At 44.1% G+C, this 144,179-nt stretch overlaps 2 protein-coding genes across 5 annotated transcripts; one reads left to right on the top strand and one right to left on the bottom strand.

Annotated features, from left to right (window-relative positions):
- Positions 1-41,609: 41,609 nt before the first annotated feature.
- On the bottom strand, positions 41,610-89,432 carry DCAF5 (DDB1 and CUL4 associated factor 5). The gene is made up of 9 exons (XM_069949146.1): positions 88,955-89,432; positions 82,985-83,128; positions 76,073-76,109; positions 75,849-75,988; positions 75,359-75,488; positions 58,502-58,715; positions 48,376-48,442; positions 45,294-45,421; positions 41,610-43,749 (listed from the first exon to the last, which is right to left on the bottom strand). The coding sequence occupies exons 1-9, from the start codon at positions 89,160-89,162 to the stop codon at positions 42,076-42,078; spliced, it is 2,742 nt and encodes a 913-aa protein (XP_069805247.1). The 5' UTR covers positions 89,163-89,432; the 3' UTR covers positions 41,610-42,075.
- On the top strand, positions 88,584-102,477 carry EXD2 (exonuclease 3'-5' domain containing 2). 4 transcript variants are annotated; one of them, XM_069949147.1, is made up of 10 exons: positions 88,584-88,619; positions 90,746-91,010; positions 93,381-93,729; positions 95,865-96,121; positions 97,123-97,249; positions 97,402-97,667; positions 98,612-98,718; positions 98,796-98,931; positions 100,094-100,450; positions 101,344-102,477. In XM_069949147.1, exons 2-10 carry the CDS (start codon positions 90,970-90,972, stop codon positions 101,558-101,560), a joined length of 1,857 nt encoding a protein of 618 aa, XP_069805248.1. In that variant the 5' UTR covers positions 88,584-88,619; positions 90,746-90,969; the 3' UTR covers positions 101,561-102,477. The 4 variants fall into 4 exon arrangements, with proteins under 4 accessions (XP_069805248.1, XP_069805249.1, XP_069805250.1 ...); XM_069949148.1 differs by lacking the exon at positions 88,584-88,619 and adding an exon at positions 88,784-88,867; XM_069949149.1 differs by lacking the exons at positions 88,584-88,619; positions 90,746-91,010 and adding an exon at positions 92,168-92,206.
- The last annotated feature ends 41,702 nt before the right edge of the window (positions 102,478-144,179 follow it).

Here is a 144,179-nt window from a genome sequence, read left to right as displayed (position 1 = left end):
GTAGCCATTGAAACTGGGAGTGACCCAATAACCTGAAGGCCCTGCAGAGGTTTTTGGGATTCGCCAATTACTATAGGAAGTTTATCAAGGGGTTCTCGCTTATAGCCAAACCCTTACTGATTTGACTAAGAAGGGGCGGATCTGGTGAACTGGACCCAGGAAGCTATCAAGGCATTCTGCAAACTTCTGTGTTGTTTCTCAGAAGCTCCAGTACTGGCACAGCCGGACTTTAAGCCTCCTTTTGTTGTGGAGGTGGACACATCCAAGGTGGGAGTGGGAGCGGTCTTATCTCAAGGATCAGCCACTCTTACCAACCTCCATCCTGTTGCATACCTTTCTAGGAAGTTCTCACAAGCAGAACGCCTTGTCTCGCAGCTTCGACATCGAGAACTCACCTAGGAACCAGCCCGATACAATTCTGAACCCCCGTGTTGTTGTGTCAGTCTTACAACCAGACTCGGTAACTCAGATTGCGGAGTCTCAGGCTCTGGCACCCCGTAATACTCTGGAATCTCTCCTGTTTGTACCTCCAAACCTTCGCCTCCGGGTCTTGGAAGAGATTCTTAGTTCAGTTTTAGCTGGTCACCCGGGGACGGCAGGAACTAAGTATTTGCTCTCGCGCCACTACTGGTGGCCATCCTGAGCCCGAGACGTCAAGTTCTTTGTTGATGCTTGTGAGACTTGTGCTCGGTCCAAGGTTCCTCGTAGGCCACATGAGGGTCTCTTACATCCTCTGTCGGTGCCTTGAGTCCTTGGTCGCACATTTCTATGGATTTTATTACTGACCTGCCACTGTTTAAGGTAAAAACGGTAATTTGGATCGTTGCAGATAGGTTTTCGAAGATGTGCCATCTCATCCTGCTGTGCAAACTTCCTAGTGCTCGTACCCTAACCACGCTGTTTATCAACCACATTTTACGCTTGCATGGTGTCCCAAAAAAATTGTCTCCGACAGGGGTGTTCAGTTTGTGCCAAAATTCTGAAGAGAGTTCTGTGGTAGGTTGAGTATTTCTTTGTCCTTCTTGTCTGCCTTCCATCCACAGACTAATGGGCAGACTGAGAGGATCAATCAGTCTCTCGAACAGTTTCTAAGGTGTTTTGTGGCTGATGCCCAAGATTAATGGAGGCACTTTATTTCTTTGGCAGAATTTGCCTTAAACAATCAGGAGCAACGTTTTATTAAAATGTCACCGTTCTTTTGCAATTACGGCTTTAACCCTAGGTATTCTTCCACTCGCTCTGCCGAATCAGTTAACCCCTCAGCCCAAGCTCTGTTCTCGAAACTGTGCATAGTTTGGACCGAAATGTATCGGTCCCTATACCATTGTAGAAATTATTAATCCTGTGACTTTTAGATTAAAATTGCCTGCATCACTCCGAATTCACAATGTGTTCCATAAGGCTCTCCTAAAAAAGTATGTTCCTCCGGTGTCTCCGTCGTCTCCCCCTGCTCCACTCATCATCCAGGGTGAGTTGGACTATGAGGTGGAGAAGATTCTGAATTCTTGTTGGGTACAGGGTTCATTGCAGTATCTAGTCGACTGGAAGGGCTTCGGGCCAGAGGAGCGTACATGGGTTTCTGCTAAGGATATGCATGCTCCTCGCCTGGTTCGGTGTTGCCATGCACTAAAACCTTCTAAGCCTTGTCCAGTGGATAAGGGTCCTGAGGCCCCTCATAAGAGGGGGTACTGTCAGGATCATGCAGTAACCTGGTGTGAACTGGGCCTGGTTTTTGCATTTATGTTACACACCCGACTGATTCTCTGCATCCGGCAATGCAGGAGTTAACCAGAGCCCTGCAAAGACCTGATTACTGCAGCTGAGTGGGCTTCTTGACTGACTTGTTCCTCTGCCTGTCTGGAGACTGAGAGATCAGAGCGCGGGTCCAATGAGGATCCGGACCGGGCTCTTGGTCAGCATAAAACTAGGCTGAAGGAGTTTCTCAGAGCTGGCTATTAGGTTAATACCCTGGTCCCAGCTCCCCTGTGTCTATTCCTGCAATTCCCTCCCTAACTCCCTCTGCTTGCTTGACTTGTTATCCAACCTCCCGCCTTAACTTTTGACTATCCGATTGTTTGCTGACTTGGTACTGTGTTGCTCGTTTGGTTCTGACTTGGCTTGTTTACTATCCGATATTGTGTTTGTCTGTCTGTCTCATTTTGTGTTCCACATATTCAGTATAGGGAACGTCTTTGTGGTTGTCCACGGCCGCCTAGGGCCGATTGAGGCAAGTAGGTAGGAACAGTGGGTGGGTTCAGACCTAGGGCCCACTGCCTTGTCCTGCCCGTACCTCCCTGTCCTGACAGGATCACTGCTGTATACAATGGATAGGGGATAACATCTTGAGGAGGGAATACCCAAGGCACAGTCACAGCGGGTGATCCAGCGTTATTAAAGGTAGCCTTTAGGGCGTATGGCTAGGTAACCGTGTACATCGATTTTAGATTTTGGGGATACTACCTACTAGGGAGTCTGCCTAAAGGAGGTATATTACCTATAATGTGGGCTACTATCTATAGGGCGAATGCTACCTACAGGGGAGATTATAACCTACTAGGGATCTGCCTACAGGGGGTTGGGAGATACTACCTAGTTTATTTAAAGCGACAGTGCCCCTTTAAGATAGGGCTGCACAGCAACTTTAGATGTACAACATAATACACAGTATACAAAGTCTCGTCATTGTTGCTTGCATAGGAATGCACAGAGTATCATGAACTTTGATCGATTGGTTTCTGTGCTGTCTACTACTGTGTCGGGACTTCACACTAATGTATAAAGCAGAGACATAACAAGTATGTGTACACCATCTAGTATCAAACAAACACATAATGTATTACAATGAGTGACAAGTGACTAGCAATTACCCTCCACTAATCACAGAATACTTGTAGATGTGAAATAGCTGCATGGTAAGCAGACGTGCCCTGTGGCAAATTTCTTGTGCCTGACTGACATCTTAATGCTTCCTGGCATTACGCCAAAATCCAGTTTTACTACAGAAGCTATTGGATATATCTAATATTTTACTTATGCATGATAAGAAAATAAAATGAAATGAAAAGGTTGTTATGATTTCCCAGAAAGGTTTTTATTATTTTTCCTTTGTTGTCCGACCCATACATACATACACATATACTTTACTTTATATTACTTTCCTTGCATTAACATGCAGGATACATAAGCATGTGAGGCTATGTACTAGGAGGCTTTGTGCACATATAGCATATATATATATATATATAAACAAAAGTGCAAAAAATTAACTTGGGTTGGTCATTGAAGGGTTAACTCATTTATTACCTCAGTACAGAAGATGTGCAGTTTCCGGCTTCTCCATAATCGAAGTCTTAGATGGACTATATTGTGAAAATATTTAGGACCCTCTAGTGCATGTTATTTAGTTTGAGAGGTGCGTAGGCTGTCCTATGAGCAATGAGATCTGTGATGGCCCTAGAGAGACCCAAGAAGGAAAGCCCTATCAGGGGCTCATGCAGCCAATGGTGTTATAGCAGAGCTGTAAAAGAAAGCTCGTAAAGATGCAAGGGGCCTTTGCTGTACCTTCATATGGCCATGATTTCTTGCACAAAATTCATACAGAAGACATTGTGAAAGAATTCATTGTAATATCTTTAAGGCTTGGTTCACATCTGCTAACTTAATGTACGTTTTCCTCCTCTGTCATAGGAGCAGAACCCCAAAAGTGACAGCAATGCTGGATAAGGGACCCAAGTGACTAAATGGGGTCTGTTGGATTTTTCCATGGTGCCCACCATTTTATTGAACAAAATAGTGCTGTATGGTGTGTTATTGACAGAATCTGCAACCAAAGCTCCTAATGGAGTCTCCAATGTAGATGTGAACAAAGCTTGAATTCCCCCCAACAATCCACTTTTAGAGCTTGTTGTCAATGAAAGGGAAAACTCTTATTTACATCCAGAGGTTGTGGATTCAGAACAGACCATAATTATTCCAGATGTGGAATCCTTTGTCAGTCTAAACAGCTAGCCCAAAAATACACTAGTTTGGCTTCAAGACATTCCAGTGATAGACCATTGTAGTTTTACTTTATTCACTTAACCTGCCTGTACCTTATAGTTTTAGCTTAGGCGTTTTAGTACTGGCTGTACTTATACTTCTTATACTGTTGGCTTTATACTGTCCACAGTAAAAACAGTCAGATGGGTATGAACTTCATTTTTAAAAGTGGGTGATGATCAGGTAATGGGTGTAATTACACAATCAGGGGTATGTACTGTATTAGGGCCCTATTCGACCGGACGATTATCGTTTTGCATAATCGTTAACGTTTAACGATCTCAAACGACCGCTATTGCGAAAGACCTGAAAACGTTCACTCATTTCCATAGAACGATAATCGTTACTTATGATCGTAATTGCGATTGTTTTTCTTCGCTATTTATTCGCTATTGCGTTCGTATCTATTGCGAACAACCGAACGATGTCTTATTCAATGCGAACGATTTTCGAAGGAGCAACGATAAAAATAGGTCCAGGTCTTATAAAGCGATCAACGATTTCTCGTTCAGTCGTTAATCGTTAACTGCATTTCAACCGAACGATTATCGTTTAGATTCGAACGATTTAACAATAATCTGAACGATAATCGTCCGGTGGAATAGGGCCCTTAGGCAAATACTCCCCCCACTATAAAACATTCATACCCCTTGACTGTATTACCACACCCATCACCTGATTCAATCCCATTATTAAAATTAAGCCCATACCCATCTGACTATTAACTATATTGTCAGACAAATTTATAACCTACATATCTTGGGAACAGGAGGGCATATTAAAAAACTGTAACATGGTGTGTAATCAGGATACCCTAAGCTATACAAGGACAATTTTCTAAAGCTAGTACAAAGGAAAAGTTGAGCCAGTGCTCACATCAACCAATAACTAGCGCTTATTTTTGTACCTACCATATAGAAACATAAATTTTTTTTTTAATGGTTTCCTTATGAATCCATGAGGAAAACAACATTACATGCTCCTCCAGATGCTATATCTTCACAGCTCTATTCTCACCTGGAAGCATTTTCTTACAAGATTTTATTCTAGTGAGATGCCACATACTAAAGAAGAACTATACATCTGGTTCATATCATACAAAGAACATGCTTACAAGTACATCAAAGGTATAAGGGGTACTGACCAGGTACAGATGACAAATGGTGGCATACATGCTGGAACAGATCTATCAAACACCACAAGCTCCACTGACGCAATCAGGTATTTTACATAATTATTACAATCATCATTTAAAACACATAACAAATAAGAAACAATAACTTGACGCGCCACCTCAGCATAAACTAAGGCCCCTATTACAGGGGACAAATATTGTGAAAAAAATCGCTATATTGTTCGAATTTGAACAATAATCGTTTCTTGTAAATGCAGGCAACAATTTAACGACCAACAAGAAATTGTTCATGGTTCATTTGGTGCTGACACCAAAATCATTGTTAGGGTACAAACACACACGGCATATACGCTGCGTATTTACTGCTGCGATACGCAGCAGATTAGATCTAAATAACTGAACACAGCATCAAATCTGCTGCATATCTGCTGTGTGTGTTTGTACCCTTAAAGGGAATCTCTCAGCTCCCGGGCTCTACCTGAGGTGCTGACAGCGTGCTGCAGCTGGCAGTACCCTAGGAAGCATGGTACCTTTTGGTAATGTGTCCATGCAGTGGATTATGCGCAATCCTACTGTAATGAACCAAAAAATGAGCTGCTGGCAGGTCTCTAGACAGGTGAGTTACCCCTAGACCACAGTTTCAATACATTTGGGCTCAGAGATTGAACTATATCTGAGTGTTTCTTTCAGACCTAACCTACATACAGAGGACTGATCTACAATCAGAGACACTGGCTGACAGCTGAGTGAGCAGGAGGCTGTGTAGTATTGATTATTCTTGAAGAAGAGGGAGGAGGATGGAGTGGTGAGGTGTGCCAGAGTGTGGCACAAACAACAGTTTGACACTTCATTACAGTAGGATTGCGCATAATCCACTACACGGACATATTACCAAAAGATACCATGCTTACGAGGGGGACAGTCAGCTACATCGTAGGTTGGGCCTGGGAGCTGACTGATTCCCTTTAATCGTTCGCTAATTGTTCTCTGTAATTCCACATTCGTTAACTGATCGTTCACTAATTGTTCTGTGTAATGCTGCATTTACACGGAATGATTATCGCTCGAATTTTCGCAATAATGATCGCATTTGAGCGATAATCGTTCTGTGTAAACACAGCGAACGATCAAGCGATGAGCAAAAAATCGTTCATTTTGATCTTTCAACATGTTCTCAAATCGTCGTTCATTGTTCGCTAAAAATTCGCAGATCGTTTCGTGTAAACAGTCTTTTAAAGATTCACCCTATGTAAAAGATAGGCTTAAGCGATCTTAAAAATGATCGCATTAACGATTTTTCTTACGAATTTTCTTACGATTTTTCTAACAATTTATTTGCCTAAACGCTGATCGTTATAAAAACCAAATTGTTGCTTTAAAATCGTTAAACGATCGATTGGGCGAATTATCGCTCCGTGTAAACGTAGCATTAGGGTGTGTTTACACAGAGAGATTTATCTGACAGATCTTTGAAGCCAAAGCCAGGAACAGCCTATAAACAGGGAACGGGTCATAAAGGAAAGACAGATTGGCTTTGGCTTCAAAAATCTGTCAGATAAATCTCTCTGTGTAAACACACCATATTTCCACATCGTTTCTTCATTTGCTGAGATCAGACAGAGTCATGCTGGGTTTACACGAAGCGATAATTCACCCAGTCGATCATTTAACGATTTTGAAGCAAAGATTTGGTTTTTATAACGATCAGCATTTAGACGACTAAATCGTTAGAAAAACCGTTAGAAAATTCGTAAGAAAAATCGTTATTGCGATCGTTTTTAAGATCGCTTAAGCCCATCTTTTACATAGGGTGAATCTTTGAAAGACTGTTTACACGAAGCGATCTGCGAATTTTTAGCAAACGATGAGCGACCATTTGAGAACATGCTGAAAGATCAAAATGAACGATTTTCCGCTTGTCACTTGATCGTTTGCTGTGTTTACATGGAACGATTATCGCTCAAATGCGATCGTTATTACGAAAATTCGAACGATAATTGTTCCGTGTAAACGCAGCATAAGGGTCCATTTACACAGAAAAATTATTTGACAGATTATCTGCCAAAGATTTGAAGCGAAAGCCAGAAACAGACTATAAACAGAGATCAGGGCCTGAGATTTCTCCTCTTTTCAAATCCATTCCTGACTTTGGCTTCAAATCTTTGGCAGTTAATCTGTCAGATAATCTTTCTGTGTAAATGGACCCTAAATGATGGTAGTAACAATCATAACTAACGACTATTGTTCTGTGTAATATGGTGAATGATTTCAGGTTAACAATAAACAATTCCGTTTTTGATAGTTTATCATAAAAAAATCACTTTGTCTAATAGGACCCTAAATGTATAATAGCTGATACACTTGATATGGAATTTGATATGAAGATTTTGAAAAATAGTGGGGGAGAAATTAAAAAATACCCAAAAAAGGAATTTGGGATGGATGCAAAAGTTGTAATATTGGTTGAATTAACAGATTTAAAATATACAAGTTTACAAAAAGGGGTGGTGGGTAAGAGTTTTGTTTGCAGCAAGAAATTGTATATTTAAAAAAATGGATTGCAACTAGAGATGAGCGAACCTGGAACATGCTCGAGTCGATCCGAACCCGATCGTTCGGCATTTGATTAGCGGTGGCTGCTGAAGTTGGATAAAGCCCTAAGGCTATGTGGAAAACATGGATACAGCCAATGACTATATCCATGTTTTCCAGACAACCTTAGAGCTTTATCCAACTTCAGCAGCCCCAGCTAATCAAATGCTGAACATTCGGGTTCGGATCGACTCGAACCCGAACCCGGTTCGCTCATCTCTAATTGCAACCCAAAAACCAACAGTGGAAGAGTAAAGAATAGAAATAAATAACTTAAAGAGGATGGAATATGTTATAGCGGTACAAAAAAATAGGGTTCAGGAATATGAAAATAAGTGGAAGATGTGGGATAGTAAATGGAAGATCGAGAAGAGGTAGGGGGGGGGGGGGGGAGAGGAGTGGTGTTTTTTTTGTCTTGTTTGGTTTTTCTTTAGTTTTGTTGGGGGTGGGGGGTTAAGAGTAAGAGAATGGCACAGGAAACCCAACCTGAATGTAGAAAGCCAACACTGGTAGATACAAAGCAGAAATAAAATATATATATTAAAAAAAAAAAAAAAGATATATATATCTTTGTGACTTTCCATGTCAACCATGTCTATGATTTATTGTAACGTAGAGGTTTGTTGTTATAATAATCAGTTTTGTAATAAACAGAGTACTAATAGAGTGTGGCGTGCTCCTCTTATACCAACCACACTAGATGTTTCCCCATCAGGATCTGTCAGTATAAAATAAAAATTATACAGTTTACAGGGTGTAAGGGAACCTCAAGCTTTCATATCCTTTGTATATAGCTTTGTACTTGCTCATTGGCTGAGGAGGCTCAATGACAATCACCCCATTTTAACTTGTCTGACAACTTTTTTTTAATCAGATCTTTTATATTGAGAAATTTTTCAATTGGTTTCATAACAATAAACCAGACAAATAAAATTATACGTTAACAGAAACAATAAAATGAAAGAAAAACAAAGAGTGGCTCTGTAGTTCCTTTGTTACGACTTGGCAATCCATATAGAATCTGCAAGCAACATCCAGGCAGGCAAGAAAAAAAAAACATATAGCAAATAGTATACAGAAAATAGATTTTCATTTCCAGGGAAATACATAGTGCTTGAAAAGAGCGCCCCTTTACCAGTGACTTCCATTTAACTTTAATCCTGGGTGCCGTCCCTTTAAGAGCGACTTGGGTCCCATCCCTTTAAGAGCAACTTGGCTCCCGTCCCTTTAAGAGCGACATGGGTCCCTTTAGGAGCGACCTGGGTCACTTTAAGAGCGACGTGGGTCCCTTCGCTCTTGAAGGGACCCAGGTCACTCTTAACGGAACCCAGGTCGCTCTTAAAGGGACCCAGGTCGCTCTTAAAGGTACCTAGGTCACTCTTAAAGGGTCCCAGGTCGCTCTTAAAGGTACCCAGGTCGCTCTTAAAGGGACCCAGGTCTCTCTTAATGGAACCCATTTCGCTCTTAAAGGACCCAGATCACTCTTAAAGGGACCAATTTCACTCTAAAAGGGCCCCAGCTCGCTCTTAAAGGGCCCCCGTTGCACTTAAAGGGACCCAGGTTGCTCTTAAAGGGACCAATTTCACGCTTAAAGGGACCCATTTCACTCTTAAAGGGACCCAGTTCGCTCTTAAAAGGAGCCATTTTGCTCTTAAAGGGACATATTTCGCTCTAAAAGGGACATATTTCGCTCTTAAAGGGACCCAGGTCGCTCTTAAATGGACCAATTTCACTCTTAAAGGGACCAATTTCGCTCTTAAAGGGACCAATTTTGCTCTTAAAGGGACCCAGGTCGCTCTTAAAGGGACCCAGGTCGCTCTTAAAGAGACCCAGGTCGCTCTTAAAAAGACCCATTTTGCTCTTAAAGCGACATATTTCGCTCTTAAAGGGACCCAGGTTGCTCTTAAAGGGACATATTTCGCTCTTAAAGGGACCCAGGTCGCTCTTAAAGGGACCGAGGTCGCTCTTAAATGGACCAATTTCACTCTTAAAGGGACCAATTTCGCTCTTAAAGGGACCAATTTCGCTCTTAAAGGGACCCAGGTCGCTCTTAAAAGGACATATTTTGCTCTTAAAGGGACATATTTCGCTCTTAAAGGGACCCAGGTCGCTCTTAAAGGGACCCATTTTGCTCTTAAAGGGACCCATTTCGCTCTTAAATGGACCCAGATTGCTCTTAAAGGGACCCAGATTGCTCTTAAAGGGACCCAGGTCGCTCTTAAAGGGACCCATTTTGCTCTTAAAGGGACCCAGGTCGCTCTTAAAGTGACCAATTTCACTCTTAAAGGGACCAATTTCACGCTAAAAGGGAACAATTTCGCTCTTAAAGGGACCCAGGTCGCTCTTAAAGGGACCCATTTTGCTCTTAAAGGGACATATTTTGCTCTTAAAGGGACATATTTCGCTCTTAAAGGGACATATTTTGCTCTTAAAGGGACCCAGGTCGCTCTTAAAGGGGCCCATTTCGCGCTTAAAGGGACCCATTTCACTCTTAAAGGGACCCAGGTCGCTCTTAAAAGGACCCATTTTGCTCTTAAAGGGACATATTTCACTCTTAAAGGGACATATTTTGCTCTTATAGGGACATATTTCGCTCTTAAAGGGACATATTTCACTCTTAAAGGGACATATTTTGCTCTTATAGGGACATATTTCGCTCTTAAAGGGACCCATTTTGCTCTTAAAGGGACCCATTTTGCTCTTAAAGGGACCCAAATCGCTCTTAAAGGGACCCAAATCGCTCTTAAAGGGACCCATTTTGCTCTTAAAGGGACCCAGGTCGCTCTTAAAGGGACCCATTTTGCTCCTAAAGGGACCCAGGTCGCTCTTAAAGGGACCAATTTCACTCTTAAATGCACCCAGGTCGCTCTTAAAGGGACCCATTTTGCTCTTAAAGGGACATATTTTGCTCTTAAAGGGACATATTTCGCTCTTAAAGGGACATATTTTGCTCTTAAAGGGACCCAGGTCTCTCTTAAAGGGACCCATTTCGCTCTTAAAGGGAACCATTTCGCTCTTAAAGGGAACCATTTCGCTCTTAAAGGGACCCAGGTCGCTCTTAAAAGGACCCATTTTGCTCTTAAAGGGACATATTTCGCTCTTAAAGTGACCCAGGTCGCTCTTAAAGGGACCCCGGTTGCTCTTAAAGGGACCAATTTCACGCTTAAAGGGACCAATTTCGCTCTTAAAGGGACCTAGGTCGCTCTTAAAAGGACCCATTTTGCTCTTAAAGGGACATATTTTGCTCTTAAAGGGACATATTTCGCTCTTAAAGGGACATATTTTGCTCTTAAAGGGACCCAGGTCACTCTTAAAGGGACCCATTTTGCTCTTAAAGGGACCCATTTTGCTCTTAAAGGGACCCATTTCGCTCTTAAAGGGACCCAGATCGCTCTTACAGGGACCCATTTTGCTCTTAAAGGGACCCATTTTGCTCTTAAAGGGACCCAGATTGCTCTTAAAGGGACCCAGGTCGCTCTTAAAGGGACCCATTTTGCTCTTAAAGGGACCCAGGTCGCTCTTAAAGGGACCAATTTCACTCTTAAAGGGACCAATTTCACGCTTAAAGGGACCAATTTCGCTCTTAAAGGGACCCAGGTCGCTCTTAAAGGGACCCATTTTGCTCTTAAAGGGACATATTTTGCTCTTAAAGGGACATATTTCGCTCTTAAAGGGACATATTTTGCTCTTAAAGGGACCCAGGTCGCTCTTAAAGGGACCCATTTCGCTCTTAAAGGGACCCATTTCGCGCTTAAAGCGACCCATTTCACTCTTAAAGGGACCCAGGTCGCTCTTAAAAGGACCCATTTTGCTCTTAAAGGGACATATTTCACTCTTAAAGGGACATATTTTGCTTTTATAGGGACATATTTCGCTCTTAAAGGGACATATTTTGCTCTTAAAGGGACCCAGGTCGCTCTTAAAGGGACCCATTTTGCTCTTAAAAGGACCCATTTCGCTCTTAAAGGGACCCAGATCGCTCTTAAAGGGACCCATTTTGCTCTTAAAGGGACCCAGGTCGCTCTTAAAGGGACCCAGGTCGCTCTTAAAGGGACCCAGGTCGCTCTTAAAGGGACCTATTTTGCTCTTAAAGGGACCCAGGTCGCTCTTAAAGGGACCAATTTTGCTCTTAAAGGGACATATTTTGCTCTTAAAGGGACATATTTCGCTCTTAAAGGGACCCAGGTCGCTCTTGAAGGGACCCATTTCGTTCTTAAAGGGACCCATTTCGCTCTTAAAGGGACCCATTTTGCTCTTAAAGGAACCCAGATCGCTCTTAAAGGGACCCATTTTGCTCTTAAAGGGACCCATTTCACTCTTAAAGGGACCCAGGTTGCTCTTAAAAGGACCCATTTTGCTCTTAAAGCGACATATTTCGCTCTTAAAGGGACCCAGGTCGCTCTTAAAGGGACATATTTCGCTCTTAAAGGGACCCAGGTCTCTCTTAAAGGAATATATTTTGCTCTTAAAGGGACATATTTTGCTCTAGAAGGGACCCAGATTGCTCTTAAAGGGACCAATTTCGCTCTTAAAGGGACCTTGGTTGCTCTTGAAGGGACATATTTCGCTCTTAAAAGGACCCAGGTCGCTCTTAAAAGGGACCCGGGCCACTCTTAAAGGGACCTTGGTCGCTCTTGAAGGGACATATTTCGCTCTTAAAAGGACCCAGGTCGCTCTTAAAAGGGACCCGGGCCGCTCTTAAAGGGACCCAGGTCGCTCTAGCGACATGGGTCTCTTTAAGAGCGACATGGGTCCCATACCTTTTGGAGTGTCCCGTCCGTTTAAGAGCAACTTGGGTCCCGTCCCTTTAAGAGCGACTTGGATCCCTTTAAGAGCTACATGGGACCCTTTAAGAGCGACTTGGGTCCCGTCCCTTTAAGAGCGACTTGGGTCCCGCCACTTTAAGAGCGACTTGGGTACCTTTAAGAACGACTTGGGTCCCTTTAAGAGCGACATGGCTCCCGTCCCTTTAAGAGCAACTTGGGTCCCTTTAAGAGCGACATGGCTCCCGTCCCTTTAAGAGAGACTTGGGTCCCTTTAAGAGCGACTTGCGTTCCTTTAAGGGTGACCTGGGTCCCTTTAAGAGCGATCTGAGTACTTATAATGGTAAAGATCATTGCTCGTTTACCATGACAATCTTACTCATGTCGGGGAGACAAAATCGTTAAGGACCTTCCATATATTACATCTTCTATTGGCCAATAGTGGACATGTGACTGTGGATGATGTGATACATTGCATGACGAGACCTTAGAGTTCCTATTGGCTGCTATATTTCAGCTATTTGCATATGTGCTGTGATTGGCTGTCAGCGGTTAGAGTGTGGCAATATTTGGGGTCGTTTAACGTAAATTTCTTAAAAATGACAAATCCGATCGAAACGAAAAATAGATAGCACACCACACACCGCCGAGGGCTTCGAAACGCAGTTTGAACGGAGTGTGTGCACAAAGCGGTTCGGGCTGTATTACACGCAGAAAAATGGCTGGAAGAAGAAACGGAAGAAGAAGAAGAATACGGATTACAATATAGTGCTTTTCAAGCACTACAAATAGCATACACAACTGGGGTTACATATTTCAAGTAAAAGCAAATTAACATCAGTAATAAAGTGCATAAATATAACCTAGGAACAAAAAGCACAAAAAATCCTAGGGTCAAAATAGAGTCTTTACAGGTTAGAAAATACCATTGTGGTAAATAGCATCTCTAGATGCTGTTACTGGTGAATAATAGGAGCCAGAACCTCCGCATAAGGTTCACACCAGTTCAGCTCAAGTTCATGGAGTTGAATTAAGTGGATAATAATTGCATGTCCAATAAATTAACAGTATAATTGTGCGTTTACACAGGCAGATTTATCTGACCATAAACAGGGAACGGGTCATAAAGGAAAGACTGAGCTTTCTCCTTTTTTCAAATCCATTCCTGGCTTTGGCTTCCAAAATCTGTCAGATAAATCTGCCTGTGTAAACGCACCGTAAAGCACAAAGTTTAATTTGTTGGAACAATGACTGGAAATGGTTTAATTTGTTGAAACAATTGTTACCATGGAGACACAAATCACTAATTTAGGTGTACAGACAACACTTGGCTCTCTCTTCCTTCACTATCTTCGCTACGTTCCTTCATAGCATAAGCAATAAATGTGATCCATTGATAATGCACTTGTCTTCCTGCCAGAAGAAAACAGAGCTGTACAGACTGGTTAACTAGAGACATAGCCATAGGTGACCGGATCACAATAGTTAAGGTCCTTATAGACCTAAAAATCTTCGGCCATCCGTGGCTGCAAGTAAGAGTCGATCAGCGATTTGCAGTGGCTTTAGAAGACATGATGAATCGAGCATCTGGGCGGCACGAATGATCACTGTAACCTTTGTGTGGTCATTTAAATGTATTGCTATTGTCCGCACGTCCCCTGTTCACACAGTGAGATGAACAGCCTATAGCGATATTCTTTGAAGCAGTACAAAAGATGCAATCAGATACTCATCTGATAGCTGTCACTTTTACACAGGCCGATTATTGCCCGAAGGAGTGTTTCTAGCAATGCTCCTGGGCGATAAACAGCCCATGTAAAAGGTCCTTTAGAAATATAGATAATACATGAAGCCAATATTTAGATCACCTAGGTCATTGTGTTCTGCCACTGTATGATGAATTACTGGATGGTATACTAAAAAGGTTCTATTCCATCTGATTAGCTCCACATTTTTAGTCTTCAGCAGGACAATGGCCCCAAGCATCCAGCCAATGTCATTAAAGGAGAGATTCGGTGACCTGGGACTCCAGCCAGGCTCCAGGATCCCTGGCTCCAGCAAAGTCACAACTTGGCTTATGGTTTGCCAACTCAGTGACCGGGGCTGGACACTGCTGCAGTCACTGATTGGCCGATGGGGCAATCCATCCGCTAGGTTGGGCATTTTCCCCAGAGTGGTGATGACATCGCAACTCGGGGGGAAACTGAGTTTTGGCCGGGATCCAGGAGCCTGTTACTTCTCCTTCAACTATTGCCAGCCTAAAGAAGAACGAAACGTTCTGCAAGGGATGACATGGCCTCCATTTTTTTCCATACCTGCTTTAAACATTTTGCATAGTATTGTGTAAGTGTCGTAAAATGTATGATCACTCACAGCTTCTGTAATCAGCATCCCACAGGTTATCACTATGTTTTCCTCAGAAGTTATTGTGGAACAGCCCCTTCAAAGGGAAACTATCAGAAGGTTAGACAAATCTAACTTGCTGATAGCTTCCTAGTAGGCATGGGGTGCTAAGGATGAAGGTATGTCTCTTACCTTCATCCTCAGTGCCATTTCCTTTCTGTTGTTGTTCCCAGTAAGCTGTTAGGAGCACTGGGGGCCTAGGTACCACACCTCCTAGCACCTATCCGATTGGCTCCTCCATTGATAATCATTAGGGGGCAGATAGCCGTATGGGGACAAGGCTACGACATCCGGCTATCCCACCTCTTTAGGCCCTCCAGGCTCATTTGAAGTTCACCAATAAACAACTGGATGATCAGAGGAGGCATGTGGTCAGATGAGACAATAATATAACTTATAACAAGTACAACCCCAAGAACACAGTCCCAATCGTGAAGCATGGGGGTGGAAACATTGCTTTGGGGGTGCTTTTCTGCAAAGGGGGACAGGATGAGTGCACCATGTCGAAGGGAAGATGGATGGGGCCATGTGTCATGAGATTTTGGCCAACAACCTCCTTCCCTCAGTAAGAGCATTGAAGATGGATCATGGCTGGATCTTCCAGCATGACAATGACCTAAAACACACAGCCAGGACAACTAAGGAGTGGCTCCGTAAGAAGCATTTCAAGGTCCTGGAGTGACCTAGGCCTTCTCCGAACCTGAACCCAATAGTTAGGAAGGAAGCTGAAACTCACTGTTGCCTAGTGACAGCCCCGAAACCTGAAAGATCTGTACAAGATCTGTATGGAGGAGTGAGACAAAATTCCTGTTGCAGTGAGTGCAAACGTGGTCAAGAAATACAGGAAACGTCTGACCTCTGTAACTGCAAGCTAAGGTTTCTGTACTAATAAATAAATTCTGTTTTTCGATTGTATCATACTATGTGATGTTTTTTTTTTTTTTCAAATAGATTCTGTGTCTCACAGTTGAAAAGCATTGCAGACCTCTCCATTCCTTGTAGGTGGGAAAACGTCATCAGTGTATTAAAGGAGAAGTCTGTCGGATTATATAATCAAACAGCTGGCAGGGACAGGGGGATACTGGGGTACTAATTTACCTCTCCCCGTGCCCCCGAGCCAATCAGTGACTGGAGCAGGGTCTTGCCCCAGTCACTGATTGGCTGAGTGGCCAGTCCATCAGCCGGGTCGTGACGTGTCAGCTCCAGAGATCCCGAAGCCTAGCGGGGTCCCGTGGCTGGTCCTGCCACTCGCCGGGAATACGGGGAGAGGTAAGTTAGTACTTATTATCAATTTCCCCCCAATTTTACTGGACTTCTCCTTCAAATACTTATATTCCCCACTTAAGTCAAACATGAGGACTCTGCTCGCAAAGCTTACAATCTATGAAAACTAACTGAAACCTTTATCAGTTAAAATAAAAGTCAAACTTTTGAAATGACATATTTCTAGATACATCCACAGACTGATTTACATCACAAGATACCTACTTAAAAAAAAAACAATGGCCGTTTGCTTATGGAGCTAATGAGTTAAAGTAAAGTCTGAATGGTCTCATGGGTTGTGAATATTTCTTATAGAGAATTGTTGGGAATATGAGTGAGCAGGAAGGAAGCCTGAGCTCACATAAAATAATGCTCACCAGTAAAAGTTGTCTCAAGCCAACCTTGCGGAAAGGGAAGTTAGGAACACATTTGGCTGCAAAAAGGGCAGAGAGACAGTTTGTAAAAGGAAAAGTGTGTTTTCCTATTTAACTGCTTTTGGTGCAGAGACTATTTTGCTAATAACATAAAGTATTCTGCCCTGGTTTGCAAGAGTTGCCTGATTTTGTGGAATTTACTGATCCCTCGGGGAGAATATAATGAGAGGTTTCTATAAGCTTAATAGGTGGTAAAATAAAACCGAAGAAGAGAGTGCCAGCAATTGTGTTCTTTTAGATGCCTTTAGCTTATATTCTGATGAACAGGACTGTTCCAAAAATACCATCTCAAATGTAAGCTTCCAATGGAACATACACATGGGTATATACATCGGAGTCTTAGAACCTTTCACATACAGAACATATGTTACTAGCTTCCTCGAGGAGCTGCAGAGCTAGCGCTCACACACGTCTCTTCTGCCACATAAAAAGACACAAGTATTGCACAAGGTGGGGGCTGTTATAGATTTTGCATGAGGGTCCAGTTCTGCCTCTGTTTTCACTTATCCCAAGTTATAGGTTCTCTGCCACTGGTTTTAGCCCTATTTGGTAATAATTATTTCCATTTCCACTAAACGCACTAATATATCATGTATGGCACTAATCATAAACATCACGTGTACTCGTGAACATGGGCATCAAACCCTTAAACAAAAATAACACATCAAAGCAAAATTTTTACCTGAATCAACAAAAACCAAAAATGTAGAAGTGACTGCACATCTAGCCTATAAAATTTATGGTTTACCTTCCAGATATGCCAGCAATATTATATCCACATCCCAGTACCACTGCAGATCAGTGGTTTGAAAGTGGTTTGTGAGTGATGGATGTCCCACTCAGCCAGCCAGTAACTAGTGGGGAGACAATGCTGCAGTCTACGTTCCTCTGGGCCGTGACATGCCATGTTTCCCCCAAAATAAAACACCCTCCTAAAATAAGACACCCCACCTACTCTACTCTCTAGCCCAGGGGTGGGGAACCTCCGGCCCGCGGGCCGCATCCGGCCCCTGAGACCTCCCGATGCGGCCCGCGGCCCGCAGCTCCCCTGTGATGCGCGCCGCTCTGCTGGGGAAGAAGCCGGCATACACCGCATCCTCCGGTGTCTGTGACAGCTGGCGGACACCGGAGGATGCTGTCTATGCCGGCTGCTTCCCCAGCAGAGCGGCGAGTGTCTTCAGTCTCTTGCGGGCCGCGCGCGATGACGTCATTTCATCGCGCGCCGCCTGCAGGAGAAGACCGGCACAGAGGACCTGGGAGAGAAGAGGACATGGGCAGCGTGGGAGCGGAGGTAAGGTGAGTGGGATGTTTATTTTTTTATTTGGGGGTTAACTAGGATCCCAGGGACATGATTGATGGGGGGGGGGACAACTAGGCTACCAGGGACATGACTGATGGGGGGGACAACTAGGCTACCAGGGACATGACTGATGGGGGGGACAACTAGGCTACCAGGGACATGACTGATGGGGGGACAACTAGGCTACCAGGGACATGACTGATGGGGGGGGGGACAACTAGGCTACCAGAGACATGACTGATGGTGGGGGGGGGAATAACTAGGCTACCAGGGACATAACTGATGGGGGGGGGAATAACTAGGCTACCAGGGACATAACTGATGGGGGGGGGGGACAACTAGGCTACCAGGGACATGACTGATGGGGGGGGGGGACAACTAGGCTACCAGGGACATGACTGATGGGGGGGACAACTAGGCTACCAGGGACATGACTGATGGGGGGGACAACTAGGCTACCAGGGACATGCCTGATGGGGGGGGGAATAACTAGGCTACCAGAGACATGACTGATGGGGGGGGGGGGGAATAACTAGGCTACCAGAGACATGACTGATGGGGGGGGGGGGAATAACTAGGCTACCAGGGACATGCCTGATGGGGGGGAATAACTAGGCTACCAGAGACATGACTGATGGGGGGGGGGGAATAACTAGGCTACCAGGGACATAACTGATGGGGGGGGGGACAACTAGGCTACCAGGGACATGCCTGATGGGGGTTAACTAGGCTACCAGGGACATGCCTGATGGGGGGGGGGAATAACTAGGCCACCAGGGACATGACTGATGAGGGGGGGGGGACAACTAGGCCACCAGGGACATGACTGATGGGGGGGACAACTAGGCTACCAGGGACATGACTGATGGGGGGGGGAATAACTAGGCTACCAGGGACATGACTGATGGGGGGACAACTAGGCTACCAGAGACATGACTGATGGGGGGGGACAACTAGGCTACCAGGGACATGACTGATGGGGGGATAACTAGGCCACCAGGGACATGCCTGATGGGAGGGGGGGGGAATAACTAGGCCACCAGGGACATGACTGATGAGGGGGGGGGGACAACTAGGCCACCAGGGACATGACTGATGGGGGGGACAACTAGGCTACCAGGGACATGACTGATGGGGGGGGGAATAACTAGGCTACCAGGGACATGACTGATGGGGGGGACAACTAGGCTACCAGAGACATGACTGATGGGGGGGGACAACTAGGCTACCAGGGACATGACTGATGGGGGGATAACTAGGCCACCAGGGACATGACTGATGGGGGAGACAACTAGGCTACCAGGGACATGACTGATGGGGGGGGAATAACTAGGCTACCAGGGACATGCCTGATGGGGGTTAACTAGGCTACCAGGGACATGCCTGATGGGGGTTAACTAGGCTACCAGGGACATGACTTGGGGGTTAACTAGACTACAAGGGGCATCACTGGGGGTTAACTACAATAGCAGGGGCACTAGGGGAACAATACTATGCCTTGTCCTGGGTGCTGCAAACCCACGCTACTAACTGCCGCGCACGGTATGCGGCCCTCGAATGATTTTATTAATGCCCGACCGGCCCTCAACATGGAAAAGGTTCCCCACCCCTGCTCTAGCCTAATATAAGGCATTCCCCCAAAAATTAGGCACCCCCTACTCTAAACTAGCACACCCCCCAAAAGTAAGACCACTTGTTGCCACCCCGTGCCGCCACCCAGGACTCACCTAATCCTCTTGTGGACCTCCAAAACCAGCACCACAGGCAACCTGGTCCATGGCCCCCATATCCTCTGCACTTCCCGAAAATAAGACATAGTGCTTGTTTTATTGGGAAGCAGGTAGCTGGGAGAAAATAATAGCCTGTTGTGCTGCAGGGGCACCTGGATGGGTTAGTATACATTCTTTATTATGTCTGGCTGAGACCTGGGTGCTGAGGATCCCACCGACCACCATATTGAGTGGGGAGAAGCACGCAGCCAAGCAATTTTCTTCCTGTCTCCCTCCTCAAATATGATCCTAGTCAACATTTCTTTAACTCTTCGGTTCCTTTGTAAGTATTAATTTTTTTTCTTTTCTAAAATTAGTTTTTACTTTTAACCCCTTGCCTCCGCAGCCTGTTTTGGCCTTAATGACCAGGCTCATTTTTCAAAATCTGACCTGTCTCACTTTATGCGCTTATAGCTCAGTGATGCTTTAACGTATGCTAGAGATTCTGAGATTGTTTTTTCGTCACATATGACACTTTATATTAGTGGCAAAATTTGGTCATTACTTTGTGTGCTTTTGTTGTGAAAAACATCAAAATATCATGAAAAATTTGAAAATTTTGCATTTTATGAACTTCTGAAATTCTCTGCTTCTAAAAAAGGAAGTCATAGCACATAAATTAGTTACTAAATCACATTACCAATATGTCCTCTTTATTCTGGCATAATTTGGGAAACATATTTTACTTTTTTAGGCTGTTATGGGGCTTAGAAATTTATTAGCAAATTATCACATTTTGTGAAAATTTCCAAAACTGATTTTTTTTTAGGGACCAGTTCTTTTTTTAAATGGATTTAGAAGGCTTGTATACTGAAAACCCCCATAAGTGACCCCATTTTGGAAACTAGACACCTTAAAGAATTAATCTAGGGATATAATGAGCATTTTAACCCTACAGGGGCTGGAGGAAAGTATTCACAATTAGGCCGTAAAAAAAATCGAAAATTTTAATTTTCCAATAATATATATGTTTAGATTAAAGTTTCTCCTTTCCAAAAGGAACATGAGAGAATATGCACCCCAAAATTTGTAACACAGGTTCTCTTGAGTACAACGGTACCCCATATGTGGGCGTAAACCACTGTATGGGCACATAGCCGGGCTCAGAAGGGAAGGAGCGCCAATTAGCTTTTTTAATGCAGATTTTTCTGAAAAAGTTTCTGAGCGCCAGGTACGTTTGCAGTGCCCCTGTAGTGTCAGCAGAATAAAATCCCCCCAAAAGTCACCCCATTTTCAAAAGTACACCCCTCAAAGAATTCATCTTGGGGTAGGATGAGCATTTTGACCCCACATGCATTAGAGGAAAGTATTCAAAATTAGACAGTAAAAATGAAAAACACGAATTTTTCCAATAATATGTTCGTTTAGTTTGAAATTTCTCAATTTCACAAGGAAAAAGAGAAAAAAAGTACCCCAAAAATTGTAACGCAGGTTCTCCTGAATACAACGGTACCCCATATGTGGGCATAAACCACTGTATGGGCACACAGCGGGGCTCAGAAGGGAAGGAGCGCCAATTAGCATTTTCAGTTCAGATTTTGCTGAAGAAGTTTCTGAGCGCCAGGTGCGTTTGCAGAGCCCCTGTAGTGTCCGTAGAAGAGAACCCCCCCAAAAGTCACCCCATTTTGGAAAGTACACCCCTCAAAGAATTCATCTTGGGGTGTGGTGACCATTTTGACCCCACAGGTATTAGAGGAAAGTATTTAAAATTAGACAGTAAAAATGAAAAACTCGAATTTTTCCAATAATATGTTTGTTTAGTTTAAAATTTCTCAATTTCACAAGGAACATGAGAGAATCCAGACCCCAAAATTTGTAACGCAGGTTCTCCTGAGTACAACGGAACCCCATATGGGGGCATAAACCACTGTATGGGCACACAGGAGGGCTCAGAAGGAAGGGAGCGCCAATTAGCATTTTCAGTTCAGATTTTGCTGAAGAAGTTTCTGAGCGCCAGGTGCGTTTGCAGTGCCCCTGTAGTGTCCGCAGAAGAGAACCCCCCCAAAAGTCACCCCATTTTGGAAAGTGCACCCCTCAAAGAATTCATCTTGGGGTGTGGTGACCATTTTGACCCCACAGGTATTAGAGGAAAGTATTCAAAATAAGACAGTAAAATTGAAAAACTCGAATTTTTCCAATAATATGTTCGTTTAGTTTGAAATTTCTCAATTTCACGAGGAACAGGAGAGAAGCTGCATGCCAAAATCTGTAACGCAGGTTCTCCTGAGTGGAACGGTACTGCATATGTGGGCATAAACCACTGTATGGGCACACAGCCGGGCTCAGAAGGGAAGGAGCGCCAATTAGCATTTTCAGTGCAGATTTTTCCGAAGAAGTTTCTGAGCGCCAGGTGCGTTTGCAGTGCCCCTGTAGTGTCAGCAGAAGAGAACCCCCCCAAAAGTCACCCCATTTAGGAAAGTACACCGTTCAAAGAATTCATCTTGGGGTGCAGTGAGCGGTTTGACCCCACAGGTATTAGAGGAAAGTATTCAAAATAAGACAGTAAAAATGAAAAACTAGAATTTTTCCAATATATGTTCGTTTAGTTTAAAATTTCTCAATTTCACGAGGAATGGGAGAAAAAACGTACCCCAAAATCTGTAACGCAGCTTCTTCTGAGTAGAACGGTACCCCATATGTGGGCATAAACCACTGTATGGGCACACAGCAGGGCTCAGAAGGAAGGGAGCGCCAATTTGCTGGAGCAAAACCGCAGCTAGTAATGGTTATTAGAATAGCGCAGTTACTAAAATACAATAAAAAAAATGAGATTACAGGTAATGTGGGGTGGTTACGGGTAATCTGGGGTGGTTATGGGCAACCTGCAGGGGTTACGGGCAACCTGCGGTGGTTACGGGCAACGTGGGGTGGTAACGAGCAACGTGGGGTGGTTACGGATAAACTGAAGTGCTTAAAGGTAATCTGGGATGGGAACCTGTAATTTGGGGTGGTTACGGGCAATCTGGAGAGGGTCACTGGCAATTTGGGGTGGTCGGGGGCAACGTGCGGTGGTCGGAGGCAACGTGCGGTGGTCGGAGGCAACGTGCGGTGGTCGGGGGCAACGTGCGGTGGTCGGGGGCAACGTGCGGTGGTCGGGGGCAACGTGCGGTGGTCGGGGGCAACGTGCGGTGGTCGGAGGCAACGTGCGGTGGTCAGAGGCAACATGCGGTGGTCAGAGGCAATCTGGGGGGAATTACATGTGATTAGGGGCAACCTGGGGGGGTTACAGACAATCTGCGGTGGTTATGGGCAACATGGGGTGGTTACAGACAATCTGCGGTGGTTACTGGCAACATGGGGTAGTTATAGACAATCTGGGGTGGTTACGGATAAACAGAAGTGCTTATAGGTAATCAGGGGTGGGTACATGTAATTTTGGGTGGTTACGGCAATCTGGTGTGGTTACGGGCAATCTGGAGGGGGTCACTGGCAACGTGTGTGAGTTAGAGGCAAAGTGCAGTGGTTAGAGGCAACGTGCGGTGGTTACGTGCAATATGGGGGGTTACGGGCAATTGGAGCTGATTACGGACCATCTGGAGGGGCTCACTGGCAATTTGGGGTGGTTACAGGCAACGTGTGGTGGTTATGGGCAACGTGCGGTGGTTATGGGCAACGTGCAGTGGTTATGGGCAATGTGCGGTGGTAATAGGCAATGTGTGGTGGTTATAGGCAATGTGTGGTGGTTATGGGCAACGTGCGGTGGTTAGTGGCAATGTGCGGTGGTTAGTGGTAACGTGCGGTGGTTAGTGGCAACGTGCGGTGGTTAGTGGTAACGTGCGGTGGTTATGGGCAACGTGCGGTGGTTATGGGCAACGTGCGGTGTTTACGGGCAATCTGGGGCAGATACGTGCAATCTGGGGCGGATACGGGCAATCTGGGGTGGATATGGGCAACCTGCGGTGGTTACGGGTAATTTGGGGGGGTTAGGGGTAATCTGGGAGTAAACTGCAATTATTACTATAATAAAAAGTGTGTGTTTTATTTTTTGTATGTTTTTCACTTTTTGTACTATTTTCACTGTATTACTATGATTACTGTGATATTTTCTATCACAGTAATCATAGTTCAGTGACAGAGACCAAATTGGTCTCTGTCACTTTAAATTTTCTGAGATAACTGATTCTGGAGCGCATGCGCACTTCAGAATCAGCCTGGATGTCGAGGAGGACGGACCTCCCTGGATCAGGTAATGTATGTGCGGTAGGGGGGGGTGACTGGGGGACGGGGGTGACTGGGGGGGTGGGGGGCGACTTGGGGGGGGGGGCACGGTGACACTTTTTATCCCCTGTCACCAATGATTTATGGTGACAGGGGATAAAAAGTGCTGATCAGCACTGGGAACAGGTGATCGGCGGTATATAGTATATACCGCCGATCGCCTGCTCCGGGACCACACGGGGGGGTCCCCGATCACTGCCCCATGCTCTCCGCTACCTCCGGTGGCGGAGAGCATGGGGCTTTGATCACTAATTCATTTCCATCCCTGCGAACAAACATCGTTTGTTCGCAGGGATGGGGGCAGCCATCTTGGATCTGATGGCCGCCCGGGTAGGGTGATCTGGGGTCTGAGGGGACATTTTTCATCTCCCCCCACCGTGGATTCACGGTGGGGGGAGATGAAAGCTATCGGCGGCGCCGGTAATGCCCGGTACCGGCGGATCGCCGCTAAAACGGTAGTAGCGGCGATCCGCCGGTATCGGGGGACGAGGGGCGGTGGGGGGAGGCAGCGTTCTGCAGCTTCCCCCCTCCGCCCGATCGGCGGGGGACACTGAATCTCCCCATAGACGCTGCGGTCGCATTGACCGCGGCGTTTATGAGGTTAAGTGCCCGGGGGGGAGCACGGCTCCCCTCCGGGCAGTGGCAGCAGGAGGATGCTGTGTGACATAGCCTCCTCCTGCTGCCCGATCTCACCTAGGGACAGAGGGGGGAGGCAGGGAAGCCATGACGTCCAGGGACGTCATGATGCGTTCTGCCACTACTTTTGGGGGAAGGGGTTAATCTTTCCAAACATATGTACATTCTCATAAATGTTCAGGTGGAGTACTGTGTTCTTGTGCATGAAACCTAAAGTACACACACTTGGAAGTACAGTTTATTAAAAAAAAACTAAACAAAAAAAAACCCTAAGGGTGTGTTCTCACATTCAGGTTCCTTAACGCAGTCTTTGAAGATTTGTTCCTGGCCAGGACTGGTATGGGAATACAACTAAAGGCTCCTGGAGACTCTCCAAACTGGGGATGTGCGGGATAAAGCTAGGGCATGATCTCATGAACGTGGCTAGTACATGCACCCAAAACCACACATAAAACTGCTACATTACTAAAATGTACCAGTTGTGTGAACATTGGCCAACATAGAGGGGCCTGGTGTTATCCCTGTGCGGTATCCACAAAGTCAGACTGGACCCGAAGGATAATAGAGGAGCCATGTTTCTAGATGCCATGTAAGTTATCACCACAATCAAATCAGCCTTTTCTGTGCCAGAAATAGCTGTTCGCAAAGAAGAAAATATTACCTCCCAACCATCCTGTATTCAGTGGAACAGTCCTGGGTTACGTATGCTCTCCGACTGCCCTGTCTATACACTATGTGCTGTACAGGGTCCTTGTTCCCTCCCTTGTCTTCCAAGGCCCATTTACAATACCTATGTTTTCTTAGGTGGAAAAGTTAAGATGCTTAACAACTTAAGTGAACCCTTAGGGTCCCACCACACGGGTCAATAATCTGCCCAATGAGGCAGAATTGGACAGATATCGCCCCATGTAACAAAGACAACGACCAGCCTAGGAGCCAATCATTGTCTGATTCATGATTAAGAATAGAATAAAAATAATTGGTCACTGACTGTGCATCACTCTGTATAATAGGAGCGACAGGTGAAAGAGTATAGAAAATAATAAAGAGGTAATAATACTTACCTCTTCAGGCTCCCCCGTGTCCTCCTGTCTTTTCCCTGCACACTGTCCGCCAGTGCAGTGACAGGCCACTCAGCCAATCAGTGGCTGTGGTGTTTTCCCTTCTCGGTCAGAGATTGGCTGAGTGAGCAGGAGGCAGGCTGGAGGACAAATGGGAGCATAGAGAGGTAAGTATAACTTTATTATTTTCTATGAAGAGGTAATAGTGAGGCTGTGATCACACATACCGTATCCCAATGAAAACGCAATGTGAATGAATCATTTAATTGCAATAATCATTTCATTGCAGTAATTAATTATTTAATTGCTATTTAGCTGTCCTTCATAACGTTAACGCAATAAAACTCCAACGTGTCGCAACATGCCAGTTAAGGTGATGCAACACTAATTATTATATCCAGAAAAGATCAATTCAGATCAATACAAGTGGTTGAGCAAATAAAAATTATTTGTGAACAGCTGCTTTAATAAAGTATATGCCGCTTTACTGCTCCGCCTAAATCTTATCACTACTCTTAAGTGTTGGGCCATATTCACACGTTCAGTAATATATCCATAATTGCAGATCCACAATTACGGACAAAATTGGTGCCCATTGATTTTCTATAGAGCTATTCACACTATCCATAGTTTTACAGGTCTGCAATCCGTATCGCAAACAAAACATAGGACATGTCCTAGTACAGATCATAATTGCAGAAGGGATTAGCCAATATATGTCCATAAGATCCGCAGTTCTTTGGCGACGTTACAGAGGTGACATCCGTAAAAAAATATGAGTCTGCTGAAAGTGATCATGTGACTTTTTTAGGGGTTATGCCTCATTTACACGTTCATTATTTTTATTTTTTTTGCATCAATGTTGTCCCCAATCCCCAAGTCCATAGTGCACCGACAATCTGTATTTTTTGTGTATCTGCAAAAATTGTACAGTGCTAGCTAATAAAGTTGAACTGTTGATGCCTAACCCCAAAAAAAGGTCACATGAGCGCCTTCAGCCTTTGACGTTCCTTGGGGAATCTGTATATTTCTGCAGATCTGTATTTTTTTGTGGACATGATGGATTTCACATCTGTAATGTCCACAAAAAAATGCTTTTCCCATAGCCTTCTATTGGCCAATCCTTTCTGCAATTACGGTCAGTACTAGGACGGACATGTTTTTTTTTTTTTTTTTGCGGCACAGATTGTGCAGGTAGTGTGAATAGCCCTATAGAGATCAATGGGCACTAAATCATGTCCGTAACTGCAGATCCGCAATTATATAAAATAATAACAAAATAACGGAATGTGTGAATACGGTGAATAGTATAGTATACACTCCAGTTGTGATTTCATCCGGCCGCAGGAAAAACTGACACGTCAGTTTTCTGCGGCCGCTATTCATTGAATAGTGGCCGCAGAGAACCTGTCAGTTCACACAATGGAGCGTGCGGCTCCGGCCGCACACTCCATTGTGTGCAGCGGTGAATGATCTTCAGTAACACCAGCCGGGTTACAACACAGCTGGTGTTATACAAAGTGTGAAGCCGGCCGTAGGCAGCTTTTTCTTAACAAGTTAAACCTTATTAACTAATACTGTATGATTTGTGCGGATCCGGGTACTGGGTGTAAATCGGGTTTATAAAATTCTTTTGAAACCACAGGTAAGTTTTTTTAAGGTGATGCCAAAGAGGTATTTAAAGGAGTTATACCAAGATTACATTTTAGGTGGTTTGGTCAGAGGGGTGTCTGTCTGTTAGGAACCCCACCAACCACAAAATTTGGGGTCCCTGTGTGATATACCATACACTCTCTATAGGACTGGCGAGAGTAGCAGCAGACGATCATCGCCGATCCTGCCGCTACGTATGAATGGGAGTATTGTCATAAGCCGGCTAAATGTAGAGTTATTTAAGTAATGACACCTGATAAATGGCGCATCCTATCAAGTCTAACTACAACTCCCATCATGCCCTGCACATATCCCGCTGCTGCCGGTCTGACCCGTGAGGTAACGAGCAGAGCCCAGCAGCCGCAGCTCCCCGGGATCACTTCACAAACTATGCAGCGCTGGGGGCGGGGCTGGGGAGGCGGCGGGAGCTTCCCAGCCTTGTAAGGTAACCCGCAGCAGCCAGGCGCAGCATCTCCTTATATGGACACACTCTGTCAGGCCGCCGGCGGATTGGCCGGGGAGCGGTGACGTCATGCAGCAGGAAGGCGCTGACCGATAGATTGGGCTGAATGCTTCGTATAGGGCTGATCCTGAGCGCCGCCTCCTATTATACCATAGAGTGCAGCGCTATGAGCCGGGGAGCCGCTGTAATCCGGTCACTAGTGCCCCGGCTATTCCTGTGCAGTACAGGGCGGCTGCTGCTGGGGATGAGGGATCCTGCATTCTCCGGGATTAGGAGCCTGGTGTTCTAGTGACATGGGAGGAAGCCCTGAAAGTGGCAGAACTATGGGGGTAACTGGAGTATAGGAGCAGAACTATGGGGGTAACTGGAGTATAGGGGGCAGAACTATGGGGGTAACTGAAGTATAGGGGGCAGAACTATGTGGGGTAACTGAAGTAAAGGGAGCAGAACTATGGGGGGTAACTGGAGTATAGGGGGCAGAATTATGGAGGTAACTGAAGTATAGGGGGCAGAACTATGTGGGTAACTTAAGTATAGGGGCAGAACTATGGAGGTAACTGAAGTATAGGGGGCAGAATTATGGACGTAACGGGAGTATAGGGGCAGAACTATGGAGGTAACTGGAGTATAGGGGGCAGAATTATGGAGGCAACTGAAGTATAGGGGGCAGAACTATTGGGGGTAACTGAAGTATAGGGGGCAGAACTATGGGGGCAACAGGAGTCTGGGGGGCAGAACTATGGGGGCAACAGGAGTCTGGGGGGCAGAACTATGGGGGTAACTGGACTATAGCGGGCAGAACTATGGGGGTAACTGGACTATAGCGGGCAGAACTATGGGGGTAACTGGACTGTAGGGGTCAGAACTATGGGGGTAACTGGACTATAGGGGGCAGAACTATGGGGGTAACTGGACTATAGGGGGCAGAACTATGGGGGGTAACTGAAGTATAGGGGGCAGAACTATGGGGGTAACTGGAGTATAGGGGCAGAACTATGGGGGTAACTGGAGTATAGGGGGCAGAACTATGGGGGTAACGAGTATAGGGGGCAGAACTATGGAGTAACAGGAGTCTGGGGGGCAGAACTATAGGGGTAACAGGAGTCTGGGAGGCAGAACTATGGGGGTAACAAGAGTCTGGGGGGCAGAACTATGGGGGAAACAGGAGTCAGGGGAGGGACGGCAGAACTATGGGGGTAACAGGAGTCTGGGGGCAGAACTATGGGGGTAACAGGAGTATGGGGGTAACAGGAGTCTGGGGGCAGAACTATGGGGGTTACAGGAGTCTGGGAGGCAGAACTATGGGGGTAACCGAAGTCTGGGGGGCAGAAATATAGGGGTAGCAGGAGACTGGGGACAGAACTACAGGGGTTACAGGAGTCTGGGGCGCACATGAGTGGCAGAACTATAGGGGTTAAAGAAGTCTAGGGGTAGAACTTTAGGGGTAACAGGAGTCTGGGGGAAGAACTATATGGGTTACAGGAGTCTGGGGTGCCCACAAGTGGCATAACTATTGGGCAGTGTGGGGTGCCCACAGTGGGTCCACAAATCCACAGTATAAAGAGCAGATGGACATTTGCAGGTAAATGTTGCAGCCGTTTTGACTCATGTTGATTTAACCAGGAATAGATTTTTTTTCTTTTGGTAACAGCGTGGCGGAAATAGTTACAGCAAAAGTATTTATCTCTTTTTCCCCCTCACACTCGCCCTTCAACACTGCCGCCTTAGGGCCCTATTCCACGGGACGATTATCGTTCGCATAATCGTTAACGATAAACGATCCAAACGACCGCTATTGCGAAAGACCTGAAATCGTTCGCCCATTTACATGGAACGATAATCACTACTTATGATCGTTCTTGCGGTCGTCTTGTCGTCGCTATTGTGTTCGTCACTACTGCGAACTACCGAATGACGTCTTATTCAATGCGAACGGTTTGCGAACGAGCAACAATAAAAATAGGTCCAGGTCTTACTAAAGACCTGGGTCATTAATCGTTAACTGCTATTCAACCGAATGATTATCGCTTAGATTCGAACAACTTAACGATAATCTGAATGATAATCGTCCCGTGGAATAGGGCCCTTAGGCACAGGCCTAATGTGTGTATGTGGGGGGGGGCCTCATACAGTAAAACTGACTGCATTATTCTTCCCATGAAAATAATGGCGGTATATCAATATATGCACACAATCCTGCCAGACTGAGGCTAAAAGGACAATGGGGGAAAGTTATCAAGGGCTTTGGGCCCTATTTTTAGGTGAATAATTGGATTTTTCACCCATGTTTGGTCTAAGTTCTATTTATGAAGCAACATCCGGCAGGCGAATATTTTTTAGATGCGACTTTTTACGCTATCACTAGGACAGTGCGACTTTTCCAAAAATCTCACACAATATATTGGAAGAAAATAAACACCAATCCACATAAGACTCCTTAGTAAATGGCCCACAATGTTTTGACCGGTCAGGTGATTGGAGTCCTACAGATACATTGTCTGGTATGGTATTTGTGTATTAGTCGTTTTGTTCTATTAAAAATATTGCTAGGAATTCCCCAAGATCAAGATTTTTTTTCCAGGGGTTTCCCACTGGTCTGACTGCTTTACCCGGCAGTAGTGAGATAGTTTGGTGCATATCCAGGGAAGGGGGTTGGAGTGGCTGTTACCACCATTACTATTACCAGGTCAGTGTGTGCAGTCCTATATTAGGGTATGTGCACACTTCAGAAATGTGTTTTTAGTCAAATGTTGGGCTCAAAAACACCATAAAAAACTGCCCATCCTGGTATAGAGCGATTACTTACAGGTGACCGTTTTGTGTTAATGGCAATTAAAGGAGTTTTCTGGGAAAAATAACACATTTTCTTCAGTGCTGGGGATTGTCTAAAATCATAAACATACTATACTCACCCTCCCAGTCCCCACTGCTTCCGCACCGACGCTCCCAGCCCACCACTGATTTCCTTATTATGCTGTCCTGTCCCCACAGGATCTGCACACTCATCCAGGCAATGGCAGCAGCAGTGTACCACCTCAGTCAGTGATTGACAGGTCCTGTGGGGTCATGATGGCGCAGAATCTAGGAGAAGCAGAGACCAGTGGACGACCAGAAGCAGTGTTGTACTTGGGTACCTGGGGCCCACCAACGGAGCACCTGTGAAAAGCGACATGCTACTTTTGTCCTCTGCAACCACAACTCCATTGTGAATAACAAGCGTTTAGTCTAATCACAAGTCTCAGAATGCCTACACTTATGAAGCTTTCTGGGTATGCTGGGAGTTGTAGTTTTTTAGAGGACAACCCATTAAAGGGAATCTGTCAGCCATAAATAGGTTCTGCATTGCTGTTACTGTTAGGTAGCTGTCAGGTCATGGAGACACATGGTACCTTTCCTATATCCATCTGTGCTTCCAGAACATAGAAAATGGTTTTATTCTGTAGTACAAAGAGGCAATGATGCTTTCCTGAGCTCGAACTGTAACACCTCCTCACTCCCCCTCCCATACCTGACCCTGCTTGGGCTTCAGGGCCAGCCTTAGGGTAGATTGCACCCTATGCGGATTTTGCTTTCGGCGGAAACAGGGAGGGATAGAGAGGAGGTATTCCGGCTTGCAGCTATTCAGGAGCTTGGGAAAGCCTCTGACTCCTTGTACTATAAAATAAAAACATTTTCTACATTCCGGAAGCACAGTTGAATGTATGAAAGTGACCATGCGTCTCCTTGACCTAACAGCCGTATCTATTTTTAATGGGACTCCCTAGGGCTGCAGGCAATTTCTTCAGCCACCAGTATTCGAATGCTGATGCTGGAGTTGTGATCATCTCTAAAGATTGTGCCTCCAAGGCCCCTAAGCCTGACTAGAAGTGCCTGTGAGACGGACAAGCTTCAAGCAGAGAGATCTTGCTTGAAGTGTAAAAGATGTATTTTTAATAGACTGTATGATTATTGGATTCTTGCATAAAAACTGTTCAGTAAAGTTAGTTGTTTCATGGAATCCTATGGTCAGAAGTCATTTGCCTTCACTTTGTATCACTGAAACAGTGGATTACACTAGGGACATCGGGCTAGACATCGGGGTGTGAAAACTCAGACCCGGACCGATCAAAACTTTTGCCATGTCTCTATGACTTGTCAGAAGTTTTTTTTGTAACAACAGGTACACTTGGGGGCTGCGTTCACACTACGTATATTTCAGTCAGTATTGCAACCAAAACCAGGAGTGGATTTAAAACACAGAAAGGATCTGTTCACACAATGTTGTAATTGAGTGGTTGGCTGCCATATAATGGCAAATATTTGCTGTTATTTTAGAACAACGGCTGTTATATTGAAATAATGGCAGTTATTTACCGTTATATGGCGGCCATTCACTCAATGTCAACATTGTTTGAACAGATCCTTTCTGTGTTTTTAATCCACTCCTGGTTTTGGTTGCAATACTGACTGAAATATACATATACTGACTGAAATATACGTAGTGTGAACGCAGCCCAAGGATGCTCGTCCAATCATTCGGCATTTGAATACCGATGGCTGAAGAAATTGGATGCAGCCCTAGGGAGTCCTGGAAAACATGGATACAGCCATAGGCACACATGAAAACACATCTAAAAATATTTCAAGGCATTATCTTGCTATGACCCAAGTTGTTTGCTGTAATGGGGGGGTAAATCCAAGTGTCATGCATATTACAGTTCCTGTGCCTATTATATGACTCTCACTGACATCAGTCTATCATGCAACTAGTCATTACACCATGAGAAAATGTGCCAAAGTGCAGCTGGTAACAGAATCGCCACAATAGAAGCCCGTAAGTGTAGTCATCAGCTCCGGGTCTATCCATGCTAGCGATGCAGATGTGTTAGTTTATATAATGGGTGTAGAATATGAGTGACAGCTCATTGTCTTGTATTGTCAGTAGGAGTGCTGGGATCCAGCTATTCAGCTTTGTCACATGCTATTTTTATCACTAGGAACCCCCGCCCCCCCCTTCCCCTGCAGAGAAAACTTTAAGACACTTGTGTGGAATTTCTTCCTGCAATCCTTGGAGCACATTGCTGTACAGATGTGGTCTCCTATACGCTGCTACGTTTCTTTGTCCCTACATCTGCTGATCAGATGTTCCCTTTACCCTGAGGCATATAGGAAAATGAATGTGAGGAGACCAAGGCTGACCATAAACAAATCCAGGCTGTGCATAGTGGCTACCATGGCTCGGGGTAGTTATGTGGCTATTGAGAATAGCCAAATACAAAGAAATCGAGAAGAAACTAAAACAGCTAACTGCCCGATGACAGAAATTGTAATGGATTCCTAAGGTTAAATTAGCAATGGATACTCTTGCGCAGGGCAAGAGGTATTTTTTGCTATATGGCCAGAGATGGGCTATTGTAACATAATAAAGCAAACTTACCTCCCTGAATTCAGCCATCGCCACTATCCTTCTGTCCCCTGTTCTGCCGCCATGGCGTTGAAGGCCTGCCCAGCCAATCAGCGGCCGAGGCGGGACCCCATTGCACGGATGGATCAGAAACTTTTGACAATTTAATCAATTTATTAATTCACATAAGAATGCTAACCTAAAGCCATTAAAGGGGTAGTGCGGCGCTAAACATCTTCGGACGCACGGCCAAAGCGCTCCGACCATCCCTAGTGCCGGCCGCCCTCTGCCGCGTCATCAGTTGCTTAGCCGTGATTGGCTAAGCATAACTGTGCTCAGCCAATCGCGGCTGAGCAGCTGATGACGCGGCAGAGGGCGGCCGGCACTAGGGACGGTCGGAGCGGTTCGGCCTTCCGTCCGAAGATGACATCATTGGCACAAGATGGCGGACGGGGGTCGGCAAGAGGCAGGTATGTATAGAGCACTACACTTCCGGGTCTGGTGTGGGTGGGGGGAAACACGGTGAAGGGGGCGATTCACTAACATAACATACGTTACAAAGTTGTATAACTTGGTAATGTGTGTTATTTAGTGAATAATTGTTTAGCGCCGCACTACCCCTTTAAATGGGTTATCCTAGGCATGAAGAAGTGCTATAGTCATAAAAGTGCTACAAAATGTAAAGACGTGTAAATACTCTTCAGGGTTAGGGGAGTACCTGGGCAGCCCAACCCCAGGGGTGTCGCCAGACTGAGACCATCCAGAGCCCCACAAGCAAATGCAGTCAAATGGAAAGACAAAACAGGAGTCCGTGGAGCCTCAGTTGCGAGTCTCAAAACACGGGATAGTCAGATATCACTAGCCTGTTGCCACGGGGTGCCTCCATGATAGGGAGAGCACCACACCACCCTGATAAATAGTCCCTTAAGTCCCACTCGGTTGCGAGTATTGGAACATAAATAGGGAAACACCAGGGTGGCCCCTTTTTGTCAATGTCTAACTCAAGTTGCGAGTATTGCGATCATGACAAGGGCTTGCCAAGGCAGGCTTCCATCCACAGACGTTTCGGCTGTCTGTGGATGGAAGCCTGCCTTGGCAAGCCCTTGTCATGATTCCAATACTCGCACCTTGAGTTAGACATTGACAAAAAGGGGCCACCCTGGTGTTTCCCTATTTATGTTCCAATACTCGCAACAGAGTGGGACTTAAGGGACTATTTATCAGCGTGGTGTGGTGCTCTCCCTATCATGGAGGCACCCCGTGGCAACAGGCTAGTGATATCTGGCTATCCCGTGTTTTGAGACTCGCAACTGAGGCTCCACGGACTCCTGTTTTGCATATTTAAATTTTTGGGGGCATCAGTGGAGACTCTTGATCGAGTACTTCATTGGAATTTTTTTCACTGTTCTCCTTGAGTTCAGTGATAACTGTGTTTTGTTGGTCAAATGGAAAGACAGCAAGGAGCCATCAGTTCCCTGCTCTGACATGACTCAGGACCCATTAAAGCCCAGGCAAGTGCTGGGTCTAGCAGTTTAACTATAATCACTCATTATGAGTGCTTACAGTTATGGTGCGTTTACACAGGCAGATTTATCTGACAGATCTTTGAAGCCAAAACCCGGAACAGACTATAAACTGGGAACAGGTCATAAAGGAAAGACTGAGATTTCTTCTCTTTTCAAATCCATTCCTGGCTTTGGCTTCCAAAATCTGTCAGATAAATCTGCCTGTGTAAACGCACCATAAAATGTGGCACTCTGAATGACAGAGCAAAGAGCCATTGGCTCCCCACCCTGCCAATTACTGTTGTGGCCACAGGCAGTGTTATCTATGTGGCAGAGGATACTCTCTCCCCTAGTGATGCCACTCATGTGCCTGTAGGACATGGAGGAAGAGATGACTGTGGTGGGCAGCCCAGGAGCCAAATGTGTGTTTGTTTTTTCTACAGGACGGGTTACCTACCTACAGGGGGAGGCTTACTACAGGTAGATTACCTGGAAGGGGGGTGGGGGTGCTTTGTCGTACTACAGAGTAGATTACATACAAAGGGGATACAATTTACTCGAGGCTATCAGGACTACCTACAGGCCTGAAGCCTTCCAATGTACTAGCATCTACCACTGTACAGAGGTTATACAAGTCTCTAGTGTAGTTATTTGTGGAGCATTTTGTGGTCAGTGTGTGTTATGTGGTTCTTGTATTACGTATTGCACTGTTAGTAAGTGCAGGACTGCATTATGCAGAGATACAGTGTTGTATATAGTGTACTATGAATTATTTGGGGTCAGGGCTGGCATCCCGCCTCCGTCACTGAATGGCTGAGCGGACTTGAAATGTCACGTCTCAAACAGCTGGGCAGCGGGGACCGGAGTGCCGCGATAAGGGACCCGCCGATGAAACCCGGGGAGGTGAGTGGACGTCGCTGCCCTCAGCCACCTCCTCCCCGGCCAGATCGAATAAAAAGCCCCCTCACCGGAGTACCCCTTTGACGACTAACAGTCGCTAGCGAGATTGTTTATCGTTAACCTGAAATCGTTCACCATATTACACAGAACGATAGTCGTTAGTTACAAACGTTACTGCGATCGTTTACTCCATCTTATCCAAGTAAAACAATGAACAATATGCAATTACACTGAACGATTAGTGAAAAAATGCGGAACTTGAGCAAACGATTAACGATGATTTTAGGGTCAGATCTAAATCAACACAGAACAATTATCGTTTAAATTCGAACGATATAACGTTTTTTCGCACAATAATCGCCCCTTGTAACAGGGCCCTAAGTCTTCCAAACTGCTGTTAGTTTCCATTTAAGGATCATTAATGTAAATAGGCCTTTATAATAAACAGAAAACACCCAGTCTGTACAATCTGCTCCCTCTAAGCCGATCCCATTGACACATTCTTGGGCCCTCTTCACACATGCTCATTTACTACATACATATGTCCTGGTATCACTGCAAGCATGCTTAATCCTCCTGTCCTCTCCAATCAGACTGCCCTGGGATAACATCGTGTACTTCTTATACAGAATAAAATATTGAATATATCCAGGGGCTGGCTGGCAAATTTTAGCCTGGGGGGCAAGCACACAGCACTGGCCCATGAGTAGCCGGCTAGCGGCCCATCCTTCAAGGACCACTCTTCCGTGCATCAGTGCGGGGAAGGTAGATGGCTACCCGCTCCCATACTTCTTTCAGTGGCGATGTTTCAACAGTAACATCTTCAGCCCTTCCAGTCATTTGTGAATAGTGAATTCTCAGTTTCCTGTATAAATATATCGGACAGCTCATCAATGACACGGAACCATCCCATAGACTTACATTGACAAAGTGACTTCTGTCCCCTTCACACAGAGCAATAGGAATTCTCTGGTCACAAATGACAGGAAGGGCTGGAGACATTATCCAAACTGGAACACTGCTGCTAGCAGAAGTACAGGTCCGGGGTGCCATCTACTGACCCTGCACTGATGTGGGGAGGGTAATGATAGGTAAGGGCTAGAGTGGTCCCAATTAGCAAGATTGTGCTGGTATGGTTTTTAGCTGCACAGTATAGATTTACTGTCCATCTCCCAGAGACTACCGGCCACTGAGTATAAGATGCTGGCAAAGCTGGGTGACCATATCATACTGAGTATAAGATGGTGGGAAAGCTAGCAGACCACATCACACTGAGTACAAGATGCTGAGAAAGCTGGGTGACCTCCATCATACTTAGTATAAGATGGTGGGAAAGCTGGGTGACCGCATCATACTAAATAAACGATAGTGTGAAAGCTGGGTGACCCCCATCATACTGAGTATAAGATGGTGGGAAAACTGGGTGACCTCCACCATACTGACTACAAGATGCTGGGAAAGCTGGGTGACCTACATCATACTGAGTACAAGATGCTGGGAAAGCTGGGTGACCCCCATCATACTGAGTATATAATGGTGGGAAAACTGGGTGACCTCCATCATACTTAGTATAAGATGGTGGGAAAGCTGAGTGACCTCCATCATACTGAGTATAAGATGCTGGGAAAACTGGGTGACCTACATCATACTGAGTATAAGATGCTGGGAAAGCTGGGTGACCTACATCATACTGAGTACAAGATGCTGGGAAAGCTGGGTGACCCCAATCATACTGACTACAAGATGCTGGAAAGCTGGGTGACCTCCATCATACGGACTACAAGATGCTGGAAAAGCTTGGTGACCTCCATCATACTGAGTATAGGATGCTGGAAAAGCTGGGTGACCTCCATCATACAGACTACAAGATGCTGGGTGACCTCCATCATACTGTCTACAAGATGCTGGGAAAGCTGGGTGACCCCAATCATACTGACTACAAGATGCTGGAAAGCTGGGTGACCTAAATCATACTGACTACAAGATGCTGGAAAGCTGGGAGACCTAAATCATACTGACTACAAGATGCTGGAAAAGCTTGGTGACCTCCATCATACTGAGTATAGGATGCTGGAAAAGCTGGGTGACCTCTATCATACTGACTACAAGATGCTGGGAAAGCTGGGTGACCTCTAGCATACAGATTACAGGATCCTCGAAAAAGTGGGTGATCTCCATCATACTCACTACAAGATGCTGAAAAAGCTGGGTGACCTCCATCATACTCCCTACAAGATGCTGGAAAAGCTGGGTGAAATACTGAGTATAAGATGCTGGGAAAGTTGGGTGATTTTCATTATACTGACTACAATATGCTGTGAAAGCTGGGTGACCACATTATACTGAGTATCAGATGGAGAGAAAGATGGATGACCTCCATCATACTGACTACAAGATGCTGGGAAACTGGGGTTTCTCTTTTTTCACCATAGCTTTTACCATTCTTGCTCTCAAATTCCCCCCCCCCCCAGGCAATCCCCCACCCATGGTTTATCCCTCCTTAAAGGGGTACTCCAGGCCAGACGTGACGTCTCAAGCCGCAGCTCAGACCAGGAGGTGGCAGCGGGACAGGCGAAGGGGGCGGCGCGATCTGGGACACGGCGCTGGAACCAGGGAGGTAAGTGACCGGCCATATAATAAAATACACCCCCCCCCCGGCCATACAATAAAAATGCTAGGGTACCCCTTTAAAATGCCTCACATGTGTGCCCCCATTAGTAAAAATAATAACAAAACAAAAAAAACTAACACACATACTTATATGTATCCTCTATTTACTCCTGTAGATATATATATATATTCATACATATATATAATATATATATATATATATATATATATATATATATATATATATATATATATATATACACTGTATGTAATGCTGTATATATGTCTCCTGTGTGGGTCTCCTCCTGTATATATGTATCCTCTATGTCAGTGGTAGGGAACCTTGGCTCTTAAGCTGTTGCAAAACTACAACTCCCATCATGTATGAACAGCTAATGGCTGTAGTTTTGCAAGAGCTGCAGAGCCAAGGATCCCTACACCTGCTTTATGTCCTGCTGTGTAGGCCTGCTCTTGTATAGGTACCTTGCTTCCTGCAGAACACCATCTTTTCTGTATTCAGGCTCTCTAGCTAAGAGGCAGGAGTGACAGCTGGGGAGGAGAGCGACCTCTAGTGGCTGGAGGAAGAACACTGACTTGCAGAGCAGTGTTCTGTTAACTATACGCCCCATAGGTTTATAGTTCGTACAGGGGGCGGGGCTTCATTGGCCACCAGCAGCCCTCTTCAGGTGATGAAAACAGGAGAGGGCTGGTGCGGTAAGCGGCCACAGCAGGACCCTGAGTCTGTAAACAAGCTGTCAGAGGCCACGGTGCGGCCCTATAATGTGCTGGGGGCAGACCAGCCCGGGAGGCAAATGCCCCCCTGACCCCCGGCCCAGCCCGCCCCTGAATATATCCTTAACATACGAAATTAATTGGCTCCAGGACGACCATTGTATGTTGAAACCGTTGTATGTTGAGACCAAAATTCTATGGAAAACTGGCCCAGGTAAAGAGCAGCACAGGACATGTAGTATCACGGTACACTCTAGAGAATCACTACTAGACAGCCAACCAATGCATGCATTTAACTAATACTAGGGTTTTACCAGTAAAATGGCCAGTTTAATTGGTCAATCATCTAGTTATTTACATGTGCTGCAGATCCTGACTGTCCATAGTATTGTATGTTGAGTCTGGTCCCAAGTTATGATGGTACAGAAAGGAACATTGTATGTATGTTGAAAATATTGAATGTATGTGCCCACATATGCCCTGCTCATTCCTTCATGCTCCCTGCAGTCTCGGTCAGCCCTTGTGTTTCCCATCCTCTCCATTACTGTACATATCACATATTCTGCTATTTCTGAATGTTTGTTTCATTTGTTTTACGTATTATTCAGAATAATAAATCATTATGTTTGGGGTGTGGAACCAATTGTCTGCATATCAGTGATTTCTTATGGGAAAATTTGCTTTGGTTTAAGAGTGGATTTGGATTACAAGCACAGTCCCGGAACGAATTATGCTCGTAATCCAAGGCACCACTATATATATAGAATTTATTTTAGCTAATATATTGCTATAATAAAGTTATATTACTTTGTAAGGGGTGACAGGGGCCCCTCTGCTGCCACAGGGTCACAGGGCTTTCTGAGTGTTCCCAATCCCCTGTTGTGAGAGGCTGCCACACACGGCGATCATATACATAGGACTGAAATGGACAGGTTCCCAAATACATAGTTGAAGGGCCCATTCCAGAAATGATCTGCCAAGGAGCTAATACACAATAATCAGTGACTGATCTACTTATAATTCCACACACAATAATATGTTCCTGGAAATGCAGTATTTCTTTCTGCTTTGATGCTTCAGCATAGGCTGACATGATTGACAGCAATCTCTCCCTCCTATTGTGTTGGCATGTCATCAAAGCACACTAGCGGGTTGGCATTGTGACACCCCCCGAATTCCCTTTGGTTGGAATTTTATGGCTTTAGATGGTCACCGATGTGTTTAAGTATCTCCTTACAATGAAAAGAATGTATTTTTGCATTATGTGTTGAGGTTCCAGCTTGTAGTACTCACCGCCATTTGGCTTTTTAGAATAGCTCTGGCACATACACAATGAATGGCCAAAGACCGATAGCTCTGTTCACTATGTAGTGTTAGGGGGCATTTACACGTCCATAAATATGGATAACGTGAGAACGGAAGCGTGAAGATTTAAGCAGTTTCGGAGCTCCTGGCATCATAATAAATGCTGATGCTAGAACGCTGAATTCTGCTCTGTAGCACATAGTATTACAGACCATGCACAAAATGTGCAAAACAAATGGGAGATTTGCAGCAGAAACCCTTAACTTTTGTTCAGGTTATGGGCCAACAGCTCCTCAGCAATTATTTAAATACTACAATGTAATAGAAGTAAGAAGGTCCCCATCTTTTACAGCACTAAATGGTGGAGGGGTGGGCAAGGATACACACGCAAGTATAAAAAAAAAAAAACATCATGGGACTTAGCTGGCAGTCCCCTTGTGAGCATGTTACATTTTGGTAATTTTTTGGTGGAGTGGATTATGCACAGGTCTCAGGTCTCCTACTGTAATGAAGAGTCAAAGAGGAGTTGTGGCTCAGCATTTGTGCCACACTCTGGCACACCACCTCCTCCTCCTCCCTCTTCCTTATTAATAATCTGTAGGGACTGAGTGCTTACAGATTCCCTTTAACATTTTCTGCCTCACGCCTGAAAGTTTGTAAGCTGCTCTGGTGTTACACTGCAGTGTAGTCAATAATACTAAATAAGTTTTTTTTGGCATGAATAGTACACACTGTGCAATGTTCATGTTTTTTTTTCTTTTAAACCTGGATAACCATTCTAGAGGGTTTGTCAGAGAAAAATATTTTTATATGCTAAGGTTTGCACAGGTGGCGTTCGCAACAACCACAGTGGCTGTTGCACACTGCAAATGTACCTTTGTAAGCAATGTGGGTGTCGTCTTTTAGGTGTAAAACAGCTCAGCCGTTGAGTCTTGAGTCCCCTCGGTCCTTGCCTTACTTGGATCGCACCCTGGTGATATCATAATGGAGGCTGCAGATTACAGCTCCGGACAGACACTTTCCACCAAAGTGTTCCAACTGCCGTCGCTCCTCTTTTCTACCACCAGTGATAATAGGCTAAGTGGGCTTTTCTGCCTGTAGGATGTTCTTTATCCTACAAGCAGAAAAGCTGGGGATGACTCTGGTGGGGGAGCAGTAGCAGGCAAGTACAAATTTCCCCACCTTAAGCACTTTTACATATAAAAATATTTACTCAGACAACCTTTAAGTAGGTTCAAACAAACAGAACAACAAAACAAAAAAACAACAAACAAACAATAAATAAATAGACAAAAAATCAACTTTTGTTGAGTCTACTCACATAGTGAAAACTGTATGAATGGTATTTCCTTATCTGTATATAAACCTATACTCTTCTCCCTCACACATAACATCGGTTTAGTTTCTCATCATTCACAGTCAGTGGATTGACATCCAACAACGCAAAACTAATAAACATTTTTATTAAAGGAGGTTATCACCCAAAGCAAAACCAACCAAACGATAAATGACTGAAAAGAAGAATTTAATTCATGGGTCAGTCCTAAGGTTTTCTTGTCACAGATATAGTTTGATCCAAGTGATCAAGTGTTTGTTTGCTTTGGCAATATACAGAAAAGAAACCTGGTACAGTTCAGATGTTTGCGGCTGCGTTGTGTCTTTCCACACCACTTATAGAATTTTTTTTTGTACATCCAGCAAAGCTGTTGCCCGCTGTTAGCAGAATCCATCGTCTAACCTTAACACATAGGGAGAGAAGAAATTATAAAAATAGCGAAAGAAAACACTGCTGCTTTTAGTGCAAACTCAACGGTGACTACGTCTCATAAAATGGATAGACATAGCCCCAGATATTTTTTTTTTTTTTGTACACACTTAGGAAATCTCCTAGACCAGAGAAGGAGATGCAAACCTAAAGTTTCATTTTCTTTTCTGAGGAAGAATTTTCACATTCCTCTTGCCAATGTCTTTTGAGCCCACTTGGAGGCTGTAAACCTCCACTGTCTGTATGACATGTGGCATTTTCTTTGGTACTCCTAGTAGAGCCCACTTCTGTTAAACACACGCACCTGTGCGGAGATGCCACTACTTGCATGGAGTTAGTGCTGTCTATGCTGGAGTGTGTATGGCAGCAAGCCGTTACCTGCTCCACATAAGTTTGTCCACTGTTGTTAGAGTCTGTAGAATTGAGGTGGAAATGACCATTGCTCTGATGGGTACAGGTCATCTCTGCGTCCTCATCTTTTATTTCTCCCTCCTGGCTCTTTATGCTGCTGTCTGTGCTTTTAGTGTCAGAACAGGGGGATTGCTGGTTTACTTGGAATTGATGGGATTCGGTGCTTGTTTGCACTGTGCTACTGTCACAGAGATCACAAGAGTCATCAGAGCAAGATGTTAATTCTTTATGGACAGATGTTCCGTTCAGTTTTTTTGACTCTGATGAATATTCTATAGACCCCGTGTCTTGTGAAGAATTTTCTGTTTCTTCTACACAGAGCTGTCTTTCCTTTTGATGCTTCTTACGGAGGTTAAGGTGGTCTAGTAAGGAGTCTTTACTATCAGAAGTATGATCAGCTTCTACAGTGGGTGGCAACAGATTACTACTCCTCCTGCTTGTTCCTGGCCTTACGTCATCAACGTCTCCATCCATTGTGGAAGATTCATTGTCCTTACCTTTAGAATAAGATATGTAAGAATACTGAAGCCACTTGTAAGCTTTGTAAATCTTTCTTTCAACAGAGTCTATGTTAGGACAGAGGGAAGATTTGCGGTCCATTCTGGTAGGACTTCTTCTGTCTGGAGAAGATTCGGCAGATGTGGACAGTTCATCCACTGTAATCTGGGGGTAATCATACACATCCTCCCCGATTATTGCTGGTGTACTTTCAGAGTTTAGTTTTGCCTTTTCCTCCTTCTGCAGTTTTTGTTTCTGCCTTAATGCATTGCGCTGTCGCATTGAGCTCCTACGGTCATTGAGGGTGTCATCTTCATCGCTGCTACTGCTGCTGCTGCTAGAACGATCCTCCTCAGGACTCGGGGAGCGTGGGCGGGGAAATGTGCTACTCTCTGCTTCCGTTTCACCTGCATTGTCCTCAGAGTCTGAGTTGTTGGCGATGGCTGCTAGATATTTGTCCTGGTATTTTGTAAGTGCTAATAGTCGTAATTTTTGCGATGTAGTCCTGGATCTTCTAGAAGGAGATTCATTTGATCTCTGTGATTCCTCGGTAGGGACGGCCTCATCAGACTCTCCGGGAATCGGTGCAGGAGAAGGAGGTATAGATGCCGATGACTCTGAGTCACTATAAGCAGAACGTTCACTGACTCCGGGATGGAGCTGCAGAATTGTGCTGTCACTATCAGAGTCTGAACTCCAACCCTCTATCTCACGTCTCACAAGCGAGTCAAAAAATGCCATCATTCGTGGGTCCTCCTGGACTGACTGGTTGGCATAATCATGAGACAATCCACTTCCACTATTGAGCACAAGTCCAATGTATTCTTCATGTGTGTATAAACTGCGGGAGTCATCCTCTATATCGCCATTAAGATCCCCAGAACAGTTTGGTTGCTTGTAAGGGCTCCATATCTATAATAATAAGAAATGTGTGTTAATAAAAACTGTTATAATGCATAAAAAAGTAGCATTTTTTTTTTTCAATTTTATCCTGCTGGACAACCCCTTTAAATAGAAAACAAATGTTCCATTTGTATTGTAATTACTACTTACAATATTCTACAAATATAAATTATTAGGTAACTTACTAAATCCTCTCAGTTATTTATTTTGTGTGGATTCTCGCCTGCATAACAATTTCATTTCCATTGTGCAAAGCTAAATTCAGAACACTGCTGATTTCCTTCTGCCAGCCTGCAGTGCATTGTGGGAGCAGTAATGAGACACAGGTGCAGCTAATGTACTTGGTTTCATGACTGACAGAAGGGTGGAACTAAATCTTCACCTGCCTCTAAGGGTGCCTTTACACAGAGAGATTTATCTGACAGATTTTTGAAGCCAAAGCCAGGAACAGACTATAAACAGAGAACAGGTCATAAAGTAAAGACAGATTTCTCCTCTTTTCAAATCCATTCCTGGCTTTGGTTTCAAAAATCTGTCACATAAATCTCTCTGTGTAAAAGGTACCTTAGGGACACTAGCATTCCGACAGCAGCCATGTTAGACACTACGGAAAAAGCAATAAAAAAATAAAATAAAAAAATAAAAATGATAGAAAAACAGCTAAAAGAAGTTAAGAGGTTGCCTAGGCAATTTTTTTTTTTTAAAGAGGCCAGGGTGCCTTAAAATAAAATCTCTCTTTATTAATAGCTATATCAGGACAAATTAAAGAAAATGGGGGGGGGGGGGGGGGAATGCTTAATCCTATGTGCAGGGTAAAGAGAGAACCTGCTGATGATCATCCAAACTGTACCTAAAAAGGTAAATCAAGACTTCCCTCCCATCTCTCTCTCTCTCTCTCTCTCTCTACCTATAAACTTGGGCATCCACACCTTGTGTAAATGTTGGTGCATCCATTGTTGTATATCTACAGTGCTGCAAAGTAATGTTTCCTTTCCCTGAACAACCCCTTTAACCTTGTATGCCAATTCAAAGTGGCTGTGAGCTCCTCTTTTGCATATTCAAGTTTCCCAGGGGGCAATGCACCTAGGACTTCACTGCATTGAGCGCTTTCACTAGCAGCCAGCAGTGTTGTCGTTTGGCTGGTCTCCCTGAGATCAGCGATCTGTTTCTCTTATGGCTCTACTAGACATTGCTCCCACCTAGCCAGAATCCTGCTCCACACTGTTGAGGGGCAACACCCCGAAACAGCTGTATGTGGATGGTTACCTAGCCTTGGTTTATCTACTTAATATGGTGGTTTTAGTTGGCTTGGCTGGGTCCTTCCCGGAGGGATATCTGGCTAGTCCTGTGTTTTGAGACTCTTCAATGAGGCTCCACGGGCTCCTCTTTTGCATATTCAGATTTCTGCTATAACATACTACTACCTACTACTACTGACTTGTGTGTTTAGAAATTAACTACTGTACAGAATGGTATATGTTATGATTTGTGTGAATTTCTTATATTGATTTACAGAATATGTTCTACATATCTACATACATTTGTAGTCTTACCTTTATGATCTTCTCAACGCCCGAAGAACAGATCATGTAGGTGTCAGGGTTGAATCGCACTTGATTTACAATTGACCGATGGCCTTTCAGTACCATAAAAGCTCCATTTACAACTCTCCCTGGTCCACCTACAAAAGTAATGAGCGTATAAAACAACAAAAGACAATGTCAATTCAATAAAAAATAATGAAACATACAAATTATATTAAGAAAGACTAATATTCTCCAGTGTCTCCTTACAACATGTGTGCACCCTGTCATCTACAGTGCATGAAGAATACTTGTCATGTCCTGAGCGTGTTACACAGTAATCAGTAGTTTCTGGATTTATGCCAAGCCATTTACAACTCAACAGTGATGTAATAATCTCCTTTACTCAGGAAGAAATTAGCCGATTTGTGACTGCAGTCCTAATGTATCTTGTATTTTATGGGAACATAATCTGTTCACATGTGAAAAAGCATTGCTAGAATGAGCAAAAGACGCTGGAAGAAAGTTAATCTGCATGTTCTTTTAGCAAATAAACACTCTGTCACTGTCAGCCATGACTTATGTGACCTCTGCAAGATGGTGAGAATACATATTAACACATCAAAGAAGGATACAGATTAAGGGTGCATTCACACATACAGGATCCGCAGCAAATTTGATGGTGCAGATCCGCAGCAGATTTTAATAACTGAATAACTGAAAACAGCATCAAATATGCTGGGGAGCTGCACGTGTGAACGCACCCATATGGAGATTTATATATACCAACAAGCAATGGTAGCAAAAATAATTTGACCTATAATCACCCCCTGTAAATCAGCCAACTAGTGGGAAACCGCCCGTTTGTCGGCTGATAATAATAATATTTATTTGTATAGCGCCAACAGATTCCACAGCATAGAATTAAATAGAAATAGAGATAAAAAAGGATCACAACTTTTGTGCGGTTGTAAAATTTACATCACTCTGTGGAAACAGGAGATGTGCGGCCGATAACAGTGAATGTTAATGACCACACAAATAATACCGCAATTGTTTATGCAGCCCGGATGCTCAGAAGAAATAACTTGCTCTCATCTCCCTAGCTCCAGCGCTGGTGGCCGCATACCGCTGCTCCAGGCCCCAGGCCGCTTCCTGGTCTGAGTAGGGGCCCGATAGGTCCGCTCAAGCCAGTCAGCGGTCAAGGCAGGACCCCACTACGGCCGTTGACTGGCTGAGCGGGCCAGACATGTCACGCCCCAAGTCCCCACTCAGACCAGGAAGCGTTGGGGACCTGGGGCCTGGAGTGGCGCTATGCGGCCACCAGCGCTGGAGCTGGGGTTGCGAGAACATATTTCTTTTATCCTCCCCTTCCCCGGCACTTGTAGGGGGGTGGGAAGAGGTCTGCCTGGACCTCCCCTTTATTATATTAAAACCAAACTGTGTTAATATATATAGTGTTTTGTTCTATATTTCACTTGGGTGTCCTGTGTCTACGTAATGTACTATATGGTAAAAGCGACAAGATACCATTATTCTATAGGTCAGCCCGAACACAGGTTTGCACAGATTCTCTGTTATATATATATTTTTAATGAAATACTTTTTTTTTGCAATTAATTAATGAAATGGGCCTATTGTGACGCTTATAACAGATTTATTTTTTCCCCTACGGAGCTGTATGGGGTGTCATTTTTTCCGCCATGATCTCTAGTTTTTATTAATACCATATTTGTAAAGATTGGACGTTTTGATCACTTACTAATTTTTTTATATATATAATGTAACATCAAATCGGTTATCCGTGCACTTTTTTCCCTCTCTTTGTGTACGCCGCTCGCAATGACACTTGTTATATTTTAATAGATCGGACAATTATGTACGCTACGGTATATTATATGTTTATTTATTTTTATGTGTTTTATTTATATAAAGGGAAAGGGGGTGATTTAAACTTTTATTGGGGGAGGGGCTTTGGGGTAGTGTATTAGTGATTTTAACTTTACATTTTTTTTACACATTTTAAGTTTTTACACATTTTAAGTCCCTTTGGGGGACTTTTACATACATTAGTGTGATAGGCGATCTACTCATTGAGCCTGCCTGCGGCATTTAAAGGAGTTAATGACATGCTGCAGCGCGATCGCTGCAGCCTGTTAATAATGGTGAGGTGCTGGCTGCTCACTGCAGCCGGCTCCCACCTCCTATGAAGTGCTCTCCGCTCTGGAGCGCGCTTAATAGCGGGAGAAACACCCTGGCATACAGTTATGCCCAGGGTCGTCTGGTGACAGACTTCCATCGCAAAACTGTACGTCCTGGGTTGTCTAGGGGTTAAACCAAAGCAAATTTTCCCATGAGAAATCGCTGATATGCAGACAATTGGTTCCACACCCCAAAAATAATGATTTATTATTCTCAATAACATGTAGAATAAATGAAACAAACATTCAGAAACAGCAGAATATGTGATATTATAAGTTACTGTACAGTAATGGAGAGGATGGGAAACACAAGCATGAAGGATGGGAGCATGAAGGAATAAGCAGGGCAGATGCGGGCACAGTATAGCAGCACTCTCTGTCCGGGGAGAGAGGGGTTACAGCTATGGAGAGATTACCCCCACAGTCCTGTCCCATGATGTAAGCCCCAGCCTGAAGTAGATCTGCTATGATGTGGAAGGTGGGGGAGACTTCCTGGGTCAGAGTACAGGGCTGTAGACCATGCTATGGGGACAACGTCCCTCCTCCACTCGCCCTCCCACCCAGTACAAGGAGCTTTTAAACCAAAGCAATGCTCTTAAACCAAGTCATAATTTTGAAAAGCTGTGAGCTCTTAAACCAAGTTACCACTGTAATTCAAAGAAGAATCATTGAGTCATATGATCTATGTATCCCAATCTTATGGGTAAAATATCACAGAAAAAAAAATGTAGGTGCTAAAGAACACACAATTGTAAATGCATATAACGTACTATTGTGTAAGGTATGAAGGGTGCTCTGTTTCTTTTCTGCGGCCCTCTGCGGTTTGTGAGTGCTAAGCTGTCTGTATATGGGTTACCTAATGTGTATGGCCAGCATAAAAAGACCGTACCCACAGACTGACATTTACATACCTGCTTCTGGGCTGGATGGGATCTTCCACATGTACAGGTTGAAATCATCTGAACCGGAGAGGATGTACTAAAAGAACAATTAAAACACATACAGTGTCAATACCTCAAGACAACTGATCTGAACTCTTGGATATACAGTAGATAGATCTGTGCTATATAATACCAACACAGTAAAATGCAGGAGCATTGTGTAGACTCACATACAAGCTTACATCTGTTCTATATAATACATGCTCTTCAACTGCTGTTTAGTCCCATTTGTAGACAGCAGGGCTAGTGATAAATAATTCCATTTACATCATCTACACAATCCGTTTCCTCAGTGGATTTACTCACCATCCAAGCAAATCCAAGGAGAACACACTTGTTAGAATTAGATAACTTAATATAACAAACAAAATATAAGCTCCTATAGACAGATTTCTGTCAGTGAATGCTACAGGCTTTACACAGAATCATAAGGGGTCTAATGTAGTTGGGGGGGGGGGGGGGGGGGGGCGGCGCTTTGCTGCCAAAAAATTCCCCACCATGTCTGCTGTCACAGAAGATGCAGACCTCCTCTCCAAATTCCAGCAGGTATAACAGGCACAGCTACTCCCAACAGATGAAGTATAAAACTACTTTATTAAAATAATAAAGCCATGTATAAAAGGCTCAGCATTGCGCGTTTCTAGACCGGACTGGTCTCTTCATCAGATGCTTGGTTAATAGAATGAGAAGTAGCCATATTTAAATCCAACAAGAGGAAGTGACATCACAAGTAGGAGGATACTAAGTATGGAATTCTGAGACTCAAGGTCCCCATACACTTTCAATAAATGACAGCCGAATGATCACTCAGGCATCAGTTATCTCTCACGTCCGTCCTCCCCAGACACGACAACATTTGGCAGGAATGCATGGGGAAGGGTAATCGGCAGCGAGAAAGCTCTTGCTGCGGCTTCTCTCTCCTGGAACAAAGGGGCCCCTCACGCTCTCTCACCACTGACATTATCCATCGGTTGTTGTTCAGGAGAGCCCCATATACAGGGAGGATCAAAAGTACAAGAATATAAACTGCACACCAATTGTTAAGTTGTCATAATTTTTTGTGTTTTATTTGTGCAATTAAAAAAAAAAATTTCAGTGACTCAAGACCTTTATCAACAGGGTATACTTTGTGCTTGAATATTAACCCCTTTGCGTCAGTAATCTGTATATATACGTTCCTACACTGACTGGGGCTTTCTGATGTGAACGGGATCGCTGCAGGGATAGCGATGCCGCTCACATCTGCGTCTGGGACTGCAGGTAATGAGAGTCAGCTGCGATCCCGCAGCCAACTCTCATTAACCCCTTTGACGCCATGATCTACAGCGATCAAGCATCTGTCACTGAGTGATCGGGGCCCAAGCAGCCGTGGGCCCACATAGATCCATTTCCTATACACGGTGCCGCATTCCGCCATCACCCTCATAGATCCATTTCCTATACACGGTGCCGCATTCCACCATCACCTACATAGATCCAGTTCCTATACAGTCATGGCCAAAAGTTTTGAGAATGACACAAATATTATAATTTCACATGTTCTGCTGCCCTCTGGATTTTATGTGTGTTTGTCAGATGTTTTTATCACATAAAGAAATTTAATCGCAATCATATTATGAGTAACAAAAGCTTATATTGAGAGTTAGAATGAGTTAATGCAGCAAGTCAATATTTGCAGTGTTGACCCTTCTTCTTCAGGACCTCTGCAATTCTCCCTGGCATGCTCTCAATAAACTTCTGGACCAAATCCTGACTGATAGCCGTCCATTCTTGCACAATCAATGCTTGCATTTTGTCAGAATTTGTTGGTTTTTGTTTGTCCACCCGTCTCTTGATGATTCACCACAAGTTCTCAATGGGATTAAGATATGTGGAGTTTCCAGGTCATGGATCCAAAATCTTTATGTTTTGTTCCCTGAGCCATTTAGTTATCACCTTTGCTTTATGGCAAGGTGCTCCATCATGCTGGAAAAGGCAGTGTAGATGGTCAAACTGCTCTTGGACAGTTGCAAGAAGTTGCTCTGGTACCAACCGATTCCCTTGGCTGAGAAGCAACCCCACACATGAATGGTTTCAGGATGCTTTACAGTTGGCATGAGACAAGACTGGTGGTAGCACTCACCTAGTCTTCTCCGAATAAGCTGTTTTCCAGATGTCCTAAACAATCGGAAAGGGGATTCATCAGAAAATGACTTTACCCCAGTCCTCAGCAGTCCACTCCCTGTATCTTTTGCAGAATGTCAGTCTGTCCCTGATGTTTTTTCTGGAGAGAAGTGGCTTTTTTGCTGCCCTCCTTGAGACCAGGCCTTGCTCCAAGAGTCTCCACCTCACAGTGTGTGCAGATGCACTCACACCTGCCTGCTGCCATTCCTGAGCAAGCTCTGCACTGCTGGTAGCCCCATCCCTCAGCTGAAACACTTTTAAGAGACGGTCCTGGCACTTGCTGGTCTTTCTTGGGCGCCCTGGAGCTTTTTGGTAACAATGGAACCTCTCTCCTTGAAGTTCTTGATGATGCGATAGATTGTTGACTGAGGTGCAATCTTTCTAGCTGCGATACTCTTCCCTGTTAGGCCATTTTTGTGCAGTGCAATGATGACTGCATGTGTTTCTTTAGAGGTAACCATGGTTAACAGAAGAAAAACAATGATGCCAAGCACAAGCCTCCTTTTAAATTGTCCATCGGTGTCATTCTCTAGGCAAATATTGACTTTGCAAGTAATTGCTGTTAAGCTGATCACTCTTTATAACATTCTGGAGTATATGCAAATTGCCATTTTAAAAACTGAAGCAGTAGACTGTGTAAAAATTAATATTTGTATCATTCTCAAAACTTTTGGCCATGACTGTACACAGTGTCGCATACATAGATCAAGTTCCTATATCCCGTGCCACATTCCGTCATCACCCACATAGATCCAGTTCCTATACACTGTATCCTTTTAAAGGGGTAGTGCGGCGGTAGACAATTATTCACAGAATAACACACATTACAAAGTTATACAACTTCGTGGCTGAGCAGCCGATGACGCGGCAGAGGGCGGCTGGCACTCAGGACGGACGGAGGGATTCGTCCGAAGACGACATCGCTGACTGAAGATCGGAGACGAGTCGGCACGTGACAGGTATGTATAGCGCACTACACTTCCGGGTACACGGGTGGGGGTGGTGGGACACGGGGAAGGGGGCCATTCACAGACATACCATACATTACAAAGTTGTATAACTTTGTAATGTGTGTTATTCTGTGAATAATTGTTTACCGCCGCACTACCCCTTTAATATTCATGCACACATAAACCTAAAAATTGATATTGATATTTGATACCATATACATAAAAGTTGATTGCAACTTGACAATTGGTGTGCAGTTGATATTCTTTTACTTTTTTTTTTATTTGTTTTAACTGGCGCCCCCTGACTTGAGTGCGCAGACATATTACTAGTTATAGACTATAAACTATAACAGACTATAAAGACGGAAATACCTTCTAAAAATGTGTAGACTACTGGTAAATACTAAAGCTGCTGTTTTGGGGATCAACTGATCCAATGTGCATGGTCCCAAATGTTAGATGGCATAAAAAGCATCAAACTGTTTTATATGCCACTACTATATACTGAATTGATTGTTGCAAAACGAGGCTGATTAAATTCACTATTTAACCCCATACCTGATGAAAGGTCTGTAACACTACTCCCACAGGTCTTAAAGCTACCCCATCCTGTACATAGGCCCTCCCTGCCTGATTTCCATGGTGGAGATTCTACTATGGAGCAAGGCATCAGCTGAGCACAATGTGAACACAAAGCTGCAGAGATGCCCCAGGACTGAGAACTATTTTCCCTCCTGCCATACTAACCCCACAGGGAAGGCGGGTGCTGACAGATTATCTGATACCAGCTCAAGGCATGTGCTGATGTCTGGAAGGAATGTGAACAGAAGCCATGAAAACCAGAGTCGTGCTTTCATTTCATGAGGACCACATTTTTTTTTTTTTACTGGAAGCAATTATAGGGGGTGGGGTAGCCTGCAGGCACCGGTAAGCAGAAGCTGCCTTACATGGAAGCAAGTCTTACAAGTATCAGGGCTATGTCACACCACGAAGGTGAGCACTACTGTCTAAATCATTGGGGCCCACTATGTAGTGACAAACACACGGGTAATCTCCTTGGACTGTGACGCGGAAGAGAACACGACAGGGACGCCTTTTATAAGTCTAGTCTCTGAACTGCACTTGCCCAGATTGCCAGAGGCAATAAACATTTATGATTAAGGCCAAAGTTCTCATAGCTATAATCTATAAGTATGCTAAGTATGGGATTGTGCTGCCGGAGCCGTTCACTGCGGCTGTGGCCATCAGGAATCCTTTACCCATCGCTCCTGTCTGCTGCCTGTTTACAGGAAAGCTGTCAGCTGGCTCTGTTTATGTAGAATTTGGCCTAAAGGTAGATGAGGCATTCCTTGTCAGCTCCTACAGAAATTCAGAGGGAACGGTAGGAGTGGGAGGTGATGTCAATGCATGAATGAGACTTGTGGTTACCCAGTCTGGGCCTCAGATTAATGAAAAATGCTGCATGTACAACTACAAAAACATGCGCTCAAGTGTTTATGAGAATGTCTTACACGGGTTACAAAACCTCCTCGATTTACCACAGAACATACTCAATGGTATTGTGCTCCACTAAGTAAAAGGAGGCCGTAAGGCGTTAGAAAAAGGGTCACCCTTTACCCAAAAAACACCACCACTTAGGGCTGGGCGATATGGGCAAAAAATAAAATCTCGATTTAAAAAAAATTTGGACGATTCTCGATTTAAATCTCGATTTTTTTTCTTTTTTTGCTAAATAAACAGAACATTTTCTCTCTGCAGCATCAGATACTATTTTAATGATATTTCAGACAACAACTGTATTGCTTTCCAGTGTAACAGAGCCCCCATATAGTATAGGAAATCATGTTTGTGCCTCCATCTACGTAGGGTGTAGTAGTGGAGGTCTAGTGGATAAGGGGTGTAGTAGTACAGGTATAGATGAGGGGTGACTGGGGAGACTGAAGGGGAATGGGGTGACACTGGGTGACACTGAAGGCGACTGGGGGGGGGGGGGACACTGAAGGCGACTGGGGGGGGGACACTGAAGGCGACTGGGGGGGGGGACACTGAAGGCGACTGGGGGGGACACTGAAGGCGACGGGGGGGGGACACTGAAGGCGACGGGGGGGGGGACACTGAAGGCGACGGGGGGGGGACACTGAAGGGGACTGGGGGGGGACACTGAAGGGGACTGGGGGGGGACACTGAAGGGGACACTGAAGGGGACTGGGGGGGACACTGAAGGGGACTGGGGGGGGACACTGAAGGGGACTGGGGGGGGACACTGAAGGGGACTGGGGGGGGGACACTGAAGGGGACTGGGGGGGGACACTGAAGGGGACTGGGGGGGGACACTGAAGGGGACTGGGGGGGGGACACTGAAGGGGACTGGGGGGGACACTGAAGGGGACTGGGGGGGACACTGAAGGGGACTGGGGGGGACACTGAAGGGGACGGGGGGGGACACTGAAGGGGACTGGGGGGGACACTGAAGGGGACTGGGGGGGACACTGAAGGGGACTGGGGGGGACACTGAAGGGGACTGGGGGGGGACACTGAAGGGGACTGGGGGGGACACTGAAGGGGACTGGGGGGGACACTGAAGGGGACTGGGGGGGGGACACTGAAGGGGACTGGGGGGGGGACACTGAAGGGGACTGGGGGGGGGACACTGAAGGGGACTGGGGGGGGGACACTGAAGGGGACTGGGGGGGGGACACTGAAGGGGACTGGGGGGGGACACTGAAGGGGACTGGGGGGGGGACACTGAAGGGGACTGGGGGGGGACACTGAAGGGGACTGGGGGACACTGAAGGGGACTGGGGGGACACTGAAGGGGACTGGGGGGACACTGAAGGGGACTGGGGGGGACACTGAAGGGGACTGGGGGGGACACTGATGGGGACTGGGGGGGACACTGATGGGGACTGGGGGGGACACTGAAGGGGACTGGGGGGGACACTGAAGGGGACTGGGGGGGACACTGAAGGGGACTGGGGGGGACACTGAGGGGATTGGGGGGGGACACTGAGGGGATTGGGGAGACACTGAGGGGATTGGGGGACTGGGGGGGACACTGAAGGGGACTGGGGGGACACTGAAGGGGACTGGGGGGCACTGAAGGGGACTGGGGGGACACTGAGGGGATGGGGGACACTGAAGGGGACTGGGGGAACACTGAGGGGACTGGGGGGACACTGAGGGGATGGGGGGGACACTGAGGGGATTGGGGGGGACACTGAAGGGGACTGGGGGGACACTGAGGGGACTGGGCGGGACACTGAGGGGACACTGAAGGGGACTGGGGGGACACTGAAGGGGACTGGGGGGGGACACTGAAGGGGACTGGGGGGGGACACTGAAGGGGACTGGGGGGGACACTGAAGGGGACTGGGGGGGGACACTGAAGGGGACTGGGGGGGGACACTGAAGGGGACTGGGGGGGACACTGAAGGGGACTGGGGGGGACACTGAAGGGGACTGGGGGGGGACACTGAAGGGGACTGGGGGGGACACTGAAGGGGACTGGGGGGGACACTGAAGGGGACTGGGGGGGACACTGAAGGGGACTGGGGGGGACACTGAAGGGGACTGGGGGGGACACTGAAGGGGACTGGGGGGGACACTGAAGGGGACTGGGGGGGACACTGAGGGGATTGGGGGGGACACTGAGGGGATTGGGGGACTGGGGGGGGACACTGAAGGGGACTGGGGGGCACTGAAGGGGACTGGGGGGACACTGAGGGGATGGGGGACACTGAGGGGACACTGAAGGGGACTGGGGGAACACTGAGGGGGACACTGAGGGGATGGGGGGACACTGAGGGGATGGGGGGGACACTGAGGGGACACTGAAGGGGACTGGGGGGACACTGAAGGGGACTGGGGGGACACTGAGGGGATGGGGGGACACTGAGGGGATGGGGGGACACTGAGGGGACTGGGGGGGACACTGAGGGGACTGGGGGGGGACACTGAGGGGATGGGGGGGGACACTGAGGGGACACTGAGGGGATGGGGGGGGGACACTGAGGGGACTGGGGGGTGACTGGTGCAGCTGGGGGTGATTGGAGCAGGAGGGCACATACATCTCCTTCTCCTCCTCCTCTCACCTCCGCACACATGCTCTCCTCCCGGCCAGACATGGAGGTCCCGGGTCTGTGGAGGAGGAGGCCGCAGGGACTACAGTAGGTGGTGATCGCGGCGCTGCGGGTCACGGAGCTATACAGCGGGAATGGGGATCTGCACTGAGCCCCCCCCATCCCCCTGCGGCCTCCTCCTCCACAGACCCAGGACCTCCACGTCTGGCCGGGAGGAGAGCGGGACGCTCAGTGGAGGGGGCGGGGGCAGGTCAGCGGCGGCGTTGTCAGTGGCTGGAGGCCGCCAGCACCGCCCCTCTCCAGCCTGGCCACCCAGCATCTTCTCCCCACTCACCCACACCGCCCCTCTACGGCTCTCCCGCCGGCCCGCACCGCAACCCACCTTCCTCTCAGCTCCTCTCCGCCACCGCAGCCCGAAATTATTTTTTGTGAAAATCGAATTTACGATTTTCACAAAAAATCAAATCGATTTCAACGTTCTGGACGATTAATCGAATTAATTCGATTAATCGCCCAGCCCTACCACCACTTTTGTCCATGGTTATGCCTAGAACTGCATCCCAGGCTCATTCTGACCCGACTCCCAGAGCTGTGCCGGCTGTGGCTGCTGGAGAGGATGATGGCAGAGGGGTGAGGGGGATGCCCTGTTTCCCTCAGTGTCCCCCTGCCATCATCCTCCCCAGCAGCCACAGCCCGCACAGCTCTGGGAGTCGGGTCGTGACATCACCATGTTATGCAGGAAGTGAAGCCTTGATGCAGTAGTAAGTGCAGGGAAAAAAGCACTTTATAAGCATTTCCTGTAATAAGTGTATATTGGTGATTTGTAAAACTTTTGGGGGGCAATACAATACTTTAATAAAAAATTTTGCCGGACTTCTCCTTAATGGTGTGTTCACACCTACAGGATCTGCAGCTGATTTTCTGCAGCAGATTTCATTTAAATAACTGAACACAGCATCAAATCTGCTGCAGATCTGCTGCAGATCCTGTAGGTGTGAACGCACCCTAAGGGTGCGTTCACACCTACAGGATCTGCAGCAGATTTGATGCTGTGTTCAGTTATTTAAATGAAATCTGCTGCAGAAAATCAGCTGCAGATCCTGTAGGTGTGAACGCACCATTAAAGGGAATTTTGGGTGTTTTTTTTCTAATTTGTCTTTTTATTATCTACAGTATATCATAAAATAATTCTAAAATCTTGTAGTTTCCAGAGACTTCCTGTTCTTTGTGTCTATCTCCATAGGTTTGCCATAATGCATGTCACTATATGCTGAATAGCTTAGGCAACCCCCATAATAATGTAGTACACATTTACAAAATATACATTATAATATATATATATATTATATATATATATATATACACACACAGTCAAAACAGAAAGATTATAAATAAAGAGCATGTTCCAGTATCCGGGTCTAATCAGTAATAATAAATCTACGTAAACATTCTCTGTAAACCCAAAAACTGTTGGCAGAGGATTGTAGAGAGACCACTTAACAGTATGTGTGCCCAATGCATTCAAAGACACTCCTAAAAAGGGACCAGTATTGTAAAATGGGGTTACCCCTAACTTTATAGCTTTCCTTGGTGAAAAGACATGAGAATATTTATATACTGTAAGAGCTGTGATACTGTGGAATAGTCTCTACAGGAAATGGTTATTTTGAGAAAAACTTCTTTGATTATTCTGCAACAAAACATGAACTTTTGTAAATCTAGATATTATACTTTTGCATGTAGAAGTGTGTATTCTCAGATATGTTTCTGAATATGGATTACTGTAGTGTTGGACTGTGTGGCATTATACCCATTCCAGTTGTTAATATCATGGCATCAAAAAACTCTGGTGTTTGACTTTGTAACCTTGTATATCTACTGAACATTGCTGTATTCTACTTTTTAGCCCTTGCACATCTAATGAACTTTGTTGTCTTCTCCTTAATAACCGTTGCATCTCTACTTCCTGATTTGTTTTTTCCCATTTTTCATTCTTAACAATGTAAGAAAACTCAAAGAGGTGATGTACATAAGTAAAACCACTGTTGAACATTATCCAGTCTGATTGCTACATGAGTTTAGGAAGATGTGGTTCATACCCTAAAGTGTTGCTGTAGTTGTTCAAAACATTTGACATGTCATAGAGACATATCAAAAGTTGTGATCGGTCCAGGTCTGCGTGTTCAGACCTGTCCCAATTGGGAGAACGAGCAGAGAGAGGTCCACACTGCAGGGCGTTCTCTCCCAGCTCTGTTTAAGAGAGTCGGGCTTCATAGACTGACATTATGAGCCCGACAATACAGAGTTAGGCTATGTTCACACAACGTATGTTTTCGTAAAAGTACGGTCGTTGTTGCAATTGGCAACAACGTCCGTACTTTTTACGAATAGATACGTTGCCCAGCCTTCTATGGGATCCCGGCCGGAGCGTATATGTCAGTTTTCTGCGGCCGCTATTCAGTGAATTGCAGCCATAAAAAAACTGGTCAGTGCACACCATGAAGCGAGCAGCTTCGGCCGCAAGCTTCATAGTGTGCTGTGGAGAGTTCTGATGCGGGCGCGCACAGATGCGCTCGCATCAGAACTCTGCGGGGCTAAAGATCATCCGGCCGGTACTGCAGTACTGGCCGGGATGATCTTTTCAGAGACCAGCCGCTCCGTGACCTGGCCGGGTCACGGAACGGCCGGTCTCTTATGCCATGTGAACATGGCCTTATGCTGTATGAGAACACTGAGAGTAACAAGATTGATCCATTAAATCCAGCGTCCCACAGACTGAAATGGGGTATGGTGATAGACCTATGGACCATTCTAAACATTTGCCTTTCTAATGTGTTTGCACCCTTTCAAAATATGCAACAATTTTTAATCCACTGCAACAATGGTGGATGGCTGCTTCCTCACCTGATCTCGGTCTCCAGCAAAACAGCAACTCTTCATGGTACATGAGTTAAAGTAACCCTGATTGTCAAACTGGAATATGGGCAGACGAGAGTGGATATCATACAGAACAGGAGGCAGTCGTCGGCGCAGAGCTAGCAGCTGAGTCCCATTGCTGTTAAACCTCACGCTCATAGCACTTTGCAGGGAAAGGTTTCCACCATAGCGTAGAAGAGATCTAAAGTAAGAAAAGAATAACATTTTAAAGAAAAGGAAGTTATTAACATAGGCCGCTATACATACACACCAGTAAATAAAAAAAAAAAAGGGAAACAATTTCTTAAATAATCTTCTATATCATCTGTTTTGGGAAAATCGGGGCAACAACACATGTGGTGGCCACTAGAACTAGCTGCTCAGGGGTCTGAGACAGATGACAGGCGACCCCAGTGTACACTGTACTAATAAAAAATTACAAATCCTAAATGTTTTCCAAATAAGGGGACAACCTATGCACACATTTACAGATGGCCATCACATCATGTTATATGGCAGTAGCTTGCCCAGCAAAACAGATCAACATGCCATATCAGTATTTGGAAGACCCCTATACATAAGAGACTGTCAGTTGATCCTGCTGAATTTATTGGGTACGGCTGACTTATGAATGGGCTTACTGAAGGAGGGCACCATATTGCTTCGGATGTTACATAAATACGTCTCTGTGCTGGAAATCATGGCCAAATACCATATGTCTCTATTGCTACAACACTATACTAAAGCAAGAATACAAATCTTCCATGTAAATGTGTTTTCAGAGCTAAGAGAATCTCAGATGAATGCTAATATGCTACCTGTACGTCATGGACAGTGAGGTAGGTGTAAATGTGAGAAGGTGTGCCCGACCTACCATATGTCATGTTGTGATGTGTCTTATTAGTAATGCCCATATCCCGACCTTACAATGCAGTCTCTTCATTAATATGCCCTTGCCCTATCTTTGTATTCCAGTTCCTAACCTCACCGTGTATAATCATTCTCCTCCTCTGCCTAAAGGCTGCAAAAGTCTCACCGGAAACTCCTTTCCACACAACATGATGTTCTTGATCTAAAAAATTTAATGACTCAAGGCTGTGCTTGGTTCATCACAAGTGAATCTTTACTTATTGCAAGTAGTCACTTGTATCTTAGGCTACGTTCACATCAGGGTTTTTCTTTTTTACCAACGGATCCGTCCATATTAATTAAACGGATGAGCATAAACTGATGAGCAGACTGATGCAAACTGATTGCAAAATGTTAATTTTTTTTAATGGTCCGTTTGTATTTTGGCTTAAAAAAACTGACTTTTGTACATCAGTCAGCATCCGTTTTTCTATCAGTTTATTTTTCTTCTTTGGTTTCTTGCTGCTTCTGCGCATGCTCAGTGCATAAACGGATGAAAACAAACGGATGTGAACGGAAATACCTTCCGTTTTAGATCCGTCCTCATTGACTACAATGTTAAAAAAAACGGAAGTAAAAAAAAAACGGAAATTACTGCAAACACTATTTTTTCCTATGTTCAAAAAAAATGGATCTTGAACGGATTGCATGCAAATGGAGCACAATTAGGGCAAACGGAGCACAGTAAAATATCATGGGAGTCTATGGGGATTTTAATGGATCCGCCAGTTTCCGTTTTGCTTACTCCAAAACGGAAAAGGTAGACGGAATGGTGCCGGTTGGTCAAACGCTGATGTGAACGAACCCTTACTATTTAGGAGCACCCACAACTAGCTGGAGGGGGTGGGGGTATTAATCAGAAAACCAAAAAAGAAAAAAGGCTGGACACACCATACAAGTGCACACCACAAATGTAAAGTATCAAAAAATCTCAATTTTATTAAGCAAATTATTGAACACCAAACACATAATTAAAAACATCTAAAAGGTTCCCTTAAGGAACATAACAATACTCAAGGTTGACCCACATGCACAATCAACAGTGGGTCTATACCCTACAGGGGGCTATATGCACATGATAATGCAACTATGACCAGAGCTACCAAACATCAAGGCGAACAACAGAAAACAAGGAACATGTATATGTATTAAATCAAATGATTTGTATAGTATAATGTTACAATGGTTACTGCAAATAATAACCTTGGGTATATATTGAATACAAAGTGACTACTAATACCATGTGATACCTGTAAAGTAACAAATGAAAACAAAGTCCCTGTCACCCACAAACAGGGGCCACAATAACGCCTAGGGAAGCTCCAACGGTCATGGAATAATCACCCCTGGAAGAAAGGCTCCACGCGTATCGACGCGTATCTTGTTCCGGTGTTCCCATAAATACTATCACAAATTAATACATAAATACATAATTAAAAATAGCTGTGGTATAACGGCCCCATGATTTACCTGGTGGATCATACAAGGTGCACCCCGTCATCAACCTGGCCGCCGGTGGCGTGTGTAAGTCTCCTCTGCGCATGACCAGTTAGTTTCAGTGTCATCACGTGATCATTTCGGTCACGCGTTTGACACGTCATAATACTGGCGCATGCGCGAGAACTTAGAATCATGAAGCGAGGTTGGCAAATTTAAAAGATACTAATTCAAGATAGAGTACATGAAGAAAACTCAGGCTGTAGAACAAAAAAGTATAGGTTTCAAAACATAAGGATATGTGAGTATATGTGTTGTAGCGAGAACAGGACTAGATAAGTCTCTTCCGCGCATAACCCAAAAGTTTCAGTGTCGTCACGTGATCTGTCAGGTCACGCGTCCGACACGTCATGGTACTGGCGCATGCGCGAGAACTTAGAATAGTAGAGCAAAGTTGACAAATTTGAATGATAATAACTGAAGATAAAGTATATAGAGGAACTCAAGCTATAGGACATGAAGGTATAGGCTCTAAACCAAAAGGATGTATAAATCTATGTATCATAACAAGGACAAGACTGAATATATTCGGTCATATTATATTGCTAATACAAAAGAATGTATCCTGATGGTACGCCACACTGTTCAGATGGATATAAAAGATAACAATACCACACTATAATAAGTCAGATGGATACAATACCACACTAAAATGAGTCAGATAGATATAATAGAAAACAAAACCACACTAAAATGTATCAATGATTTAAGTAAGTAAAATAAATACCGATACCGGTATTTACCGGCATCGGTATAATACAAAGGAATGTATCCTGATGGTACGCAACACTGTTCAGATGGATATAAAAGATAACAATACCACACTATAATAAGTCAGATGGATATAATACCACACTAAAATGAGTCAGATAGATATAATAAAAAACAAAACCACACTAAAATGTATCAATAATTAAATAAGTAAAGTAAATACCAATACCACATCAGATGAAATAATTATTGTTATTCAACATGATCATGCTACATGTCTCGGTGTGTTAATTTAATTCAAAAGATTATTCTATCATGTTATATTAATATTCCTTCATTCATTATATATTGTTTATTATTTGATGGTTATATATTTGTTTTTTATTAAGTTATTAATTTATTTTTTTATTATTGTTTGTTATTTTTATTTTTTATTATTTTTTATTTTATTTTGTTATTTTTTATTTTATGTTTTTTTATTATTTTTTATTAATATTTATTTGTTATTTGTACTTTTTCGGATAACAGTATCTATATTTATAAGTACATGTGTAGGTGCCAAATTCTCATTATATGTAAGACCGTGATATAATTAGTTACTAAATAACATACTGTAGCCAAATTGAAATTGTATGCTGATACATAATTAGGCAGCAGTATGCTCTGTAAAAATGAAACCTAAAGTGTCTTAAATTATACCAAAGTGAATTTACTGTGTATTGCAGTCCATATATTCACATAATGTCCACCTCATATCTAATACTAATAAACAGCACAACCATAAACGAATGAAGTTTAACCAGATCCAATGCGCATTGGATACATCCCTAGGATATCCCCCACGCGGCCAAATGGCCACGTCAGAGAGCCCCAGATAGACGACCCCAAATCTACAATACCCAAGACAATATATAGCAAGATATGGTAGAGCCTCCAAATTTGTTTTGCTCATTAATCAGAAAACCAGCACAACGTCTGCTGGACATGATGGAAGAATTAAAAAAAAAACCTGTACATTACCACCAAGACGGCTTTATGCACTTGTCTAATTCAAGAGGTGGCTATCCAGCTAGTGCAAAACTACAAGTCCCAGCATGCCCTGACAGGCTTTGGCTGTCAAGGTGTGTAGGTTTGCCACAGCTGGGGAACCATATGATGGATCACTGGTATGATGTGTTAGCTCAGCAGATGAAGGGTTCTTTAAAATTTTGTAAGGGTGAACTCCCATTTGATAGTAAGGAGTCAGACTGGACCTCCAGCCATCAGCTGAGACAGCTACAAAACCCCTGATGAAGTCGCTTGTGTGACGGAACACGTGGAGCATCGGAGGCCTCTACTCTGGGCTGGCTGTTTGCCTTGGTGATATTGTTTATATTGCTGTTTTGCACTTAATTTTTTTGTGATTTTTATCCTAGGTTGCCCTATCCCTATACTAAGCTTACACTTGCCAGACTGTTCTATATTGGTATTGTGGGATATGTGATCCTAGGGGGAGTTGAGGTCTATTTGGGATTCATCCTCTCCCAGTGTGTTTTGTTTTTTTTTTTTTTTGGTGTTTTTAAAAGCTAGTGTTTTTTTTACCTCTATAAAATCTAATATTCTAATAATCTAATCTTTATATAGGTACACATCTTTTCTTTTTTGGTATGTTGTTATAAGTGTACCTGGAGGTGTTTTGAGCCCTTTTTATTTGAAGTGTAACAATCATTTAGGGTGCCTTCACACACCGGATCCGCAGATTTGATGGTGCAGATTTGATGCTGTGTTCAGTTATTTAGACCAAATCAGCTGCGGATCCGCAGCAGAAAATCTGCTGCGATACGGTGTGTGTGAAGCTACCCTTAAAAAAAAGTTCAGACGTGTTAGAGGTTTGTATCGTTCGGGGATCGGGTGCTGGGACCCACGCAGATTGCTAGAATGAATGGGCAAATGCAGGCTGCAGCGCATGCTCTTCCCTTTATCTCTGTTGTAACTGGTAATACGAGCAGTCTACAGAATTATAATGGGAGCCTATGGAACTTTCGGCAATAGGAAGTTGCATAGGCTCCAAATATAACACAAATCGCTCGTATTACAAGTTTATAGCAGAGAGAAAAGGGGCAGAGTGCGCACTTCTGAGCGCATCTACCCCTTCATTCTAGTGAACAGCAGGGGTCCCAGAACCTGGACCCGACCAATGCAAACCTCTAACATGTCGCTGTGACAAGTCAGAATTTCTTTTAAATGATGCCTGCTTGCCTCTTTTTGTATACAGCGACAATGCCCATGTTTATGCATTACACAGACAAATGACTAACGGTAACCGTGTAATGCACATTTACTATGATGCTGATATAGGGTTATCCAGCACTTGCTGCCTGATACCCCATCACATCCCTGGCTATTTTAGAGACAGTGCCTTTTAACCTCTTCCTGCATTTCAATATACGTTTATGCTGGAAGTGCAGAATGTCAGTTTGACAGTACACTGAAATTAGGGCTGGGCGATATGGCCCAAAAATTAAATCTCGATTTTTTTAAAATTTTGGACGATTCTCGATTTAAATCTCGATTTTTTCTCTTTTTGCTAAACAAACAGGACATTTTTCTCCCTGCAGCATCAGAAACTATTTTATAGACGTTTGAGACAACAACCATATTGCTTCCCAGTGTAACAGTGCTCCTCCCGTGCCCCTATGTAGTAGACAAGCCCATTGTGTGCCCCATATAAGTAGTTTTCCCAAATATGTGCCCTATGTACTAGTGTATTAGTAGTAGTACAGATGAGGGGATTAGCAGTACAGGTAAAGATGAGGGGTGTAGTAGTGGTACAGATGAGGGGTGTAGTAGTAGTAGTACAGGAACAGATGAGGGGTGCAGTAGTAGTAGTGCAGGTAAAGATGAGGGTGTAGTAGTAGTACAGGTACAGATGAGTGTAGTAGTAGTACAGGTAAAGATGAGGGGTGTAGTAGTAGTAGTACAGGTACAGATGAGGGGTGTAGTAGTACAGGTACAGATGAGGGGTGTAGTAGTAGTACAGGTACAGATGAGGGGTGTAGTAGTAGGGTTGCAGGTAAAGATGAGGGGTGTAGTAGTAGTACAGGTACAGATGAGGGGTGTAGTAGTAGTACAGGTTCAGATGAGGGGTGTAGTAGTAGTACAGGTTCAGATGAGGAGTGTAGTAGTACAGGTAAAGATGAGGAGTGTAGTAGTAGTACAGGTAAAGATGAGGGGTGTAGTAGTAGTACAGGTACAGATGAGGGGTGTAGTAGTAGTACAGGTAAAGATGAGGGGTGTAGTAGTAGTACAGGTACAGATGAGGAGTGTAGTAGTAGTACAGGTAAAGATGAGGGGTATAATAGTAGTAGTACAGGTACAGATTAGGAGTGTAGTAGTAGTACAGGTAAAGATGAGGGGTATAATAGTAGTAGTACAGGTACAGATTAGGAGTGTAGTAGTAGTACAGGTATAGATGAGGAGTGTAGTAGTAGTAGTAGTACAGGTATAGATGAGGAGTGTAGTAGTAGTACAGGTATAGATGAGCCTGGTGTAGTGGTAGTACAGGTGCAGATGAGGAGTGTAGTAGTAGTACAGGTAAAGATGAGGGGTGTAGTAGTAGTACAGGTAAAGATGAGTGTCAGGGACATAGCTAAGAGCATGGGGCAGACTGGGGGGGGAAGGGCATGGGGTACACTGGGCTGGAGAGCATGGGGTACACTGGGGGGGCAAGTATGGGGCACACTGGGGGGAGCAAGGGGCAGACTAGGGGGGAAAGGCATGGGGTACACTGGGGGACATGCATGGGGCACACTGGCAGATCGGCAGGGGCATGGAGCAGACCGGGGCAGGAGGGAACATACCTGGTGTACCCGCTCTGCGCGGGCGCACACCACCGGCACTTGCGCTCTCCTCCCGCCCGCACTACTCCCCGCAGCGGACCCGCCCCCATTGCCAGACATATACGCGCGCTTCCTCCCGGCCGCACATGGAGGTCCCCGGAGGAGGCTGCAGATACTGAAGCATCGGGTGATAGTGTCGCTGCTGTACAGCTCCAGCACCCGCAGCGATCACCCGATGCTTCAGTATCTGCAGCCTCCTCCGGGGACTTCCATGTGCGGCCGGGAGGAAGCGCGCGTACACGTCCGGCTATGGGGGCGGGTCAGAGGCGGGGACATAGGACGCTGCTGGGCGCTCTCGCTCCTCACGCTGTTTCAGTAGCTGGAGGATGCGAGCAGCCCGCCCGCGCGCCCAAATCCAATGATTTTTTTGGAAAATCGATTTTCGATTTTCCAAAAAAGTCAAATCGATTCTCAAATTCTGGGCGAATTAATCGAATTAATTCGATTAATCACCCAGCCCTAACTGAAATATATAAAAATATGTATAAAGAAGAACCCATATTAAAATCACCTAATTTACCTATTAAACAAATTGTAATAAAAAAAAAAATTATAAAAAAGAGAACAACTATACAAGAAAAACCCCAAAGAATAAAAATGTCGCGCCTTCCACAAAATGTTACAACTAAAGACTATTGTGTAAGAAAGTGGTAAAAGGTGACAAGCTGGGTAACATTATCGTCCTGACCTGCAAAATAAAGTTAATAAGTCACAAATGAGGTAAAAAAAAATCCCCCCAAAACTTGGAGTTTTAGATCTTTAATTTCACACCACAAATAGTATCCTATAAAAATATGGTACAGTGAATGGTATCCCAAAGAATATGTCCTCTTGTGGTTCTGTCGATGTTTGAACGTTAGAGTTATTGCTCTTGGAATACAAGTGGGAAGAACAACAACTTGGGTCATCAAGAGTTAATCTTTTTTTTTTTTTTTTTTTTTTTTATACACAGTCCCTGATTTTTCTCCTGATTGCGAAATTACGTGATTCAGCTCAAAGGCTTGTGCACTGTATTTCCTGTGTACGGCAAGGCAGAATCATTGTTTGGCTGTGAACCGAAAAAAAAAATTTTTTTTTTTTTTTTTTTTTTTTTTAATGTTGGTGACTTTTTTTTTTTTTATTTATTTTAAATATACATATAATCTATAACCTTGCAGTTTTCATCCTTTTTAAGTGTATAATGAAAGGAGACACTAATATATAGATAAGAAGGGATCGAGCCAGTCACCCTTAACCCTTCCTAATAGCCTCTGCACAGATCACAGAGCATACCTACATATAAGTAAATGAGCCCCTTCCCGTCTGTCATTTCCAATGCTCCCCTTGCTGCTGTTGTACATATCTATAAACATTTTTTTACAGAGTGGAGCAGAAGCTCAGGTAATATGGCTGCCTCCATAATTTACAAAATTAAACAAAAAATAAATAAAATAAATTACAACCAGAAAAACATTAGAAAAGAAGAACATGTTTTAGTGTCTGTCTCTTAATTGATAGAAAAAAAAAAATCTAGGTGACACATTCCCTTTAAGACAACCTCTAAGCTGTGCTCCCCTGCAGGCACAATTACACAAGAGGATTATTGTGTCTCATTTTTTTGCAGGATGGATTTGAGAGACTTTACAGGTATGTGACCCTTCTAGCTGTACGGACTGTACTGATATAAATGAAATCATCAATGGAGACCATTTTATGTGAATGCAGAAAAGTATCAGAGTATTACTTATGGAGAAGCGTTTAAGATTGCTCTGTTCTCTTGTTTCCAATATTGTGAAAATAACGCTGGAAGACCAATTGCACCTATAGGCCCCTTTACGCGGGCCGATTATTGGCAGGAAGCGTTGGTAGAAACGCTCCTTTGGCGAATAATTGGTGTCAGAAATCAGACGAGGAGCTGGAAAGCGCCTGCTTAACGGCTGATCGCAACGTTTGTGCGGGCAGAAAAATTTATCGCTATAGGTAACTCATCTCGCTGTGAATACAGGGGACGTGCTGCCGATAGGAATACATTTAAATGGCTGGATGAACGATACATTGATCGTACATGCGACCCAGCTGCTGAATTAGTTGTGCTGTCACTGCAGGCGCTGCTGGCACTTCTGAATCCGTTTTTGCAGTCAGCGGGGAAACAGGTGAGAGGACACTGGGGAGGGGTAAATATATTTACATCTTTATTATCTTCTATACCCTTTTTTTTTTTTTAAGGGAATCTGTCACTAGGTTTATTCAACAGAAACAGAACATGTGTGTATTACTTACATCATTTTGTTCAGCCGTTCTCCTAATATGCAGGAGAATAGGATTCTTGCCACACCCCTCCTGCCTGATTAGGCAGATAATCACTCCATGTAATGGTGCGTTTACACAGAAAGATTTATCTGACAGATTTTGAAAGCCAAAGCCAGGAATGGATTTTAAAAGAGGATGGATCCCAGTCTTTCCTTTATGACCTGATCCCTGTTTATAGTCTGTTCCTGGTTTTGGCTTCAAAGATCTGTCAGATAAATCTGCCTGTGTAAACGCACCATAATAGGCCCTAATAATGATGTAATAGCATTGTAACTTGGAATACCACTTTAACACACAATTGAGGATTTTTGTAACTACAAGTAGTTGCACTGGGTGCAAAATGGAAACAAACAATCAAGATTTTTTTCCTTTCTGAAAGTGCAGAAAAGTGAGGTTTTACACCAGAGTATTTTATTCCCATCTCCCAGGTTCATGTCATGACAAATCTTACAAGTCTATGTAAGTTGGCAAATTCCAGAAAGTCTTAGCAGATGTATCAAAATGAAATACCTGGGGCTAAACAAAAACAATTACAAATGCAAACAAGAAAAACAATAGAGCAAGAAAGTCTGTGCTACAAATACCGACTGCAAGATCTTTGCTGTTAATAGTCAATTTCATCTGGGCTTATCCCCCAATAAACAACTCAACACATTTCCAAAAGGTAATATGAAATCCCTTGTGACCAGTGTATGTTTATAGACGCATCTTCAGGGTTGTTTGTATGGGTGCTTTATATACATATAGTTCTTTAAAAGCTGCCACTTGGATATGTGTGCGGGCAAACACATTTTCTATACACAGATATGCTGAGTGCTATGCTTACTATATCAGCATAACTATACAGTAGTGGTTACTGGAACCATCACACCACAGAGGCAGCCTGCAAGATCTCTGTACATCAGAACAGACGTGACCACACTGATGCCATCCACAGAGACAGACCAAGATTCCAGCAAATCCATATAGTGGCAGTCTACACAGCATTATTTTCCAGGGAAAGGAAACGCCAACCTGCACAGACAGCGAGTGGGGAGGAGAGGTAGGGGCAGCCTGCCCGAACGATCCTTAGGGCTCTATTCCACCGGACGATAATCGTTCAGATTATCGTTAAATCGTTCGAATCTAATCGATAATTCGTAATATCGTCCAAACAAGAAATCGCTGATCGCTTTATAAAGACCTGGACCTATTTTTATCGTTGCTCGTTCGCAAAACGTTCGCAAATCGTTCTCATTGAATAAGACGTCGTTCGGTCGTTCGCAGTAGATACGAATGCAATAGCGAAGAAATAGTGGAAAAAAACGATCGCAAAAAAAACGATCGGTAAGCTGCAGTTCCAACTCTGACTCCTGATTTTTATCAGGACCGACTCCCGACTCCTGCCCCTTCATAAATGGACAGTCAGATACCAGGGGAGTCATTTATCACACTGGCTAAGCAGCTTCTCCCTAATGTCCTACATGATCATGGGGCGACTTCTGAGGAAATAAGGAAACATACAAAGCAACTTCTCCTGTGTGTCTGTGTCCTGTCCAGTCTCCATGTCCTGAACTGCTCACAACTAAACTAGATGGAGCAGGTGATCTTTTCCTGCTGACAGACTTCTAGGTTTCTAACTAAGAAACACTGCTAACAATGACACGCACGCGCACACACACACACACACAGCTGCAGCCATTGAACACTGAAGAAAAATACACAATATTCTCCCAGAGAGAAAACAACACACTGAGGACAGAGGTTACTGCTACACTACTTATGTCTTCTCCTCCTCCTCTATATTACACAGGATCTCTTCATATTACACTGCTGCTCATATACAGTCATCCAGCATCCAGGAAGAGAACAGCACAGATCTCCCCCCACACAATGAAGACAAACTGCCAAATAGTGACCGACAACTTTTCCCTGACCCCCCCTTATGTAATAGGGCCAGTGTCCTATTAGAATGTTGCTTATAATATATATTCATGAGCAAAACTTGTAAAATTTATATCAAAATTCAATTCTACATTTTTTTAAAGATTTTTTTTAAAGCTGGAGTTGGAGTCGGTACATTTTTTTCCGACTCCAACTCTGACTCAGACAAAAGCTAGCTCAGACTCCGACTCCACAGCCCTGCTATTTATTATGAATACAGTTACGGGTACAACATGTGACCCATGGGCTCTATTCATTCTCTCCACCAGAAAGAGCCAAGTGCGCAGCTCTCGTGGCTCCACTCATTCTCTATAAAGCCGCCATAATCTATGGACCCCCCCCCCCCCCCCCCCCCAAAATCTCTTACATTCCCCCTATCTGGGAATATTGCACCCTGCCCTGTACTGATGAGGGGGCAATACATCCCCAAAACAGCTTTCTACAGATGGGTAGCCTCTCCTGGGTTTTTTTCTGGCTTGGCTATAATCCCCAGTCATGTTTTTAGGCTTCTAATAGGTGTCAAACACAGAGGTGGTCCCACTTCTTCACATTAGGATTTTGTTTTTAAATATCTGTCACGGTATGAGTGTTCAGAACCAGATCGATCAGTAGAATGAGCAGATAGGGCAGCATAATGCCACATGCTTCTCTCCTTGCTGTGGATATATGAGACCTTGATAGCCTCATAGATTTATGTGTCTGTCAAAGTTACGTGACACATGACTTCTGCTTGCTTCTCCTCCTGAATAAGTTTCTATGACGTATGACATAATTTAATTCAAGTATACAAGCATGTCACAGAATACATCAGAATACCTTTTTGGCATTATCGTGACCTACAATGGCGACATAGCTCAAAAAACATGATATGAATAGGGCCTATGCAGAGTGCACACATTTTATAATCTATTTACTCTATTTTTATAAATCTAATAGACCTGTTTTATTTGACAATGCCTTTTGGAATTCATCCACTAGTAGTAGTAATTGTGTACAATTCCGATACAACAGCAGGAAGATACAGTGTACACAGTGGAGGTGGCAGAGCTAAATGTGGAAGTAATAGTCACATAAATGATACTTCATAAGAACAAAGAAAGAGGAGACATCAGTCTTATTTCTAGTAAACCATTACTGTGCACACTGATCAGTGCTGGATACTTCAGTATGGGCAGATGACAGATAGCAGAACTTTGTATAAGCTTTATCTGTTATAAGGTGTGAAAACCTTTACATATATCTGTACAACTCACATACTGCTCATAATAATAATAATAATAATAATAATAATAATAATAATAATAATAATAATAATAATAATAATAATAAAAACAACAAAATAATAATAATAATAATAATAATAATTTGTATAGCTCCAACAGATTCCGCAGCACTTCCATATAAGATCAATTCTTTTAACTATGCATCCACCTAAGTCCTCACTTTCTTTGCTCCTAGTTGTATTCCCAGCCTGAGGCATAGTGTAAATAGGGTGTCAAGTTTGATGAATCCTGCTTTCCAAGCAAGGCTAGAAATCTTAAGAATGTGGCTCCCTGTAAAGTCTGGACTCCTTCTTGTCAGGACCTGCCAGTTTTTTTTTCTTCTGAGTTTTACTATTGCAGTCATTGAGCAAAGCCTATCAGAGAGTAAGAAACAGGTGCCACCTACTGGTGACAATGCAACATACATGCACTTTCTATGTCAATCAGAATTATACTTATAAATTATTCTAGTGAGCCTGGTGACTACATACACTGAAGGAGAAACAGCTACTATAACCAAGATATCGTAAAGATATTTTTTTTACAGTCGAGCAAGGTAGTACAGTGTTTCTCCGAATAGAAGACCTATCTTCATTTTGCAGGCTGATCGACGTAGGCTTGAAATATAATGTAAGAACTACAGAGGGCCGAGGAAGGTATACAGTATAAAGGGCCTTACTACAGAGGGAGGATGCATACAGTATAGAGTAAAAACTACAGAGGGGAGAAGGAGGTGTACAGTATGGAGGCCTCAGAGTCGGCCTTAAGGTAGATGACACCCTGTGCTAACCTTTTTTACGGCGCCTCCCACCCCCACCCCAGGGCCTCTGCTAAGACCCTCTTAAGGTGGTCTTATCTACCACGAAACATGTTATCTGACAATAAAAGTGTTTTTGACTGCACCAATTGTTCCTGCGTATAGGGAGGATGGGTGGTGAGAACAGGAGATATAACCAATGGCCAGACGATCGTTTGGCTGTCAGCTATAGAAGATGTATGGGGGGCCTTTAGAGGTCCCTAGACACCTTCAATAACCAGTAGCCAATAGCCAAAAGCTATCTCTCCTTGCCTCCCCATATATATACAGTATATAATCCTTATCTAATGTATATGGGCAACTGTGTCTGAACTAGTGGATGGCAGTATTACAACTCACAACCAATCAGTAGCTGTGCTGTTGTGATGAGCAATGCTGCCACCTAGTGGCCCAAATATTACCACATAATTATACAGAGAAGATCTTCATACGTCTGTACAGATGCTGCACTGACCTTTCAACGCCCACCGCTCCACATTGATACTATCCACATTGGCACTGCTGCCCACACAATCCCCTCTTAAGCCCTTGCAGGCAGGGTCCTCTATCTCCATGTACCTTATTCATGTAATGTGTTCAGATCTTGTAAACGTTCCTGTTTGTCACCCCCTATTGCTTGTATAGTGCTCTGGAATCAAGGGCGCTTTATAAATAAATAATAAATATTAATAATTCAGGCACCCATGATGAAAACGCAGAATCTTGACCAAAATGTTCCTTTGTCAGGTAAAACTAACGATCCCTGTAGAGGATGTTAAAACATTGCTGTCTGTAAAACAGTCAGGTGTGCTTAAATTCTTTGACCTCAAAAGAGGTTTCCTTCAGGAAATATATTTCATCCACAAATTATCTTTTTGGAAAAAAAAAATTTCCCAGAAAGATTGTTTGTCTTTCGCCCGCTGGTGTTAATTTTGTACGGTCTGTCTGAACAAGAGGACTAACCTGTCTGGCTGTTCATCCGACAATCATCAATCTGCTTCTTCGTAATGTATATGAGCACCGCTATGATAACAGACCACTATCTGTGCACTACGCTCCCCAACAGGGCACACAATTGTTGGGGAATGCAGACAACTCTGGGACTGGGTGACCCATATCATCATTGTACCATATCATAATGGGGCTGGGGGACCCATATCATTACTGTAACACTAACACCATATAAGAGCACTATAGTCACAATACACCGCATGACATTATTAGTGTATTAGGTGGACTGAACAAACAATGTATAATACAAAAAATAAAAAATCCATAGAGTCTAAACTATTAACCCCCTCCTGGCACTGCGATTTTAGGAGATTGCATTTTCCTTCTTTTCATCCCCGACTTCCAAGACCCGAACGCTTTGCTATTTTTCAATCAACATAGCCATATGTAATACAATCCAATAGAAAGGCTCAGAGCTGGCACCGCTGGGCTAGTTATTCAGTCAGAGCCTTATGAGCTAGGACAAAGCATTTAGTTCCTGTGCACAAAGACAGTTTTTGTACTTAGGTCCCTAAAAATTCAATGCACTCTGAATAATGAGAATTAGGAAGACACTAAGAAGCAGCAGCTTAGATGCATTAATAAATGTGAGTAGACTAGACATGAAGTAACCTGAGTTAAACAGGTTTAGAAGTCTACTTACTATAATATATTTACAAGTGCATCTCAAATTAGAATAGCAAAAAAAGCTTATTTTTTTTCAAGAATTTAATTCAAAGTGAATTCCCTATATTATATAGAGTTATTACAAACAGAGGGAACTATTTCTAGTGTTTATTTCTGTTAATGTTGATGATCCTGTCTTACAGCCAAGGAAAACCCAAATCCCATTATCTTAGAAAATTAGATTATTATATAAAACAAACTGTAAAAAAATCATATGTTGGCCAACTGATAGTTATGGTCGTGGACACTTTAGCATGAATGACCGTATCTGTGCAACATGGAGTAGATCAGCCTGTGGCACTGAAGAGGTGTCTCTCATCTTCCTATTGACAATACCCCATGGGTTTATTTCTTTATGGGCTTAATCTGAGGTGAGTTTGCTGGCCATTCAAGCACAGTAATTATTAAACCAGGTATTGGTACTTCTGGCAGTGTGGACAGGTGCCAAATCGTGCTGGAAAACAAAAATTCTATCTCCAAACAGCTTGTGGACAGATGGAAGCATAAAGTGCTCTATTATCTCCTGGTACACGGCTGCACTGACTTTGGTCTTGATATAACAGTGGACCTACCACAGCAAATGACATGGCTCACCAAACCATTAACGATTAGGGCCCTATAAGTCAATGTAATGTTAAGGGAAAAACCAAGGCCAGGTATCCACAGACAGCTGTTTTGGGGTGTTGCCCCTCATCAGTGTGGAGCAGGATTCTAGCTAGGTGGGAGCAATGCCTAGTAAAGCTATATGGAAAACAGTGACTACAAATCTCAGGGAGACCATCCAAAAAAAAAAAAAAACACGGTCAGCTGCCAGACCAAAGCGCTCAATACAGTGAAATCCTAGGTGCATTGGTTCCTGGGATGGATACCTGGCCTTGGTTTTTCCCTTGTCTTTACATTGTGGTGGTTTTGGCGGTTTCCCTACAAGAGCCACCCCTTGGCTGGGCCCTTCCTGGAGGGATATCTGGCTAGTCCTGTGTTTCGAAACTCTTACACAAGGCTCCACAGGCTCTTCTTTTGTATATCCCTTGTGTGCATGGTCCCTGTCTACAAACACACTCTAACCAAATGTCGAAGAGGAGTAGTGGCTTGGTGTTAGTAGCGCACCTCAGCAAACCTCACCACTACTTCCTCCTCCCTGTCTTCATGCACATTTATCTATTACCCTGCCTCCTGCTCCAAGTTGCCGTCATGTATTTGCACGCACATGCCGTTGCTGGCAAGGGCCGTGCACCGATTGACAGTTCGCGCATGAGCTGGCCCTCTGGGGGCCGCGCCCATGTTAACGCTGTTCACATATACGCCATGGGAGGAACGGTGTTACCAGAAGCGCGCCCCCAGAGGGAATCTGTGACATGTGGCCCTTGCCTGCAACGGCACACGGGTGCAACTAAATGACAGCAATGGGGAGTAGGTGGCAGGCTAACGGGTAAATATAGATGAAAGCTGGGAGGAGTAAGTAGTGGTGAGGCATGCCAAAGTGCGGCACAAACGCCAAGCCACTACTCCTCCTTTGACACTTGGTTAAAGTGTTTTTGTAAAAAATCTACTGCACGGAGGCTTTGTAGACAGGGAATATGCACACAAGGGCACACACCTATACTACACTGTCAGCACCTCGGGTTCGGGTGCTGACAGATTCCCTTTAGACACTTAGGAAGCCTTTGCAGGTGTTTTGGGTTAATTACTTTGACATTTTGAGATAATGAATTTTGGGTTTTCCTTGGCTGTAAGTCATAATCATCAACATTAACATAGATAAACACTATAAGAAGTTCCCTCAGGTTTGTAATAACTCTATATAATTTAGGGGGTTCACTTTTTGAATTGAATCACAAAAAAAACACAAAACAAAAAACTTTTTGATGATATGCTTGGCAATAGGATTAGAATTAAATCTTACGTGTGAGGTTTTCGGATGTCCCAGAGCCCAACACCTTCCTTGGAATTGGCAGTCGCCAGCAGCCTGGGCTCAACAGGGTTAAACATTACACTATGAAAGGCTGACGGATAGTGAGCCAAGCAGAAAGGATCTGAAGAGATAGAAGACATAGATCAGGGTAAGTTATGTATGGTTTACAAGGCATTGTCCAGGATAAAACAATCAATAGCTTATGGGAAACCCGGCTCCCCTACCGATCAAGTGTTTGGTGTCTTCACTACTTAAAGTGAATAGGAGCCAAGGCTGCAGTAACCTGCTGCAGCTGCTACACAGGGTACAGAGCCACCTGCTTCCAGTATTATTCTCACTGTAGTGCGGGCACTGAACAGCTGATTGGCAGGTGAGCCGGCTTTATGAATATTCTTCTGTATTGTAACTAATTAAACATGCTGATATCACTAGATAATCAAAGTTTCATTTATACAGAAAGAGTATAAAGGCTGCTCCTTACCTCCTTGCTGCGACTCCCTGATGTCCCATATTAAGACTCTGCCATCATCTGATGAACTGGCAAACACATTGTCATTGACCGGACTGACCGACAGTCCATACACTGCCTCCTCGTGAGTGAAGACATCCAGTGTTTCACCACTAAAAGGAAAATAAACAATGAAAATAAACTCTTACTTCTTCTGTTCATTCAGGATAGATGTGACTAGTGTGAAGGATACATACCTCTCAACATCATGGAGGATCACCTGTTCATCATTTCCTGCAAAGCAGTTGAAATAGTCTTAAGGATCAGTAATAAAATGATAACAGTAACTATTTAGAATTATTGTTGGGTATTTGCAATTATTTGTTCATAATTTTATGAAGGAAAGGTGACCTGGATGAGGACTCAACATTCCTCCAGCAGCATGTATGCGTATTCTTTAGTGTCAAGCAATAGAAACCTCATTCATTACATATACCATATGGCCACAACCACAGGCATTCCCTAGTGAATGATTTCAGGCTTTTTAACTGAGTTTCATTCCATACTTGCTATCTATTCAGCCTCCTTCCCCCAGTTCTGAGCTGCTGCTTTCTGCTGAAAACCCAAAATACAGTGTGTGAGCTTTTCTCTCCATCCCCGTCTCCCCCTCCTCCCCCCTCCCATCTGAGATGGCTGATGTAAACAAGTCCCTATCTGCAACTTTGTAATGCTGGGAGGGTTAACCACAATAAGTTCACCATAACCCTCCCAGCATTACAAAGAAGCTACAATGTTGCAGATACAGCTTAATCCAGCAGTCTTGGAAGGGAGGTGGGAGGAGGAGACGGAGAGAAAAGCTGGGGGAAGGAGACTAAATAGGTAATAACAAGTATGAAATAAATAGTTAATCTCGCCATGAGCAGCAACATATGAAAAGTTATGTATGAGTGGAATACCCTTTAATACTGTCTTTGGAAGTGACATAAACACAAGAAATGGAAACCTGAAGACATGGGGTTCCATGGTTGGGCAGCTGCACACAAGTCTCTGGAGCAGTGGACTGTGTTCTCTGCTAATCTAATAACCATTTCTGGGTTTAGAGGATGCTGGGAGACCCCCAGCACTTCCCAGTACGCTCATTATTCACAGTAAAGCGTAATGTTAATAGAAAAGAACGGTATTTTTGACAGTTTTTTTTTTGCTTCCAACTTTGTGGCAAGATTGCAGAAAGCCTTTTTTCTATGCCAACATGACTGTGTCCCTGCGCGCCAAGCAAGGTCCAGAGTCACACGGTTGGGAGGAAATCCTTTGGGATGAACTGGAATGAAAATAAGGCAATCATCTGAATAGTCTTGATTAAAAATTATCTACTATTTTGCAGGAGAGGGGAGAGTATGGAGGACAGCACACCCATGCTGTATTTAGAGAAACAAAACAAACACATTAACGCAGTATGCAGGGGATAATCACATAGGCTAGGGAAAGATTTGTCAATCATCAGCGGGTAGGCAGAGTTGTCAGCAAGTAATGAACACCGGTGACTCTTGTGATGGTGCTTGCCGCACACCGCATGCCTCTGTGTGTAAGTGCTCCTAAACTCTTGGGGGGGAAATGCATGTGGAACAAGCTGGCCCTGCAATTTTACATAGTTATAATGGTTGAAATAACGACAAATGTCCATCACGTTCAACCAAGGGAGGGGAATAAGAAAAGCTTGAAACCGGAAGTGGTGTGCACTTAATAAGGGCTAATAGGAGACTAGACTGTCAAAAGAATTGTGACCATCCCTTGATAGTGTATGAAAGTTTTTGCAGTTTGTGGACAGTCAAGAAGGTCACCGCAGCTTTTAACAGGGTAAGAACCTGAGCAGGAGTTGAGCAGTGGTGACTACATATACTGAATGTTGGTCTGTACACATCATATTATAAGAAAAACATAAAAATACCATATATAAAAACTTGATTGTTAAAAGGGTTTTATTAGACAAGAGGATTGAGCCCCCCACTCTCCCTACAGATCTGCGATTTCTATTATACTTAGAAAACTCCCCTAGTGCAGTGATTTTCAACCAGTGTGCCGTGGCACACTAGTGTGCCGCGACACATGGTCGGGTGTGCCGCGGGGAAAGTTCCCCAAACTATGGTGCCCCTGTGAAACAGGAGAAAACAATGGGGGAGAGAAACCTGGGGATAGGGGAGAAACAGGGGAGAGAAGTTTGGTGGAGAGAAGTATGGTGGAAAGAAGCATAGGAGAGAAGCAGGGGGGAGAAGTATGGTGGAGAGAAGCACAGGGGGGAGAAGAAAACAGGCCCAGGTTTCACACTGAGTGAGTATAAATACATTTAGAATCTATATTATTAACTATATGTATAATATGTACTGTTTTAGTGTCATTTTGTGCAATTTTGGTTGGTGGTGTGCCCCGGAAATGTATAAAAATTATAAAAAGTGTGCCGCGGCTCAAAAAAGGTTGAAAATCACTGCCCTAGTGCAAAGACAACATTTAGCTCTCTGGCAGGTGCTGGTTCTCACTGATTACATTGGGCCTGGTCTTAGGGGCCTATTACACCGAGCTATAATCTGCCAAATCAGGCCGATTCGGTAGATTATTACTCAATGTTATAAAGACAACAATCAGCTGATGAAACTATCATCGGCTGATCTTTTTTTTTTTTTTTTATTCCAGACTAAAAATCTTTGGCCCCCTATTTTACACTAGGGCAAAGGCTGCACAGACATCGCTAATGATATATATAGCCCTTGCTGCACAATTATCAAGTTGTGTTAGCTTAACCCTTAGATGACCGGGCCAATTTCAATTTTTGCATTTTCGTTTTTTCCTCCTTGTGCTTAAAAGGCCATAGCACTTGCATTTTTCCACCTAGAAACCCACATGAGCCCTTATTTTTTGCCCCACTAATTGTACTTTGCAATGACAGCATGAATTTTTTCATAAGGTACACTGCGAAACCAGAAAAAAATTCAAAGTGTGGTGAAATTGAAAAAAAAAACAAAAAAAACGCATTTCTTTTATTTGGGAGGAATGTGTTTTTACGCCATTCGCCCTGGGGTAAAACTGACTTATTATGCATGTTCCTCAAGTCCTTACAATTAAAATGATATATAACATGTATAACTTTTCTTTTATCTGATGGCCTGTAAAAAATTCAAACCATTGTTAACAAATATACGTTCCTTAAAATTGCTCTATTCCCAGGCTTATAGCGCTTTTATCCTTTGGTCTATGGGGCTGTGTCAGGTGTAATTTTCTTGTGCCATGATGTTTACTTTTTATCAGTACCTTGATTGCGCATATACGACTATTTGATCGCTTTTTATTACATTTTTTCTGGATTTGATGCGACCAAAAATGCGCAAATTTTGCACTTTGGGATTTTTTTGTGCTAACGCCGTTTATTTAAGAGTTCGGGCGATTACGCACGCGGCGATAGCAAACATGTTTATTTATTTTTTTATTTACTTTTATTTAAAACCTGGGAAAAGGGGGGTGATTCAGACTTATTAGGCGAGGGGGCTTTTTACTTATAATAATACTTTTTTTTTTATACATATACTAGAAGCCCCCCTGGGGGACTTCTAGTATATACACTTTGATCTCTCATTGAGATCTTTGCTGTATAGTTATACAGCAAAGATCAATGAGATCGGCACTCGTTTGCTTTCGGCTGCTGCAGCCGAAAACAAACGAGTGCTCAGCCGGGGACGGCGCCATCTTGGAGCGGTCCCTGGCCGGCAGCAGTAACGGAGATTGCTCCTCCACTAGACACCAGGGATGTGCTGCGTCCGGTAATCGGATGCAGCTGTCATGTTTGACAGCTGCATCTGATAACTGTATTAGCGGGCACGGCAAACGGACCGTGCTCGCTAATACCCGCGCTACAAGGGGCACCCGGGACCGCGGCGGTTTAGAGCGGGGTGGCCACGCGGACCTGCTCTGAACACCTCTTACGGGCGCATGACGTACGGGTACGTCATGCGTCCTTAAGAGGTTTAAGTGTCACGGTCGGTAAATTTTTTTTTTTTTTTTTTGCAGAAATCAGTAGTCCAGGCGTTTAAGAAGCTTTGTAATTGGGTTTATTAGGCAATTATGCCATTATATGCATTTAAAAAGGTTTTCCCAGGTCCCCACTCCTCTCCTTCCTGTCACCCACTGCTCAAAATCAGGAAATCTCAACTGTTTTACATCAGTCGGATCCTGTCTGTGCTATGGAGAGGGGAGATTAGTCGGCAGCAGAGAGCAAAGGATTACACAGCAGGGAGCTGATGAAAGCCACTATTCAGAGGTCAGAGCTTATGTTAGAGGTGAGAGCCTGGTGATGTAGCTGTAAATTAACTCTTTATTGTCCTGTTTTGGTGCCTCATCTCTCCCCTCTCAATAGAGAACAATGAAGATGGAGGGAGAGCTTCAAACTGCTTTTTTATGATAAAAATGCATTTTTCAGCTAATAAACCCAATTAGAAAGATTCTTAAAATCGCCTGTACTATTGATTTCTGCAAAAAATTTTTTTAATGACAGTGACACCTTAAGGTTCAGTAAGTGAGCACCGATCTAGCAGATTGGCATTCGCTTACATTACTAATCGGGATGTCTTATATGGTCCTTACAGGCAACATTTAATTGGATGTACTTTGCCAGTAGACAGACAGAATCATAGAAGATTGTCGGCAAAAAAAGAACACTTGGTCCATCTAGTCTGCCCTTTTAGTAGTTACTTTCTTATTATCTTAGGATAGATATCATGTATGTTTATCCCAGGCATGTCTGATAGTCTCTCTAGTGCCACCTATAGGTAACCTCCTTTTGAGTCAATGTCCGATCCATAAAAGAACCTAGAAACAGGACTAATACCTTTGAATTGCTCGGGCCGCACCGGCCTCCAGTGCACAACGGACCTCATTAGCATTTTGCAATACCAGCAAATAAAATGTGAACCAGGTGACCGGTTTCAAAAAAAGATCCACACTAGTGGCGCCAATAGGGTGGTATGTAAATCCTACTTTTTGGCCATAAAGGGGTTAACCAGCGCTACAAAAACATGGCTACTTTCTTTGAGACAGCACTACTTTTCTCTCCAGTTCAGGTGTGGTTTGCAATTAAGCTCCATTAACTTCAATGGAACTGAGTTATGCTGCGTTTACACGAAACGATAATTGGCCCGATCGTACGATTAACAATGGCGGAGTAACGATTTTTTTTCATAACGTTCAGCGTTTAGACGGTACGATATATCGTATGGAAAATTCGTTTTGCGATCATTTTGCGATCGCTTAAGCCTATTTCACACATTGGTTAAATCGGCGAACGAGTGTTTACACGGAACGATCTGCGAATTTTTTGCGAACGACCATTTGAGAACATGTTGTAAGATCAAAATGAACGATTTCTCGTTCGTCGTTTGATCGTTCGATGCATTTACACGTACGAATATCGTTCGAATTTGATCGTTATCGCACAAATTCGCACGATAATCGTTACGTGTAAACGCAGCATTACAGAACCTGCACCTAAACTTGAGACAAGAATGGTGTTGTCTCTGGAAGAAAGAGGCCATGTTTTTGTAGTGCTGGATAACCCCTTTAGGGTGCGTTCACACCTACAGGATCTGCAGCAGATTTGATGGTGCAGATTTGATGCTGTGTTCAGTTATTTAAATGAAATCTGCTGCAGAAAATCAGCTGCAGATCCTGTAGGTGTGAACGCACCATTAAAGTACATTCACTTCAAGTCATGTTTCATGGCTCTTTTAAGGGTTGGTCTTTGATTTACAGAGTAGTTACCTTCAGGTGGCACTAGAGACAGATTTTTTTCTCTAGAGAAGAGCTATTTGTATGCTTTTAGTAAAAAATGATCTTAGGATAATTAAAGGGGTTTTCCAGGCTTTACTTAAAATTCCCAAGACAGATATAGGGACAGCAAATGAAAAAAAAAAAAATAGCCATATTCACTCTTCTGCTCACTCCTGGTCCAACACCAACAACACTGTAAGTGCTGCTGCTAGTGCCCATATACTCTGCATGGGGCTACAGCAAATCAATGGCATCATGAACGACATCATGCATATGGAGGATCTGACTTCTTCCTTCCATGAAACAAATGCCAAATTCACTGCAACATGGTTGGCATGGATGGAATTTAAAGTTTCACCTGACAACCTGACACTGCTGAGTGATGAAACTCCAGGCAGCGGATAGTGGGCTCCTCTTGAGTACACGGGGACCCTCACTCTCGCCGGCATGATCAGAATGTGCCTGCCCGGGGGGGTGACTTCGTGGCCACTAATCGCCTGCTCCTGACCCTCCCCTTCCTACTACTCTCCCCATCCTATTCACCTCCCTCCCCCCCACTTCCCCCTTCTCAATCCCCTCTGATATTTCCCCTTCTGTTACTTGTCTTGGTTGCTTTCTGTCCCCCAATCTTTTGAAGGCAGGGGAGGTTCCCCCCTCTTGTGAAATTAAAACTTAGGGTCCATTTACACAGAAAGATTATCTGACAGATTATCTGCCTAAAATTTGAAGCCAAAGCCAGAAACAGACTATAAACAGAGATCCGGTCATAAAGGAAAGCCTGAGACTTCTCCTCTTTTCAAATCCATTCCTGGTTTTGGCTTCAAATCTTTGGCAGATAATCTTTCTGGGTAAATGAACCATTAGTGGATTCGGGGAGGAGGTCGGTGACGCCCCTTTGAACCCTAGGGTGGTTCTGTTTTTGGGTCTTTCTTATGAGATCTTAGTGGACAAATCAGCGAACCATTCTGTACAATGTATGTATTATTCTATGTCTCTGCTCACACTTAACACATTTATGCTCTGTTTTATTTCTTTATGTACTTCTCTGGGGGGAGCGGAGGTACTGTAGCCACTCCTCCATTTTTGGGAATCCCAAAATAAAGAATTAAAAAAAAAAAAAATCATTGGCATCAGTAGTTACGATGGGCAATGACAAGCACATGTGACCAATGAGGCCTGTAACTGGCTGCAATGTCCTGTCCTGTGCAAGGAATATGGAGATATGGGCACTTCTGACCTGACCTGAATCCATAGTGAAACTGCTCTGGAATGGCAGTGAGCGGAGGGGCTAGTATGGCTTGTGTTGACCCCCATTCTCTAGCTTCCCGGCAAGCTCCCAGAAAACCCCTTTAAGAACTTACCTCCGGAGAACACCTTAGTATTGCAGTTATTGAATGCCAAACAAAATATGTTGGAATGATGCTCTCCTTTAAGTTGTATGGGCTTAGCCTTTGATTGGATTGCTTTTTCCACATGCCACAGCAAGACGCGGCGGTCATCTCCTCCTGTAACAAGACACCAAATCAGAGGTTAATGTAAGTCACATATGTATTCATATCCGCTTATGTTGTGAAACAGGTTTGGGTTCTGCGGGGCTACAGGCTCCTGATGTTAATATACCTTTGTTATTCAACCATATTCCTTTTGAATTTTTTCGAATTTACTTACAGACTTTTGTGGTTGTTAATATAAAATGTTTTGTACCATCATGAAAGAAAAAAAAACATAGCTACTCCTTAGGCAGCTGTATAAATCTATCAGATGTAGCAGAAAAATGTTGAGCCTGCATTTGATATAAATTGTCCTTCCTAATTTCTGTACATTTTCTCTCTCCTTCCTTGTATAGTGGACTGGCTTATCCCTGTCAAGGTGACACCACCCTCTCTTTCCCAAGCCTTATTATTTATTTTTTGAATAAATACCCTACTTTTAAAAGGGTACTCTGGAGAAAAAAAATATTTTCGACTCAGCTGGTGTCAGAAAGTTGTACAGATTTGTAAGTTATTTAAAAAAAGAACTCTCAAAGCTTCCAGTACTTATCAGCTGCTGTATGTCCTGCAGGAAGTGGTGTATTCTTTTCAGTCTGACACAGTGCTCTCTGCTGCCACCTCTGTCCATGTCAGGAACTGTCCAGAGCAGCAGCAACTCCCCATAGAAAATCTCTTCTGCTCTGGACAGAGGAGGCAGCAGAGAGCACTGTGTCAGACTGGTGAGAATACACCACTTCCTGCAGGACAAGTAATTTACAAATCTATATAACTTTCTAATATCAGAATTTTATTCCCTATTTAAAGGAATTTTCAAAGAAAAAAAAATGGTGGATTTTGATCATCTTTTGTGTACCTTTTATAAGTTACCAGGGTGACATCAGATGATTTGTTTTAGGGTTAATGGTTGTTAGGTGTATATGGCCAGATAAGCTGGCACATGGCTATGCATAAAGACAGATAAGAAAAGGGGGAGGGGCCTTATATTCTCAGGCCTATCTGTTTATATGTCACCACAAGATGCTGTCTACAGCTGGGAGGGTTAGGATACATTTACATAGGATTATTATTCATTAGACAATAGAGGTATCATAGAGAATTCATTTAAAGGTAGCCATTGTACTTCAGCCTAAAGGCTCAGACCGCCAACCGAAACTAATTCCCCACAAACACAAATTCCCCACATGTATGCTCAGCTGATAGGGGCATAACCTGCTGCCAGACACCTCTGGGAACCTAGGGGACTTTTAAAGGTAATCATTTCATTGTTTCTACAGGTTACTTTAAACTGATAAAGGGGTTTTGTAGGCAAACACAATTGAAGGCCTATCCTCAGAATACAGCTGTGGTGTTCACCCTACACAGTGAATCAGGCTGGAAGCAGTTGGCTCCGTTCACTGCATAGTGGCCGAGCCTGGTTACTGCAGCTCAGCTCCTGTTCAAATGAATGGGATTTGAGGCAATGTTCACATCACGGTTGTGGCCTCCATGGCAGGTATATACTGGCAAAATGTCAGGATGGGGTGCTGATGTATCGGAGCATGGACAGGCACTTGTCCCAATGGCTCCAACTTAGTCAGATGGTAACAACGTTTGGATAATTTTCCTAGGGTATACAAGTTTTGACCAGAGTTGCAGTAACCAAGCCCAGCCCCAACACAATGAATGGGGCTAAATACCTCCGGTGCAGTTCACTGTGTAATGCTGACAGCTATGCCAACAGCTGATCAGCGAGGGAGCCCGGGGTCAACATCCACAGGAAAGGCCATCAATTTATTATTGCCCATAGTTTAGCGATCGCATGGTGCTAAATAGGGATCTGACATTGTGGGGAACTAATCCTGGAGTCAGTACTGCCCACAGAACTTAGGTGGTTACATGACTCATGACATGAGTAATCTCTGATAATTATGACAGACAGTGAGCCTTGTTCCAGGCTGCACCAACAATCCTTGTATCGTTCATGCAGCCCTAGACAATTAAAGCACATATTTGTATTTAGGATATAGTGTACATAAAGGATATTTATATATCTGTGCTGACAGTTTCCAGATCACAAGCAGTCTATACGTAACTCGCTGCTTTTCAGCCGGCATCCCACTGTGCAGTCCTCAGGCCTCTGGCTGTATCTTCGGGCCCTGCCTCCTATGGCTGTCAATCATTCTGGGGGAGGCAGGGCCAGAAGATACAGCCGGTGGCCGGACTGAAGAGACACACTGGATCACAAGCAGTGCGGATGTAAGTACACACTGCTGCTTGGGATCTGTAAACTGACAGCACCGATATATTAATATTTCCTTTTATCGTAACCGACCACACATAACCCTGTTTACACAGGAAGATGTGCGGCCAACAATGGTAAATTTAAATGCAGATTCTAAAGACCCAATCAGCTGAGGATTGGGCACTTTCCCAGTCCTGCTTAGTGACTGACCGACTACTTTTTCTATATGCACAAATCCCTAGACGGCCATCAATCACGGAGTAGGCCCTCCCACATGACTACTAACACCAGAATGAGAAGAGTCTTACATGAATACATAACAAGTTATACTGAAACTTTTGCCATAAAAAACATATCAATCTGCTAAACTCCTTTTGTTCTAGAATATAATTGCTGCAGATTGGACTGCAATTTCTATGTCATAGGTTCACTTTTAAGGGGTGTTCAAGACAAAATGTATTCATCAGAAACTGATCCGCGGAGTGTCAACACCATCAACTCCGCAATACATAGTAACAGCAACACATAAGATGGCTGTCCCGACCATAATCAAAAATTACTCGACTTTCTTTTTCCCAAAGTCACAGACTATAATATACCGCTGAAATGAAACTCGACAGAATGTAGGCTTAGCATAAACAACGGCTAAAACAGCTTGGTTCATAGTTACATACACCATACCAGCTACCAGGTAGAGGAGGATGGCACCCAGGGCTATGAATGTAAATTTCCTTATGCAGGGATACAGCACGCACATTTCTGCCATAGTTATTTCTATTTACATAACTCAAGGAAGTAGCTGTAACTAAGACATGGTGCGGCTCAAATACCAGAACAGTGAACAAGCAGGAAACGCTGAGAGATTTACACTACGACCTGCGGGAACATAGAAGCAGCACACATATAGCTGCCCAGTTAGTAAGGATTTCTAAGAATTTTTTTTTTCTCTTGGAGGAATAAACAATGTGAGTTTTTGCTCATGTGTTGTGATCATAACAGTCCTGCTTACACATAATATACTATTACAGCTCAGGACGGAGCCACAAGAATCTACAAGGACAGGCGGCATACCAATAATAAGTGTTTTAATGGACATAGGAAAACTTCCTGAACAGAATAGATGTACAGGTGCTCATCATTTTCATTATGCTTTATACGCCAAACGATATTGTTTACACTGTTTCTATAGAGCATTTTTTTCCTTACTGTATAAGTGAGGTAACCAGTGTTTGTGTTTTCATCACTATGTGTTTCTACTTTTATGTTAGGTACTTTTCCTGTTAAAATTGTAAAATTCAATAAACAGAGAATTACCACTAAAATATGCAAAGCGAATGTACCATCAGGTACATTCGCTTTCAGCTTTGCCCATGGATAGAATGGCGCTGATGGAGGGGAAGCCGGTGCCAAGGTCCTTTTTTTTTTTTTTTTTTTTTTTTAACTGCGGTCCAGTTAGTTTGTACAGCGCCGTTCTATTCCCAGGCACTGGCCGAATCTGAAGTACTGGAGGTGGCCGGCCCTCCCCCAGTGGGAGGAAACCCCCGCCCCTCTATGAACGGGCTTCATGGATTCTAATGGAGCCGCATCATAGACAGCCTATCCTTACTTCACCATGCTCTCCCTCCTGTGGAATCTTTAGATCCCTAGAACGCTCTGCCACCACTTCTGAGACGGACTCATCTATGATGCAGAGACAGCCTACTCAGCCAATCACAGGTCACAACGCTGTCCAGTCTCATTGAGTGGGCTACCCAAACATGCCGCAGGAGCCCCTTGGAGGAGTGTGGTTAGGTAAGAATAGGATCTCTCTCTCTATATATATATATTACCCCTGTGTCCCTGTCATTACAAAGTAACACTTGGTTCCTCGGACCTGAGGGTTCAAACCCCTATTGAGCTCTATAAGGAGCAGGAAGAAGCAGATGGTCATGCCCTTCACTTGCTGCCTTGTTGATTAAAAAGCCACATTCTCACATTCTGTAGTACACCAGGATTCATTTAAATTGACACATTCCGTACATGTTACAAGGCCGTGACCGCGCCACAAGAATAAAGGGCAGGATCACTAGTCTGTGTAGAATAGGTCCATGCATTGTGGACAACCTAGGGATGCCCTTTCTGTAGGCTGTGAGTAGCTATGGGCATCCTATGGAATGTGTGAACTAGGCCTAAGTCTATGGAGCTCAGGTAGAAAAGGCAGTAAGCTGTGGAGTGCATGAGCGGGCACCACTTCTTGCTTGTTTTAGAGATCACAACCAATTAAAAATGTCAACATGTCAAAAAGGTTTTAAGTGACAGTGCTGTTATTGACCAGTAAAGTGTAGCTGTCATTTGAAAAAAACTTTTGACATGTCATAGAGACATGTCAAAAGTTGTAATCATTCCAGGTCTGAGCTAATTGTGATCCTCTCCTGGCTTTGTATCATGTGATAAGTCGGGCTCCTAATGTAAGTCTATGAAGCCCGACTCTTTCACTGACACAGAGCGGGAGCGAACCGTGCTGCAGCGCATACTCTTCCCGCTCCTTCTCACGATCAGTACGGGTCTGAACACTCACACCTGGACCCATCAAAACTTTTGACAAGTCTCTAAAACGTGTCAAATTTTTTTTTTTTCATACGACAGTGACACTTTAAGCTGAACAACCACAAGAAAATGTTTGGCTGATTTTGTACACTACACACCTATCTACTACAATTATCATCTGACATACTGTATTTCTTAAAAAAGAAACCTACAGCTGATAAGACTCCGAAGATTGTAGGCTTTTTTTTTAAAGTAGTTGTCTGTCGTGTGTGTATGGACAAAAAAAAAAAAAAAAATTAATAAAAACTTATACTGACTAGATCTCACACCATATCCATCCCGACAGTGCTTGGTCCCACCTGGACAGCGTTATTACACCAGACAACCCCTTTAAGGGCTTTTCCCCACCTTAATTCATAGATCGCTCCATTTTAGCATATAAGGAGACATTTATTCATTGAAGCCACCGCGGACCACACCAACGAGCTGCTGTTTAGGCGGCATAATAGTGAGGCCAGTTTCCCTTTAAATGACAGTGATGTGGCAGCTCAGTCAGGCTGCTGATGGGATCACATGTACAGATTACTGATCAATCCCATGTGTAAGGGAGAGGGGTGTGAAGAGCCTGGCAGATGTAGTGACCCCTCCAGCACTGATCACACACATCCGTATGGATAAACACACAATACTTCATGAGGCCAATGAGATTGTGACTTATAAGGCCCCCAGAGGAGGAAGCCCCTCGGCTCTCCCTGACAGGTGATAATGGAGATCTCCTATACGCCTGCAGGGACACAGCTGAGCTGCTATTTGTCCGTACAGGCCAGTGATCTCCTGTGACTCATGCAAAACTAGGACTCCCAACATACCTGGACAGCTGAAGGCTGGGAGTCGTAGTTATGCAACAGCTGAGGAGCCACACACCATACAGGCCAATGGTCGGCCACCTTTGGCTCTGCGGTCAGGGCGTGCTGGGAGTTGTAGTTCCACAACAGCTGTAGCCACAGGTAGCAGACTGCTAGGCCGTACAAGTGCAGACGAGGGGTGGGCGCGGGGTGCGGCCAGGCACAGGTCGGGGTCTGCCGGTCACTTGCCTGACACCAGCATGTGTCCACCGTTGTTGGAGAACTCGATAGCATTGACACAGCCGAAGTGGCCGAGCAGGTCCTTCTTATAGAGGTTCCTGCAGGCCTGCAGCCTCCGCCGCTGTAAGTCCTCCTTCAGCAGGGGGTCCCCGTGTAGGCCCCTCCGGGACAAGAAGCCGACCACCGACCTCATGCCGCATCCCCCGTCCCTTCTCATGGCGGCAGCTCACGGCCCGGGCTCGCCCTGTGATCCGGGACTCGTCATACAGACATGGCAGCTAGGGAAGCAGCGAGCTGTTTAGACACAAGTTGCGGGGCCGATCCGAGCTCCTCCTCCTCCCTCCTCAGCTGATCCTCCGCTTCCTCCCCCCTGACCGTCCCTGGGAGCTCAGACAGCGGCCTGTCCGAATACCGGGCTGTACTGAGACAGGAAGATCCGGACAATGTGTCACCACGACATTAGCCGCCAATATGCATCCCAGCATCACCTCACAGTGTGCCCCCCCCCCCCCCCCCCCAGCATCACCTCACAGTGCGCCCCCCCCCCCCCAGCATCATCTCACAGTGCGCCCCCCCCCCCCGAGCATCACCTCACAGTGTGCCCCCCCACATCACCTCACAGTGTGCCCCCCCCCCGAGCATCACCTCACAGTGTGCCCCCCCACATCACCTCACAGTGTGCCCCCCCCCCGAGCATCACCTCACAGTGTGCTCCCCCACATCACCTCACAGTGTGCCCCCCCACATCACCTCACAGTGTGCCCCCCCACATCACCTCTTAGTGTGCCCCCCCACAGCATCACCTCACAGTGTGCTCCCCCCAACATCACCTCACCGTGCGCCCCCCACATCACCTCACAGTGTGCCCCCCACATCACCTCACAGTGTGCCCCCCCACATCACCTCACAGTGTGCCCCCCCCCAGCATCACCTCACAGTGTGTGCCCCCCAACATCACCTCACAGTGTGCCCCCCCACATCACCTCACAGTTTGCCCCCCATCACCTCACAGTGTGCCCCCCCCCACATCACCTCACAGTGTGCTCCCCCCAACATTACCTCACAGTGTGCCCCCCCACATCACCTTACAGTGTGCCCCCCCCCACATCACCTCAGTGTGCTCCCCCTAAAACATCACCTCACAGTGTGCCCCCCCACATCATCTCACAGTGTGCCCCCCCCACATCACCTCACAGTATCCCCCCAAATTACCTCACAGTGTGCCCACCCATCACCTCACAGTGTCCCCCCCCACATCACCTCACAGTGTGCCCCCCATCACCTCACAGTGTGACCCTTCCACATCATTTACATGAACAGACCTCCAGTGCGGGGATGCCAGTGCCATGGTCCTTTCTTTGGAAAGGACCGCCGCCTGGTTCCTGCGCCGGTCTATTGCCGGGCATGAAGTACAGGAGGTGGGCCCACAAGCCCCAGTGTGACAAACCCCCCTCCCCTCTGTGATGCAGCTTCACTAGAATCCGTGGAGCCGCATCACAGAGGGGAGATCGCCACACTGAGGGCTGCCGGGCCCACCTCCGGTGCTTCATGCCTGGCAATAGACCGCCGCCGGTCGGTGGTCCAAAAAGTAGGACCGCAGCACTGACATCCCTGCACCAGTGGTCTGTTCATGTAAAAAAACAAAAAAGAGATGCACTAGTGGTACATTCGCTTTAAAGTGATATATATATATATATATATATATATATATATTTATTGTATCATTTATTGTCTTTTTGAGTTTACAACTAGTTGTATGAAATAAATGATTCTCTTGTGCTCTTTCATCCCACAATGCAGGCAGGACTGACTGCTCACCACGAGGCCTCCATACTCCAACTTTACTGTTGTTGGATCCCAAACAGAACCCGATTTCTTCACTACAGATGATATTATGTTGAGCGGACCTGTCTGATTGGGTTCGGCAGCGTTATCTGAACCCTCAGCGTTTGATCCCCCCACGGCGGCAAAGGTTGGATGCTGCCCTAGGGAGTACTGGAAAACATGGATACTACCTATGACCTATGGTTGTATCTATCATAGCCGTCGTCCAGGTTTCTGAGAGGTCAGCTTTTCACTAACACACACACACATATATATATATATATATATATATATATATATATATATATATATATGGCATCTCTATAGTTTTTCTGCTGCATATAATAGCATATTCAGCAACATAAAACGTAATGAAGTTAAGGCAGTGAATGGAAGCAAAAATGCAGTGTGAAGCCAGCCAATTGGTGGTCATACTGGTGGTCATCCACAAATTATCATAGACATATTTTGTATAAAAATAAAAGAATTAAAGGGGTACTCCGACTTAAAATAATCCACAAGATATATGGAAACATATCAGATCGGTGGTGGGGGTCTTACCAGTGGGACCACCACAATCCAGAGAACAGGCCCCAACTCCATTTTGGCCAGTTTCATTGTCTATAGGACTAAGTGGGGTACCCAGGTATCCCCCCAGCCCCCTAGGTGATGGAGTGCTGGCAGCCCTGGGTCACTGCTATGCTCAGGCCTGTTCTCTACATGGTTGGGGTCACATTGGTCAGACCCCCCAAAGGTCTGATACATGGGGGGGTAACAAAGCATAAGGGTGCGTGCACACTACGGAATAGCCGCGTATAACCCGCGGCATATTCCGTCGCTCGTCCCCGGCGCGCTTTTCCGCCGGTGCCATAGACACTGTTCTATGCACGGGCGGATTCCGCGTTCCGTCGAAAGAATTGACATGTCAATTCTTTTGGCGGAACGCGGAATCCGCCCGTGCATAGAACAGTGTCTATGGCACCGGTGGAAAAGCGCGCCGCCGCGTGCGGGGACGAGCGACGGAATACGCCGCGGGTTATATGTGGCAATTCCGTAGTGTGCACGCAGCCTAAGAGACAAAGGAGGTCATTTATCAAGGAGTCTACACTAGGAATATTCTTTGTTTTCTGTCTCTCTCGCCGGTTGCTCTGGGCAACAAAGGAAAAGACACAGGAGTGTGTGACAAATAAGTGTGTAAGAGCCCAGGTATGTGAGAGAGCTCTGCGAGGTGTGACCAGGGAGGACAGGGGACATCGCTTCTCTCCATACACATAGGTGATGGATTGCCCGGGACCTGCTATTGTATCTGCTCTAGTGCTGGACTAGTAGGGGTTAAGAGGACGTCACTTTACGTATAAGAGGCGTACGCATTGAACGCGCTGACGTCATTTCAGGAACAGGAAGTGAATCGTGGAAGCGGTGGAACGCAGGCAGTGTGTAAGTTGTGGCTCCTGTGCGCTTGTTTTCCTGCTGTTCCGTCTTCTCCTGTGCTGCTGTTTCGCTTGTTCAGGCTTTTGCGTCTTGTGCTCGTTTACGGGTGTGTGTGGGTTTTTTTTTTCATTCTTTTTTTCCATTGTTAATATTGCTCAGTGTGGAAGAGTTTGTAGTGTGAATGGTGATTGTGCGACTGGTCTTCTCACAGGACGCTTACAGGGTTACTCTGAGTACTACTTTTTATTTAGCCCATGTAACTCCATATCAATATTAGTCTATTTTAAAAAAAACATAACTCCCATCATGTCCTGATAGTTGGTGGCTGTAGTTTCCAAACAGCTAAATCACTAGTTGGAGATCTCTGCACTACAAGTGTATGTATTCTTGTGTATGGATATTCGATAGTGGCACACTAAAGATGGTGGATGTGGTGTCTCATGGCCAGATTATTGTGAGTCACATGACCACCTCCATGTAGCACTATGGTTAATGTTGTGCTGTAATGTACACTAAATCTGCAGCAGATGTAGGAATGTACATCTGTGTGTGTGTGTGGTATATATTAACACTCCCAATCTCTAGCTTTGATATTTGAGTACTTGGATTAGTATTGTATTATTAGTATTGGATTGAGTACTTGGTTCAGGGGAGGCATTCAGGTTAGAGTTGCACTGTGACTTTTTGATACATTATTAACCGAGTAGGCATGAGCGAACTTACAGTGGGAACGAAGCAAATCGCTTTGTTAGGATTGTCAGGCCTCTGGCTTTGAAGCTGCTGGGAAAAGTTGGATCCAGTCCTCAGAAACTGGGAAGTCTTTCCAGCTTTTCCTAGCACCTGGAGCGGAGCGACGCAGGTTTTAAAGCCAGAGGCCTGACAAGCTGCTAGCCAATTCTAATGAGGCACTTCACTTCTCTTCTGTAAATTCTCTCATCCCTACTCCTGAGCTATAGTTGCTGTGCACAGCAATATATTAAGCTGTATGTGATCTCATGGATAACAAGGCCTTAGAATCCACCTGTGTAAACAGCACTAGGTCATGCTGCAGGCACTCATGTACTTTTGCCAAATGGCACATTACGGCTACATGTGAACCAACATCACAGAACTAAAGCAGAAAGATGCATCCTTCAAGTAAATAAAAATGTCCTTCATTCTTGTTTTGACTTTTTAACAGGTATTTCAGCAGAATGCCCAGGCATGCAGGTTTAACCCTTGGTGTTGCCTCTTTGGTGGGTACTACAGTAGGATGCCTAATCCTGTGGAAGCTTATTAAACGCCGGAGGCGACAGTTGTATACGAGTGTTGATAAGAAGGACTTGTGTACTGCACTGATCACAGAAGTCCAAGACTCTCATCATGGTGTACAGCAGCCATTAGAAAGAGAGAGCGTGGTGTTCTCAGTGGAGAAAATCCTGCAGGCTGATGTGAAGATAGTCTCAAAGACTGAAGAATGGGATGTGGTGTGGCCTTTATTACAGAAAGATCTTGACGTGTACCCGGTACTTGGCATGGACTGCGAGTGGGTATGTGTTTAGTGTTGTAGCAGTTTTTGCCTTCTATCAAATGGAGTAAGGGTGTGTCCACACTCATAAATCCTGGCAGATGACTACATAAACCTAAGGCTACATTCACACGTCAGTATCTTTTCGAGGATGAAAATCTGCATCCTTACTTCCAGTTTTGCATCTGTATTGTGTTCCTTATTTTTATCTGTTTTTTTTGTGGATCTGCAAAAAGAGTGTAGTGAAGAAAACAGGGGATGGCAAAAATTGTCATTAGTTGTCCCCCCCCCCCCCCAAAAAAGATTAGTCATCTGGGAGCCATTTTAGTAATTTCTATCAGGCAGGATATTTCTGGCAGGAGGAGTTTGGTGATGTCATAAAAAAACGGATCAGTGATACGGATGGTTTTGTTGATGGAAATTTTACATTCAGCAAATTTTGCACTCTCCATAGACTTCTATTGGCGGTGTCAGGCCTAATTCACACGTCAGTATTTTTCATCTGTTTTCCCGGACCAGGAAAAAAATGTAATCCATTACAACCCATTATTTTCGGTGCAATTGATGCATCCAGTTTTTTGCGGATCCGCAATCCGTGACGAAAAAAAACCTGACATGTTGTAGTACGGTCTGTAATTACGGCACAGACAACCCAATAGAAGTCTATGGAGAGCACAAAATTTGCGGAGAGTACATTGCAATCTGCAAAACCATCCATATCACTGATCTGTTTTTTGTGACATCACCAAGCTCCTCCTGCCAGAAATTTCCTAAACTGTAGAATGACCCCCAGATAACCAGGTGACACTACACTGTTTTTTTTTTTTGCTGATCGCAAAAAAACGCTAAAAATACTTAACACAATACAGATTTTTTTTTTTTGCGGATGAAAAATAGAGGATCCAGATTTTCATCTAGGAAAACATACTTGTGTGTGAATAAGGCCTCAGTTCCGTAATCACGGACCGTATTAAAACATGTCCTCTTTTTTTTTTTTTTTTTTTTTTATTGCGGATCCGCAAATTTACTGGATGTATGAATAGCACCATAGAAAATAATGGGTTACGGTCTGTAGAAACAGATGAAAAATACTGACGTGTGACTGTAGCCTTAGACATTAGAGCTTGGGCTGTAAGATCAGTTAGTCCAGAGGTGGTTTAATTTAATATACTATCCATGGGGTAAAATCAAACCTATCCTATCCTACATGGCCATTATGAGCCAACAAAATGGTGCTGATTTGCAGTATACCTTAATGTTGGTGGCGTTTTATCAATCTAAATCGTGACTGCTATGTAGAATCTTTCCCTGACAGGTTGGAAATACACATCTAGTTGTGAAAAAAGTAATTTTACTCATATGGAGTATGTTCTTTGGGTTTGTACAGCTTCCAGACTGCTGTAGTTCTCTGTGCATCAGGGCTGGATATATCCCAGATGTCAGGTAGCCAATGTATCTTAAGAATTTGCTGCTGGAAAATGGCTTCTGGATGGATCGAACAGGTTTCTATAGAGTACAACAACTTAACCTACTGTATGTACTTCATCTGTGCCTATGTCCTGTAGTAGCAGTAGTAACCCAATGGCAGATGCAAGCAGTGTGTTTCATTTCTTTCAGAATATATATGTACTGCTTTTAGTGATCAATAGTGGCTTCTCTTGTGCTGATCTGCTCATTCTCTTTGGAATCTTGGCACCTTATTAATAGTGCTTAGAGTCTTTATTATATGCACCTTTAGTTCCCCATATAGTGCCTACTCACAAGCAGCTTCCCTGCAGTGTAACTTGTTTAATCCCAGCTCAGCCGCATCTATAAACTTAATTACTGTGCATGGGTCTTTGTCCCCATTGGGACCACCAGAAATTGACACTTGTGTAATGCACAGGAAGTGGTCTCTGCTGTGTGGCTGTCAGCTACAGTATAGGATCCTGTGCATGGTGTCACTGGAGAGCTTATTTTGACATTTTCTTAGTTGGCGGCATGGGGCATTGTAGGGTTTTTTTTTTTTTCTTAATACAAGCGCCATATCTGAGGGGAGAAAATGGCCCATGAGCTATAGTAGATATGCATGAGAGCCTTTAGATTACTCCTGTGCTTCGGTATTGTTTACTTATTAACAAAATGTGTATCTTTACCACTGTTTTTCTTTTCCTCCAGGTGTCTGTAGATGGGAGAACAAACCCGATCTCCCTGCTACAGATGGCCTCCCACAGTGGCCTTTGTGTCCTGGTTCGTTTGCCCCGGTTGGCCAGCACTGCCTACAACATCCCAAAGACCCTAATAACTCTACTAGCAAACAGCGGTGTTCTGAAAGTAGGTGTTGGTTGTTGGGAAGATGCTTCAAAACTCATGAATGACTATGGCCTGTCTGTGAAGGGCACTGTGGATATACGCTACCTGGCAATGAGACATAGGTAGGCGGCTATTTTTATTTTTTTATCTTTTCTCTTGCATCTATGTTCTGTGTTTTCTTATAGGTAGCCTTGCCTCGATTATAAGCCATAAACATCTGATTTCTTGGGTGTTAACTCTAACTACACCGCTCCAAACATTGTGTAGTGGCTGTGCTGGGTTACTACAGCTCAACATCCATTCACTAGAGATGAGCAAAGCGCTCCTCTAAACCAAGCGATGCACTTCCTTTGATCAGCACCCCACTCAACATGCCGACTACCTTTTAGAGCTGCTCCGGGTGCCAGGAGAAAGCTTGGTCCAATCCTGGGAAGCTGGGAGAAGTCTCCCAGGACTGGATCCAGCTTTTCCTGGCATCCTGTCTGGCGTGTCAGAGCAGAGCGGCACTGAAAGGCTGCAGCCTTGATGAGCGAAGCGCTTTGTATAGATGAGTGCTTCTCTCATGTCTCATTCACTAATTAAATATTAACAAAATGAGACTGCAAGAATGTGCCTAAAACTTTGCAAATTACACTTCGGATTATGTAGGTATAGATTTTCCTATTCTGCCCCCTAATATGAGCGATGTATGTTGGATGGGGACAGGATGTGAGAGAGAACTGAGAATCATTGATGGTGTATTGCTAGAGATGACACCAGTGTATAGATAACAGAGGTACACATAAAGCTATTGTGCTTGACTCCATATCCCTATAGAACGACCACTGTAAAGTTCCCAGAGAACGTCCTGAAGCCTTTCTCGTTCATCTGAATATCACAGGTCCTTTCTATTGTGTCATAGGGGCCATTTGACTTGCTGTAAAGTATTTCCTCAAGTGCTGTTAAAAACCGCTCGGCCACGATGGCAGCCTGCATAGTGTACAACAGGCTAAATTACAATTAGAAAAGAACATGTTTCAGCACTTGCCTCTGATGTTGAATTTTTATTCTTTTTATACATTAGACAGCAAAAAAACTAAGGTAATGTTATAAAGTAATTGTAATCCTTTATTACTTTATTCAGGAGGGACATTTTCCAGAACAGCCTCAGTCTTAAAAGTCTGTCTGAAACCATCCTGTGCTATCCTCTGGATAAATCCTTTCAGCTTCGCTGTAGTAACTGGGATGCCGAAGAGTTCACACAGGATCAGGTATGTATACAGTCTTGCATTTGCCTTATGTCCTAAGCTATTTGCAGGGGCAATTCTAGCAAAAGGGACAACTTACATATTTTTACTTTACACATAAGAACTGCAGGGTTATGCTATCTGGGGGGCTTCATAATGTCTTTTTGTCCATACAGGTGTGTTATGCTGCCAGGGATGCCCAGGTTTCTGTTGCACTCTTCCTTCAGTTACTTGGATTCTTCACTTCGGAGTCTCCCACGGCATGGGAGTATTTCCTGGGCAAGTGCCAAGGTCTGGTTGATGTTCCGTTTAAAGGGAAAGGTGTTGTAAATGTCATTTCAAAACAGAAGAAGGAAGGATCTATAGAACAATCTGCATCTAATGCCCAGGGAGATCCTCGCAGACATAAGAAGAAACCTCTGGGAGTAGGTTATTCAGTAAGGTATGCCAGCCTGCAGATTTCATAACATTAGTTTGGGTTAATAAGCTGTTTGACCCTGCAATGTTTGTCTCTTGTCTGATAAAGGTGACTACTAAGGTATATGCATAGATCTGCGATCTGACTTTTTGGTTTAAAAAAAAAAATATATAAAATTTAGGACTGTCAGAGGTGGGTCTGTGTGCATATGCATATTAGTACTGATGGTTTTCTTTTTGAGGTCTCCACACAATTTATACTGATGTGGACAAAGTCTGCTGCTGGCGGTGGGTCGCCCATCAGTATAAAGTGATGGGTTCCTGAGGCGTTAACACTCAGTCAGACCCCGTCCACTGCCAGACCCCTTGCCAGACCCCTTTTGTTCTCCGGGCCCTACTACAACAACAGTTTTTATCTGATAGATTCTTTCAGCCAAAGCCAGGAAGGGATTTGGAAAAGAGGAGAAATCTTAAGGTCCTATTCCACTGAACGATCATCGGCCGATAATAGTTATGTGAAATAGAAGGCAATGATCAGCCAACACCGTTCATGTCGGCTGATCGTTGCGTTTTGTCTTTCAAGCATGTTGAAAGACAAACGACTCATACAGCAACGATTGATTCCAGTCGGCCCGTGGAATAGGGGCTTAAGTCTTTCATTTATGACCTGTTGTCTGTTCCTTAGAGAGGTAAGCTGCTGCCAGGCTTCGCCTTACCTTACCCCCGTAGAACACACATTAGATAAACATAGCCCTTGCCACCCTGTTCCAAGTGAATATAGCTGAATTGTAATGTCCCACACAACCTATTATGTCATGTTGATGGGATTATTGGTAACCTCATGTAGCCATCGGTGAAAGCAGCAGAGTGTAAGCTTTCCACTGTCCGTTCTAAAGACTATTGCAAATGATGGATTCTTATAAATGTAATTCTTATTTTAATGGTGTCCATTGTATTTTGCCCTTGCAGGAAGTCGCCACTGTATGATAACTGTTTCCTGCATGCTCCTGATGGACAGCCGCTATGCACATGTGATAGGAAGAAAGCCCAGTGGTATCTGGATAAAGGCATTGGAGGTCAGTGGTGCTTTGTGTGGCATCTTATTGTATCCTTATTTTGGCTTTGACTGATCTTATGTTTGTGTTTTTCATAGACTTGATCAGCAGTAATCCATTTGTAGTGCGACTACGCTTTGAGCCTTCTGGTCGTCCAGAGTCAAGTGTGGATTACTACCTCACTGTTAAGGAAAATCTCTGTGTGGTTTGTGGCAAGAAAGAATCCTATATACGGTGAGTGTAATGATCTATACCCATTTGTCTTATGAAATAAGCAAACCCTGACAAACATGCATAAGTGTCTTGTCTGTGCTGGGACTTGTATCTTGAAATGGTGCCTTAGTCCTGTCTGACCTGGCTGTAGTGTACAGGTTATGTAACTCCCATTGAGACTAATCAAGAGTTGTCTAAACAGCATAGACCTACAGGCCACACTGTTTCTGCAACTCATGTTGTTGGGAATATCTGTGGGTCCCAGAGGTGGGGCACTTATCTGACGCTATGGCAGATATAATAGTACACCTTGCAATAATTCAGTTACTGTCATACTGTTAACTAGAGATGAGCGCAACCTGTACCATCAGGTGTACACTCTTTTAAAATTACACATGAATTGAGTGGCGCTGGGCTGGGGAAGGCGGTGCTGCCCCTCCATGACGTGGCTCTATTAGAATCAGTGCAGCCGCGTCATGGAGGGGTGTCCTCCCACTGGGGGTGGGCTGGCCTGCCTCCAGTGCTTCGACTCGGCCCAGTTACCTTGAATAGAATGGCACCGTATGCGGGAACCGGGCCGAGGTTCATAAAAAGGACCGCGGCACCCCCTTTCCCATGCCAGTGCCGTTCAATTAATGTTTGAGTGTACCTGATGGTTCATCCTCTTAACGCATGTTCAAGCCTGTCTGAACCCAGAAGTTTCAGCATTTGATTTTGGCTAAAATGGACCTGCTCTGTTTTACAGGCCTCTTTCTGGAGCGGACCCTCTTCAGGGAAAAATCCTGAATGGTGTCTGTGCCCAGTTCAAGCCAATGGGTCAGGAAGATAATCCAGATTTTCTGAGAAATCTGGATAAATTTTCCAGACGTTTGCAGTAGTGCTAAACTGCTATATAAGGGAGGGTGAATGCCTGCTTCCTGAACCCCATAGGATCTGCAGGCAAGAGCATGTAGTATTGGTTCTTTTACCAATACCAACCTCCAGCTGTGCAGGAAACTGCAGTATAGCACAGTCCAAGTTTGTTGGTGTGCAGGGATAGTTTAGAAGGGGAGGCAATCTATCCCTGGTTGTTAACTAGCTACTTAACAGCTGTAATTATGTGATCAGACGTTAAATGATCGCTTTGTTTGTAACACTGGTATAGAACTTAACCTTGTTGAACCCCCTATCTCCTCCTCTGTAGGAAGAACATTGTTCCTCATGAGTACAGACGCCACTTTCCTATCCAGATGAAGGACCATAATTCTCACGATGTCCTGCTGCTCTGCACAGCTTGTCATGCTGTCTCAAATTACTATGATAACAACTTTAAACAGCATCTAGCAACAGAATTCTCTGCCCCCATTGGCTGTGAGGAGGGGGTGCGTATGTTGGAGGATCCTACAAGGAGGCAGGTGCGTTCAGCGGCAAGAGCTCTTCTCAATGCATCTAAGCTGCCTGAGAGCCGTAGAGAAGAACTGATGTCTGAGATCAGAGCGTTTTACTATACTGATGAAGTTACTGAGGAGACGCTAAAGGAGGCTGCCAATCTGGAGACCAGGTAAGATCAATTTCTTTCAGACGTCGCCAGACAGTCTGACATGAGGGCTCACAATTTCTATACAGTGTGAGGCATCAAAAGAATGCAGGAATAAAAGGAGTCCGTCCTTTTTTGTATTTCTCTAACTCCTTGTTGGACCCAGTTCTGGCTTGGGCTCAAAAAGGTGATTCATAAATTGGCTAGGTGTGGATTTACATTTATTTTGCATCTAGGGTCTGTGTCCTGGCACCTCAACCAGTCAGCAGTTTGATAAGGTTGCAGCCCAGCCCCTTGACCACTTTGCACAATGGAAATACTGGGTAGTCCTTATGTGATGTCTGTCAGAATAAAGCCTTAAAAGGGTAGTTCACAAAAATGTTTTCTTTCAAATGAACTGGTGTCAGACTTTTTCACTTTTATAAAAAAATAAAATAAAAATCTCAATTCTCCCAGTACTTGTCAACTGGTGTAGTTAATGTGTAGTCTTTAATGTGTGTAGGAGCCATGTAGTTTTAATAATGGGAGTGAATACCAGATTGGTGTGATTATGCAGCCAGGGGTTGTCTATTAGACGCCCTGAGACTCGGCCAATCATCTGCAGGGAGGTGATAGACCTGGATGACCACTAGGAGCAGCTCCAATGCGAAGAGTGCTGAAGGCCAACTTCATGGTGGCGTAATTTGGACATGGTTTTTGTCTGTCTTTTTTTTACAGCTGCATGTCCTGGTCCAATGGATCGAACTTTCAGCAGTCCTGTTACGACTTACATCCATATTATGGATGCACAATTGTACCTGTATTTTAGTGTGAAACCTGTCTGTTACAAATTTCTCCTTGTCCACTCCTACACACTGATATTGTGTATGTAATAAATATTGTCTACTAAACGGTGACCTCTTTGGTTTACCCTCCAGAATCTGCAATGAGACCTATACTCCTCATGGACTGAAAGTCGTGCAATGCTATGCAAAGGGTGGCCTGAAATCTCTTATGGAATTGGAGAAACGCTGGCGCCAACACTTTTTGGACAAGATGTCCCCAAAATTCCTTCCGCAGCAGTGGTGTGTTGATCATAATCATAGTAAACTTATAAAAAAATATGGCGAAGACCTGCCTATTCAGCTTGGTTAAGAAGCTCAGACTATGGACCGTTTACAATGTAAGGGCTCCGATAGACACTTGGACCTCCGTTTATGACAAGCCTGGTGCTTTGCTGAATTGACTGACTCTTCTACAATGCTAGCAATGATGGCATTGATGTTATCTAGTTTTGAAATGGCGCCCCACTTTTGCTGGGTATATGTTTATTTTTAAAACAATACTGTTTCAGCTCCGTAGCAAAGCATGAAATACTGTGAAGCTTAACTATAAAGAACCTTTTTACCTTCAGTCATGGCATCCAGCTGGCATGGTGAGTGCTATGCTGAGCTAGTTTGTTAGAGAGAACTATTCCTATTAATTGTATGATGTCTCAGCCAACCCCTGGTGTCTTCTGATTTTAGCTTAACAACCCCAGTGGGTCATGTGTTAAAACTGGTGCAGTTAAGAGCATTGGTCTCCCTTGTGGCAACCTGTCATGTCTTGTGGTGGTTAGAAAATGAAGGCAAGCATCAGGTTGCATTGGGTGATATCCGTGTTGGCTCTGCACTTGGGTTTTTATGCATAAAGCCCTTTTGTTCGGGTTATGTGCCTGCTTAAGCATTGGTTTGTATAAAGGCCACTGTAGTCATTTTAATGACTGATCGTCTTGATCCAGGCACTCTAGTTTCTAATGTTGGCTGAAGACAACATGCTTTTAATTGTAACGCCTTAATTATTTTCTTGGATTTAGTTTCTCTTTAAGGTCGATTTTTCTGTTTATATATAAATATAAAAAAAACAAAAAAAAAAATTGTCGTACTGTGAAGCATGGAACGGGATTCCCTGTTCTATGTGCATTTCCCTATTTATTTTTTTTAATTCTCCCATGTGACTTATTTATTACTTGTGTGGAGAAATATGATTTTCTTAAAACAATGTATATAAAAAGCATAAAGTGTTTAATATTAGTTGCTTGTCCTAATGTTCTTTTCTGTCTGTTATGCTTATGTAGTGGATATGGTGCAGACAACATTTCCCCCGATGTCTGTATTAAGATTCATTTGCGGCGTCTTCCAGAAGAAGTCCTGTACACTTATGGGTGTTATATAAGGGCGATAAAATGAAACTACATGTGAATGTAGTGCAGTGCACTTGGGGAAGTTGAGATGATTTTGTCACCTTTTCTCATATGCTTAGAAGAATGCTCAAGGGAAAATGGTGGGCCTGAAGACCAAGCAGTCAGACATCTAGTCCGAACAGGACACAGCAGCCTGCACTGTGGGGAATAGTGCAAGATGCTGAAGAGAAACAATACAAAACCTTTAGCAAAGAATGACTATACAATGTAGGCTATGAACAAACTGAACCTGGCAACTTTGTTATGCTGTCCAAACTGAGTGGTGTGAAATGAGCATGGGCACCCTCACTACATTAGAATATGAATGTATAATTAGTAGGCTCTCTAGCAATACCCCTAATGTGATATTTTTGGGACGAATATAAATCTCAAGGTATAATTGAATCACAAGTGTGTGTATATATATATATATATATATATATATATATATATATATATATATATATATATATACACTTTATCTAAATCAATTTAAAATTCATAAGATCATATAGATAAACATATAAATAAACATGTCAATACAAGCTTACACATCAATCTATGTGTATATATAACTCGTAAGGTTGCAAATCATATATTGCAGGATATGGTCTTGATAGCTATTTATAGATTTAAATTCATATAATGCGATACGGTTAAATCTGCATGTAGTTATTGCATGCGTTGCGGTTAAAACCGCATGCGACTAATGCAGGGCCTTTGCAAGTCACCGTGATTTATTACTACTGTATTTAAACTAAGTCAGTTGTCACTGTTCTGTTTTATCAGTTCAATAGCGTTTAAGAGCACTGCTCGGCTTTTTCCTCAGTAATGAGTTGCAACTCCTTACTGAGGAAAGAGCTGAGCAGTGCTCTGAAACGCGTCTATAAAGAGTTGCTACCACTACTGAATGTACTACAAAGATCTACTGAGAACCACCTACCACCGGTCCCACTACCACCGGTCCCACTGCGCAGTGGATGCATTGCAAATATTCCCACGCTGACTGAGAACACGGGAGCAGCACTCAAGGGTAAACACCGATCTGTGTCAGGAGAGACAACCGAGCATTCAGCTCCAAACCGGACAGTACGCTAAACAAGACCCCGTACACATGATACGAGGAACATAGAAAACGAGGAGGGTTCCGGATGACATTCTCATATAAACAACCCCCTGTCTGCTCCCCACAGTCTGCGGCCGCAGACCTCACAGATTCAGAGTCCCCGGACCGGTGAGAGGTGGATTTCCACCGATTTTTTTTTAAACATATTTCTGTGAAAACGCTAATAAGCACCACTATATATTACAACTTATATTGAACTGATAAAACAAAACAGTGACAACTGACTTGGTTTAAATACAGTAGTAATAAATCACGGCGACTTGCAAGGGCCCTGCATTAGTCGCATGCGGTTTTAACCGCAACGCATGCAATAACTACATGTAGATTTAACCGTATATACGAATTTTAATCGCATTATATGAATTTTAATCTATAAATAGCTATCAAGTCCATATCCTGCAATATACGATTTGCAACATTAAGAGTTGTATATACAGAGATTGATGTAAGATTGATGTGTAAGTGTGTAGTGACATGTTTATGTTCTTATGAGTTTTAATTTGATTTAGATAAAGTGTTGTGTATATATATATATATATATATATATATATATATATATATATATATATATATTTGTGATTCAATTATACCTTGAGATCTATATTCGTCCCAAAAATATCACATTAGGGGTATTGCTAGAGAGCCTACTAATTATACATACTAACTAGGTCATTTGGTGTCAGCCAAGTAGTGCACTCTCTATACACCCATTGCATAACTGCACTAGAGGTAGAGTTCTTACACCAGAATTTTACATTAGAATATGACTTGGTTAAAGGGATTATTCAGTGCTACAAAAACATGTCCACTTTCTTCCACAGACAGCACCACCCATGTCTTTGGGTGCATGTTTTGCAATTTGGTTTCATTCAAGTTAGTGGAGCCTAATTGCAAACCACACCTGACCTGGAGATGATGTCTCAGAAAAACGTGTCCACTAACACTGGATAGTCCCTTTAACCCTGTACATTTACGCCCCCGCTGCCTGGGCTTTAAGGCAACAGGGCATAAATGTACGCTCGCGGTTTCCCCGATCGCTGTGTGTACACACAGCGATCGGAGAAGATGGTGTGCTATAATGTATCTCTGCTCGCCGATGTATCACGCCGATCAAATGGGTCTATTCACACGTCAGTATATTTTCCAATCCGCAATTTTGAATCCGTAAGCAATCCGCAAATTTTCATCCGTATTGCATCCGTAAATACGGACCCTATAGAGTTGTATTGGGTGTGTCAGTTACTGTCTGTACTAGGCCCTGTCTTTTTTTTTTTTTTTTTTTTTTTTTTGCAAAACTGATTGCAGCCCAGTACACAACACGGATGTGTGTATGGGTCCATTGAAATATATTGGTCCTATTCTGCGGATCCGCAATTGCGGACAGGAACAGGATGTGTGAATAGGGTTTAAGTGTAAAAAAAAAAAAAGTGTTGCCAGGTTCTGCACCCCTCAGCTAGGTAGCTGAGTGGTGCAGAACAGGTGTGTGTGTGTGTGTGTATAGAGTAGGTGCACTATACTTACCTGATCCTGGCGTCTGGAGCGACGATCGGTGGTCCGCGGCGTCCTCTTCGGTGCGTCTGGTCACTTCCGGGTTCCGTCGCCTAACATCGGAAATCTTCGGGTTTCGGAAGCTTCACTTTACTGCCCCCTAGCAGCTGATCAGTGTATATTATACACTGATCAGTAGCTTTGGTGTAAAAAGAGTTGTTTTTTTTTTGTTCAAAAATGTTATGCGCCCTAACGCCGCTGAGAGCTGATCAGCATCGCACGTAAGTGCGCCGCTGATCAGCAACACCTTCTTTTTGGCGTAGGGGCGTTCCCCCCCCCCCCCCCCCCTTTTTTTTTTTTTTTCTATATCCTACAGCCACTATCTAAGTGCCGCACACAAGTTGCTGATTTCGCACTTCTTTCTTGGCGTAGGTTTTTTTTTTTTTTTCTTACTGTTAACATTTTTTTAACACTACACAAAATTTTTACACTACACATTTACATACCCCATATACCTATCCCTATGTAAAGATGGCCCCCAGGGTGTCTTCGGTGGTGGACGCATGCGTTATTGCATCCGACACCGAAACAGCCAGTGAGGATGAATGAACACGTTCATTCTTTGGACAGAGGGCGGAATGCCCCTGTGCATAGAATGGAGTGTGACACGGACAGACCCGCTCGCCTTTATCAGTCCGCCAGCGGGTGCCAGCTGCGGAATGCACAAAGGGTTATCCTTTGCCATTCCGCAGTGTGTATGTATCCTTAGTGTATGAAGGAAGGCACACCCGAATCCTGCCCGCAACCCCCCCCCCCCACCACCACCACCACCATCCTCGGAGTTAGTGGGAAGATCGTTTGGGAACTGATCTTCCCACTGCTGGATAGAGGTTACCACCTGTACGGGGGTAACTTTTATACCAGCACCCCCTCTTCCGGTCCCTCGCTGCCCGAGCTACTGTAGCTTGTGGCACAATCTGAAAATATTAGAAGCAGTAATAGAGCCCTAATATTTAGCAGCCATGGAGCGGCCCCAGCGCTTCTGGATATGAAGGACCCTGTATTGCACCAGGACAACATTTTCCAGGTGATGTCCCCCACACTGGAAAACAGGAGACCCCAGAAGAAGTGCAGAGTGTGGCGTAACAGGGGGATCAGGAACGACACCATTTTCCAGTGTGACACCTGTCCTGATCGCCCCGGCCTCTGCATACTGGATGACTTCAAGGCGAACCACACGTCTAACTTTTCTAAATTCTGTCCCTTATTTCTATTTCAGGTGTCACGTTGATCCAGGGATTATTCTGATTGCCATTATGCAGTCGGGAAGGAATTTTTTTCCCCCTGTGATAAAGCTACTGTCTGCCTCACAAGGTTTTTTTTTTTTTTTTGTCTTCCTCTGGATCAACACAGGTTGAATTTGATGATACCTGTCATTTTCAACCTTATAAACTAATAATTGACCTAATACCCCCAAATAAATTAAGTGTCCCTTTTCCCCAACTAAATAGGTATGGCCGCCATTCCTATTAGAGACTTGCCATGATACAATTACAAAGCCTCTGTGCGGCCAGGACAGTAGAAAAGTGACCCCATTCTGGAAACTACACCCCATATGGAATCTAACAAGGGGGGCAGTGGGGATATGGCCCCCTGGTGACACACATTTGTGCCATAAAAAAAAAAAATTAGGTATTTTTTTTTTTATTTTCACGGCACATGTTCTCCATATGTGCCAGTTACCAGTGGGGTCCATATGCTGACTGCACCCCTTGTTAGATTCCTTATGGGGTGTAGTTTCCAGAGTGGGGTCACTTATGGGGGATTTCTACTGTCCTGGCAGCAAAGGAGCTTTGTAATTGCGACATGGCCTCCATCCTCCGTTCCAGCCTCTAAATGGTGCTCTGTCCTTTTGGTGGCTTTCCCTGTGCCCATATGGCACATTATGTCCACATGTGGGGTATTTTCCTACTCAGGGGAAATTACCCTACACGTTTTGCATTCATTTTCTTCTTTTTAACCCCTTGTGGAAATAGAAAAATCAAGGCTAGACCAACATTTAGTGTAAAATAATAAATTTTTACACTAAAATATTGATCTTGTCTTGATTTTTTTTTTTAATTTTCACAAGGGGTTAAAAGAAAAAAAAACAATGTGTAGAACAATTTCCCCTGAGTATGAAAATACCCCACATGTGGACATAAAGAACCATGCGGGTGCAGGGTAAGCCTCCAAAGGGAAGGAGCACCATTTGGCTTTTGGAGACTGGAATGGATTTCGAGGGCCTTGTTGCATTTAAAAGGCCCCCGTGTTGCCAATACAGTTGAAACCCCCCACAAGTGACCCCATTATGGAAACTACACCCCTCAGAGAATGTTACAAGGGGTGTAGTGAGCATATGGACCCCACTGGTGACGGGCGCAAATGTGGAACAATGTGGTGTGAAAATGAAATATAAAATTTTTTACACTATAATGTTGGTTTAGCCGTCAATTTTTCATTTTCACAAGGGGTTAAAAGAGAGAGAAACACACAATGTGTAGAGCAATTTCCCCCGAGTCCGTAAATACCCCACATGTGGACATAAAGCGCCATGTGGGCGCAGGGCAAGCCTCCGAAGGGAAGGAGCGCCATTTGGATTTTGGAGGCTGGATTTGGCCAGAATGGATGATGAACGCCATGTCGCATTTACAGAGCAGTCGTGCTGCCAAAACACTGGAAACCCCCCACAAGTGACCCCATTCTGGAAACTACACGCCACAAGGAATTTAACAAGGGGTGCAGTGAGAATATGAACCCCTTGATGACGGGCACATTTGTGCCGTGAAAGTGAAAAAATGAAAAATTTCCCTCTCACGTCACATTGTTCCACATTTGTGCCCATCACCAGTGGGGTCCATATCCACACTGCACCCCTTGTTAGATTCCTTAAGGGGTGTAGTTTCCAGAATGGGGTCACTTGTGGGGGGTTTCCAGTGTTTTAGCAGCACAAGGGCTCTGTGAATGCGACGTGGCCCTTGAAATCCATTCCAGTGAAATTCAGCGTCCGAAAGCCAATTGGCGCTCCTTCCCTTTAGAGGCTCGTCCTGCACCCGCTTGGCACTTTATGTCCACATGTGGGGTATTTCCGTACTCGGGAGAAACTGTGCTACACGTTTTGTGTTGTTTTTTTTTTTTTTCATCTCCTTCCATAAAAATTAAAACTTTTTCCTTTTTCACGCCACATTGTTCTGAAAATCTGTGAAGCACCTGTGGGGTCCAGATGCCCTTGTTACATTCCTTGAGGGGTGTTTTTTAGGTTTTGGCACCCCAGAGCCTCTGCCAACCTGAAGTGGTACAGTCAAAAATGACTAAATATAACGGAGGCGTAGAAATTCACTAGGCGCTCCTTTATATCTGAGGCTTGTGGTTGCGTCAAACAACGCAATAGGGCCACATATGGGGTATTTCTATAAACTGCAGAAACGGGGCAATCAATATTGGGGTGCATTTCTCTGGTAATAGGTTTAAAATTATGAAAGATATTGGATTACAATAAAATCTCTGCACAGAAAATTTAATTTTTCAAATTTCTTACACACTTTTATTTCTGTGACTCCCCTAAAGGGTTAAAAAACTTCCTGGATGTGCTTTTGCAGAGTTTAGGGGGTGCAGTTTCTGAAATGGGGTGCTTTGTGGGGCTTTCTAACATAGTCCCCTCAAATACACTTTAAACCTGAACAGGTCCCAGAAAATTTGGAAATTTGCTGCTAATGTTTTAAGCTTCCTATTGTTTAAAAAAATTAAAGATAATTTAATAAATGCAGCCAACATAAAGTAGACATATTGCTAATGCTATTTAATATGTAATTTTCTGTATAAGCAGGAAAGTTTCAAAGTTGGAAAAATGCATTTTTTTTTCAGTTTTTCATGTTTTTTTTTTTTTTTTTTTCCAGTATCGGCTCCAATTTACCAGAAATGTAAAGTACAATATGTCACGAGAAAGCAATCTCCGAATCAGCCGGATAGGTAAAAGCATCCCGAAGTTATTAATAAATAAAGTGACACAGGTCATATTCATAAATTTTGTCTCGGTCCTTAAGAGGTTAAAGGGGTTATCCAGCGCTAAAAAACATGGCCACTTTTCCTCCTACTGTTGTCTCCAGTTCAGGTGCAGTTTGCAATTAAGCTCCGTTTACTTCAATGGAACGGAGTTTCAAAACCCCACCCAAACTGGAGACAACAGTAGGGGGAAAAGTGGCCATGGTTTTGTAGCGCTGGATAACCCCTTTTAATGCATTAGGTTTGTAGATGATAGACCTGGATTATCCTTCACCTTACAGACATAACTAAGATTTGTACATTTCAAAAAAACTTCTTGGGGCTACGTTCACACTACGTAAGTTTCCGGCCGTAGCGCGTTCCGTTAATAAGCGGCCGGAAACTTACGTAGTTTGCGTACAATGGAAAGTATACGATCTACGGGCGCACAGATCACACTACGTACGAACTTACGCCCGGATCGTATGCGGCGCCGTAAAAAAATGAACCAGACCATTGTTTCCGGACGGAAATGCCGTAACTTACGCCCGTAGCGTAACATGTGGTCCCGTACGTAGTAGTGATTTCTTCATTTTGCCAGCTTTTTGTTCCGATCCAAAAGGTTCTGTGGGGTGTCCGGGGCTAGGCGAAGATTTCCAAGTAAAAGACCGCTGTTAGATCGCTACGAAGCGCGCTCGGGAAGCGTAAGTACGCTACGGGCGTAAGTTCGTGGTCCGTACGTATCCGGCCGCAACTTGCGTAAAGTCCCGGCCGGAGTTTCATACGTATATGTCCGGCCGCGAAAAATATGCGGCCGGACATATACGTAGTGTGAACCTAGCCTTAGGGTGCGTTCACACCTACAGGATCTGCAGCAGATCTGCAGCAGATTTGATGCTGTGTTCAGTTATTTAAATGAAATCTGCTGCAGAAAATCAGCTGCAGATCCTGTAGGTGTAAACGCACCATAAAAGAAGAAAATCCAGACAATCTCTTTAATGTATCCCCCCTTAACAGCAAGCCCCATGGACGTACACTATACAGGACTTGTCCTAGTTACGTTAACAGGGAAACATTACTAAGTGATGCGATTTAGAAATCTAAGGTCAACCAATAGCCACACGCTCTAGGTTCTGTGATACTACTAAAGTTTATTACAAATACACATATGGAATCATATTGCATGACCAGCACTAGGCATGTGTACAAATGAATGATAGAAACTTGGCAGACTTTGACTAATAGTTATTGTCTTCTTTAAATATATGTAAATGGTTCTTTCCAAGGCCTAATCTACATCAGTTTTTCTTTCCAGAAATCAGGATCAGTGATGCCATCAGTGTGGTATTGGTTATTGAAGATCCACAAAAACTGACAGGAGGGTAATAAATGGCCACAGGGTGGAGCCTAGACAATGCTTAAAGTGACTGTACCATCAGGCCCAGGTTGAAGCACAGGAGGCGGGCTGACCCACCCCCAGTGGGAGGAAACCCTCTCCCCTCTATGACGCGGCTCCATTAGAATCAATGAATCCATATCATAGAGGGGTGGGGGTTTCCTCCCACTGGGGATAGGTCGGCCCGACTCCTGTGCTTCAGCCCGGGCCTGATGGTACAGTCACTTTAAGTAAACAAACCACACAGACGGTGAATCCGTGTGTCGTCCGTTAAAAATTGACCCATTGCCTTTTATTGGAGCTTCTGCTCTGGAAAAAAAAAGGACCTGTACTTCTATGGTCCCCTTTTTGCATAACAGATCAGTGGTCAAATAGGAATATGTGGATGACCCCATTGAAATCAAAGGGTCCTTTCTCGGGGAAGGGGGAGACTGAGCTGTGAGCTTCAGCCATTGCATTTGCTATGTACTGCCATTGCCTTTCACTGTAATTCTGTACAGGTTAGTTACCTTCTCCTTATTGCAGACAACATAAAGTCTCAGCTTAGTTTTAGGCCTTGTGGAAAGAATGGAAAGTGCATGATTTTAGAATTGTATAACAGTAGATCGTAAAATGGGAAACTAGGAACCAACTCGGTCAAAGCTTCTAGTGATCTTTTTCAAACGTTGAACAGCTTCTGAGGTATCGTTGGAAGATGTCTATCCAGCTGTTACTGTATATTGGAGCTTGTCTAGAGCAGTTTAATAGAGACTGCGGAGGCCTTAGAGGGGTGTCTGAAGTCCTCATGTAAGTGAATAGGAAATGAACTTCAACAAGTCTCTTCAGCTTAGGTTAAAATTTCATTTCATATTCTTATCGTGGTAAATACTTGAAATCAAAGTATTTTAGGAGTATTGGCCAACAAAAAACTGTTAGAGCTGTGAGCTTTCGGGATTCACAAGATCCCTTCGTCAGACAAGTTCACAAATGAGTGACTTACAGAAACAGCACAACATTTTAGGGATGTTACAAGCCAGAAGGGAGAGACATCTGTGAATGGGGGGGGGGGGTGAGGGGGTATATACATCACATAGATAAGCCAGGGCAATAAAAAGGACTTGTTGTAAATTAAAGGTTATTTGGAAGTCCAAGATTGTTGGTCAGTTCAGTCTTATCTGTGGAGTGTGTCCATGTAGTGGGTCATAAATCCAGGTGCCAGGTTTAATCCATGTGTTAATGATTGGGATGTTTTTATCAATTTGAATTCCCACACTTTCCTCTCTCTGTCACTCTGGAAGTGACCTTTGAGGACCATAACCCTTAAATCTGTTATTCTATGGTCCAGTCCTGAGAAATGTTGGCCTACAGGGGTGTTGAGACTTCTTTTTATTGTATGTCTATGTAAGTTCATTCTAGTTTGTAGTTTCTGTTTTGTTTCCCCAATGTAAATCCCTGTGGGGCATCGTGTACACTTTATCATGTAGACCACATTGGAGGATGTACATGAGAAAGCATTTGTGATTGTGTAGTCTCGCTGTGTGTTGGGGATGCGGATTGTGTTTGTTTGTAATATGTGGGGACATGTGCTGCATTTTCTGTTGTTGCAGGGGAAGGTGCCAGTCTCTGTTGTTGATGTCAGAGCGCTTTTTACAAGGAGGTTTCTTAAATTCGGGGGTTGTTTGAATGAAAGAAGAGGTAATTCTGGGAAAATCTCTTTCAGTCTGTTGTCCCTCTGGAATATTGGTTGTAGTTCAGCAGCAATCTTTTTTAGGATCTTCATATTAGGGTTATAGGTGACCACCAATGGCACCCGGCTGTTCTCCTCCTTCTGCTTATATTCCAGGAGGCTTTGTCTTGGAATTCTTTTGGCTCTGTGGATCTGTTCATCAATGGTTATTGGATGGTAGCCTTGTTTTAGGAATGTCTCTCTTAAAGATGATAGGTGGTGTTCTCTATCTTTATCATCAGAACAAATCCTAATGTATCTGAGGGCTTGGCTATAGATGATGGACTTTTTTGTGTGGTTTGGATGAAAGCTGTTCCATTTTAAGTATGCTGGGTGGCCTGTAGGTTTTTTGTAGATTAAAATGCAGACATATTTCAGACCTACACGGCCCTTAGCCATGGCTGTATGTATAACATACATTGGATACTGACTAGTTAGTGACAAGAATATTTTACATATCAAGTTAATTTTTTTTTTTCCTTTTTAATATAACTTTGTCCCTAACTAGTGTCAAATGTGTTTTATGTACAGCCATGACTAAGGACTGTGTAGGTCTGAAACACATCGGTATTTGAGGAATATGAAATAAAACTTGTGGAGATTTTAACCTTAGCTGAAGAGACTTGTGGACGTTCTTTTCCTATTCATTGATATACTCACCTTGGAGTCCAGATGATTCTCTTCCTGCTGTTTGGACAACTTATGTGTTGTGAGACTGGGATTGCAATAACCAGGGTGCTGACTACTCTTGAGTTGCTATTTCTCCTATGTTGATATGTAGTTGGTATAATGTGTATATTTGTGATCAGGTCACCTATTTGCCACAAATGCCAATTATGCATTTTTATAAAACAAGGAGCCTGTTTCTATAACCTACCAAAAGATTTTTAAAATATTGGGTATTTATTTGTGGTGTACCTGAAAGTATATTGACATCCAGATTTTGCCATTGGGGTGTACCCCATTACTCATTTGCACTAGTTATACCCACTACTACCCACTCAATTATTAGTTATACTCACTGCTAGCAGCCATGTAACCCAACTACCCCCCTGCAACAGGTAATTGTGACCAAAGCATCCAGTTGGTAAGAGGGGGTCTCTTCTGGAGTCAAGTGGTTGGAGATAAGAGCCCTACCACCTTAGTATTCATAAATCCTGCCAATACATAGTAGATGATATGGAAATCTGAAACCTAACAAAACAGCAGCAGTTTGGAGATGCAGATCCACATAATGGAGTAGTGTAGTACAACAGGCTAGAATAGAGAAGTATGGCTGCTGTCAGAGGTCTGTGTGGTCACATGACAGAAATGGGGAAGGGGTGTGAGTTCAGCAATCAGGAAGTGAGAATTACAGAGCTGTGCAGGAGGACAGTGACAAACTCCTATAGGGCAGTGTGAATGGCTGAGGGTAAGTGCATGCACACTCTAACAGGAATGGAGAGGATGGGAAACACAAGGGCTGACAAAGACTGCAGGGAGCATGAATGAATAAGCAGGGCACATAAATGCCTCCACAGTCCTGTCCCCTGATGTAAGTCCCAGCCTGACATGGATCTGCCATGATTTGAAAGGTGAGGGAGACTTCCTGGGTCAGAGTACAGTGCTGTAGACCCCACTGTGCAGACCATGCCCCTCCCCCACTCCTGCTCCCACCCAGTACAGGGAGCTCTTAAACCAAGTTACGATTTTGAAAAACTGTGAGCTCTTCTTGCAAAATGCTCCTAATCCAAGTTACTCTTAAACCAAGGTATCACTGTATATACTGTATTTGCACACATATTTTTTTAAGTAGTAAAATAAACTAATTTTTTTATACGTTTTTTTTTTTTTCAAAATACATTATAGGATAAAATAAACTAGGCAATAAATTACTTGTCCTGCAAAGACATGCTCTCGTGACCTCTCGTGATCTCATCTATCGACAGATAAAGTTCTAAAAGTTATCGGTCTCATACTGGGTACATACACTGTATTTCGGTCAGTAATTTCTACCAAAACCAGGAGTAGAACTGACACAGGAAAAACTATTATGGAAAGTTTGGACATAAACCTAAGATTGGCTAAAATACTGACCAAAATGCTGTGTGTTATTACTGTACTGACCATAACAAGCTAAAGATGGTTTCTGCTTCTATTTTAGTCTGATTTAATTTACCAGTGAGCAGTTGAAGATGTAAGAGACATTTCCTTCAAGCCAATCCTGGCCAGATTATTGTGACTCCCAATAATCACTAGAATTGTGCAGCCAATAACAGCTTTGGAAAACCAAGGTAAATGCTTACAATTTTGTAGCTTGGTAATTTGCACCTTATAGTTGTGTGTGAAGCCTAATATTTCAGACTAAGGTGTCATTCACACGTCTGTGCAATTCAGCCCGTATTCGGATAGTGTTCTGTGGACTGGACCTGGGAGCTCCCAGCATCGTGATTGTCGGGAGCTCCTAAACCGTTTAAGGCTAAATTCACACGTAACTTATACACAGTGAAATCCCTTACTGTCTTTCTGAATAGGGTTACATACTTGCAGCAGAATTATCATTCCACTGCGAGTATGTAAACGCCGATTCCCTTAACCCACAGCGGCCTGGTGCATACATTACCTGGTCCGTGCTCCAGCCTCCTCCTCTGGCTCCCGGCATCCTGACGTCCCTCTCAGCCAATCAGTGTGCTCCCCATGCTTGAAAGCTGTCATCATTTTCATGCTGCTTGAATCACAAGTCGTCTGTGTGTTTCCTGGAAGTTTCTCCACACCCCAAACAACACAGAGTTACCAGAATGGTCACAGTCCCGCCGGGGTTACCTGCATCACTTCAGACCTGTACATACAGTAATTTCTTGATGACTGCTTCACCCACCTTTACCTGCATTATCCTATTTATAAATGATGCCCGGACGACTGTAGAAATGCAGCACTTTACCCTCCTGCATTTCTTTACTGACTTTTTCCTTATAGATTGTGAGCTCTTGGGAGCAGGGCCCTCACTTCTCATAGCTGACTTGATGGTTACATGTATATCTCTTTAATGTCTGATTTTGTCTATGTATGTACCCCCAGAATTGTAAAGTGATGCGGAATATGTTGGCAATATGATTATGATGATTATTATGCCATGCTCGGAAACATGTTATAGCACAAAACTCAAAAATAGATGTACAAATGAATAACTATTGTGCTGGAACCCTTCAAATTCTGGCAAATATTTTATACATCTGGTCAGGGCTTTCGTTACTGTTGCGCTAACTGAGGATTCTGATTGGTGAATTATTGTTTTGTTGGCGAGGAAAGCTAGTTCTGTAGAAAGAAGAGCACGCAAGGGAGAAAATGAAAAGGAACACAATCTGCAGAGGGGGATGATTATAAAAAGACAAATTTTAGTTTTCTTTCAGTTAGTAGCAGTATATTGTTATTTCATGCATTCTCTGCTCTTACCTATAGATGGCGCTGCTGTCCAATACATACATACATGAATTTATGGTGCTTCTACAACTTGCAAATGTGATACCATCATTTGCTTCATTTTTTGATGAACAGGAAACTTTCAAGACAACATCGAGCATGATATAACAAGGTATGTAAAGAAAATATATGGGGGAGATATATCAAGCCTTGTGCAAAGGAACAGTGGATCAGATTGCTTGTCTAATATTTTCTAAAATATGAGCAACTGCTCCATTGTTCTTTACAAGGTTTGATAAATCTCCCCCATAGTTCCTACAAGCATGCAGTATTACTAATATTGTACATAGTTTATTTTATGTTTCTCCACAGACTTCAGACATGAGAATAGTTACTGATCGCACCAGGTCTCACTCCTAATAGTCACTGGTATCCTGAGATACAGCCGGGGAAAGTGATAACAGCAAATGTAACTGCTGGGCACTTCCCTGATTGTATCCCAGGATTGCAGTGGGTCTGAGGATAGAGACCTGGTGCGATCAGTAACTTTTCACACGTCTGATATATTATATGTTACAACAAATTACAGTAATGCTTTAATGCAAATGTACCACTGGTACATCGCTTTTTTGTTTTTTTACCTGAATAGACCGGTGCCGCAGTGCCCCCCATGTGACGCGGCTCCATTGATTCTAATGGAGTCATATCACAGACGGGAGGGAGTTCTGTCACACTGGGGGCCGGCGGTGCCAGCGCCGTGTTTTCAGGGGGAAAAAAACGATGTACCAGTGATACATTCACTATAAAGTAGATTCTGGTTGAGAGAAAAGTTTTAAAAACCATCACAGAAAACATAGGAAGACTTGTTCTTGACCCAAACCATTGAAAGTTAGAAAATCTTTGCCCAAAGCCCCCTGTTGCCCAACAATTTTGTTACTTTTTCTGGTCATTACACAAAGATTTATTACAATTTACACCTGCACACATGTACATTATAATGTTGCCTGTATGTTATCTTCCTCTTCTGCGCTGGTCCCGCGCTGTTATTCGGAGTAATCTTCGCTCTGGAGCACTGCCACGTCATTCGGCCCGCTCCTTCTAATGATAATCTATGGCGCAGATGATGTGGCAGTGCTCTTAACAGTGCGGGACCGGAGGCTAGCAGGAAGGTAACACACATGCCTTCCTTTCCAGTGTCTCAGGCGCTATAAGGGGGCTATCAGCTGGTTAGATTAGTCTAACCTGCTGATCGTTTCCCTTTAACGGTAAAAATTATATAATGGTGTAGCATTGTAGTTGCGTTGCTGTTGGCCATATGCAGTAAGGACTTCTGGAATGGTCTTGTTACCTGCATTTTTTTTTTTAAATACTTGACAGTTTTAGCTTTTTAGCAATTCGGGTTTAAAGGGGAACTGCAGTGATTTTTTTAAATCAACTGGCAGAAAGTTATATAGATTTGTAAACTACTTCTATTTAAAAATATCAAGTCTTCCAGCACTTATCAGCTTCTGTATTTCCTGCAGGAAGTGATGTTTGTTTCCAGTGTGAACAGCGCCCTCTGCTGCCACCTCTGTCCGTGACAGTAACTGTCCAGAGCAGTAGCAAAACCCCTACTTCTTTGGATGGTTCCTGTCACTAACAGAGGTGTCAGCAGAGAGCACTGTGTGAGGAAACACTACTTCCTGCAGGACATACAGCAGCTGATAAGTACTGGAAGACTGCCTAATAGGATACTGACTGTGACAGTGGCCTCTGGTTGCATAGGAATTAACAAGCTTCTGATGACCATTGACAAGTGGGTAACGCATAGAACTATGAAAACAGAACATTCATCAGAAGGAGAAAACAAGACTGAGAGAAGTAGATGAAAACAAGTATAGACTGCAATAAAATCAGTGCAATATGGAGAAACGCACATCTATACGTCTGTATACTGGGACTAGTTATACCACCCCTGCCTGTTAGTACCTGGACAATGGGAAGTGGGACTGATCAGGACAAAGTGCAACATGGGGGGAAGAAAAAAAACGTTTCTCAGTCAAATCATTTGCTACATGGCTCTATGTGTTTTTATGATTTTTTTTTCTTCATTTTTAATAGGGAGTGCAATTTTTTTCAGTATAATATTATTGTGGAGGGATCCATCATATTGGTGAATTAATGTTTTCCCAATGTTCATAGAATCATATGGGATCTTCCTCCAGCTATATAAGGCTTCAGTTAGCCACCCCATTAAACTATATGGGCATATAGGAATAATGAGTCTTTTTTCACAAAGATGGTCAGAATATTTGTAGGCAGTGGAATCAGGAAAGAAAGAATCAAAGGAATCTCTTATGGTCATTTCACATACACAAGGCTGTTTTGCATAAATCAGTGAAAATAGTTTTAGAGTTTTCTCTTCACACCTCTTTGGAATAACTTTAACGTTTCCTGACATATGTAAGGATGATGCTCCATAGGCTCCTGTCCGTGTAACCCCCTAGATGCTGCTGTGAGTAGCAGATGGGGTCGGGTGCCAGTAGTCCTGGAGCATCAAAAATTGGCGCTCCTGGACTGGGCGGCAGCAGGCTGGTAATATTAGGCTGGGGAGGGCCAAAATAAATGGCCCTTGCCACCCTGGGATCCTATGCGTTTTTTGTTAAATTATTATTTATTAAAAAAAACAAAATGCATAGGATCCCCCCCCTTTCCATAACCAGCAGGGTTAAAAACCAAGCAACAGCAGCCTAGTAGTACCAGGGTGGGAAGGGCCATTTGTTTTGGCCCTCCCCAGCCTAATAACACCAGCCTGCTGCCACCCAGTCCAGGAGCACCAATTGTGACGCTCGGGGGATACTGCCACCCGTCTCTTCCCAGTACCCCTGGTGGCATTGGGTACTGGGATAATAATGGGGGGGGGGGTTAGTGTTAGCCATTTTATACCGGTTAACACTAAGTCCCAACTTAGTAATGGATTCCGTCTATCAGACAGCTTCCACTACTAAGCCTTTAAATTAATAAAAGAAAACACAACAAACCTAAAATATTTTTTTTAATCCAAATAAAAACACCCCCACACCCCTTGTTAACCATTTTATTGAGCATCAAAGTCTGCTGACCAAAACACACACTGGGTGCCTATAGGGATTACACTAGGTGGATACTTAACAACACACCCAAAATAGGGCCAACAGCCCAAACACACACCTACATGGTCCCTAAATCTAAAATATAGCTTTTAATTGGCTCTTGTTAAAAACGTATACTGTGTATAACTGCTAGTTTAAAACACACACACACACAACCGTCCCGTTCCTATAATATATAGTAGGTACGTCCCTGGTAGGGATAAAGTGAATCGGGTAGCTGCAGACTATTCCCTGATCACTACTAGTAACATATAACATATATAATATATGTGTTATATACATATATGTTACTAGTAGTGATCAGGGAATAGTCTGCAGCTACCCGATTCACTTTATCCCTACCAGGGACGTACCTACTATATATTATAGGAACGGGACGGTTGTGTGTGTGTGTTTTAAACTAGCAGTTATACACAGTATACGTTTTTAAAGGAGAAGTCCGGCGAAAATTATTTTTTTATATGTTATTACTGATGGAAAGTTATACAATTTTCTAATGTACATTAATTATGGGAAATGCTCCTATACTGCTATTTCCCTTAATTTAGTGTACCAGGAAGTGTTAGAATTCTCTCAGAAGCAGTGACGTCACGACGAAAGGTGTAATTCCTATGGAGTGTCCAGCAGGGGGCGCACTATATATAGAAGTCAATGAGTACCATTGACTTCTATATATAATGCGCCCCTGCTGGACACTCCATTGGAATTACAATGGATGTGTATGTAATGTAATATACAGTGTTTTTGACTGAATACATTTATGAAATACTTTGGGGAGCAAGTGTCCTTGCTCCCCAAAGTATTCCATAAATGTAAGCAATCAGTACATCACAGTAAGCCCGCCGCCACCGAACGCCCGCCGCTGTGGACTACTCTCAACTACTACTCTCCCCACCTGCTCATAGCATGTGCAGGTGATGGGAGAGTAGTAGCCGGGTTATATGGCTGAGATCGCCGCCGCGATGCCGCCCAGGGGGAGCCGCTCATCACTGCAGCTATCATCCCCCTCCTGCTGCTTCCTTACTCTATGTGATAGCTGACTCCCCGCCCGGCCGCCGGCACGTGTGAACGGAGAGCGGCGGCCCGGCAGGAAGTCAGCTATCACATAGAGTAAGGAAGCAGCAGGAGGGGGATGATAGCTGCAGTGATGAGCGGCTCCCCTGGGCGGCATCGCGGCGGCGATCTCAGCCATATAACCCGGCTACTACTCTCCCATCACCTGCACATGCTATGAGCAGGTGGGGAGAGTAGTAGTTGAGAGTAGTCCACAGCGGCGGGCTTACTGTGATGTACTGATTGCTTACATTTATGGAATACTTTGGGGAGCAAGGACACTTGCTCCCCAAAGTATTTCATAAATGTATTCAGTCAAAAACACTGTATATTACATTACATACACATCCATTGTAATTCCAATGGAGTGTCCAGCAGGGGCGCACTATATATAGAAGTCAATGGTACTCATTGACTTCTATATATATAGTGCGCCCCCTGCTGGACACTCCATAGGAATTACACCTTTCGTTGTGACATCACTGCTTCTGGGAGAATTCTAACACTTCCTGGTACACTAAATTAAGGGAAATAGCAGTATAGGAGCATTTCCCATAATTAATGTACATTAGAAAATTGTATAACTTTCCATCAGTAATAACATATAAAAAAATAATTTTCGCCGGACTTCTCCTTTAACAAGAGCCAATTAAAAGCTATATTTTAGATTTAGGGACCATGTAGGTGTGTGTTTGGGTGTGTTGTTAAAGTCTGCTGGTCACCGACGTAGTCCAAACAAATCCGACGCTCATTACCTAGGGGGCAAACCAGGGCCAATAAGACTATTTAGAGACAATTCTGTGACAAACAAATCAGCAGCACAGAAAATAGACCAGGCTTATTCTACGTTTACACAGATTCTGTTTACACAGAAATCTGTGAGCTCTTAAACCAAGTTACTCTTAAATCAAGGTACCACTGTATGTGTATATATATATATATATATATATATATATATATATATATATATATATATATAAAATAAATTTCTTCTCACTTCTCGGTATGAGGGGGAATTGGTATACAACTCAGTGAGATATAATAAACTTTCCCTATCCCTGTGCTCTGCTTACTGTTTACATAAAGCGATAACGTAAAAGAAATAAGTGAGATTCCTGCAGAAACAAAGTTAAACCAGTCAGACATTCATCTCCGATTATATTTGATAGAAGCAGGAAATAGAATGCTGATCATACTTTGTACTTAGTCCAGCACCATGGACAGGGAGGCTTTGATGGGCTTTGCTAGTAGCGTGTGTGTCTGGTGCATCAGAGAGGTGAAGGAATAAATCCCATGCTGTTTAGATGCCCATTGCCCAATTCCCCAGGACCTGTGTCAGCTATGAATCGCAGTGTGGCTAAAGGACACTGACAGCTATGTCTTCAGCTGTATCATATTCCTCCCGAGAGAGTTCCTGTCCTAGAGTAACAAAGGAGACTTATGAAGTGAGAGATTAACATGAAATAACAGTGACACTAAATTGCATTGTGCATGATTATTGGGAGCAGCCATCTTGCCTTAAATGCTAATAATAGCAGTAAGGGATATGTTTTTACAGCAGCTACATGCACCATAGAAGCCTGTAGTCTGGGGATTTTCACTGACTTCCATGGAGAGTGTGTTAGGCATGCTCTGAGACCTTTGCAGAGGTCATTGGGCCGGGAGGGGGATGGAGGCGAGTTGTACGCATCCTCTGTTATTTGCCTCTATAATACAGATGCTGCCTCTTAACCTTTCATTGTAATCATGAAATCAGGTCATCTTACTGTATCCAAGGTTATAACATTGCTGATACCAAAGAGAAATAGCTTGTACACTCACCTTCCTGTGTAAGATACAACAAATATATCAGCTGGTTTAGGAGGTGTTTCTGTAGCCAAAAAGGATGGCAGATCCTATGGAACAATGAATAAACAGATTACAAGATGGTGGGCTGACCTCCTTAAAGGGGTATTCTCATCTCGGCTTGTTATAACAAGCTGATCACTAGGGGTCTGACTGCCCATCCACTGATCAGGAGAACAGTCATCAGGGATAACAAACCCGGCTGTGAATTAATAAAAGTGATGCAATGGGGACATCTATTATAAATCTCAAAAAGAAGCAATATACACCATGAGGGAAACAAGGGGATCTCTGATCCACTCTTTATTAACAAAAGACCACCATCTGTCTGAATAGACAGACAGAAAATCTTGATGTGTGAACATAGCTAGACACTGCAGAAACCCCCACCAATCAGGAGAATGACCATGGAGAAGCTCTCTGAAGCAGCTTTACTTCCCTACTGTCAATCATCTCGGTCTAGCGGCCCCACAGATTTATAGAAGAGACAATGGATGGAGACCACTACTACCTGCTTCTCCTAACTTTTTCTCCACCATCAGCTCTGTTGTCTTTACATCTTATGGATACAACAACCGTGCGCTCCTCACCCCAGGATCCAATCTGCCTCTAAGAAACACAACATGATGTTCTTACATAAACCATATAAACTTACATGTTGAAAGTATATTGCTATTAAAAAAGATGGAAACTTGTAGTACACTGGGCTTCCTAGGAACCTGGGTAGTAAACAGATACATAGCTCCCATATTCTACAGGATACGCCAATATTATGTGTGACGTTCACCACATGAGACCTGCACCTATGTTAAGAATAAGAATCCAACAGCTGAGCTGTTTCCATAATTCCTAAAGAAGTAAATGGAGAGCGCTGTACACATGCATGGCCACCTCTATCCATTCTCCACCAGGACGCAGTGACCACCAGATGTTCGCCAGGCCGGAGACCCCCATACTTCACATTCTCCTGTTTTGGTGCAGAAACTCTATAGAGCAGATTGGCAGAGGATACGATACATGTGATTGGACACTTAAGGCTCCTCCCCCTATGGGGCCTATGATGGGCGTTATCACAATGTATCCGTTCTATCACACATTTATTCACTCCGGATACAGAGACACATTGCTTGTAATATTATTTTTCTATAACTAAGATCTATTTCCTGTAATGATAGAAACATGACCTAAATAATAACATTAAGAATCCGGAAACATGAAGAAGATACAAGGACGCTGGAGTCCTGCCTGGAGATGGCGACTACAGAAGATGGGAAATAGCAACGGTTTCTCCAACCCCGTGTATGTTTGTATCATGTGTGTGTGACCTCTGTCCTGTGCAGAGTCTCCCCATCATTTCATGCCATGTACCCCCTAGTAATGAGACCCCTAGGGAAGCCATTAGCTAGGAATGGTGACTAAGGTCAGGGCCGCTTTAACCAGAGGGCACATGGTGCACGTGCACCGGGCCCACTGGTTAAAGGGGCCCACCCTGAGCAGGCCGGCCGTTCCTATGTGCGACCAATGCGGTCGCACAGGGCTCCGGCCACCAGGGGGGGGGGGTTGCACACAGCAAGGGGGCTATATACTATTGGGGAGGGCACAGGTGGGCTATATACTGTTGGGGAGAGCACAGGGGGGGCTATATACTATTGGGGAGAGCACAGGGGGGCTATATACTGTTGGGGAGAGCCCAGGGGGTATATACTGTTGGGGAGAGCACAGGGGGGGGCTATATACTATTGTGGCAGGCACAGGGGGGGATATATACTATTGGGGAGAGCACAGGGGGGCTATATACTGTTGGGGAGAGCACATGAGGGCTATATACTATTGGGGAGAGCACAGGGGGGGTTATATACTGTTGGGGAGAGCACATGGGGGCTATATACTATTGGGGAGAGCACATGGGGGCTATATACTGTAGGGGAGAGCACAGGGGGGCTGTATACTGTTGGGGAGAGCACATGGGGGATATATACTGTTGGGGAGAGCACATGGGGGCTATATACTTTTGGGGAGAGCACAGGGGTGTTATATACTGTTGGGGAGAGCACATGGGGGCTATATACTGTTGGGGAGAGCACATGGGGGCTATATACTGTTGGGGAGAGCACAGCAGGCTATATACTGTTGGTGAGAGCACAGGGGGGGCTATATACTATTAAGGAGAGCACGGGGGGCTATATACTATTGGGGAGAGCACAGGGTGGCTATATACTGTTGGGGAGAGCACATGGGGGCTATATTCTATTGGGGAGAGCACAGGGGGGTTATATACTGTTGGGGAGAGCACATGGGGGCTATATTCTATTGGGGAGAGCACAGGGGGCTATATACTGTTGGGGAGAGCACATGGGGGCTATATACTATTGGGGAGAGCACAGGGGGGGTTATATACTGTTGGGGAGAGCACATGGGGGCTATATACTATTGGGGAGAGCACATGGGGGCTATATACTGTTGGGGAGAGCACATGGGGGCTATATACTGTTGGGGAGAGCACAGGGGGGCTGTATACTGTTGGGAAGACCACATGGGGGATATATACTGTTGGGGAGAGCACATGGGGGCTATATACTGTTGGGGAGAGCACAGGGGGGTTATATACTGTTGGGGAGAGCACATGGGGGCTATATACTGTTGGGGAGAGCACATGGGGGCTATATACTGTTGGGGAGAGCACATGGGGGCTATATACTGTTGGGGAGAGCACATGGGGGCTATATACTGTTGGGGAGAGCACAGCAGGCTATATACTGTTGGTGAGAGCACAGGGGGGGGCTATATACTATTAAGGAGAGCACGGGGGGCTATATACTATTGGGGAGAGCACAGGGTGGCTATATACTGTTGGGGAGAGCACATGGGGGCTATATTCTATTGGGGAGAGCACAGGGGGGTTATATACTGTTGGGGAGAGCACATGGGGGCTATATTCTATTGGGGAGAGCACAGGGGGCTATATACTGTTGGGGAGAGCACATGGGGGCTATATACTATTGGGGAGAGCATGGGGGGTTATATACTGTCGGGGAGAGCACATGGGGGCTATATACTGTTGGGGAGAGCACATGGGGGCTATTTACTACTGGGGAGCGCACAGGGGGGCTTTATACTACTGGGGAGTGCACGGGGGGGCTATATACTACTGGGGATAGCACACGGGGGGCTATATACTACTGGGGCGAGCGCACAGGGTGGCTATATACTACTGGGGAGCGGATAGGGGGGCTATATACTACTGGGGAGAGCGCACAGGGGGCTGTATACTTCTGTGGGAGTGCACAGAGGGGCTATAGACTACTGGGGAGCGCACAGGGGGCTATATACTACTGGGGAGTGCACGGGGGCTATACTACTGGGGATAGCGCACAGGGGGGCTATAATCTGGGGTAGCACACGGGGGGTCTATATACTACTGGGGAGAGCACACAGGGGGCTATAATCTACTGGGAGGAGCACACGGGGGGGTCTATATACTAATGGGGGGCAGACAGGAGGGCTGTATATAACTGGAGGAGCACACAAGGGTCTATATACTACAGGGACACCTTAAAACTGGAGGCCAGAGGGGTGTAACTATGTAGGGGTATGGAGGGGTGTAACTACTATATAGGGGTACAGGGGACCTAACTACTGTATGTGTTGGAGCCTAAAATATTTCTCTGGCAGATTCTGGAGAGAAGATTCACAGCCAGGAGAAGACTTCAAGGTGGCCCAGGCTGGATGGAGAGAAAAAGAAAAGGTGACAGACTCTGATCGGAGAAGACGCCCCCGGTGAGTCACTGGATGTAACTGCACTCTGTTATAGGGTTGTAGTTTTAGGGGTCATGGTGTGACGGTATTATGTAATAAGTATATCAGCCGCAGCAGGCTTTATGTAATGTTATAATTGGCGATATCTTTGTTTTGTTCAGTGCAGTTTTCATGTAATATGTAATCACTGTATGGTGGAAATAGTGTTATAAGGTAACTACTGTATGTATTGGGGCTTTTTTTTTTTATTTGGGGGGGGGGGGGGTGTTGTTTTTACTATGTTCGCCCTGGGGTAAAACTGACTCGTTATATATGTTCCTTAAGTTGTTACGATTACAACGATATGTAACATGTATAACTTTTATTTGATTTGATGGCTTGTAAAAAATTAAAACCTTTTAAAGAAAATATATGTTCCTTAAAATCGCTCCATTCCCAGGCTTATAGCGCTTTTATCCTTTGGTCTATGGGTCTGTGTGAGGTGTCATTTTTTGCGCCATGATGTGTTCTTTCTATCGGTACCTTGATTGCGCATATATGACTTTTTGATCGCTTTTTATTACAATTATTCTGGATTTGATGCGACCAAAAATGCGCAATTTTGCACTTTGGGATTTTTTTGCGCTGACGCCGTTTACCGTGTGAGATCAGGAATGTGATTAATTAATATTTCGGGCGATTACGCACGCGGCGATAGCAAACATGTTTGTTTATTAATTTATTTATTTATTTTTATTTATAAAATGGGGAAAGGGGGGTGATTCAGACTTTTATTAGGGGAGGGGATTTTGTGTTATTAAAAATACATTTTTCTTTTACTTTACACATATACTAGAAGCCCCCCTGGGGGACTTCTAGTATATGCACTCTGATCTCTCATAGAGATCCATGCAGTATAGTTATACTGCATGAATCCATGAGATCGGTGTTCTATTACTTTTGGCTGCTGCAGCCAAAAGCAATAGAATGCTGAGCCGGGATCAGCGCCATTACGGAGCAGACCCCGGCCCGGGATGGATGCAGGGATCGCCCCCCCGCAATCGCGCCGCAGGGGGGCGATCCCCCCACTAGACCACCAGGGATGGAGATGAGCAAGTATTTAGAAGCAGCTGTCAACTTTGACAGCTGCTTCTAAGTACTTAATTAGCGGGCACGGCGATCGGACCGTGCCCGCTAATAGCCGCGATCCCGGGCTACATGCGGCACCCGGGATCGCGGCAGTTCAGAGGGGGGTCGCCGCGCGACCCCCCTCTGAACTCCCATAGCGGCACGAGGACGTTCAATAACGTCCTGGTGCAGCTATGGGTTAATACAGTGTGGGGGCAAATTCAGTACATTATACAATGTGCCGAAAGGGAAGAGGGGGGGCCCACTCTTGAGGGCTGTGCACTGGGCCCACCAATGTATTAAAACGGCCCTGACTAAGGTCACACGGCAGCCATAGGTTCCGTCAGCAGCTCCTTCCCAGATCAGATCCCCCTGTAACAATGTCACTGGCCTGTATGTTTCCTTCTCAAGCAGTAGTGCCCCCCATAGTCATTGGGAATGCCTCCTTCTCCAGTAACATGGACCAGTATAGCTAATAATAATCTCCTCTATAAACAGATATGGTCCCTGAAGAGAGAATACCCCATGTAGCCAGATACAATGCCCTTTGTATATGGGAGAAACTATTCCTATGGGGAGGGGCACTAACTTTTTGGTAATTTTTTTGGGTTGGAACAAATTAACAAATCTCAGTATAAAGCATAATATAATACTGCTGCTGAGCGCATAGAGCAAGATTTTACTCACCCGAAGATAAAATACTAATCCCATGCCAATTGTCAACTGTTCATTATATAATAAAATAAGCAAAAATTACTGTATTTTTACCCTAATCCCCTTTAATTACTATTTCCAATGCATGTGATGTGTATCTCAGTGATGCTACATTAAATGGTTAGTATCTCTTTAAATCTCCTGGGACTGGTGATGTCACCTGATCTTATCAGTGATAACCGATTTCAACTGGATCCCAGGATTCAGTAGGAGGAGTTGGAGTGTAAGTATGCTGCTTCATTGGCTCATTATTTTTGTGTTATTTTTTTATCTATTTTTTAATGTTTCTAATGTTTCATCCTCTCACAGGTGGTTTTTGCGACTTTTGCGATGTTTGAGACTTTTTATGGCAGGAGAAGAGCCGAAGATGTATTACGTAGATATGGACCCGACCCCTGAGGACATGACGGCCTATCTCGTGGTGCATCGGCAATATGTAAGTCACAATTTACCCCCCAATACAGAGTTAGGGGAGATGAGGGGCTGACTGTAATGTTACCAGTGTAAGTACCTGTCACTTAGTGCAGGGAATCTCCTCCAGGTAATCCCCAGGGTGGGCTGTATATGTATATGGACACAAGACAGGGCTGATGGGATGTGTAGTGTGGGGATGTATAAATACCTTGCTCTGTGCTATGAATTCCCCATGTTCAGCCATTTCCAACTGCCATTTTGCCATGTGCTGTGCAGGGGGCGGGGCTTAGTTGGCCATGATAACTGCTGGGTGGTGGCTGTGGTCTATGGCCGGGCTCATGCACTGTGTATGTTATGTGATCTCCAGCACCTCTGCTGACATAGGAAGGAATATACTCCTATAGGGCAGAGATATCAATGGAAACCACATAGCAAACATAAGCCATGAGCCCGGCCTAGAGTTTATCCACATATACACTGCAGTAACATGTCCCAGTTCTATCAGTGAATTAGGATCAGTAATCTGTCATGTACAGTATGTTACAATAGGTGCTATAGTGTAGCCCCCATAGTATAAGGCTGGATTGTCACACACATGTACAGTTTTTGGTGCAATGTCTTAAGTAATTACATATTTGGGGACTTATTAGAATTGGCATGTCATTTATTATTCTTAAAGTTTTTGAGCCAAAGTCAGAAGTGGATCCAGCACGGATTCGCTGCGTGTATTGGACCCGGCCCCTTTAACCCCCCTGCAGCCAGCCGCCCGCCCGCAGCCCCGGCCCCGAGCACACATTACCTGCTCGGCGCCACGACTGTATGTGACACTCCTGACTCCCCTTGCTCCCCATCAGCCAATCGGTGCTGCCTGATTGGCTGATGAGGAGCGAGGGGAGCCAGGAGCGTCACACACAGCCGCAGTGCTGCGCAGGTAATGTATGCTCAGGGCCGGGGCTGCGAATGGGTGGCCGGCGGTGAGAGGGTTAAAGGGGCCGGGTCCCATACACGCAGTGGATCTGCTGCGTGTATGGGACCCATTCAGCTTCACATTACAGGATCCGCAGCAGATTTCGCTGTAAACTCGCAGCGTGAAATCCGCTGCGGAACTGGTATGTGAACCCTTAAAGTCAAACAGTAAAGCTGTAAAGTATAGCACAAATAGGGCATACAATATAACTGCAACTTTTATACACAATAAAGTGACACAAATATGGAAGTATATTTCCTGCATTGTATTGTAGGTGTATAGGATGAGGAATACAGCAGAAGATTAAAGGGGTACTCCGGCGGGGGGGGGGCTTTTTTTCCCGATCTGGCCGGGGAGGAGGTGGCTGAGGGCAGTGACGTCCACTCACCTCCCCGGTTCCAGCAGCAGGTCCCGTATCGCAGCGCTCCGGTCCCTGCTGCCCGGCCGCTTTCGAGCTGAGCGGACTTGAAACGTCATATCTCAAGCCCGCGTCAGAGACCAGGAAGTGGCCGGGAAGCGGGGACCAGAGTGCCGCGATACGGGACCTGCCGCTGGAACCAGGGAGGTGAGTGGACATCGCTGCCCTCAGCCACCTTCTCCCCGGTCAGATCGAAAAAAGCCCCCCCCCCCCCCCCCCCCCCCGCCGGAGTACCCCTTTAATGCCACATGTAGCTTTTCTGACTGGTATAGAGAGAAACTAACAAAAGAGTGAAGAATCTCTCCTGCTAATATGTTCCTATAGGGCGGGGGACACTGATCTCTAATCTACCTTTATTATGTTCATCCATGGCGGCCGTTTTGGGAATTTGTAGTTTTGTTGATATGCTAATTAGGTGGCTCGGTGCACTCTCGGAGTGCAGTACTTTACCCCTCGGTGCACCAATGGCCTCTTAATGCAAATTCAGGCAGATGAGGGGTCAAGTACCACCCCCAGGGCACTGATCACACTACTTAGCATATCAATCATAATTCCCCAAAACTTTACCTTAGGTGAATATTATAGAGGTAGATTAGTAATCAGAGCTGTGGAGAGCGGGGGCGCCCTATACTTAACATTGAGGCATTGAAGCAGGCGGAGTCCGCGGTGGAGATTCTACTCGGAATTTGTTTTCCACAGTGTGAACGGGCCCTTACACCTTGGACAATCCCATGTGGTGTTATATGTTTAAGTGATTTTAATGTTGTTCTGTGTATTTGTGATATGTTGTTATTTGAATAAAGCATTTACAATTATTATTACTTGTGTGTGTGGTGTGCCAGTTATTCTATATGACATACTTTGTCTTATTTTAGTGGGACACATGATTAAACCTGCAGGGTGATCACAGAAAATTTAAAATGATAAAAATGCTAACAATTGTAAGGATGTTGGCCCAAATTTTTCCACTTTTCTAAAGTACAATATGTCTTAGAAACGCATTGGATAAGTTATAGCATCACTGAGCTAAAAGGCTTCGTTCCCACTGAGCAAAACTAGCGGAATTCCGCTAGTTTTCCTCAGTGGGAACAAAGCCTAACCGTATAAAGTGAGACTGGTCAGATTTTAAAAATAATCTCTAGTCCTTAAAGGGCAACTCCAGTAAAAATGTTTTTCTTTCAAATCAACTGGTGTCAGAAAGTGCAGAAATTTGTACTTTACTTTCATTAAAAAAAATCTCAAGTCTTCCAGTGCTTATCAGCTGCTGTATGTCATAGACATAGATATAGATATGTAGGACATACAGCAGCTGATAAGTATTTGAAGATATGAGATTTTAAGTAGAAGTAAATTAGAAATATCTGGCACTTTTTCACACCAGTTGATTTGAAAGAAAACATTTTTCACTGGAGTTTCCTTTTAAGGCCAAAATCACCCTGGCCCTGAAAGGGTTAAATGTGAACTCTGGAGAATTTTTTTTTTAATCTCAAATCAACTGGTGTCAGAAAATTATATAGATTTGTGATTTACTTCTATTTAAAAATCTTCAGTCTTCCCAGACTTATCAGCTGTTGGATGTCCTGCAAGAAGTGCTGTATTCTTTTCAGTCTTAGGGCCGGTTCACACTGAGCAAACACGGGTGCTCAATATGCTGCTTTGAGTGAATGGGAGAGCACGTGCCTGTCCGCTGCCGCCGCTCTTCGCTCAAACTAACATGTTCATTCTTTGAGCGGAGAGGAGAGGGAGCGGACAGGCGCACGCTCTCCCATTCACTCAAAGCAGCACACTGAGCACGGCAGGATTCCGTGCCGTATTTGCTCAGCGTGAACCGGCCCTTACACAGTGCTCTATGCTGACATTTCTTTCCATGTCAGGAAATGTCCAGAGGAGAAGCAAATCACCTCTCTTCCTGTGAACGGTCAGAGGAGGCAGCAGAGAGCACTGTGTCATATAGGAAATAATACACCATATCATGCAGGACATACAGCAGCTGATAAGCACTGGAACACTTGACAAGTTAATTTCAAATCTATGTAACTTTCTGACACCAATTGATTTGCAAGATAAAAATTTGCTGTAGTACCCCTTTAATTTTTCAGCATTTCGGAAAACGGGTACGCCATGTCCCCTGCTCTTTTAGCAACATCATGGCCCAGCTAAGCCATTGTCCGCTCAGCCAGTCAGTGACTGCGGCAGTGTCCCACCCTAATCACTAACTGGCTTAGCGGGCCCGCTACGTGATCCTCACACTGTAATTTGTCTGTGTGCCATCTTTTATTGCAGGGTTCTTTTGTGTGAAATGTATCTATTGTGGGCAAAAATCTTAGTGAATTTGTGCAATGTTCCCACCTGTGCAAAAATATAAATGCTATGCCTGGCCAGGGGATGGTGAACAGCTGCACAAAAATTGTGAAAAATAAATTAGTCTAATACAACTGTACAGTGTAATAAACTGCTTCACATTCAGTTAGGTGAATAAAAAAAAAAATTAGACAAAATATATTCGAATAATAATCCATAAATACCGTTATATCAGAAAAAAGGACACAAAACAAGGTTATTTTACCCCCCAGGGTATAGAGTTTATCCCCCGGGGTACACTGTGGCCTGGGGGAGACAATACCCAGGTTGCATGTTAGATGGGTATATTCTGGCCTGGCCTAGGCTATTTTACACCCTGGGGTATAGTTTGGCCTAGGACAGGTAATCCCCTTGGTTATACTCTGGCCTGGACCAAACTATACCAGGGATTAAGGGGTTATGTGGCCTCCTACACTGGTAATATCATCACTTCAGAGTGACAATAACTGCAGCATTAGTAGTGACAGGGGTCTATGGATGTCAGTGAGTAAGGGCTCTGTTCACACTTGTATCATGGTTTCTATTTCTAAAAATACCCATTGCCAGATGTGTAACATAATAGATAGCTCTCCTGCATACAACACATCCTTCCTGTCATATCTGCTGGATCCTCTAATGGCGATGTGATTACAGCCTCAATGGATGCAATAACCGAATGCTTGGTGACCAGTGGTATACTCCTCCCTTCAGGCTCCTAACCTTTTATGACAAGTGTAAAGTAATGATCGGTCAGTGAGCGAGGATTTGCTTGGACATATTACATGGGGGGATATCTGCCTGATGTTACAGATAATAGTCCCACATAATATGGCCGTTACATTTACAGTCACATCCAGTTACATCAATGAACAGCGGACAGAGCGTTCCAGGAAGGTAACCTGACTGTTCTATAACAATATACTCTGCTTACTCTGTGTTTCTTATTTCAGGTTGGAGAGGGCAACTTTGAGGGTAAGTTTTGCCCATCTATAATATCATCTCCATAGATTTTGTAGCAATTTACCAAGGCTGGCATATTTGTATGCTGCTCTTACATAAATGCCCCTGCCCCCCTTCCCAAGTCACAGGGTTTGCAAATAAATCTGGGACTTTTTGTGGTCTTAAAGGTGGTGTCAGAAAAGTTACACATACAGATTTTTAAATTACTTCTATTTAAAAAAAAGAGCATAGCCTTCCAGTACTTATCAGCTGCTGTATGTCCTGCAGAAAGTGATGGTTTCTTTCCAGTCTTACTCAGTGCTCTCTGCTGCCACCTATGTCTGCGACAGGAACTGTCCAAGGCAGGAGATGACAGTTCCTGACATGGACAGAGTTGGCAGCAGAGAGCACTGTGTAAGACTGGAAAGAATACACCACTTCCTGTAAAACGTACAGCACCTAATAAGTACTGCAAGACGAGCTTTTTATATAGAAGTAATTTACAAATCTGTATAATTTTCTGACACCAGTTGATTTAAAACTTTTTTTCTCCAGAGTACCCCTTTAAATAACCTCCCCGTCCCCTTGTGTCTAACATTTGCTACTATGGAGAGGAATCAGAGTGGCACTCCGTGACTGTCCAGGTGGTGCACAAGGAAAGGAACGCAGTCCCAACAAAATAGTTCAGGAGAAAATCCCGGCACTCACCAATTTCATCATCATGGAAATTTTATTCGGTTTCCATAAACCACATCAGTGTGAACAGCAGAATGCATTTCTGCTGTTCACACTGATGTGGTTTATGTAAACCAAAAGAAATTGGCATGATGATAAAATTGGTTAGTGCAGGGATTTTCTCCTGAATGACGTCTTCTACTAGACAGCTCATCACATATTTTTTACATCACTCCCCTCCCCTATTGCCGATAAACCATTGTGAAAGTTGCATCATAAGGTTTTTACGGCAGGTTTTAAAGGCCCACAGATGTGTTGGTTTTTAGAGATTTTTGTGGCACACAATGTTAGTAAATATGGAGAAACAAGAAACTTTGATGTAATAATTTATTTTAACCTAATGATTTTCTTTCTTTTCTGTAGAGGACGACTTGGATTTGGGGTTAGTAAATCTTCACTGTGAATATAAAATGTGTGTGAGTCTATACCCCCCCCTATTGTATGTTGGGTTCTCACTATCTTCTCCTCTGTCACTTACAGGAGCGAGGAGGACCTGAAGGACGACATCCTGGATGCAGAGTAAGGATCTCTAGTAAAATATTGCACAATGAATGAGTCTTTATTGTATGTTGGCTTCTTACTATCTTCCCTACTCTGTCACTTACAGGAGCGACGAAGACCTGGAGGACGACATTCTGGATGTGGAGTAAGGATTAGAGATGTGCGATCCGGGTTCAGGTCGATCCGAACCTGAACGTTCGGTATTTGATTAGCTGGGGCTGCTGAACTTGGATAAAGCTCTAAGGTAGGGATGGTCCGAATCCTCCGAGGTTCGGGTTCGTATGAACCCGAACGCTCGGCATCAGATTCCCGCTGTCTGCCCACTCCGTGGAGCGGGTGGATACAGCGGGAGGACCGCCTGGAAAACTGGGATACAGCCTATGGCTATGGCTGTATCCCAGTTTTCCAGGCGGTCCTCCCGCTGGATCCGCCCGCTGCACGGAGCGGGCAGACAGCGTCACTCATTACGAGAGTTCGGGTTCGTACGAACCCGAACCGAACTCGGTTCGGACCATCCCTACTCTAAGGTTGTCTGGAAAACATGGATACAGCCAATGACTATATCCATGATTTCCACATAGCCTTTGGGCTTTATCCAACTTTAGCAGCCACCGCTAATCAAATGCCGAAAGTTCAGGTTCGGATGGACTCGAGCATGCTCGAGGTTCGCTCAACTCTAGAAAGGATCTCTAGTAAAATATTGTACAGTGAATGAGTCTTTATTGTATGTTGGGTTCTCACTATCTTCTCTACTCTGTCACTTACAGGAGTGACGAAGACCTGGAGGACGACATTCTGGATGTGGAGTAAGGATCTCATAGGGAAATATTGTACAATGAATGAGTCTTTATTGTGTGTTGAGTTCTCACTATCTTCCCTACTCTGTCACTTACAGGAGCGACGAAGACCTGGAGGACGACATTCTGGATGTGGAGTAAGGATCTCATAGTGACATATTGTACAATGAATGAATGAGTCTTTATTGTGTGTTTGGTTCTCACTGTCTTCCCTTTTCTGTCACTAACAGCAACGATGAAGACAACGAGGAGTGGCTGTAAGTATCTCATAGTAATATATTGTACAGTGAATGACGTCATTGGAGGAGAGTTATCTCCCTCACATGCATATTTTGTAGGGGAAGGGGGGTCTTGACTTAGAAGAAAAGTCTCTGAAAATCCAAGTGTTCCGAGTTTTTATTTTTTTTAATTTTATGTTATTTACATTTTCTTTCTAGCAAACTTTGTAACAGTTTGTTTAACCCTTAGGGGACACAGCCAGTTTTCATTTTTGCGTTTTCGTTTTTCCCTCCTCGTGTATATAAGGCCATAGCGCCTGCATTTTTCCACCTAGAGACCCAAGTGAGCCCTTATTTTTTGCGCAACTAATTGTACTTTGCTATGGCAGATGTAATTTTTGCCTAAAATGTGCCGGGAAACCAGAAAAAAATTCAAAGTGTGGTGAAATTGAAAAAAAAAACGCATTTCTTTTATTTGGGGGAAATGTGTTTTTACGCCATTCACCCTGGGGTAAAACTGACTTGTTATGCATGTTCCTCAAGTTGTTACGATTAAAACGATATGTAACATGTATAACTTATATTGTATCTGATGGCCTGTAAAAAATTCAAACCGTTGTTAACAAATATACGTCACTTAAAATGGCTCCATTCCCAGGCTTATAGCGCTTTTATCCTTTGGTCTATGGGTCTGTGTGAGGTGTCATTTTTTGCGCCATGATGTGATCTTTCTATCGGTACCTTGATTGCGCATATATGACTTTTTGATCGCTTTTTATTACAATTATTCTGGATTTGATGCGACAGAAATTGCGCAATTTTGCACTTTGGGATTTTTTTGCGCTGACGCCGTTTACCGTGTGAGATCAGGAATGTGATTAATTAATAGTTTGGGCGATTACGTACGCGGCGATAGCAAACATGTTTGTTTATTAATTAATTAATTTATTTTTATTTATAAAATGGGGAAAGGGGGGTGATTCAGACTTTTATTAGGGGAGGGGGTTTTGTGTTATTAAAAATACATTTTTCTTTTACTTTACACATATACTAGAAGCCCCCCTGGGGGACTTCTAGTATATACACTGTGATCTCTCATAGAGATCCATGCAGTATAGTTATACTGCATGAATCCATGAGATCGGTGTTCTATTACTTTTGGCTGCTGCAGCCAAAAGCAATAGAATGCCGAGCCGGGATCAGCGCCATTACGGAGCAGACCCCGGCCCGGGATGGATGCAGGGATCGCCCCCCCGCAATCGCGCCGCAGGGGGGCGATCCCCCCACTAGACCACCAGGGATGAATAAAAGCAAGTATTTAGAAGCAGCTGTCAACTTTGACAGCTGCTTCTAAGTACTTAATTAGCGGGCACGGCGATCGGACCGTGCCCGCTAATAGCCGCGAGCCCGGGCTACACGCGGCACCCGGGATCGCGGCAGTTCAGAGGGTGGTCGCCGCGCGACCCCCCTCTGAACTCCCATAGCGGCACGAGGACGTTCAATAACGTCCTGGTGCAGCTATGGGTTAATTGATCCATTTTAAGGGTACAAACCCACTTGACGTATTTGCTGCATGAATCAGTCTTAAAAATAAGCAGCCAAAACGCAGGTTGGCTTTATACGATTGTTCTGCGTTAAAATACGCAACTGCGTATTTTTGAAGCGTGAAGCTTGTTGTTAGCAAAGCATCAGTTGTTAACAACCTGTGCGAAAAACGCATGTAGCTTCACGCTTCAAAAATACGCAATTGCGTATTTTAACAACTGATGCTTTGCTAACAACAAGCTTCACGCTTCAAAAATACACAATTGCATATTTTAACGCAGAACAATCGTATGAAGCCAACCTGCGTTTTGCCTGCTTATTTTTAAGACTAAATCACGCAGCAAATACGTCAAGTGGGTTTGTACCCTAATAATTAAAGTGTATTTGAGGGGCCTGTATGTTAGAAAGCCCCACAAAGCATCCCATTTCAGAAACTGCATCCCCCACACTCTACAAAAGCATATCCAGAAAATGTTTTAACCCTTTAGGGGAGTCACAGAAATAAAAGCCAAGTGTGTAAGAAATTTGAAAATTTTAATTTTCTGTGCAGAGATTTTATTGAAATCCAATATTTTTCATAATTATAAACCTATTACCAGAGAAATGCACCCCAATAATTATTGCCCCGTTTCTGCAGTTTATAAAAATACCCCATATGTGGCCCTAATGTGCTATTTGACGCAACCACAAGCCTCAGATATAATGGAGCTCCTAGTGAATTTCAATGCCTCCGTTATATTTGGTCATTTTTGACTGTACCACTTCAGGTTGGCAGAGGCTCTGGGGTGCCAAAACCTAAAAAACACCCCTAAAGGGACACCATTTAGAAAACTACACCCCTCAAGGAATGTAACAAGGGGTGCGGTGAGCATTTGGACCCCACAGGTGCTTCACAGATTTTCCGAACAATATGGCGTGAAAAAAGAAAAATTTATTTTTTACACTAAAACGTTGTTCTAGCCTTCAATTTTTCATTTTCTTAAAGGGATAAGAGGAAAAGAAAGACACAAAATGTGTAGAGAAGTTTCTCCCGAGTACGGAAATACCCCACATGTGGCGATAAAGCGCCAAGGGGGCGCAAGCCGAGCCTCCAAAAAGAAGGAGCGCCAATTGGCTTTTGGAAGCTGAATTTCACTGGAAAGGATTTCAAGGGCCATGTCGCATTTACAGAGCCCTCGTGCTGCCAAGACACTGGAAACCCCCCACAAGTGACCCCATTCTGGAAACTACACCACTCAAGGAATCTAACAAGGGGTGCAGTGAGCATATGGACCTCACTGGTGACGGGCACAAATGTGGAACAATGTGACGTGAAAGGGAAAATTTTCATTTTTTCCCTTTCATGGCACAAATGTGCCCGTCATCAAGGGGTCCTGTGCTGCCAGGACAGTAGAAACCCCCCACAAGTGACCCCATAAGGAATCTAACAAGGGGTGCAGTGAGGATATGGACCCCACTGGTGACGGGCACTTACGTAGAACATGTGCCGAGAAAATAAAAAATACCATTTTTTTCATTTTCACGTCCCAAATGTGGCCGTCACCAGGGGGCCATATCCCGGCTGCCCCCCTTGTTAGATTCCTTATGGGGTGTAGTTTCCAGAATGGGGTCACTTGTGGGGGTTTCTACTGCCCTGGCAGCACAGAGGCTTTGTAATTGCATCATGGCATCCTCTAATGGGAATGGCGGCCATACCTATTTAGCTGGGGAAAAGGGACAATTCTAATTTATTTGGGGGTATTAGGCCAATTATTAGTTTATAAGGTTGAAAATGACAGGTGTCCATCAAATTCAACCTGTGTTGATCCAGAGGAAGGCAAAAAACCCTTGTGAGGCAGACGACAGTAGCCTCATCACAGGGGAAAAATTCCTTCCCGACTCCATAATGGCGATCAGAATAATCCCTGGATCAACGTGACCCCTGAAATAGGAATAAGGGACAGAATTTAGATAATGTAGAACCCCAATGACGTGTGGTGCGCCTTGAAGTGATCCAGTATGCAGAGGCCGGGGTGATCAGGACAGGTGTCACACAGGAAAATGGTGTCCTTCCTGATCCCCCTGTTACACCACACTCTACACTTCTTCCGGGGTCTCCCTTTCTCCAGTGTGGGGGACGTCACCTGGAAAATGTTTTCCTGGTGCGATATGGGGTCCTTCATATCCAGAAGCGCTGGGTCCGCTCCATGGCTGCTAAATATTAGGGCGCTATTACTGCTTCTGATATGTTCGGATCGTGCCGCAAGCTACAGGGCAGCGAGGGACCGGAAGAGGGGGTGCTGGTATAAAAGTTATCCCTGTACAGGTGGTAACCTTTATCCAGCAGTGGGAAGATCAGTTCCCGGACGATCTTCCCACTTGTTCCGAGGATGGGGGGGAGGGGGCATCTGGGGGCTGGATTCGGGTGTCCCTTCCTTCATACACTGTAATGGTACGTGCACACTGCGGAATCGCGACAGATAACCCTTCGTGCATTCCGCAGTTGGCACCCGCCGGCGGAGTGATGCAGGCACACGTCTCCACACGTGTCATAGACTCCATTCTATGCACGGGCGGATTCCGCTCTCCGTCCAACGTATTCATTCTTTGGATGGACGATGGAATCCGCCTGTGCATAGAATGGAGTCTATGACAAGGGTAGAGACATGCGCCCGCATCAGTCTGCCGGTGGGTGCCAGCTGCGAAATGCACAAAGGGTTATTCTTCGCCATTCCGCAGTGTGCACGTACCCTAAATCTGTAAGAGTACCCAGAGGTACGCTCACAGAGTTTGGAGAATTTCATACCGTCATCTCTTATTGGGATGGTACTGGCGGAAAAGACGTGTCTGGGGGGCAGCGTACGCTACACTACCCCCAGACACGTCACTGGATGATGAGGATGAATGGAGGAAAGAAGGATCCCCCCATTTATCCTCACTTGCTGTTTCGGTGTCGGAGGCAATAATAATGTATCCCTCTGACGCCGAAAACACCCTGGGGGCCATCTTTATACAGGGACTAGTATATGGGGTATGTAGTGGTGTAGTGTCAAACTTTATTCAATGTAGTGTGGTGTAATGTAGTGTTTTTTACGTGTTTTTTTTTTACGGTAAGTATAAAAAAAACCTACGGCAACAAAGGCGTTGCTGATAAATGCCGCACTTATGTGCGGCACTTATCAGCAGACCGTGGCAGTAGGATATAGAAAAAAAACACCCTACGCCAAAAAGGAGGAGTTTCTGATCAGCATCGCATGAAAGTGCGCTGCTAATCAACACTCAGCGGCGATAGGGTGCGGAAAATAGAAAAAAAAAAATTTGGAAAAAAAAAAAAAAACTTTTTCTACATTCTGAATATCCCTGTAGCTGCTGATAAGTGTATTACACATATCAGCCGCTAGGGGGCAGCAGAGCGCAAAATCCGGAAAAAGACGAGGCTGGAACCGAAAAAAGACGACAGGGACCGCCGGAAAGAGCCGAAGACTGAATGAGAAGACGGAGGACGCCGCGAACCCAGAAGACGCCGATCAGGACCCCGGGACAGGTGAGTAATGTACAAATACCTGCTCTGGATCCCTCAGCTACCTAGCTGAGGGGTCCAGAGCAGGTATTTACTATTTTGGGGGACTCTGATCGCCGTGCCACCGGCCCGATCGCCGTGAACGGCCGGCCGTTCACGGCGATCGGGCCGGTGGCACCGTGACCACCATTACTTTTTACAGTAATGGCGGTCGGTGCCGTCCTCGGACAGCACCGACCGTCATTTTTTCCGATCGCCGCTATTGGCTGATCTGAATTGATTAGCCAATAGCGGCGATCGTAAGCACGGGGGGTGTTAACCACCCCCCGTGCCGAGAAGCAAAGATGGCCTGCTATGATTTATAGCAGGCCATCTTCCCCGATCGCTGTGTGCAAACATGCAGCGATCGGGGAAACATCAGGCCTAAATTTACGCCCTGATGCGCTAAGTACCAGGGCGCGAGGGCGTAAATTTACGCCCGATGTCGTTAAGGGGTTAAGGGGGTGTCACCATTCTGCACCTCTAAACAATGCCCTCACAATGAATCTTTATTATGTATGTACTATTTGAAACATGCTTTTTTCTCACACCTGTTGTTTTGCATGAAAATGTTTAATATACACTCCAAAACACAAACCATATGTTACCACGTACTTGATATAGGTCAAAGCATTGCTTTCGGGTACACTCATAGGGGTGGCGTTTTCTAAACACGTGACCAACGCGGCTGCAGGGAATGATTTCTAAGCTACCTCCACACATCCAGACCCGGAAGGAGAGCTCTGAAAAATAACAGGTCATGAAAATCTCAACGTTAGATATGATGTTTGTTCCCCATTATAGTTTCCATCCAACATTGATGAGGTCATAAACGATTATTATTGCCTTATTGCCTCATTATTACCTTATGCCATACAGACTGTGCACAGAATTTTTGTTGTTGTTGTTGTTGTGCTGCAGTACCCTTCTTAGAAAAGAGAGAACAAAAAGTGAAGCCATGTCGGTAGTCACAAGAAAAGCATATGCACAAATTGGTCGAACATCCACAAATACTTTATTGAAAAAATCAATTACAAAAAGTCTAAACAGGAGCAGTAAAACGGAGACAAGCTCTATATGCTATCAAACATTAAAACCACTTAAAATGTCACATACTGATCCCACTTCCGTCCAAGTATGAGATACTCCAAAACAGAGCCAACCCTAGACAACATCACATGGAATTACATGTACAATCATAATGAAATAGTCAGATAAATACTGCAGTTTAGAGATAAAAAAAATAATAAAAAATAAACAAAAACCGACTAAGAGTTCACCATGTGTGGTCCAAATCATAGGGTCGGATGGGGACAGGAAAAGCCCATGCGTTCCGCCAAAAGGCTTCCTCGAAGATCATCCCTAAGGAAGCCTTTTGGTGGAACATGTGAGATGTTCCTGTCCTCATCCGACCCTGTGATTTGGACCACACATGGTAATTCCATGTCATGCTGTCTAGGGTCAGATTTGTATTGGGGTATCCCATACTTGGAGGCAAGTTGGCTCAATATGTGACATTTTAAGTGTTTAATGTTTGGTAGCATCTAGGGCTTGTCTCCCTGTTTAACTGTTCCCGTTTAGAGTTTAGACTTTTTGTAATTGATTTTTTCAATAAAGTATTTGTGGATGTGCTACTTATTTGTGCATGCTTTTCTTTCTTTTTTTTTTTTTTTGGTAATGTTGCTTTTTATATGCATTGGTTTACCACTCTAGTCTATTGAAGGTGGTGCCCACTTTATTTCTTGATTTCTAATTTGGTAGTCACATTTAAATCATGTTCTCAGAATCATATGTTAATATGATGTAATATGATGTAAAAAAAAATGATGAAAAAATGACAGCTTACCAACATTTTCTAATAACATAATCAATCACACTTTTTGTTGTCATAAAAAAAATTAAAGAGGTGCTCAGACATTGGGCAAAAATAAAATTGCTGCAGAAGCAACAGCATTGCTCATCTGTAAGCCCTGTACTGAAGTCTCCAGGAATCTATTTATGTTGTCAGAAATCAGAAATTTATGTTGTCAGAAATCACTGCTCACTGGCTACGACAATTCTCATAATACATTGCTTTCCCTCTGCTCTTCATCATAGCCCTCCTCCCCAACCATCGGCTGCAGATTTTCTGCAACAGATTTTAAGTGCATTGATCTGTTTAGGTGCAGAAACACTTCACCTTATCTGCAACTCATCTGCAGCAGGTCCAAAACAAACCCACAGCAAGTGAACATACCCTTATTATGGTATACATATGTATATATGACAAATATATATGATTGGGGGGGTGTAGGCTGTAGGGGCTGGTCAGAGGAGGGGACATCACTAGAAGGGTGGGCTTTGAACTCAGAGACCAGATCCAGCCAAGCCTCCTAAAACAGTAGCGGGTGATGCGTTACCTTGGAAAGATGAAAGAACTATACAACCTTCTGTTAGGTTCAAATCAAGCAAATTCCTGCTGAAGCCAGTACAATTTGTATTGGGGTGATGGTTTTATTTAACTTCAATTTGGTAAAATCAGAATCCAGCTCTCCACCCTATCTGGCCATTGAATTTCAATATGTGGATCCTTTTCTAAACAGTTTACAGTAGATCCAGATTCAAACAGAAACAATCCAGCATAGTAAGGTGCAAAACTTGGAAGTCTTTGTAAACTGTGTAAACTCTAAAAATGCTGCCTCCCCAAGAGTGCGCCTTTCGGCTATGTTCCCACAATGTAAAAATAAGGACAAATAACAATTTTTGCAACAATGGGCGTTATTTGCCCTTTTGTGGGAACATAGCCTTCTAGTAGGTCTCACATTCTTAGTCATGGCTTACTACCTGTTCTCAATCTGTCATGGTTTCTGCCAAAATGACCAATGTAACCAAATAAAAATAACCAGAATAAAGTAACATTATTCAACTAGAAGGCTGTTCCCAAAAAACAAAAATAAGGGCAAATAATGGTCATTGTTTCAAAACAATCGCCAATGTCAATGATCATGATCATTAGTAACGGTCGATATAAATGATCATAATCATTAGTAACGGCCATTGTATTGCAGAAACAACAACCATTATTTGCCCTTATTTTTACATTGTGGCAACATAGCCGAATACTGTGAAACCTCTCCAAAAAACTACCCCCTTAATCAGACCAAATTGTTTGTTCTAATTTTCAGTCCACCATGCATTATTCATAGCAGCCATTTTCCACGAGAAGATAACCCTCCAATTTTGGGTGGTCTCCTAAAAGACATTGTGGGACATTTACTAAGGAGTCTAATAAGTGCAACTATTCTAATGGGCATTGGTGTGTATTTTGTTCTAATATCTTGTGACTGATTCATTAACATGTAGCACTGCCATAGTAAATGCACCTAAATAAAAAGGCGCAACTATGAAAAAATTGCGCAGTTTTATTCACCTGGTTCTGACCAGACGTAAGCTTGCGCCTGTTTATGCGACTTTTTAAAAAGTCACAAATGATAAATTGGGCGCTAATCCCGGATTATGCGAACTGTTGGGTAAATACTTAAAACAGGCAGATTGAAAAAAAAGTTGCATCTAAAAATATTTATGGCTGGTCTTTTTGGCAAGTTTATTACGTGCAACTTTTCACTTTTTGCCCCAATCTACTCAGTCAATGCAAATTTGTGTGGATTTGTGCAAGTTTATCATGCTGTGTGTACCTTTTTGTTAATGCACACGCGACACAAAAACACACAAAGCTAAAGCTAGTAGCACATAAACCGCAAATTATAAATCTGTCCTTTCTTTATGGGTCCAGAAGCGAGAAATTCCATTGGTTTCTGAGCTAAATTCTATTAGGGCTCCAATTGTTGTTAACAGGGCTGCAGTACATGGCAGAACGAAAAAATACAGAACACATCCATAGGCAAGGATGATAGAATTGACCCCCCCCCCACTGAGCTTCTTAGATGTAGAGGTTCCCTGAATGGATAAGGTTGGAAATAACTATATACTTCAACATAGCCATGATTCTGATAGCAACCCGTCTGATATCATTGCATCTATAAACGTATCTCTAGTATAAGCAATGATATATAACATCTGGTTGCCATGGGCACCAAGGCCAGATTTATTCAAATACATCTTTGATATTTGAAGTCTTCAATATACGAAGGGTTAAGAAATGGTCTGTTTTTAAAGCCCATTATCTATGTAAACTGTGCACATTTACTATTCTGTAGTATATGGAGCTTCAAATCTATCATTTTGCCAAGTTTATAAAGTCATAAAAACCACAGACATACACAGGAGGCAGAAGCTTCACCCACACAGTTGCAGCAAATCATACGATTTATAGGGAAACTAAGGCAGATAAATAGCTTGAAGAATGATTCATCTCTATTTTATGGTGCAATCGATAAACGGGTCCAAACTAGCAAATCTGCA

This window comes from Dendropsophus ebraccatus, chromosome 13 (genome assembly GCF_027789765.1).
Source record: "Dendropsophus ebraccatus isolate aDenEbr1 chromosome 13, aDenEbr1.pat, whole genome shotgun sequence".
Lineage (NCBI taxonomy): Eukaryota > Metazoa > Chordata > Amphibia > Anura > Hylidae > Dendropsophus > Dendropsophus ebraccatus.
The sequence above is the reverse complement of the archived record's forward strand: the minus strand, read 5'-3'. Positions and strand labels throughout refer to the sequence as shown.

Excerpts from the sequence above, each read along its gene's own strand:
- DCAF5 (XM_069949146.1), bottom strand. The coding sequence starts at position 89,162 with ATGAGAAGGGACGGGGGATGCGGCATGAGGTCGGTGGTCGGCTTCTTG. Across the intron at positions 76,110-82,984 it reads TACTAAGGTGTTCTCCGGAG|GAAATGATGAACAGGTGATC; the intron begins GTAAGTTCTTAA and ends ACTGCTTTGCAG. Across the intron at positions 48,443-58,501 it reads TTGCTGGAGACCGAGATCAG|TACATCCTCTCCGGTTCAGA; the intron begins GTGAGGAAGCAG and ends TTGTTCTTTTAG.
- EXD2 (XM_069949147.1), top strand. The coding sequence starts at position 90,970 with ATGGTTGTATCTATCATAGCCGTCGTCCAGGTTTCTGAGAG. Across the intron at positions 91,011-93,380 it reads GTCGTCCAGGTTTCTGAGAG|GTATTTCAGCAGAATGCCCA; the intron begins GTCAGCTTTTCA and ends ACTTTTTAACAG. Across the intron at positions 96,122-97,122 it reads TACCTGGCAATGAGACATAG|GAGGGACATTTTCCAGAACA; the intron begins GTAGGCGGCTAT and ends TACTTTATTCAG.